Source organism: Tachysurus fulvidraco, chromosome 10, assembly GCF_022655615.1.
Source record: "Tachysurus fulvidraco isolate hzauxx_2018 chromosome 10, HZAU_PFXX_2.0, whole genome shotgun sequence".
In the NCBI taxonomy this organism is placed as follows: domain Eukaryota; kingdom Metazoa; phylum Chordata; class Actinopteri; order Siluriformes; family Bagridae; genus Tachysurus; species Tachysurus fulvidraco.
Window position 1 is genome coordinate 12,447,959 of NC_062527.1, and position 144,179 is coordinate 12,592,137.

General features: G+C 37.5%; 5 protein-coding genes across 17 annotated transcripts in view; 3 read left to right on the top strand and 2 right to left on the bottom strand.

The window, feature by feature from the left end:
• The window catches only part of ush1c (Usher syndrome 1C), a 20,190-nt gene extending 3,936 nt beyond the window's left edge, over nt 1-16,254 (top strand). The window contains exons 4-21 of one of the 3 annotated variants that reach the window (XM_027173521.2): nt 947-1,085; nt 2,274-2,382; nt 2,520-2,544; nt 3,613-3,670; nt 3,777-3,880; nt 4,799-4,883; nt 4,987-5,046; nt 5,146-5,202; nt 5,987-6,129; nt 6,430-6,495; nt 6,573-6,709; nt 6,989-7,035; nt 12,870-12,911; nt 13,244-13,297; nt 13,764-13,863; nt 14,002-14,111; nt 14,622-14,677; nt 15,894-16,254. In XM_027173521.2, coding sequence (XP_027029322.1) covers nt 947-1,085; nt 2,274-2,382; nt 2,520-2,544; nt 3,613-3,670; nt 3,777-3,880; nt 4,799-4,883; nt 4,987-5,046; nt 5,146-5,202; nt 5,987-6,129; nt 6,430-6,495; nt 6,573-6,709; nt 6,989-7,035; nt 12,870-12,911; nt 13,244-13,297; nt 13,764-13,863; nt 14,002-14,111; nt 14,622-14,677; nt 15,894-15,906 — 1,405 coding nt within the window. In that variant the 3' untranslated portion in view covers nt 15,907-16,254. Of the gene's footprint in view, nt 1-946; nt 1,086-2,273; nt 2,383-2,519; nt 2,545-3,612; nt 3,671-3,776; nt 3,881-4,798; nt 4,884-4,986; nt 5,047-5,145; nt 5,203-5,986; nt 6,130-6,429; nt 6,496-6,572; nt 6,710-6,988; nt 7,036-7,068; nt 7,641-7,912; nt 8,030-8,201; nt 8,832-9,752; nt 9,807-9,973; nt 10,091-11,333; nt 11,397-12,869; nt 12,912-13,243; nt 13,298-13,763; nt 13,864-14,001; nt 14,112-14,621; nt 14,678-15,063; nt 15,858-15,893 lie in introns of those variants that run through there. The other 2 variants (XM_047820162.1, XM_047820161.1) reach the window with 2 other exon arrangements.
• A 1,571-nt stretch (nt 16,255-17,825) lies between these two features.
• abcc8 (ATP-binding cassette, sub-family C (CFTR/MRP), member 8) lies at nt 17,826-61,686 on the top strand. 3 transcript variants are annotated; one of them, XM_047819925.1, is made up of 41 exons: nt 17,826-17,944; nt 20,862-21,024; nt 21,949-22,090; nt 22,579-22,700; nt 23,506-23,672; nt 26,186-26,428; nt 27,677-27,865; nt 29,175-29,339; nt 30,580-30,735; nt 34,220-34,354; nt 34,892-35,054; nt 35,139-35,179; nt 35,665-35,810; nt 37,063-37,171; nt 37,284-37,400; nt 38,565-38,637; nt 39,208-39,313; nt 40,120-40,152; nt 41,607-41,636; nt 42,251-42,349; nt 43,246-43,330; nt 44,765-44,845; nt 45,367-45,504; nt 45,889-46,014; nt 47,123-47,219; nt 48,896-48,937; nt 50,254-50,501; nt 53,054-53,220; nt 54,009-54,078; nt 56,280-56,437; nt 56,842-56,934; nt 57,080-57,182; nt 57,562-57,675; nt 58,304-58,424; nt 58,616-58,746; nt 58,929-59,007; nt 59,106-59,214; nt 59,701-59,804; nt 60,357-60,490; nt 60,917-60,979; nt 61,431-61,686. In XM_047819925.1, exons 1-41 carry the CDS (start codon nt 17,924-17,926, stop codon nt 61,566-61,568), a joined length of 4,821 nt encoding a protein of 1,606 aa, XP_047675881.1. In that variant the 5' UTR covers nt 17,826-17,923; the 3' UTR covers nt 61,569-61,686. The 3 variants fall into 3 exon arrangements, with proteins under 3 accessions (XP_047675881.1, XP_047675882.1, XP_027029305.2); XM_047819926.1 differs by having other exon boundaries at nt 48,896-48,916; XM_027173504.2 differs by lacking the exon at nt 48,896-48,937.
• An 894-nt stretch (nt 61,687-62,580) lies between these two features.
• kcnj11 (potassium inwardly rectifying channel subfamily J member 11) lies at nt 62,581-64,699 on the top strand. Its single transcript, XM_027173506.2, has one exon. The coding sequence runs from the start codon at nt 63,294-63,296 to the stop codon at nt 64,440-64,442; it is 1,149 nt and encodes a 382-aa protein (XP_027029307.1). The 5' UTR covers nt 62,581-63,293; the 3' UTR covers nt 64,443-64,699.
• Nucleotides 64,700-65,622: 923 nt separating this feature from the next.
• mob2a (MOB kinase activator 2a) lies at nt 65,623-106,912 on the bottom strand. Of its 4 annotated transcripts, none has more exons than XM_027173184.2 (5): nt 106,388-106,912; nt 70,307-70,467; nt 69,042-69,135; nt 67,187-67,311; nt 65,623-66,988 (listed from the first exon to the last, which is right to left on the bottom strand). In XM_027173184.2, exons 1-5 carry the CDS (start codon nt 106,402-106,404, stop codon nt 66,714-66,716), a joined length of 672 nt encoding a protein of 223 aa, XP_027028985.1. In that variant the 5' UTR covers nt 106,405-106,912; the 3' UTR covers nt 65,623-66,713. The 4 variants fall into 4 exon arrangements, with proteins under 4 accessions (XP_027028985.1, XP_027028986.1, XP_027028984.1 ...); XM_027173185.2 differs by lacking the exon at nt 106,388-106,912 and adding an exon at nt 88,590-88,880; XM_027173183.2 differs by lacking the exon at nt 106,388-106,912 and adding an exon at nt 86,039-86,358.
• A 6,057-nt stretch (nt 106,913-112,969) lies between these two features.
• Nucleotides 112,970-144,179, bottom strand: part of dusp8a (dual specificity phosphatase 8a) — a 36,512-nt gene continuing 5,302 nt past the window's right edge. For 5 of the 6 annotated variants that reach the window (XM_027173351.2, XM_027173353.2, XM_027173356.2 and 2 more), the window contains exons 2-7: nt 143,042-143,401; nt 136,342-136,480; nt 117,444-117,610; nt 117,052-117,211; nt 116,655-116,778; nt 112,970-116,464 (exon numbers count right to left, since the gene is read on the bottom strand). In XM_027173351.2, coding sequence (XP_027029152.1) covers nt 115,408-116,464; nt 116,655-116,778; nt 117,052-117,211; nt 117,444-117,610; nt 136,342-136,480; nt 143,042-143,272 — 1,878 coding nt within the window. In that variant the 5' untranslated portion in view covers nt 143,273-143,401 and the 3' untranslated portion in view covers nt 112,970-115,407. Of the gene's footprint in view, nt 116,465-116,654; nt 116,779-117,051; nt 117,212-117,443; nt 117,611-121,640; nt 122,117-136,341; nt 136,481-143,041; nt 143,402-144,179 lie in introns of those variants that run through there. The other variant, XM_027173359.2, reaches the window with a different exon arrangement.

The window sequence follows — 144,179 nt, forward strand, 5'->3', positions numbered from 1 at the left end:
ATATTCATTTATTTTATTTATGTATTTCTGTGTAGTACATATTATATATCTTTTTAAAATTATTATTATTTTTTATAACCTATTACTGATTTCTGGTCCACAGTGGTCAGTTTTGATAAATGAGAGAGTATCATTTCAACATTTGCATCTATTGATGAAGTAGGTTACATTTTTAAAGAATAAACTATATGGCCAAAAGTGTGTGGACCCCTGACCATCACACCCGTATTTGATTGTCAAACATCTTGTACCAGATTTAGCCTTTCTTTGCTGTTATATTGACCTCTATTCTTCTGGGAAGGCTTTTTACAAGATTTCTGGAGCATGACTGTGCGTATTTGTTTCCATTCATCCACATGAGCATTAGTGAGCTCAGGCAGTGATGTCAGGCGAGGAGACCTGGTGTGCAGTCAGCATTCCAGTTCATTCCAAAAGTTATTCAGTGAGACAAAGGCTTTGTGCAGACCACTCAAGATCTTCCACTAAAACCTTGGCAAACAATGTCTTATTGGACATTGCTTTGTGCACAGGGGCATTGTCATGCAGGAACATGTTTGGGCCCCTTAGTTCCAGTCTTAATGCTACAACATATACACATCCTATTCAACTGTTGCTTTGTGGCAAGAGTTTGGCAAATAACTACATATCTGGTCTGGTAGGTCTGGTAGAGTACAAAGTATGTTTGACTACATAGTGTACTTAATATATATAGATACAGGAAAAAACCTTTGTATTGCCCTTCTAATACTGTAGATGCAAATGCTCCAGTGGAAGTGGTCAAATGTGTTAAGTTGATTCCCATTTTACCAAGAAATCCCATTTCAGGCTTAACTGTAGTTGCTACAGTTAAAATCTTATTGAGATGCAGTCCAAATACAAACAGGCTTCTAGTGTGCATACTTAGCATAAATTTGTCTTGTAATTTGAATTCCTTGTGTGTATGCAGGAAGCTGAAGGAAGTGCGTTTGGATCGCAATCACCCTGAAGGCCTGGGCCTAAGTGTACGAGGTGGACTTGAGTTTGGCAGTGGACTCTTTATCTCGCAGATTGTAAAGGATGGACAGGCTGGAAATGTGGGCCTACAGGTGAGTATCTACTTGTTTATTAAGAAAGTATGTCATGTGCAGCCTATAATTCACAATATGAAGTATATCTTTTTGTAGACATTGTATTTGTACAATAATAACTTGATAAGAACCAAGACAATGCACAGCTACGTTGTATTGATGTTATGACACACTTACACCACTAGGTGGAGTAAAAAACCATGAATCAATTTTGCAAACCGTGAATTTCTAGCAGTGTTTTCTTTTCCAATAAATGCAGATCTTAAAAGGATTCATGACTTTCTGAAACAGATTTATTGAAAGTCCGAAATCCTGCATTTTTTCTTTTACTTAACTGTAATTCCTATAGAAAAATACATACATTTGTATGCTGGTAATTAATGTCTGGAAGAATTTACTCTACAATAAAATACATCTTTATTCTCTTAGAAAAGTTGGAAGTAAGATGTTAGAAGTAAGAACCATTTGCAGGCACATTTATTTCTACTGATATATATAAACAATCTTAATTTCAAGAGTTTAAGAATAGTTATCCATCAAACTCCACAAGATCTCAAGAATCTCCTCCATCTCCTGCTCACAACTTCAAGATATATTTACATGTTATTCCTGTGGAATTTTATTGAGATAACACATCAGGGATGAAAAAGTCCCTCTTTGAGTGTTCTAACACAATTGCCTGGTTTATTTTCCAGTTGGCACTAATGAGGGACATACAGTAGTTGTGACAAAGAGAATCATATTAAGAGATTGAAAACCTACTGCTGTTTTCAGAGATGGCTTGATGATATAGTCTCTGTCGAAGCATCTTCAAAAATATGTTTTAATGAAGTGAAGTCCTCCAAAAAAATTGTGGGGTGCTGAAGTTTGTTCCTTCAATACTTACATGGTAGCAGAATTTAAACATTTTATATATTTGTGATAATGTGGTCCTTTTGTTGTGTTCTGTTCACTTATTTCATGATCTTTGTAATTTTAACTGTGATCTGGCTTGTATTGTTTCTTGGAATTTGTAAAAATGAAGACAAAAAATAGCATTGTAGAAGATCACTTAAACGTTAATATCATTGCCAGAATTTATAAAAATCTCATAAAAGAAGTTAATGCAAAATGATAGTGGACAGACTGATCACAAATGTTAAATACTTTATTGACTAAGCAGGAAGGTGAAGCTCCACCATGGTTGTAATCATCCTTTTTTGGCAGGTGGGAGATGAGATTGTGCGCATCAATGGCTATTCAATTTCCTCATGCATCCATGAAGAGATTATCAGCCTTATCAAGACTAAGAAGACTGTTTCGCTTAAAGTCAGACGTGAGTCAGGATTCTGTGCTGTAGTAGTTGAAAGAACAATTATTATTTGCATTTCATTATAGCTTTTAAATTGATTTAGTTTTTAGTTTATAATGTGTTAAGTGGATTGTTTACAAGCTATATGGTTTCATTTACAGATGTGGGAATGATTCCAGTAAAGAGGTAATTTTTAATCAGCATCTGCTTCCATAATCATGTCCTAAAACTTTAAAATCTGTATTCATTTGATAGTTATTGGCCAGGGACATAGCTTATGTTGTTTTGGCTCAGTGCTCCAGTTACTGACGCTATGTATTTATTTATTCTGTGTTATTGAGATATATACTGGGTGAACCGTCTTAGTTTTTAGTGAATCCTTTTTGTATATTCAAGGGCTTTTTTCTGTAGTCATTTTTTTAGGAAGTGAAATGCTAGGTCAGTGGTTTTCACTTTTGATGACTAGTCTAGAATCATATCTATTTACTCCTGTATAACTCTGTAGCTTTCAAAAATAATTTTATCGCTGCTGTCAACAGTCACATACACTAAAGACAACAAATACTGTACTTCATTTCCTTTGGCAGCCATTGAATGCCCATCTGACCTTTTTTTTTATAGATGAAATGGTATGATTTATATGGTTCCATTACTTTTGTCCATACCTTCCTCTTCCTGTCCCTCTGGAAATAATAACAGAACCAAACAAAAACAGACTTTTATTTCTTCCTGATCTGCCCCTAAATGCACCCAGAAGAGGACTATTTCACTTTTAAGTCCCCACCAAGCTTCTTCTTCTTCAGACAGTATCAACTGCTAATGTCTTCTCTGTCTTGATCATTGGGACTCTAAATATACATCTAGATTTCTGTACAGTTGCTTTGTTACAATTACTATTAGGTTAAACTGAGATTTCATCTTATGTCCTAAAGTACTGTATGTGGATACCTGACAGTCACACACAAGTATGTACTCCCCAAACTACTGCCACAAAGCATGCAATTGTATACAATGTCATTATATGCTGTAGCATTAAATGATCAAAACCACTGAACCATTAAAATGGAATTTTAAAGAAACACATTTTGGTGTGATGGTCATGTGTCCACAGATTTTTGGCTATATAGTGTAGTTATTCTGTGCTGCAGTACAGAACTAAAACAAACATTGTGCCACTATTTGATTATGTCGCTCATAAAAATATTAAAATTGTTGTGCGCTGATAAGATTAATAATTCCCAATGTCCCTATCAGGTCCCCTGATGAACCTCTAACGTGGCAGTTTGTGGACCAGTTTGTGTCTGAATCAGGAGTAAGTCTTAATAAACTTCTCTCTCTTAAAAATCTCTCTTAATCCTAAGTATGTAATTATACTGTTTGTATATATTACTATACTAATAGTTATTACTGTTTTTCAGGAAAAGAAGAGCAGTGTTGCTGGCCTGGCCTCCATTGGAGGTAAAGAGATCACGGAGAAAAAAGTGTTCCTTAGCCTGGTTGGCACCAAAGGCATGGGCATCAGGTGAGATTTGTTACTTACATACAGTATGTGTATTGTGTGTGTGTGTGTGTGTGTGTGTGTGTGTGTGTGTGTGTGTGTGTGTGTGTGTGTGTGTGTGTGTGTGTGTGTTTGTGTGTGTGTGTGTGTGTGTGTGTGTGTGTGTGTGTGTGTGTGTGTGTGTGTGTGTGTGTATGTGAATTTATTTGATGAAAAAGCCAGACAAGATGAATCGGTAGCAGTTTACTTTGCTTTTCACCAATGTTATATAAGTGAATACAGTAACTACTTTGTTTAAGAGGGCAGGAGTAGGTGGTATGTGGTCAGCAGAATGTGCTGTTTATAATTGCATGGAGCATAGAGCAGTCTGTGTGATATGTGCTGGAGAGTTATGTTGTAAACCTTTGCTGTCTTTGGCTGCTACAATTTTCTTGTTCACAATGTTGACAACATTAAAAAATATGCTGTACTACAGTGCTATATGCTATACTACCATTTTTTATGGCGACAGTTTTTAATGCAAATGTATTTATTATTCCATAATGCATAATGAATATAGCTATAAAAGCAATAATGTTCAATAACATTAATTCAATAAGTCTCAATAATGTTTTATAAATTCATTTAGCATGATATGAATGTGTTCATAGTTCATTACAAATATGACTGTCATATAATGTATTGCCTATGATACTATATCAGGATAAGTCAGGACCATTAAATTTTACAGATAAATAAGTTTTTTTTCTTTCCTGGAACATAGTGACAGAAGCAATATTACAGAGGCACAGTATAAAAGACTAAATAATGTGTGACATGCTAGTGGGTGTATTGCCAACACTACATTAAGTAAACAGGTTGGATTTTAAGAGCATTTCTACATAAAAAAAAGTCACATAAATCTCAACAGTTGCTAAAAATCATTATTGCTGTTAACTGTAGTATCTCGAGTGGACCAACTCAAAAACCAGGGATCTATATCAGCAATGTAAAGCCTGGCTCTCTGTCTGCAGAAGTGGGCCTGCAGGTATTATAATCTCACTCGTTGCACAGAAACCTCTTTAACAAGTCATTACTGATTTATTATCTAAACAGAGACACTGACATGTTTATTGATTTGGGGGATGTAGATTGGTGACCAGATTGTTGAGGTCAATGGCGTGGAGTTCTCTAATGTGGACCACAAGGAGGTAAGGCTTCTCATCATGTCAGCATATCTATCATACTGAAGTATTCTAAGTATTTCCTGAATTTCCAAACCAACAGGAAATGTTGTGTTGTATTTGTAGGCTGTTCGAGTGTTGAAGAGCAGCAGGAGTCTAACTATTACAGTCCTCACTGGAGCTGTAAGTAATAATAGTGTAATTCTGTCCACCTCAGGCACAATTGGCTCATGCGGTTCTCTGCAGCACTCATTAGTACATAGCAAATCTGTAACTCACAGAGGATTTCATTCTGCACAGTCATTCTGCACACGGCATCACTCGAGGACAGGAAATTGGAGTGTCTGAGAAGGTCTTTTCTTACTTGTAGGCTTCAGGATTTGTCGAGCATTCCTGAAGACAATGTGATAAAATCTAATGGGTCTTTTTCTTCATTCCTTCAGTTGAGAACAATGAATTGAGAAGTGTTACAAGGTTATAAGGCCAGTTAGACACCAAGGTGATTCTATTGGCTGATTAGATAGCTGATTTTTGGATTTTTGTGTGTGTGTGTGATATAGTTTCCAAATGTATTTTATAAAGTCTAATTATTGTTTACAGAACTTGCAAGTGTGCTAGCACTGGGGCCCCTGTGATGTCAGCTTGGTACACATCTAACTTAAATAAAGCACCATCCAACAAATTAAGCTAATAAATTGGCACCAGAATCACTTCACAAATATTTTAATATAGACATATTATTCATATTTAATGAGTTTCGGGTGGACTTTTTTCTTTTCTTTCACTTTATTGATTTATGTTAATGAAATAAATCAAACGCTAATGTCAGTTAATTTAAGTTTAGTTCCGATTTACAGTGAAAATATTTACAGTTATTTTAGATTTAAAGGTTTATAGTCAGTGTCTTTGAATACATGTACATGTTTGTGCTATCCCTGATTCGTTTCTTTATATGGATTTATTTCAGGGTAAAGAGTTGTTCATGACAGATGAGGAGAAACTGGCAGTAGAAGCTCGGCGAGAGATTGATCGGCAGGAGCTCATGCAACAGAAGAGAGTGGCAATGGAGACCAACAAAATTGTTAAAGAGCAACAGGAAAAAGAGCGAATGTCAGTCTGATGCCAGAACTTTTCCTTATATGACAAAAAAAGATTTGTCTAATTTGTGATTTGTGTATATAGTTTTTATAATAGACTATAAGATTGTAGTATATATAGACAAGGGTATTTACATTCTTCAGAATAATCACAGGATTTCATGTTTAATAGATAATAAATGCAGGTATAAATAATTCAGCACCCATCTGTGGCTTTAGAACATTGACATGTGCATTTCATTTGCACATGTTTCATCTTTGACAGACAGTTGGTTGGTGATCATTTCTGTTGTTGTTTTTTTTTCAATTGCAGGAGAAAGATGGAGATTTCACAGAAGGCTGCAGAGGAAGAGGAAAGATACAGAAAGGAGATGGAAAAGTAAATCAGCTAAGCATTAGCTGCAGACAGAGTGACTGATTCTAGCCCTTGTTTCATGTGTACTGTATGTGTTTCAGAATAGAGGCTGAAGAGAGAAAGCAGAACAGGCAATGGGAGGAAGACTGGGGTTCCAGAGAGAGGTCTAAAAGTCCATCTCCTGTCCCTCCTTCACCTCCATCGCGTTCTCCAACTCCATCGAAACCTAGGAGCTCAGGTACTACAACAGAACTGATACGCTGCAGCATGCTTATACTGTACCTGTGTTACCATGCATGAATGTGGAGAGTGAAATCTTGCTAAAACCTTCCTGTTCTTCATTGATGATAATATGCTTACAGCACAAGTCATCTAGACATCTACTTACTTAATACCTTACCTTTTTTACTTACAAGAATGAATGTGCATTCAGTTTTCAGGAATGCAATTTCTTTCTCTTTTCTTCTTTTGACTCTTTCTGTCTGTGTCTGCTGTTACTTGTACTTGACCTGTACAGTTGCAGAAGCTGACACCGATGAAGAAGAAGAAAAAGAGGACAGAGAAGTGAGTGTAGCTGAACTGTTCTCGAAGGGAAATGTGTCGTATCAATGTCTGCATGTAAAGGTTTTCCTTTGACAACTCCTTCCTACTTTCTTTTCCAATTCTGCATCACGGCACATAAGAGGATGCAAGCCCTTACACTTTATTTTGGTTGGTTGGGTCATTTTGGAAGCTGGTGAATTGAAACATGTCACTTCCTGTTTAATCCTTTTTAATCTTGATCCCATAGCTCGCAACTGGTTTTACCGCTATGAAGGAAAGTTACCTACACTCAGAAAGGTACTTTGTGCGTTTGAATTAAGAGCAGTGTTTGTGGTACAGTCCCTGAAATTTCAGAAATGTGTCATTTTGTTTGAATGACAGCATATGGGTGGTTTTTTGTGTGGTGTGCATAAAAACTTCCACGTAATACAGAAAAAACAATTGTTATAAATATTCAGAAAGGAAAAGAGACCAAGAAGAAGAAAAAGAAGATTTCCAAGACAGACACACTTACGACAGAGAAAAAGAGCAAGAAAGAGATGGAGTTTGAGCTGAAATTGGCCAAGGAAAAAGAAGAAATACTTGAACGAGAGAAACAGATGAAAATTAATCGACTCTTGCAAGAGGTACAATTTTCATTCAAGTGCTATTAGAATGTATTTTTAGAGTGGGTTATTTATTTTTTTTTTACAGCTGGAGCCAAATTCCTTTTGTGTGTCAGCTCTTGGCCAATAAACTTGACTCTGATTCTGATTCGGATTATTATCCTTGATACTGTATGTCCCTGGGGCTTGTGGAAACTGTAATAGTTATTTGTCACACAAAGGGAAGCCAGTAGAATTATCTGCTTAAGGTCTTTAAGGTGTTTCTGTGGATCAGCATGTGCTGGTGTGGGCAGGTAACAGAGACCGAGCGGGAGGATCTGGAGGAATCAGAGAAAGTGCAGTACTGGGTGGAAAGGCTCTGCCAGACTAGATTGGAGCAGATTTCCTCGGTGGAGAATGACTCTCCTGAGGTAAAAGTGCAGACTGGGTGAAGATTTGCAGAGCATGTGTTGAGCTGTGTGTTTATTTTGTGTGATTTTTTTGCAGTTATTGTGAATTTAGCAGTAGCTTGTTTTGGGTTTGAGGTGCTTGTTGTGAGGTGGAGAAGTTATGATTTTTAACCAGATGAGTTGTTTTGTACAGCTGAGTCCATCTCGATCTCCAATGTCTACGGTGAAAAGATTTCCAGGAGGTTTTCAGCTTGCCACTACTGACCTCGATGACATCAACCTAGACGAGGTGGACCAGAGTCTAAGACAGCCTCTGAAAAAACTGGCCCCTACTCCACCCACAGCCAATCATCCCCCACCACCTTTACCTCTTCCTCCACCTTCACCCCACTTCTATCAGAAATCTGTCCACCCTTCTCCATCCCCTAGGCCATCACTTGCTCCCTCTTATCCTCCCCCACCTTCACATCCAGCTCCACAGCGGCCACCTTCTCCTCATGCTCCCAGAGTGCCTCCTGCTTCCATCAGTCGTGGACGGCCACCCCCTTCAACCACCAGACCTCAGGCTCAGGCCTCCTGGTCCACATCTTTCTCTCACCCTCCTCCTCCACCACCACCACCACCTCCTCCACCTCCACCACCACCTCCTCCACCACCTCCCCCACCTCAACAATTAGAATACCAAACCTTCCCCAACAGCTACCACCAACCCCACAGCCTCTCAGAACATAGGAACGAATGGGAGGACAATGGCTACAGGCAGCGAGGTGGTGGCTACCATAGAAATGGCTCAAATGAACCCTCCTTCCTTGGCAATGCACAGGTAGCAATCATTGCAATCAAAACAAAGTGTTAGCTCGAGTTGAGCACTCTTTGTTTGATTGACTGGATTTTAATCTTGGTTAAGATTCTGTGTTAAATTTGCAGGATAAAATGGCATGAGTTAAGTTAGAAAATTATGTCATGTTGAGTTCAGGTGGCATAACAGAGATGTTGATTTTTTTTATATTGCTTTTTGTGTAGTTTGTGCAAAAAAGATTGATTTGTTTAGAGGTGGACAAATCAGTGGACCTGGTGCCCAGGACAAGCAGAGATTAAATCTGAGTAGGAGGCACATCTAGCATTCCAAATAAGTTTTCTTGCTATTAAAATAAAAAAACTGGATGGAGAGCATTTGTATATGAAAGTGATTATATGCATCATATAATATTTGAGATGAAAGAGAAGCGGTGTGTGCTCTTTGTCATGGATCATGTATTCTCTACTGTCTTCACTCTTGTTGGTAGTCACTACACAATGTTCCTTAATATTTGCATAAAGCACATTACATGCCCATATCTAGTTGTCAATGATTGCTGTTGCTCATAATGCAGGAAGTCACCAGCTCCCACTTAAAATAAATGGTCTCTTGTCAGTTTGTCACTTCAAGTTGCTGTATGTCTAAACATAGCATAAATCTCCTTCTAGCACAGCAAGCTGTAAACCCATACTTTGCAAAAACCATAAGCACATATTTTCTTGAGACATATGTTTATGAAACATATCAACATATATTAACTCAAATAATACATTTTTTCGAGGTCCCATGATGCACTGAATTAAATCAGATTTATCTCATCACATTTATCCTAAGTGGGTTAATGAATTTGTGATTTGTCCACCCCTATGATATACGTGAAGGATGGTACCATGTGTTTAGTTAATTGCTAAAATTTAGATTTGTCATTTTGTTAATATGGTCTAGGTTATGAGAAACACTTCTAATGTTAGCAGGATATCAACCTCAAGCAGTCCACTGGTGAGCTTGATCTATTCTTTTTTTAAAATATATTTTTAAGGACTGCTCCATGTTTGCTTTGTTTTCTCCATAACATGGAGAACATTTTGTGTTAATAGTGTGAATAGCATACGTCAAAGTTTATTTTGAATTTCACACAATCCTTCTGCACTATGGTCATTCTGTAGCAAATAGCACCCAGTCCTCCTAATCAGAGGAGACAAGTGAACCCAGTCATGTCAAAACCAGTCATGTTGCCCCAATCCAAGACCTCATACAGACATGTAATACGGCCCGAACCCACGGTAAGTCTACGTATGTGTGTGCATGCTGATGGAAAAGCATAGTGTTATCTAATGTCTTTTTGGTTAACTGAATATTATTGTGGACATTGCTTTTCTATTCATGAGTGATGTCCTCAGGTGGTGCATCTTAATGACTGCATTGATTTATGAGGCAAGAATCTCAAAATTAGCATTTCTACCTTTAGGGAAGTCGAGAGAGTAGAAGGAAGAGGGAGGGAGGTCAAAGCCTGTTGTGCACATAATGAGTCTTTGCCTAGAATCTAAAGGCTGTGATTGATAGACTTTCTAGTTTCCACATCTACATATCTTCATGGCTTTCAGCTTTGTCTTATTAAATCACAGAAAAACACAACTTGATTTGGCCTCCCTCTATTCTACTTTGATCATTAGAGCTGTCACAATGATAAGCCATAATATGAAAACCTCTGAAACGTCATGTGAATTACATTGATTTTCTCACAACAGTGCACATGTCAAGGGGTATAGGATATATTAGGCAGTAAGCGAACAGTCAGTTCTCAAAATTTATATACTGGAAGCAGGAGATACCCAGGAAATGGGCAAGCGTCAGGATCTGATTGACTTTGACAAGGGACAATTTATGAAACTGTAGACAGCTGGGTCAGAGCTGCTCCAAAACAGCAGGTCTTTGTGAGGCGTTTCCAGTATGTGGTGATCAGTACCTCACAAATGTGGTCCAAGGAAGAATGACCAGTGGACCTGAAACAGGGTCATTGCATCCAAGGCTAACTGATGCATGTGGGGAGTGAAGATTAGCCTGTTTAGTCAGATCTTACAGAAGAGCTACTGTAGTTCTAATTGCTGTAAAAGTTACTGCTGGCGATGGTAAAATTTTGTCAGATAACTCTGTGAATTAAAGCTTGCTTTGTATGGGGCCATGTAGCTGTAGACCAGTCAGACTACCCATGCAAACCTGACCTAGTGGCATATAAAATATATGAAATAGTTTTGCAGTCATGGTGGTGAGCAGCCACTGCCCTGCGTGGTTTGATGTATTCACAGCTGCCAAAATATCTCATATATATGTTTGAGAGTTAATGGGTCAGGCGTTGAAATTTAAAAATTAGGATTTTATTGGATTTTCCCCAAACATTGACAGTGGATTATTTTGTCTCTTTATGGTTATAGCTCTGAGGTCAATTCCTTGTGTACATGTAAATGTTTGTGTGAGAGAAACTGATTTGTTTTGTAATACTGTTCTACATCTGATTCTACATTGTAGTCACCACAGATGCTTAAGAGGATGGTGGTGTACAACACATCATTTAAGTCCAAGAAGAAACAAGTAATCAAAGACCAGTAACTGGTGCTTTTTCCATCTGAGTGTTTTCTGTGTGCTGCTCTTTGGTGTCTGGGTGATGTGTTCATAATAAGTTATTATCTTACGTATTATCTTAGGAATAAAACAAGCTTCCTTTATACTAGCTTTTGATTCTGGTTCCCCTTAAGCTTTTGTTTCTCAGGACATTTCATCTTGCCCATGTTAGCTCAAGATTGTTCACTAGCTATGCAGACCTGATTTGCACTATTGACCATCTGATATATTACAGCACTTGGACTGTGTCTTAGATCAAGCTCTTAAAAAACTATTATGTTGTTAAGCATTATCTCTTTAAACCCTGTAAAGACATACTAATTGTAAAGCCGTGTCTTTCTATCTAAAGTATGGTCACAGGGAATTCCATTTAGCCTATTTTATGTTTATATTTAAGAAATATTGAGTAAAGCTGAATCTAAAGAGCATCACTACTGCAAAAGGATTTACTAAAGATTTATCAATTATTATATATTGTGTGGATTTTAATATTATAATAATGCCGATGGCTTAAAGGATGAAAATGCAGCAGATGATTGTAGGCTGCATTTTTATATTAACCTATACATATTTTATGCATGTAATTCAGACCACTCAGGAACTCCTCAGACACCCAACCTTACCTTTGCTGTTGTTTTAAAACTCCTGTCACCTTATTTTACCTTTTAACCATCAGCTAGAGCTTCTATGCGGAATGTACCATCAACTGCAAAAGAAAGACTGTTCTTTTTCAGTTATGGTATTTCTGAATTTGCTATTTTCTTTATTTTCTTTTTGAAGCTCTGTGCGAGTGTGTGGGTGTAACAAAACCGTTATAATCCTTCACTGTGACCACATGTAAATGTTACAGATTGCAGTATTCACTCTTTATTCAAAGAACATTTGTCACTGCCTTGTTTCCATTTGGGTTCCGTATACCAGCACAAAGCTTCCAGTGATCCAACCAAACAATTTCCTTTAGTCTTGCTTTCCATTTTTGTCATATACATAAACTATGGGAACATTAATCATCTGTAAGTGCTACATTTACTTGTTAATTATAAATTGGATTCTGTGTATGATTAGTTTTATTTTAGAATAATAATCACATTTTCGCATATTTATCTAAAAAAATGTTTAAATAAAAAAAGGGCTTTCACTGGTGTTTCTTATTTATACTAGCTATAACTAATGTATATAACTAATGCTAATGTCATGCACAAACTAGGAAATTGATTAAGGAGTGTAAAATGTGTTCACTAGCTTGACAATTTGCGCAGTTAAAGCAGGTGAGAAATAGTAATTAAGCAGAAGACAGACATGTAATGTTCATGACATGTGAACTCACAGAAATCAATACCCACTAGATTGTGTGCTGCCTACTGAGATTTTTCCTGAATTATCCTTATGACATTTGACAGTCACAGAGACTTAAACTGTTTCTTCTCTTATTTATTTAAACAGGGCTTCCAGAAATATGTGGATGACTTCGATCCCTATTCAATGGTACTGTATAGCTTCAGTGTTCTGTATAGTAAAAATAATACTTAGCTGTTATGTTTATTCTCAAGACTACAGTATCACTCAACCTGCAATCCTCACTTCTGTGTTTGTTTCGAAAATATCGTCCAGCAAAAGAACGATAGAATATTTGCTACTCTATTTGATTTTTCTAAGCAGCATAATGAAAGACACGTCAGATTATGTTAAAAAAACATCAACTGTGGCATCGGTTTGACATCAACTTCATTACATGCCATTTTTGTGCCACGTAGCTAATATCCCATTGTTCTTTTGGTGCATGCTCTGTCAACACCATTTGTGTACACACATTACAGTTCACCCCCGAGCAGATAGAAGGAAAAGATGTGCGGCTGCTGAGAATTAAGAAGGTAACATTATATACTTATTAGCTTGATGCTTAACATTGCAGTTGTTCATATAAACAAGCTTCAGGGATGTGTAGAGTGTAAACTGTAACAGTTATCAGTAGAGAGGAAGTGGAACACGTCTTGGTGCTATTTACACACTGTTTTTGATGTATATAACAGTACCTGGTGATCTCTGATTTATGTTTTAATAGATTAGTAGATTATAGGTTTGAATGTGAAATGCAGAGAGTGATATGTTTAACCAGGGTGTTTTAGAATTCCCAGTAAGGAGAGACTTTGTGTGCTTTGGCTCCAATTCTCCATGTTTTAATCAATAAAAGTCAAGGAAATATTAAGACTTTGGACTTGATATTAATAGTTAGGTTATTCATCTTAATAATTGATGAAGCAGAAGTATGTTAGTAAACTATACAGGGACAAATCCTTCTGAGATTGAGGCTTTATATGTTGTGTGCATGTTGTGCAGGAGGGCCCACTGGACCTTGGTGTGGAAGGGGGGATAGACTCTCCCCTGGGAAAACTTGTGGTTTCAACCATTTATGAAGGTGGCTCAGCTGATAAGCATGGTGAGATGACTTAAATATCATTACTGCAGCAATCTGATCAGCTTCAGGTCTGTGTGCTGGTCATCAGAACTTTGTTAATCATGTGTACTCTATTCATTGCTGTCACTAATTGCTAATTTATATGCATGGAACTCTCAGGTGGCGTGGTGGCCGGTGATGAAATCATGGCAGTAAATGGAAAAATCCTGACAGATGTCACGCTGACTGAAGGGCAGAACTCTCTGGCTCGGGCCTGGAACAGTGGAGGGGTGAGATCTTTAAAACGTGCTGCTATAAATACTGACAACAAGGATATTTTACTTACCTGTCTGGACACAACATCTGTGTGTTTGTGGAGAAACTTGATTTAAAGGCTCTCCTCTGGTTATAAACATATTAGTCTAGGAATGAGTCAAATTGATCTTTTTGTTTGAATATTTAAAAATGTCCTAAAAATGAAATCATATAGACATTAAAGCTCTCTCTCTCACACACACACACACACACACACACACACACACACACACACACACACACACACACACACACACACACACACACACACACACATATTACTTTTATTTTCAATCTAATAAGATAATAAGATCAAATTATTTTTTATTTAGATATAATTATTATAATTATCATTTTAGTTATATTGATGTGACACTAAGAAGTATGTGTTTTTTATACATGTTTATTGTGTGTGTGTGTGTGTGTGTGTGTGTGTGTGTGTGTGTGTGTGTGTGTGTGTGTGTGTGTGTGTGTGTGTGTGTTAGGACTGGATTGACCTTGTGATAGCAGTTTCTCCACCAAAGGAATATGAAGATGAAGTGTATGTACACTGTCTTTGTTATTTATTTTTTCTCATGTGCCTATGGATGATTCCTCAATGAAATACATTTTTTAATACATTTTAATAAGTGAATAAATTAATGTTATCATTTAAAAATTCTAATAAGTTAATGTTATACATTTGCTTAATAAAGATCGATGAAAACATCATTTTACTTTTTTAGTCTTTACATTCTATTAGGTGATCTAATTTTCCCTTTTTTGCAGCATCTTCCATGTTGCAATCCAAAACTTTTCAGTCATACTCATGTCTAAAGTCATACTTAAATGTTCACGGCTTTGTTTATTGTGTGATGTAAAGCAAGCTGCCTATAGTGTTGATGTGTCTGTGCTGAATGTCTGCCTATCCCTGTGCAACATGTCCAGCCCTAAAGCAGCATCAGTCAGTACTACTGCAAACAGAAAGGTTTTCCAGGGCAGTGCCTCTGTGTACAGGCAGGGCTATGTGCTACAGATGAAAACACCTCACACCACACCCTGATCACCTACACAATCCTGGGTAACCCCTTTAACCCAGTTTCACAGTGAGCGTATGCATCATGTACATGTGACGGTCTCTCAGACAGTCAAGAACACGTCCATGTAATTTTTTAGCTCTGTACCGTCCATGTAATTTTTTAGCTCTCTATTTCATGATCTGTTAATAAAGCACAAATGGTTAATGAGGCATTCGGACAGTGGTGTGCATCATAAGATGTGTACGCACACCTAAAAGATCTGCTCACATTTATTCTACAGAATAAACGATGAACCTGAATGGTTCTGTGTCCCAACCAGAACCTTTGGCAGTGTTTCTGAATGATGTTGTTCAAAGGGACTGTTACATGTCATGACTCATACAGAAACTTCGGTGTTGGTTTGATCTCAACCCTCAATGCAGCATGTTGCTTTTTATTACTTTCAAAACTAGAAAACACAAGAATTTCAAAAGAATTTAGAGTTTACATCTGAAAATGTACTTTAGAATGAATAGCTACTGGAATTTAAGAATATCAGCTGGAATGTAATGTATGAAGATTCATTTCATTTAGCAACATGTTTCGCTGCTGAAGTGTTTCTATCCCTGAATCCTCTTTGATGCCTGTGTTTTCAGAAGTCTATATTTTCTTCACTGTTCTCTAAACATATGTGACAGAGTGAAAATATCCTCCTTGTTTATAACACATTTTAACTGTAATCTAACCTCTATTTTACAGGACTTTCTTCTAAGATCGAGCCTCAAGGAAATTCTTTGAAAATCCGTCCTCCTTTACATTTTGTAAAACTTAATGTGTCTTAATAATGTAAAACCATGATTAATGCAAAAATGCTAAAATATACTGTATACCAGTTACGAAATATTGGCATATTTTGTTCTACATAAAGTCATCAATTCACAAGTTACAGAAACATGTCAAGAGAATTTTTAAGAACAATAAATGATGTAATTCTTGTGATTATGGTTTATCTGTCTGTTGTGCTGAAACACCTGGAAAAAGAATGAGATCTGGAAGATGCTGTCTATGGTGTGAGCTGTTTGTATGTCCTTTATCAGTAAATCACTCCTGCAATGCTGGCTTTTTGTCTTAATTATGATGGATCTTTAATTTATATAGATTTTTCTTAGACACTTTCTGCAGTACATTTTGGGGTGTTGAGATAAATAGTAGAACAGCTAAACCATGCATAAATATAGAATGTTGTTTTCCAGTGCACCTTAGCTGAGATAAATCATACCGCAATAATTAACTTGAAAATAACTTATCAACTCCAATCCAGAGGGAGAACAGGAAGGAGGGGTTGTGGGAGGTATTAAAACTTTTTTGACTATATTTAAATGGGACTAACTTTTAACTATGCATATGTGACTAAGTAATTGTCAGTTAAACAAAAAACATATGATTTATACATCACAAATCGGAGTAATTGTAAGTATACTGTACCAACACTGCTTTTATTTGTAAATCTTAAGCTAAAAGATTAGCTATTTTGATTGTCTGAAAAGGAAAAGCAACCAACTTTTCTCATTTTTGACTTATTGATAGTCTAAAATTCATTCTTACTGTACTAAGTATGTTTTTCATACAGTATATTTCCTAAAGTCACAGTTAACTTTAATGCAATAAGAACTCAAATTAAGCATATATATTAAGTCTTCTTCCTCTCACTCTGCTGTTTACGCTGCCTATTGTGGTCCAGGGGAATCACTGGAGCTCTGCTAACTACACAAGAGACCTCTTAATGGTAATTGCCACACAACTTGAGAAAGGCTATTGAGCGCTCAATATTTATTTATTTTTTGTTTTCATTTGTTTACAAAAGAAGTTTATAAATGACTCAAATTGTTTCTTTTTAACTGACTGTTACTTAGACATACATGAATAGTCAAATGTTAGTCCCACAATGAAATATCAACCTTTCCTCCCTCGATCTCCCTGTAATGGTTTATCTGTCAATCAAGTCAACACTTACCTTTTTTAGTAATTTAGTTTTTAGTTCAGCCTGTTTATGTTTCTTAGTTAATTGTTTTTCAAATATTGATAGTTCAAATTTGTATGAAAACCTATAGGGTCAGAGATATTGCTAAGGAATCTGTTAAGAATATTAGGACTATTAAAAAATAATAATTTTGAACAAGAAGGTGGATATTTTGACGCTGGGTCACAATACAAACTGAACTACACTCTGCCACTAGAGGGCATCAGAGGTATTAATGGATGCAATGCAGAGATATTAATAAACAGATAATAATGGTGCAGTATATCAGAAGATATTTCGTTTGGTAAAAGATTAATAAAGTATAACAATAATATCAGCAAGAGTACACATGCAAACCAGGTTATTGACCAGAAGTACAAAGCTAAAATTGTAATGCTATGTGTGCTTTTCCATGCATAATTCATTCACAGGTACAGCTTTGAGATACAGACAGAATAGGCACAATAGACAAGGTTTAGTGTCTTGTCTTTCCACCCGGTGGGAAGGTTAGTGCAAAGAAACCTGTAACATTTTGCCTCATAGGTTTATTCATCGCCTGTTTTCAGCACCATGGTCAGATCCAGCATGAACAAACATTGACCATATGCCACAGTAAATCTGTAACTCATCCATCATTTCAGCGCTGCTCACCTTTTCCGGTGGACGAGGGAGTGTTTATAGCAACAGACATAATGTAGTTAAGCTTTTGAGCTTTTACGCGCACGTTACAAGTTTGTTTTTGGTATAAACGTGGAGTTTCTCTATTAGGATGATTTCCCGCTACAGACCGGTATGTATGCTGTTACTGTTAGATTTTAATAGAGTTTAAATGTGAGTAAGGAAAAGCTAAACATTGTGTTTGAGATCAATCCAAAGTTTTAAGTGTCAGTAACCGAGTGTAAATGTCACAAGCTGCTCTGAGTACATTTGCGTCATTTGGCTGGCTTATAATTGAGAAAGAAAAAAAAAACACTGAAGAGACAAAGGTCTCTATACTGGCTTAAGTGTAGAACAGTGGCATGACCATGCTGATATTTGAAGTCACAACCTTATAGTCTGTAGCTCAGTGCCTTAAGCACTGGGCCACAACCTTTGCATTAAATTGTGTGTATTTAGTGTATTTAATTGTTTTAACTGGACGATCATCTGTGCTGGAGATAGAAGTTAGCTGAATTCATTTGTAAAGTTATAGTTATATGGATGAGTGCTTATGGGAAGAGAATTGGGCTTCAGTGATGCACTGCCAACAGATCAGATAATCAATTTTGCACACCAGGGCAGGATTGCTTTCCTCACCATGCTTCATTAAAGACTAGTGTATGTGTGTCTGTGTGAAACAATGACACAGAGAGAAACCCTGAGTGAGGTTCACAACCAACAAAAGAAAGTAGTTACAGATAGCATTCCAGATATTCAGGATGCTTCAGCTGCTCACAGAGTTTATAAATGACTCACAGTCAATCCTTCACCTTTGAACTTTAATTCCCTCTGCAGCCTAATAAAGTTACTGCCAGAATGACATAGAGGTCATCAGCCACCTCACTCTGACACACAGGGTCGTCAGAGATAATGGGTAATGCGTAAAAGAAATCAAAGGGTATCCTTCTGGGATTTCTATTGTTGCACCGTTAATTTACCCATAAGGAGTTATAAGGAAGAGTATAGTTTAATTATAAAAGTAGCAGTTGCCTAAGGTCTTAATCTGATGACCAAGAAACATTAACAGCCTACTGTACTACATAAAATGTGGCAGAGGATTGAAACTGGGAAGATTAGCCTATGAAAATGTAAACTCTGGAAGTTCTTTACTACAATGTGAGAAGAACTTCACTGGACACTGAAAAAAAACTGTTCTGTCTTAAAAATCACTGATGCTATTGATTGATATTATGTGATGATTATGTGCTGCAGGTATGTGTAGTCTAAAGTTATCGCTCATATGCTCCAACTGACTTAAAGCCTCATGCCGTTTGTAAATATGCTAACCATGACAAGACGCAGGAGACTATCATTATACAGACCATGTCTTCGCTCTGACATTCCTTTTCATTCATTTCATTTTCTTAATTTCGTTATAAATAACCTTGAAGCTGCATTCTGAATATGAATATTTATTCAATGTCAAATCCATGCCTGTTTTGCAGAAATGACTGCTCCAAGCATAAAATAGACCTAACATTGCAAAACAAGGTCAGTCTCTTAAAAATGTAGGTTACAGGGAGAGATTACTGGACTATATCACTCAATCCTACTAAAAAAATATTGAGCTAGGGATCAAAGCTGTGTTGCTGTTGCCAAACGAATAAAGCAGCATTAGCAGCAAATGCCATTCATTCACTGAATGAGTCATCCCTAACACAGTACATTGTGTGTATGTGCCTGTACCATGTGTGTGTGTCTGTGTGTGTGTGTTTGTGTGTGTGCGTGTGTGTGTGTGTATGTGTGTGTGTGTGTGTGTGTGTACATATGTGTATTTATATGTTACCAGGCACCTCCTTCCTGCTATCCTGCTATTTATACAGCTGCCTGATAGTCATGCCACTTTGTGTTAGTGTGTATCTGTAGGAATAGTGGTTCCCATGCATATTTTTTAGGTGCAGGACAGGAATTGACATGAAAGACACAAGGAATGTGTGTGCCCATGCACTGATTTCTGCATGGATCAGGTTAGATATACACAGACTGTAGAAATGTACTATTAATTGGAATGAACTGTATAAACTGTTTATGGTTTAACATATTTGGTAAATCTATTTCATCTTACAAAAACATTTGAGAACATACAATTTGCTATATATCAACATAGCCTCAATAAAACCCATTGTTTTTAATTATGCTTTATGGAATTACACATAATCCATGCATTTTTGGAGTTAAATGGAATTATGCATTATGAAATTATGTGGACCAGTCATATAAGGATTGCCAGTGTGGCGCTTTTTAGGTTGCATTCTGTGTGTCCTACTTACCCAGCTCAGGAAGGGTCCATAGAGATTTGTGTAATACTTGTTTAATTTGCAGATACGATTTTTTTTTTTTGTATGGCTTTCTTTTAAAACTGACAATCTTGGTTGATTTGTCATGCCTGACACGTAGCGCATGATGTGTGAACTGTTTTATGATGCTGGTGCTATGTGCTCTCCCTCCCCCTCTCCTTTAGCACATGCTCTCTCTCTCTCTCTCTCTCTCTCTCTCTCTCTCTCTCTCTCTCTCTCTCTCTCTCTCTCTCTCTCTCTCTCTCTCAGTCTCCCTCTCCCTCTCTGTCTTTCTCTCTCCCTCACACTCTCTCACTGCCTCCTTCTAACCAGCCCTCCTTGTCATGTGAGCACAGACAGATGCACACGCTCGAAGAGCACAGCACAGATATCCTCACAAGGTCAGCTTTGAGCTCTAATTGAAAGGAGCTGAGACCTGAGACATTTCTTTGTCCTTCTCAACAAATGTGCATGTGCATCCATTTTTTTTTGCACTGGGCTTGAGCAGTTATTAAAGGGATGTATTTGAGCTGTTCAGATGCCTGGGAATCCGATGCAGGAATGCCTCAGTGTGTATGCAGACCGTGAACTTACCTGCTCTCTGCTCTCCACCTGCAACAAGGATGTAACAGCCTACAGATAAGATACGACACCTCCTGAGCATTTCTCCTTTTGTCCTCCCCCTCTCCCTCTGGTTCTCTTTTCCCTCTCTTTCCTCTGCTACTTCTGCAGAGCCCAGGCTCCACCATGTCCTTGTCTTTCTGTGGCAACGAGAACAACTCTGTCGCCTACAATGTGGACCATGGCGTGCTCAATAATGGATGCTTTCTCGATGCCCTTTCTGTGGTGCCCCATGTCTTCCTGCTCTTCATCACATTCCCTATCCTCTTCATTGGTAAGTATCTCAGAAGAATGTGTAACAACCTTCAGGCAACCTTCTGGTATAAATCTATTTTAGTAATGCAGAATATTTGTGCTGTATTTCCAAAGGCATGCTTCAAATGTTGTCTCTAGAATTAAAACACTTAGACCCCTATGTGGGCCAAAGGTAATAAGAAGTGTGAAAGTATTTTTGTAGAAATGTAAACATGTAGACAAGGCATGAATGGTCTTTAACTGTGGGTTTTGAGGTACTTAATGTGAATGCATCAATGTGTGGGGCTTAGTTACAGTCTTGCTTTTAACTATAGCATGCATGGCATAGCATTATAGCTTCATACTGATCCATTGTCTTAGTCTTAAGATCAGAAATAATCAGTATAGCTCTCAGATTTTCAGAAATCAGTGCCACAACCCAGCCAGACTAGGTTTTCTGTATCAATGTATTATAAGCTAACTATAATTATTAACAAATAATTCATATAAAGTAATTCAGATGAGGTGGAATTGTGATTAGATGAAATGAGATGACAAAGGAAACTCTTAGAGCCTGGTAAGGCATGAGACAGAGAAGTTTGAGTTACACACATGGTCAAAGTGAAGCTGTAGGCCATGAATTACTCTCTCTAGAATTAAACTCATCTCTTCACTTGGGAATGAAATAGACTTCCAATTACCATAATGTTATTGGCAGGTAAGTGGCCTTGGCAATAGAGTAAAGCATTGGCGCTCTATTCAAACATTACCAATCTAGTCAGCAGCCAAAACAAAGTGAGCAATGAAGCTTTGTTCTTCAGAGGAGTATCTGGCTGTGATAAAGCAAAGTGACAGATGTTGTGCCCCAGTGTCTGCGTAATCCTAGCGTTAATATGCTAGAAAGTCTGCAAATTGCAAAATGCTATACCAGTAGGGAATCAATGCCCTGTGTATATATTTGTAGGTTGGGGCAGCCAGAGCTCGAAGGTTCACATCCATCACAGTACATGGCTTCATTTCCCTGGACACAACCTGCGCTGGATCCTCACCTTCATCCTTCTGTTTGTGCTGGTGTGTCAGATTGCAGAGGGCATTGTTTCTGATGGGTGGGTTTTAACTCCTGACCTCCTGATTACAGTAAAAGAAATTTAGCATAAATCTGTAAGGATATGTTTGGAAAAAATCTATTGAGACCAATAAACAACAATATTGACTACTCTGTCCCTTAAAGGTAATCCCCATGCACCCACTTTAAATTAATTCCACTAAAGCTCTTCAGCATCAATCAGTGTTTTCTTTCAAATGTAGGAGATCATATTGAGAAACACCAGTTTGTGAGGTTAAGCACATGCTAGACTTAAAATCTACATTCATTTTAAAATTTTTATTTTAAAGGTTTATGTGGATGTGGAATTAGCTGTTACTATAGAAACTGTGTTAAAATAAATCTGTGATTTGGCTTGCAGTCAGAACTACCGTCAGAATTAATTGGCACCTTCTGAACAATCATAGTCAAGAATTGAACAGTGGTCTGGTGTGAACTCTTTTAACCCCTGTATATCTCTTTAAATCTTTTTTTCTGTCTTTACCACAGGTTTACACAATCTCTTCATCTACATCTCTATATGCCTGCATGCCTGGCTTTCATGGCTGCAATCACTTCAATAATCTACTACCACAACATAGAGACCTCCAATTTTCCCAAGTTGTTGCTAGGTACATACTTTGTTGACACTACAATCATACACTCGTTGAAGCAAAAGAAAAAAAAACTCTTTATTGACTATTCTCATTTGGTGCATGGTCAGTTTCATAGGCTGTTGGTTTGAACTTATTGGACATGAGTAATGAGCACCTAATTATTAACCCTTTTGGCCAGGGTTCAGCAACAGAGTAAGAAATGCCATCAATTTCTGTAAATTGTAAGAGATGATATGGTTAGAGTTATTAATCGCAGTAAAACAATACAATCATTTTCCTGTGAATAGGTGCTGTGGTGAGGATAACAGATTTGAGCAAATTCACAGTGCGGCTTCTCCAGTAACCATGAACACACTGGATATTTAAAATTATTAGATAAACTTTACAATAAATGGTTTTCCATTCTGAGATATCCTTTTAACTGTATGCACATGAGCAAGCCCTGGACTATCTGGATAATATTTGGACCAGATGTGCAATTTGCTACCTGTGAAAATCCCCTATCATACATTTAAGTCAGTATATGTAGAACATTTATCAGTACATTATCATATCTGCACAATGTGTGGATAGTGCATGTCTTTCATATCATGCATATAACGCCACAAAATGTGTGAGATATGGCCCTAATCCAACAGACCAAAGAGCATCTGGAGAGCTCTCATGCTGTATGCACCAAGTGGGAGGTATTAAATGGGTTTAAATATTATGCTTGGTTATCATCCACTCATCATATTCAATTGTTTGAAGAGTTATTTTCATAGCTAAAATTGATTAGAAAAAAGCAGTAATTAATATTTATGCTATAATCTGTTCACAGCATTACTTATTTATTGGATTTTGGCATTTATCACTAAGACCATCAAGTTTGCCAAGTACACCGAGCATGGAATTGGTATGAGACAGTTGCGCTATTGCTTGACCGGCCTCCTTGTCATACTCTATGGCCTGCTACTGACTGTAGAGATCAACGTCATACTGGGGCGGGTAAGTACTTTGCCATATTGTGTGGTGTTGTAAAGAAGTTGTTTTGAGGCATAATGGCTTGACATTGAATGAATGCTTATTAGAAAGTCTTAATGCACTAGGTCTCTTTTTATGTTAAACTATTATGCATGTACACATGAAAATTCTGATTAGAAACAAAAAAAATAATTCTTCTTCAAAGGCATCTTAATTTTATTTCACAAGAGCCTTCTCAAGCTCTGCTAATATCGTGTTACAGATTTGTTATAAAAGCATGTTTATATCAGTTTATAACAGTTTGGTCTACAAAGAAATCAGCCTGTGTATGCGAAATGTGTGTGTTTTTTGGCTGATATAGCTTTTATTGGTTTTAAAAAAAAAAAAAAAAAAAAAAAAAAAAAACCCTAAGGATAGATAGATAGATAAGGACTGAGTTTATTTGAGAAGCAATTTTTTGTTTATTTTATATATAATATTTGCCTATTCTCACATTCCGACATTCAGAGGAAAAATTCTAGTCTTAGATTCTCTAAAATAAGGGAAAATATAAATTATATGGGCCAGTAAGCACAAGAATAGTCCTCTGTTTACCTGTCAGTCCTGTTTTTCACACTAGAATTCAGGGGTGTCTTTCTTAGACAGCACACCAGTCTTTTGAGGATACAGATTTAGAGGGGCCACTTAAGGCAAGGGCTGGATTTGTGGTCTGAATATGAAAACAACTAGCTCTATAGTGCCCATGATTGTTGCCTCTCTCTCTCTCTCTCTCTCTCTCTCTCTCTCTCTCTCTCTCTCTCTCTCTCTCTCTCTCTCTCTCTCTCTCTCTCTCTCTCTCTCTTTCTCAGCCTCCCACTCCCTCTCTCTTGTTCTAATATACTGTCTAATATACTTTATACTTTAATAATTAAAATATATTATTAAATAATTTAAATTATATAATATTATTAAATAATTTATATACTTATACACTGGTGGGAAAAAGTGTTTGCCCCCTTCCTGATTTTTTAAATTTTTTTGCACGTTTGTCACACTGTAATGTTTCAGATGAAACAAATTTAATACAGTGCGGTAGAGGAATTTTGGTCAACTCATCTTTGCAGAATTGTTGTAATTCAGCCACATTGGAGGGTTTTCGGGCATGAACCACCTTTTAAATGTCAGGAAGGAGACCAACATTTTTTTCATATCACTGTATATATATATGTGTGTGTGTGTGTGTGTGTGTGTGTGTGTGTGTGTGTGTGTGTGTGTGTGTGTGTGTGTGTGTGTGTGTGTGTGTGTGTGTGTGTGCGTGTGTGCATGTGTGTGTGTTTATATGAATTTCTTTTATCTCTCCCCAGTGTATATTTCAAAGCGTAAGTTTATTCCAGTCAGCTAGACATTGTCTGTGTTTACACAGAAATTGTAGTCCTTGTGCATCTGTGTCCTCTGAGCTCAATCTAACCTTTTGGCTTTTATCAACATCCCATTTTTCCACATCGGCTCCCGGGACTCTCTCAGATTTCCCCCCATGATTGCACATTGCACTGTTAAGTAAAGGCTTCTCCTTAAGTCTTTTCTCAAGTAAACCTCCTAATAACATCATCTGTCATTGATGATGCACTGAAAGCTCCTTCCTGAATCTCAGTATTGCAGATGTAATCACAGGATTTGTTGTAAGTTATTACAGCGTTTGTGCTGAAGAATAGAGATGTAGGAAAAAATGTATATACATACTGTATATGCCACTTCAGCAATACATACTTCCTCTGACTAAAATAAATAATGCTTATGCCAGTTAGAGTAGTTTTTTTACAGGGGTGTTACTGGTATTACATTTAAAGATAGATATGTGGACATAGCTGCATCACAGAAATAATTGACAGTGGAAGGTCCTCATAAAGAATCTGTGTTTAATGGGTCATATCATAGCCAACCAGCCTAAACATAATCTACTGGCACAGTCCAAGCAAGAGTAGGTCAATTACAGAAATGACATCTGCTTAAAAATTGTATGATCCTCTGCCAGTGTATAACCTTTTAACTTCTGAATGCTGCTAGCTAAAATCAGTGATGCACACCAGAAAAGCAGACAATGGAGTCGTTTGATGATAGAGGGCTTCTATCTAATGGTATCATCTTTTTCCTCTTTCGGCTCCTTTTATTTCTTGGTGTCTTTCATATCAACAGTATCACAGGTTTGTCTAGTAACAGCACAGGGAAAATAAACCTGCTGATGTCATAGGAACATCTGTGCTTTGTTTTATTATCACTGATGGTTTGGTTTGCTGGTGGTATGCATAGTTTAATAGACATTGTTTATGCTGCCTTTAGACACTCTCGGAAGCTGTTTGCTCTTCTGTCAAACACTTATATTTTAAAGAAGATTTGTGTAATGTTGCATAATTTGAATATACACACAACTGCAATTCTGGTGGCTGATTAGATATTTAATCACTTCAGACTTTTGTGTTTGTGTTTGTTCCAGCATGTTTTTTCTTATTTGTCTTGTGCTACATACTGATGCTCTTTTTTTTTTGGCTTTGTGTATACAGCGATATATGTGCTTTGCCAATCCCACTGAGGTAAAGCCTCCTGAAGACCTGCAGGACCTGGGTGTGCGCTTTCTGCAGCCATTCGTCAATCTACTGTCTAAGGGTACTTACTGGTGGATGAATACTTTTATCACCTCCGCTCACAGGCGCCCCATTGACCTGAAGGTCATCGGCAAACTGCCCATTGCCATGAGGGCACTCACTAATTATCTGAAACTGCGCAGAGCCTTTGAAGCTCAGAAGGTACCACAGCTGCTGCATGTACTGTATGTCTGTCATCAATATTGAGGTTTATTAGGAGGATTGAAATTGAAAGGGCCAGTTGCTTACGTATGTCTTTGATATTGGTAATATATCTTTGATATCAGATGGTTCTGAGAGTTCACACTATAAGCTACAAGCTGCGTGTATGAGTCATGATTGGAGGTTTTTATTTTCCACTTGCACTTTCTTCCGGTGGCTGGGAGAAACAAGGATGTTCCACTGTGAATGCCTTGACATTTTGACCCTCTATGGGGTGAAAGCACTCTATCACTGTCTTTTCATGGGAATGAGGAAGGCTGTGTGTGTATGTTTGTGTTAGTTTCTATGTGAGGGAACTGCAGGTAAATAAATGTGGCTGTGGTAATGCGTCACTGCTCACATGCTTTAGGAGTAACGTGATACGAGTCACGTTCCCGACACTCCCCTCCCATTTTATTTATTTATTTGCTTTTATAAATAAGTAAAATATTTGCATAAATTCATTTAAATTAATATTATAGAGTATTGGCAATAAATTATTCAGTAACAACAATGAAATAAATGGTATTGTTCATACATATATGTTTGAATATTTGTATAAAAAGAATATACAAAAACCTAGGGAAGAAAACATATTTTGAGAGCATTTATAAATTATGATAAAGAATGTATAAAATGGCAGTAACTAATTTTATTACTATGTAAAAAATTTGTGGAACAATATGTTTGTAGAAGCAGTTTGCTTATTTGTATGGTGGTACAACAGCACCACAATTTTTTATAGAATAATATATTGATAAAAAATATTAGAATAGATTTTGACTGACTTATTAATTAATTTGTATTTTTATGTGACTTTAATAATGATGACATCTAGAATAATGAGACTATTATTCTGCATTACAATACTGCACTGTAATATTTTTTTGAGACAGCAGAGAAGTAAGGGTTGAATTATATAATTTATTATTAATGCATAGTAATACTTTCTTATCCTTATCTTTTATCCATGCTGCAGTGGTATATATGGATAAACTTATAAATATATATATACATGTACTGCATTACTTCAAAATAATAAATTATGCTTTACTCATAAAACACCTTTACACTGTAGAAGCATTTTGCACTTGTCAGAGCTCATCTAGACTTTGTGTTTCGGTACAGCTCAGTGTGAAGGTCTTCTGGGATTGCATTTTGGTTGTTTCATTTTCTTTGTCCTCTTGTTCTGGTCATTCTCTGTTAAAGAGGCCCGATGGCTTCCAGCCGCAGGGACCTCAGTGGATATGGAGGGCACTACGAGAGGCCTTTGGAAAGCCCTTGATTCTGAGCATTACCTTCCGTTTCCTGGCTGACCTGCTGGGTTTTGCTGGACCATTGTGCATTTCGGGTATTGTGCACCACATCAGCAAGAAGAACCACACCATCCAGGCACCGGTAAGAGCTTCTGAACTGTATGTTCTTCAGATTGGCACACAATAGCCTTACTTACACATACTTATTTACTTACACATACATTATTAATCAGTGTATTTCAGTGCTGCTAATTGGCCCTTTTCTTACTGAATAACCATTTCATATTTCCTTTGCTGATTGCCCTGGTGCTGACTTCAGGGTCAAGCAACCCCCATCTTTGAGAGGGTCTTTGTAAGGTTGATTAGATTGCTGTGCCTGCTCTCTTCTGCATTTCACTGCCAGGACATTCTTATCCATCTTCATCAAATATTTACTGGATGAATCGAATGGTGGCAGGCTCTCAGATTTCCACCTGTTCATGCATCCAATATAATATCATGATTTATCTAACACATTAATAATCACTTTCAATGTCTTCACAAAGGTTATGGCTCCTGGAACTGTGATGTTCTGGGATTTTGCACAGTATACATCGTTATCTCCCACTGCTCACCCATACAATTGCTGTAACAGACAAAAATAATTAGGTACATTACAATAATGTTTAGCACTAGAACTACCTTGAACAATTAGAAAAATGACTCCGGCAGAGATACACCAAATGTGATTACTGCATTTTGTGAAGAACACAGGTAAGGGTTTGTAAGGGTTTTATGCTCATATGCTTTTGTCTGGTGAGACATTGCAAAACAACACAGATCTGAATTATTAACAGCGCTATTTCATAATTCACATGTGGTTACTACTGGTGTCCCCTCTGCAATTGACCTCAACTTCCTTTGATTGTTTGATTATGTCTAGAGGTGGCATTTTTTTTACATGGAACCTTTGTTAAAGATCATATTTTGCATTTGAACTAAACTGAAGTTAAATCAATTTGCAGACAAAGGCATTGGCTAATTCTCTGGAAATCCCCATTTTCTCATATTAAGTACATCCTGCTATTTGAAGGGAATAACTAAGGGATAAATATTTTGTTTATGAAAAGTGTGTTTACATTTATTAACGTGACTAGATCTGCTTACGAAAAAGTCTGACTAGTGCATTGTACATGTGTAGATTACTTTGTGGGAAATAGTCCTTTGTGCTGTATCTCCTGCAGACTTTCTTTTCTTAGCTGTACTGCAGAATAAATATAGAGTGCATTAATTTATTTTAATTGAAGATTACTTGTAATGATCACTTTTCATTAATTACATTAATAGTTATTTTGCTGAATCTGTGTTTGAGTAGAAAGGCTATCAACAGGATGCTTTCGTAAAGCGTTAGTGGAACCAGTTCTCTGATGTTGCATTCAACCCGAGATGTTTTTTTTTATCTTTTGTTTCAGGCACAATTATTGGGGGTCTATTTCATCTCCTCACAGGAGTTTCTCGCTAATGCCTACGTACTGGCTGTGTTGCTGTTCTTTGCTCTGCTTCTGCAGAGGACGTTTCTACAAGCCTCTTATTACTCAGCCATACAAACTGGCATCAACCTTAGGGGAGCCATCCAGGTATATACAGTTGTGTGTACATGCAATACATCCACTAGATGAAATAATATATATGGTAATATTTCATACACTATATGCTTTGATGCACTTTTCTAGTAATGCTAGCAGTGTAATGGCCTACATGTTTATGCAAAGGTTTGGGCACCCTTGGGCAAATCCCTGGGCAAGACTTTTATTGATTTTTGAGGTGGAAAAAGTAAACACCTTGGCAGCACGTTATTTTTGACAATTTTCTGCAAATGTTAATCCATGCTTATATTATACAGTATGTGATAAATGTTAACAATGAAAACGAAAAATAAATAAATAAATAAATAAATATTTGTAATATTTTGCGAAATATTCTACTGACATCTTTTATGCACTGCATGATCTACAAACAGATTTTCGATGCTATTTAAGTCCAGACTCTCCAAATTCCAAAAGCTCCAGCTTGACTGGCTGTATTACATTTGCTTCTAGAATTTGTTGATTTTAACTGAAATTCATTCTTCCATCTGTCTGTGCAATGTTTCCTGTCCCACTGGTTGGTACAAAACCCCAAAGCATTATACATCCACCCACATGTGTAACAGTTCACAAGATGCTCTTTTCATGAAATATTGCTTCTTTTGTAATACCATTGGTAACCATGGTCAAAGTTTCATTGCTTTTATTAGTCCACTGCAACTGTTTCCAAAATATAACTCACTTATCTTGATGCTGTTTTGAAGCGTCAGATGTTGCCTTTTGTGATTAATTTGGCAGTAAGTCATTCTTCTGATGGCTCTTTCTTGTACGTCATGTTTGTGCACTCATTGCTGAATTGTAACTTTAATGTCAGCTAAATCCTTCCAATCTACCTTTGCTGTCATATGGTGGTTTTGCTTTGTGTTTCTGGCCAAATATATAAGCTCTTCTACCTGGAGGTTTTCTTACATCTTGCTTGGATTTGACTGCCATACAGTGGAAATTGTCTTTATGAAGCACTTTACTATCTTTAAAAAACTTGCTCTTCTTTGTAGACATAAATTAGCTTAATTTTTATCATCGTCATTCAACTTCTTAGAGGAGCTTATGGTTGTTGAGTTTTAGAAGAATAGGTAATTGTTGCACCCTGGAACTGTCATCAGCTAATAATTTCTAATTGCAAATCTTGACCTTTTAATTACATTCAGAGACTATATATATATATACTTAGTGGATGGAATAGTTCAAAACTTATTTGACTTTCCTGCCTTTTTGGTCTTGTCCTTGGCAGACTAAGATTTATAACAAGATCATGCGCCTGTGCACCTCAAACATGTCTATGGGAGAGATGACTGTGGGCCAGATCTGCAATCTGGTAGCCATAGACACCAACCAGCTGATGTGGTTCTTCTTCCTGTGTCCCAACCTGTGGGCCATGCCTGTACAGGTATGTATGTAACAGTATAGCAAAAGAATTGCTTAAATGAAACATTTCTTGCTTTTCATTGAGTGATTATTATTATTGTGTCATATCATGCACTGCAGAATCTTAATATACCCTGTCAGGAGCACTGAATGTACTTTTCTTTGCCATTTTTCTACAGTGTTTTTTCATTATACATTACATTTTGATTTTGTTTGCTTCAAAGTTGGCACATAAAACTTTCACAGAGGTTAAGGCATTACCCTCACTAATAAATCACTGCTCTGTAGTAGACACTGGGCTCTTACTCATTTTCTGCACACAGTTGAAACAAGCCTGCAGTTATATATTTAAATATATTATAGTTAAATATTAATGTGTCCCAAGTGTTGCCTTTGTTTCTGTCAATAAACATATTTTAGAACTGTTTTTTTTTTATTTATGTTGCCAGTGAAAGATGTTTGAACAGCATATACTGTATTTTATCAAACTTTAAAATTTGTAAATCTAGCCAAGGAATAGATAAATTGATAAATATTGACTCTTGTTTTTACATGATTAGTTAACTGTAAGATTTTAGAATATAACTAGTTATTTTATAAATTTGATACTATTTTGACAATAAAACATATTTTTTTATTAATTTTTATATTATATCTATCTAGCCCTGTCTGTGAATCTATTGTTTATAGGCTTAAGATGTTTGCCTCCAAATGCACTTGTTTAGTCCCATTAGGATCTGAAAGTAATAAATTCCAGTAATAAATTACACAAATATTTAGCTTTCCTTATTTAAATGCTATTCTGAATCATTTGTTTTTTTTTTCTGTGGTTTTCCTGTATTTGATGTCTAACACACTTACAAACATAGATGTTAGTCAAAAGGTTTATATGTGTTCATTTTTATTCATCCTTATGATGCATATTTGTAAGCAGTTTAGTCTATTTTCTAGGCAGTGTTGAGCATTATCTTTGTTCTCCAGTCTACTGGACTGCTTTTAAGACAACACACTTATCAGAGAGCTCCTGCTGACTCATTCCTCTCTTACAGCATTGGACTGATACTCTTATCGCTTCTATACTAAGTGCCTCAGTCAGATAGTTGACTTGGAGCCTTTCATAAATGTTATTACCTTTATCAATTTAAAATAGTAACATCACATCAATAATGACGAATTCATCCCAATAGTTTAATGAAATATCATTCAGAACCTTCCTTAACATTTCTTGAATGTTGCTCACAGCTACTTCCCTTGAGGTTAAATAGAGTTGAATTGCCAAATACAACAGCAACACATTTTGGTTTATAGTCGTGCCCTCAAAGGCCCTTTAACCATCAAATGCAATTTCTTCTAATCTGGTTTCTGCTTCTCCTCCACTGAGGTCTGGCAATGAAGAGTCACTGTATGCTCTTTATAATTTGAGTATAATTGTGTAAATGTCTTACAATTTCCTCTGATTAAGCAATTACATTAAAATTGATGTAGTATATAGTTAGGTCTTACCTCCTACTTTTACAACAAGTGACTGCTGATTTGTTCTGGAAAACAAAGTTGATTTTTAAATATACATTCCAGACACAGTCATTGTTTACAAATGAAATGTTCTATCTTGTGCATTTAGAGATTTGTCAGTGTTTAAGGCGTTGGGCTATTTATTGGAAGGGTGTGCTTTTAAATCCTTGCATTGTCTGTCTGCTGAAATGAGGTCTCTCAGCAAGCAAGGTTCTTAATTCCTTTATAAGCCAAGTGAATAAATGTAAAAGTGATGAATTCTTATTTTGAATCTTTATCTAATATGGTTGTATATTTAAGTTGTAGAAGTTACAGCAAAGTTTGAGTAGGTACAGTACCAATGATGTCAGGCAGAGGGGTACAGTGGCTTGGTAGTTAGCACCTCCAGGGTTGTGCATGTTCTCCCCATACATGTTTGCATGTTCTGGGGTTTCATCTGGGTGGTTTCCACTGCCAAGACATGTACTGTAGACTGATCTCCATCTCTGTCCATAGTCTGTGCCCTGTGATGGGTTGGCACCTCAGCTTGTGCCCTGAGTCCCTTGTGATAGGCTCCAGGTTGACACTGTGTACATGGTACATAAAATGGATGGATGGATGGATGGATGACATGGACCAAAATGTTCAGAATCCAGAAACATACAGTAAATGCATGTATTGATATTTATAATGTATTTATAAAGTACATTCAAATACCTTCTTGGTGTATACCCATGTCCCCATACCACTTCTTTGGAAAGCCCTTGATTCTGAGCATTACCTTCCGTTATTACCTACAGGTCCATGCCTGGATCTGTAATGGAAAACCTGTAGCTGCTGGTGTAAGGACAATCTGGCATTTTATAAAGAGAGATTTGAGTTCTACAGTCATTTTGGCTGAGCTTTTTCTGGGCCCATGAGTGCCATACCACCTGCTGCAACATAATAGCCTTTTCTAACTAGCTGTCATTTATTCATTTATTAGTGCGGCATTGCAAAAAATACTCCAGGGACTTGTGGGCTGGTGATAATGAAAGGAGTGGGTTGTGTTCTACAATTCATCCTAGTCATTAAGTCTTTTACTGTGCTTTCTAGATAAAGAATGCATGGAAGTGAATTTTTAAAGCTGAATGAAAAAAGAATTTGTAACACTTTTAAGGTTGTATTTTAAGATTCAGTAATAAATTATTCATAATTACGAACATGCAGCTCTCTCCAGTCTTTGTATTAAGTATTAGTAATACCATTGATTAATGCTATCAACTCCAGTCCTAAGTAAAAACTGATTTTGAGAAGCAGGAAATCGTGTTTTCTTGTTTAATTAGTTATATTTTTAAATATTTATCTAATCAAACTAGGGAACCATTGGAAAATCTATACAATTATAGAAATTCATTATATATAAACATTATACAATAATTATTACTTACTTGTAAAAGTGTGTCAGAGTCAGTGGTGGATTCTGGGAGGTGTAGTCCAGGAGAGCTAGTATTCAGGAGACGCTTCTCGGTGTTGGTGTTCGGTGGGCGTGGGAGGTGCGCTGACCGCGACAAAGTGATAGGTACACAACACTGTTTTAAGTAGTTATCATTACTTGCTTGTAATTTATTTATTACTAAACCTTAAGGTACTTGTAATGTATTTCCTCACTGGTGTCCTCTGCCAGCCATTATCTCAAATAAAATAATATGCACAAGAACAATATGTATGTATGGTCTAATACTGTGCTTTCTTCCATTGTACAGCAGTTTTCTGGGGGGGAACAATTAGATCAGTCTCTGGGGTATCATTTGAAAGCAATGAAAAACTGCATCACGTTTTACTTTTACTTTATTTTAGAAATGCTACAAATACAGTATCTGTTCAATTCGAGTAGTAATCTCACTAATTATCCTTTTTTCATAATCAAATATATCAGAAATATTGTGTATTGTCTTGAAATGATTGAATATTTTCCAAATAAAGACTGAAAAGAAAACAAAATTGCTGAATTAGATTCTTCTACTCTGTTTTAGATTATAGTGGGGGTGATTCTGCTCTACTACCTTCTGGGAATAAGTGCCTTGATTGGGGCAACAATTATTGCCCTACTCGCCCCTGTGCAGTACTTTGTGGCTACTAAATTGTCCCAAACACAAAAAAACACCTTGGTGAGTTATCCCTACTAAGCTGTCCAATTGCTGTCCTGTAAATAGAAGAAATAATGAAGAAATAATGAATAAATTCAAATATATATATATATATATATATATATATATATATATATATATATATATATATATATATATATATTATAGTGTTAGATTTTGTTTTTATTTTTAACTTGTTATTTGTACAGAATTAGTTGTCATGTTACAGTATGATATTTATAATGATTATGACAGATAAGCAGTATACATAATGCACACACTTCTGGGAAGTTTTACTCCCACGCCACATTTCCAGACTGCGTTGGTGTTTATTTGTCCTGTACAAGCTGCTTGTAGATAATAAGTATGCTGTGTGCTTAAAAAATGTATGGAACATGTGCATAAGACATTTCTACATGCTGTATTATAGAGATGTAAAAGGTCAAATATTTAAATCTGGCCAGCTCAAATCTTTTATCAGGTTTTAGCTTATGTTACATGCACATAAAGACAACAACATTTACAAGTATGAGCCCAGCTTCAATGCTGTCCCTGTAGGAGTATTCCAGTGAGCGGCTGAAGAAAACCAACGAGCTTTTGCGTGGTATCAAGCTGCTGAAGCTCTACTCGTGGGAGCACATCTTCTGTTCCAGTGTGGAGGAGACCAGGGGAAAAGAGCTGACCAGCCTGCAGGCCTTTGCTCTCTACACCTCCATATCTAGTGAGAAGTTTTCTACTGCAAATCCTACACATATGCAGGCAAAATTGAAAACACAACCTCACTGATATTTGTATTATTTTTCAGTATTTATGAATGCCGCTATACCAATTGCAGCAGTTCTTACTGTAAGTATGACTCTCCAGAAAGTGCTGAACACTGCTGAACACTTTAATGTTTCAAATTGGTTAATTACTGAACTTTGTAACACATGCAAAAATAAACAAGTGAGAAAACATTGCTGTGCTATAAGAGGAATAAAACAGTCAATGACTGTTGACTGTAAAGAGTCATTGAATCTTTAAAGTACTGTATTGTGCTACAATACACTACATTTATAATGCATTGTGAAACAGCCTCTGGCGTATCATCTGATAGTAGTGAAAAAACATTTTTGTTTTATGTTATTTACAAATTATAAAATACATTTTAGTTGCAGGCATACAAACAGACTTTTAAAATGAAAACTGCAGTCATTGTAGTTGCAATATGTGTGTGTGTGTGCGTGTGTGTGCGTGTGTGTGCGTGTGTGTGTGTGTGTGTGTGTGTGTGTGTGTGTGTGTGTGTGTGTGTGTGTGTGTGTGTGTGTGTGTGTGTGTGTGTGTGTTTACAGACATTTGTGGTGCACGTTCACCTGTCTGATGATGCAGATCTCTCCCCAGCAGTAGCGTTTGCGTCACTTTCCCTTTTCCACATCTTGGTCACACCTCTCTTCCTCCTGTCCAGTGTGGTTCGTTCCACAGTCAAAGCCCTTGTCAGGTTAGTCACTGACTGAAAAGATCATATTTTGCTTCTATAGCTGTCCATGATGAATCTTTTTTCTGTGTTCCAAGTGCAAGCTATAAACATGTAGCAACATGATTCCAGAGGAATCTGTTTGGTTCTACATCTGTCTGTGAGGAAAATGGATGTGCTTTTAAAATATCAGGTTGTAATAGAAGTGTCTATTCATCCAAGAAATGTCTATCCGAAACATTTACCTCTGCACATGTATTGTACCGAAAAAAGTAATTTTGTTCTTATTCTACCAATAATAAGAAGCAATTTGTAGAAATTCTACCATAATAGAAGCTCTGAGGCAGTATACAGGGAGCTAGTGTAGTGTAAAAGGAAATGGTCTTCCAATAAATTCTTTTTTGCACTGCTGAACATGCTTTGCTGAGTGCTAAACATGCATTGCTTTGAGGCCACCGGCTTGCTCTAAAGAAAGAAATAGAAACTTAAAGCGACACCTCATAAAATCAGAACATGGTTAGATCATAAGTGCTATATTAGTAGCACACGGTTGCTGTTTTGAGGAAAGAAATCACCCAGTTTGTGCGTCAGTGAGTGCATTTTATATATTTCATTTGAAAAGGACTTAAACTGAATCATTTAATGATCAAAAGTTTCTGCTGCACACTGTGAAGACCGTTTTTCCTTTAGGGGTGCAGGAAAGCCAAAAAAATATTTTTTAGATGTTTGGTATATTTGATACCTCTGGAAAGTTCATTAAAGACTACATCTGTAAAGCTGACAACTGAATTGAACTGAATCATTGAAACTAAACAAAGAAGTAAAAACATGTAAGAACATCTTCTTAGACTATGGATTCATGGGGATTTACTTTGTTTCTCTTAATGTAGGTTTACTTGAGAGAAATGTTCATGATGCCCCATTAAGAGCTTTGAATCCAAATGCTTTTGAAATATCTCCTAAATCAATTGTCCTTCTTTTACTCATCAGCCGAATAAAATAATGATAGTATTAATTTTTTTTTTTTTTGCCTTATTCTCTGCTTAACATGTCGGTTGTGCTATGAAATATGTTATTAATTATAATAAAATTTGCTGACAGTAAGAGGTAATTGTACTGTTGAACTGTAGTTCCTACATGGGCAAGATATTTCACACTGTGATAAATACCTAAGACAGGACATGTGATGTACTGCTGAGTAACTAGACATGTTCTATATGACTGGCTTGTATAGGATAGCAACACATTAATTCTCCTAAATATTTTTTTTTATTAGTGTGCAGAAGCTAAGTGAGTTCTTCTCCAGTGATGAGATCGGAGAAGAGCAAGAGCCTAAGGCCACCATTCCAACCATCTCCACCAACCACAGCAATTATCAAGCACTTGTGAGGAGACACTCTGATTCTTTGCTTGTCCTTCATTCTTAAATGATACGTAACAGTTTAAAAGACTCAGAGTAGTCCTTGGTGTGTCTAAATGCCTTATTTGTGTTCGTAGCCACTGAAAGTTGTGAATCGTAAGCATCCAGTGAGAGAGGAGTGGAACAGCTTTGGGCTACAGAATGAGCAGTGTATCGAAACAGCTGCAGTGGAGGATGAAGATATCTGCATCAAAGTAAGATACAATGAGCCAGAGGGTGTTGAGTCAATATTCATGAAACATTTCTTTTCAGTGATATAAACGTCCACATAAATGCCTTCATGTAGAACTATATTTGATTAGCCAATAAATTACCTGATTTATGTCAACAGTTTATGTGGTGAAATCTGACTTACAGTATATACATAATCAATAGTTTTATTTGATAGTAAATTGACAGTAAACCACCCATAAATATACTATGGACAATCATACAGTATGGATTTAATGAAAACTCAAGTTCACAATTTGTCATAACACAGTCATTACTTTTGCATTGCATGTCACTTTACTGTTCTGGACTACTTATGAATTATACATGTTTGGTGACAGCTCAGTCTTGTCCATTCTTTGAATAAAATTATATTGCTTTTGCATTTTGATTTAACATATTATTAAATATATGAAATATTTTATATTGCAAATGCATCACTTCTCATGATGTAGTTTGGGGTGTGTTTCCATGACAACACTGTATAATAACACAAACTTTCACATTTGGCGCATTAGATTTTTGCAACCAGCATTTTTCAGCTTTGAATTTGGGTTAGGATTACGTTTTGCAAAAGCAATCCTTCTAATTGAAAAATTAAATAGCGGTATTTTAGTTGGAGTTGGGAATTTCCACATTATGTGAATATAATGAATTTTGACCTTTGCTTGTGCATCTGCTAAAATTCATCCTCCCTATTATCTATAGGAATAAGAATGGCTATATAGCATGTATGTACCTGGTATCTGAAAAATGTTTTTAAAAAAATACATGTACACCTTTAAATAAAGTAGTAATATCCCCTCTAGTGCAAATCAAATGAAGATTCTTTTTTGTTGTTGTTGAATTTACTTGCCAATTTGTCTAATGTGGATCATTTATTGCTCAATACTGTGTGAAAGCGGCAGACTGTTGAAAATTTCTTTAAAAGCTCAAAATTGATGCTACTAAATATGGTGTGTTACCACATTGATGTATGGTTGAAGTTAAAAACTGGTAGCATTATAAAATTAAACGTTCATCAGTTGCAAAATAGAATGAATAACCCACTAAAATTAATGTATTACATCCTTTGTATAACTGTATAATATTACAGATGTATTTTGGAATTGAGAGCAATTTTTAATTGTTCTACAATTGTTTGACAGATAAGCAATGGCTATTTCAGCTGGACTGAGGGAGCACCCACACTTTTCAACGTGAACATAAAGATTCCATTCGGTGAGTCTCCAAAAATGTCTGTAAAATTGCAGTACAGCAGGATATTGGGTGAAATGTATGTTCTCCTTCCTTATTTATGTGTGTGTATGTGTATGTGTGTGTGTGTGTGTGTGTGTGTGTGTGTGTGTGTGTGTGTGTGTGTGTGTGTGTGTGTGTGTGTGTGTGTGTGCTTGTGTGCGTGCGTGTGTGTGTGTGTGTGGGCACACGCATGGGTGTGTGTGTTTGTGTGTGTGCATGTGGATGTGTGCATGTGGGGAGGGGTGGGTGGATGTGTGTGTGCGTACGCTTTTGTGCATTTGGATGTGTGTGTGTGTGTGTGTGTGTGTGTGTGTGTGTGTGTGTGTGTGTGTGTGTGTGTGTGTGTGTGTGTGTGTGTGTGTGTGTGTGTGTGTGTGTGTGTGTGTGTGTGTGTGTGTGTGTGTGTGCATGTGTGTGTGTGCGTGTGTGGATATGTGTGTGCATGTGTGGATATGTGTGTGCGTGTGTGTGCGTGTGTGCGTGTGTGCGTTCGTGTGTGTGCGTGTGTGTGCGTGTGTGTACGTGTGCGTGTGTGTTTGTGTTTCTCCCCAGGTCAGCTGACTATGATAGTGGGTCAGGTGGGTTGTGGAAAATCTTCTCTGCTACTAGCTGCACTGGGAGAGATGCAGAAGATCTCTGGCACTGTGACATGGAACAGGTACATGAGCAGCGCATAACGCCTATCAAGCACAACTTGCATTTGTAATCAACATTTATTTCATCCTTTTGCCATTTTGCCTATTTTTGTTACTGTCCTTCTCAAACATGGTGAACAGGGCTGCTTTTTGTCTTTACTGTAGAATACACTGAGAATAGAAAGGTAGGTTTTATATCATCAAAATCCACAGAGCTAGGATAATTGAAAAGCTGGAATCGATGGATCTGTGTCCCAGACGGAGTCTGATTCATTCAGTTGATTTGTTTACACAGTAAATGGAAATGAGAAATTGTGTATGCAATCCTGTTTGCAATATTGTATTATTTCCAGTACAGCTACCTAATCCTGACATTTTAGGTGATAAATTTGCTGATATTTTATTTTGCAGATGTCTGCAAAACACCAGCTACTGTAAATATGATTAGACTGCAAAAAAGTATCTAGTGAAAATGTATAGCTTATAATGTAATATGAACCCCATCTACTATACCGCATTATGATATGATTTTGCAGGCAGTAGAAACATTTCACCTCTGAACTGCTCTTCCTCTTGAACTGACTGAATTCAGCTAATGGCCTAAAAATATACAAAAGCTTTTTATTTATAGAAGAGCTCATAGCTTTATTATTTAATTGGCCATTATATATATAATATAATAACTACTCACATGGTGAAAGCTAAAATTTACAGTATTTACAGTTTGGAGCCATCTTCAGAAAAATAGAACTATTCAGATGCTGTTAATAGATCTATTTACTGATGCAATAATTTGTATTTGTAAAAATTTTCTTTCCTCTCATTACAGTATTCCGAAGCTGGATTCAGAGGGAGATGAAAGGTACACATCTTGCATGAAATGAATTAATAAATGTTTTTGTTTGTTTTATTGGCATGGGGTTTAATTCCTGTGAACATTATAGTATGAAATTGCTGCACCCTGATAGAAAACCTCCCGTGTGTTTAAATGCATATGTATTTGAGCATTATGCTCTACAGTACGTTTCTCTCTGGAGGTTTCTGGAGGGTTGTAATCTTCTCTCTGTGATTGCATCTGCTGGTCTATGTACTGTAATATCCTGACTAAGTCCCAGTTCTAGTCCCACTCAAGCAGTGTGTGCTCAGCTGTAGTCTTTCTCCCTCCTCCTCCTCTCCTGTCTCTTCAGCAATACAATATGAGCTCTTAGAAAAGCTGGACTGGTAATGCACCTAAGACTTTAGAAAATTATTTTCTAAGCAATTTTGCCCTCTATAGATGTATTTGTGGGAGCCTTGGAATGTCCTTTAAATTGTGAAATTGGAGATTTAATGTACTGAAAGCTGATAGCTTTTTCTGAACTGATTTCTTTCATGGATCTCAAGTAGAAGTACAGTTGTAGCATTTTAAAACATTAGTATTTTTTATTTAAAGATTCTATTTGACCAGCATCTGATGGGTTCATTCATTTGTGGTTCATTCATTAAGATGCATTAATTAGTTCTTTTATAAACTCATGAAACTTTTATTACTACTAACATGACCTTGCTCAAAGATTTTATATAGTATTTATGTAGTATTGATATAAAGTGTTCCAGATGGCATAAGCACTGGCAAAGAGCTTTGAAAATACAATGCTAGGTTCTTTATTCATGATGTCTTCTGTGACCCTAACCTGAGACTGCACTCATCCTCTTTCAGAAAGTAGTGTGTGTGTGTGTGTGTGTGTGTGTGTGTGTGTGTGTGTGTGTGTGTGTGTGTGTGTGTGTGTGTGCGTGCGTGCGTGCGTGCGTGCGTGCGTGCGTGCGTGCGTTCGTGTGTGTGTGTGTGTGTGTGTGTGTGTGTGTGTGTGCTTTTCACAAGCAAGTGTTTTGCCTTTATAAACTAAGCTGGGACAAAAGCCAAGGGCATACAGATTGTGTTACTATTGGCTGCTTTCTGGCTGTATGTCATTTTAAGGCTCCAGAGCTTCCAAACAAGGACACAAGGAGCTAACCTTACCTGATCTCAGATTTTAGCTCATCAAGCACCTACATTTTCTAGATTTTGCTTTAGAATAAATTAATATGAACAATATACAGTACACGTCTTTCTGAAAAGGAAAGTAATTTTCACATTATTAATTTTACATTAATCACATTACTCGCCTTATTAATGATTCACTTAATGAAATTGTGGCATAATGATTGTGTGTGTGTGTGTGTGTGTGTGTGTGTGTGTGTGTGTGTGTGTGTGTGTGTGTGTGTGTGTGTGTGTGTGTGTGTGTGTGTGTGTGTGTGTGTGTGTGTGTGTGTGTGCGTGCGTGCTTATGTTTACAGTCCAGATGCATCTGGTGATGAAGATTTCCGGTATGTATACATACACTCTCACAGATAAACATCGGGAAAAAAATGTATAAATAATATGTGATTTTATTTATAGTGAAGAGTATCAGCTAAAGATGTAGATTCGAAAGGGAGTTCTTCCATTGTAATTTGATGTATTGACTGACAAAAACTTGGTATTTGTTTTTGGCTGTAATTTATTAAAAAAAATAAATAAATTTAAAAAAAAACTAAAAAAAAAAAAAACTACTGCCATCCCATCCAATGTGTGTCGTCATGCTCAGTATTCCAAGGATCTATCACAAGGACATGAACAGGACAAAGCTATTACTGAAGATGAATCAGTCAATCAATTAATCAAATAATCGATCAGTCACTCAATCACATAATTTGTGAAAAATATCCTAAATTTAAAAAATAAAAATAAAATAAAAATCTTTAGTGCTCACATTTGGCATTAAGAAGTTTGCCCCTCGTCCTGAATTGAAAACCTACACCACTGGCATCAGTAAAATGAAAATATGACAAGTATTCATAAAGCATCACCACTAAGTCTAATCTGCATTAAGGTATGGTAAACAGTATTGAATGATAGTCCCATTGCAGCAGATCTCTATCGCTCTCTCTGTCTCTAACAGAAAAAGAGGTGCTGTTGCATATGCTTCCCAGAAGCCCTGGCTTCTAAATGCTTCTGTGGTTGAGAACATCACATTTGAGATGCCTCTGATCAAACAAAGGTAAAAATTAATCTCTTGTGTCAGTCAGTTCTTTTATATGTTCCAATGTTGCCGGTGCAATCTATCATTTACCCTCCTGAGATTTTATAGCTCACAAAGTCACGTTAACATTTCTAGTATGTTGGTATTTGAATGCTATTAGTGATGCCTGTGTATTTTGTCCTGTAGATCTGAGACCGGACTCAGTATCACGCATATTAAAGTGACAACCATATGTTGCTGTTTATCCCTGTTAGCAGGTTTTGCTCTTATCAGTCCTCCAAATGGCATTTTTAAAAGACTCGTTCAGGTTTATTATGGTGCTGTCCCTAGCCTGCGTTTTTAATGGTCTGTCAATCAAAATACATTAAGCATCTTCCGGCCTTCTGTTACTGTGGTGAAATTAAGCTAAAAGGACCAGTGTTTATCATCTCTTTCCTTCTGTCTCTTTTCCTCTTTCTCTGTCAGTCTGTCTCTCTTTATTATTCAGTATACTGTAGGTGACTCATTTCCTGTTCATTTGTAAAGTGCTTTAACAATCATGCAATCATGGTTCAGAATTGCACCTGCCCCCTTCCCTCTCTCTTGCTCTTTTGTTAAATATGCTGCCTGGGTGCACTTAAAAGATGTGAAAAATCTATCACCCAAAGTAAAAAAAAAAAAAAAAGTAAACGAACATTCAACCAGACTAAAGAAACAGGAGTCATTTAAATAATTTTCATGTTATTTTCACCAGTCTAGTGCTAGTGAATTTTCATGTGTTTTTATCATTATTATATCTCATTTTATTATATTTTAATAATAAGATGGAACATTTCATGTAACTCATCAGTCAACTAAATGTTGAAGAAAATAAAAATGAATTTCTTTGAATCGATGTTGAGTATAAAGCAGTACTGAGTGTGTTGTCTGTACAGGTATAAGACAGTGACTGAGGCATGCTCCCTGCAGCCTGATATTGACATCCTACCACAGGGGGACCAGACGGAAATTGGTGAAAGGGTGAGTGTGATATTTATCACAACACTCTCTTACACTATCATAGTAGACCATGAAACTTTAGACCTAATACAAACATTTATTTTCAAACACAAAATGCAATGTACAAATACAATATTGTTGCATGTTGCCTCATGTTGTGTGAAAGCTTTATACATGGTACTGTATACATGGTACTGTATATATTGTGTGGTAACATAAAATTTACAGGGGGCCATGTGTGGATTCTCACTCACTCAATCTTTTGCTCTCCCTTTTCCTCTATTTATCTCTGCTGTATGAGTACAAAAGTGGCTCACAAATATCTGAGTTAACTGCCACTGGCCCACTCACAGAGCACTAAAGTAATCATGAAAAGAAGCCTTTGCCCTCATGAGCCTCCTTGGACAATACTTGACAGAAAAACTGCAATTACAGCTGTAAATCTTCTTGTATTTGTCTGTATCAGCAATGTACATCTGGATCCTGATAGTTTTTTCCGTATTTTATTTTTTTGCGAAATTGTTCAAATACTGCCATATTTGGAAAAGGCTATTGGTCAGCAGCAATTTTTATGCCTTGCCACAGAAATAGGTTTATTCAATATTGACTTTCTTCTTTGGACTCTTTTACAAAGGTCAGCTTTGTGTAGCAGTCAGACAATTGTTATCATTTGAACAGTTTCTCGTATCTGAACCACGAAGCTCTCCATCACATTTGAAAAATGCAGTTATAAAATGTCAGTAAATGCTCGACTTTTATGTTATGTGTTATACTGGAATGGACAAAGACTTATTCAGTTCAGTTTGTAAACACATACTACTGTAGCAGCCACATTTGTCTTTGATGCTCCTGCAATCAGTGCAATGTTTAACTTTTCATTTTGGTGTAACTAAACTTTAAATTATAAAGAGAATCTATAATAGAAAATATGAATTTATTATGATTCCGAAAGTACACTATATGACTAATGTTTCTGGAGACCTGTCCATCATAAACCATATGAACCTTTCCCAAACTGAACAAAAATGGAAGAACACACGTGTATACAGTAGGTGTCTGTGATATCTGTAGGATTACAATTTCCTTTTACTGAAACTAACTGTTCAAGCAAGACATTGCGCCTGTGCACATAGCAAGATCCACCAAGCCAAAGGCTTGGTGTGCAAAAGCATGAGTGGTCTGCACAGAGCCTACAGAAAAACTTTGGGATGAACTGAAACACAGACTGCACCCCAGGTCTCCTCACGCACAACCAGTGTCTGATCTCATTAATTCCAAAATCTAGTGGAAAGCCTCCCTAGAGTAGAGCTTATTGAGGCAAATCTGGATTAAATCTGGAATGAGATGTTCAACAAGCAGATATAGGTGTTCAGGTGTCCTTATACTTTTGGCCATATAGTGTACATTAAACCATGTCATAAAAAATTTTTATGAACCCCTTTTCTCTCTTGTCAGGGAATCATCCTCTCAGGAGGCCAGAGGCAGCGTATCAGTGTCGCCCGTGCCCTCTATCAAACCACCAATGTAGTCTTCCTGGTGAGTACAAACACCTTCCTATATTCCCCAGCATTAGTACAGACAGCTGCATACACTTGAGGTTGGGTGAATCAATTCTAAGATAGTTTCCTCCTAAATAAATGATACTTTCCCCCATAAAATAATTCTACTTAGAAATCTCTTTGAAAAAAGGGAATGTGGATAACTTTGTTTTCAAGCTGTCACACTTTTTCACACTGCCTTTCAAATCTTTGGATATAGTACTGTCCTCTATATTACAGGCTGTACTATATCCAATAATTAAAAAAATACATTCAATTGAAAATCACTAAGACACTCTTGGGAATAAGAGAGGTTCTTAAGGGTTTAAGTGTTTTTAGCTCTGTAAAATGTTTTTATTCACTGATGAAGAGCCTACTGCCTTTAAGGTTTCCCAAGAGGGACAATAAAACAACGCCATTGGGTACTGGTTTAAAGACAGTATGCCGATCTGCTTTTAATCATATAGATTGAACCGTTTTTAGTGCATAGATTTCAGTGCATTCTCATATCTTTTGCAGGACAACCCTTTCTCAGCGCTGGACATCCATCTGAGTGATCATCTGATGCAAGAGGGTATTCTGAAACTGCTCCTGGAGGAGAAGAGGACTGTGGTGCTGGTCACACACAAACTGCAGTATCTTCCTCACGCAGACTGGGTATTGATGTATCTTTGATTATGTATGAAATTGTCTTGTTTTTATTTAGTGTTTTCTCAGTTTGGCTTTTCCAGACTCTGATTGCCAATTCCAGCCTGATAAATTAGAGGCAACACACTCTTGTTCATTGAGTCGCATAATGAAAGGCTTGCTCCTACATTTATCTCCCTTCTTCTGTGCCAGTGATGGATGACACTATGACTGTTTACTCTTCTAAGAATCCCTATTACTAGGCTCTTAATTTGACACAGCAGACAGCCTTCTTATTTAGATAGATTTACATCTATCACATCATTGTCTCTCTCCTATACACACTGAAGAGTAAGACTGTCTGATTGGAAACAATGTGCTAACATTTTGGAAATCTTCTTGTACTGTCTACAGATTATTGCAATGAAAGATGGTACGATCCAGGCAGAGGGCACCCTGAAAGACATTCAGAAATCTGAACCTGAACTGTTTGAGCAGTGGAAAAGCCTCATGCATCGCCAGGATCGTAAATTTGAGAAGGTACAACCCGCAGATGGAGCAACTGCACCATCTTAGATGAGAAAAACATGATGATATGACTGGACTGGACAGTCATTTTCAGTCCTAATTCACAAGTCTCTTCTGTTTAGCCAGCACAGTTTTCCCATAGTCTCTGTGTAATGATATCTTCTGTTATGATAGTAAAAACTAAGAGGCACTAGGAGAGTAGTGAGCTCCATGCTACTTATTGTGGCATCTCAAATCCCAAGATAATGAAAAACATTATAATTGAATAATTTCAGAAAGCTAGTTTTCTGACAGAATGGTATCATTAAAGATCCAAGGCTTTAATTCACGCAGTTACCTTGCTTGTAATATTGGGTATTCTCTAATATTAAATTTGGAGATTTAGTTTAGTTTATTAGTTCAGGTTATTAATACCAGAGGAGTGGGGTTAAATACAAAAATGACTTGGTTATTAACCAAGGTATTCAGGAGCATCGTTATTACTGACTGTTGCTTATTTTACTACTGCAATCATAAATTTAAAATAGTTTAGACGATACTCATTATAGCCAATGTGTGCCAAAGCTACTTCTCTTCTATGATTTGTCAGATACTAATTTGTATTTGTTTTGAAGCTTTTCCACAACTTAATAACAAAAAATGTGTAAGTCCTTATATAGTGATATTTTGTGTAGAGATATTTATTTAGCAGTTTTAGAAGGAGTCTTCAGTTTCAACACTTTGCTACAGTGAGAGGTTAAAGTTTTATAACATTAGTCATTTTATGATACTGCAAAGTATTAAGTACATAGGACCATGTTTCTCAGTAACATTTTTCAAGAGAAAGAAAAAAAGAAAGTTGGTGATGGAACAATTATTTCTGCTATAACATAAGTGAGAACCAGAACTAACCAGAACTAGCCGGTGTGTTTCTAATCGTATCTAGCCTCCCATGAAGCCCATATATCTACCCAATTATATATATATATATATATATATATATATATATATATATATATATATATATATATATATATATATATATATATATATATTTATATATATATATTTATGATGGTGTCTCTGCACTGTTCAAAATGTGTATTTCTTTAGTGAATAAGCAAATCTGGCTGTATTATAGGAGACTGTAGAAGAAAATATGACAGTATTGGAAAGGAAGAACCTGAGAAGGGCCATGTACTCCAGAGAGGCAGTGAAGACAGAGGAAGAAGAGGAAGGTAGGAGGAAACACACTATAAAGTCTTTACTTGCATTTTTCTGTTGATCATTTCTCCATCCCTCAGCTGTCAGCATTTGTAATATTCATGTTTATGGCCTGCTTAAACTGGCTTTGTGGTAAGACTCCATAATATTCAGAGAGCATTGATTTAAAATAATTTGAGATGACAGTTTGCTTTCATGTTGTCACATCTTTATTTAAATCTTCATCTCTAACAGTCTATTTAAGATTAGCTAACCTTTACACGCCCTTCTGAACTGGCATCTGCCATTACTGTTGTTACTCAATGTTGTGTTTTTGTCCTCGATGAGGATAATGATCTGTGTGACACATCTTTAGATCAAGGACGGACGTCGCTGGGTGACTGCTGGATGCCTGGCTTTCAGCCCAGACATAGTAATCACTGATGTGGAGTGTGAAACGTGAAAAAAATAAATAAATAAATACCAGGGCAAACTTTCACGGCATTGCTGCTTTTTGAATCTTTTTCCTGAACAATCTTTCCTGAAAATCTTATAAATAAGATATTTTATTCAAATAGTAAAAGCTGGCAGTGATTTGTCACATTCTGCCCAGGCATTTATTTCTTTGCTACAGTGCAAAAATTATATCTTAAATGTGAAAATACATTTTTAAAGGAACAAGAATCTAGTATTTCTCATGACAAATATATTCTCATTATGACAAAGATATTCAACAAATGTAAGGTAAAAGAAATGTGTACAATAACCTTATATTTATTATAGAATAATCTCATAGAGAGGAATATTAGCTATATCTGGGTTTACTTAGATTATTTCAACTTGCTAAGATATGTTTTGCATCATTGAATAATATGACACAGTAACAGAGCTGTGTTTGATCACAAACACATTATTTGTTAAAAGGAGCTTGTGGTACATTGGGGTAAATAAACTCCTGACATGCATTACATTTTGGACATTACTTATTTCTATCACTGTGTGATACAAATAGTGGAACAAATTTGACTGATTTACTGAGTCAGAGCACAGAACTTCCACGTTTATGACCATGGCACATCATGCTATGCTAGAACATTGTCTGTCATATCATTTAAAATGTTGTCTAGTCTGTGGTATAAGAACTATTTTTATGCTGTTGAATGCTGTTTACAGAATCATATAGTCCCTCTAGCCAGCTAATGAGGGATACAAACCAAAATAAATTTAATAAAATAGGTAGTTACTGTTTTGGTGACAACAATTAGTGAAAACCACAAATATGACTGGAGTATACACACCAATATGACTACTGAATGCTCAGAATAATACATTGCTCTGACAAGTTTGTCAGAACTGAACTATGGATCAGAGAATAGACCTGTGAGGTGGTAAAAGATCAAATTTCCAGGAAAGCTGCACACTGTGCTGCTGTCAAATTAAGCCAAAATAAGGAACGATAGAGGTCAGCTGTCCTCTGAATGGGACAGCAACAGCTTTTATCTCAAGAGTGTGTGAATGCGGCCCCAAAGGGCTGCTTTCCCAGAATTAGGCACAAGAGTGATGCCCCCACATTATTTATTCTGGGACGAGATAAAGAAAGTGGCCCCTTCACTACATGGCAGTCTGCATTAAAATGATGTTGCTCATGTGGAGTGTTCTCTGTCTTTATCTGATGATTGTTGCTGGTTCTCTGGTCTGTGTGTCCCTGCAGCACTGGGGACTGCACTCACAGGTGTGGGTGGACAATGGTTTGGTAACTGTGAATTATGTAAAGCTTATGTAAAGTGGTGCTGTGTGTTCCATCAGTGGTCTTGGCTGCATGTCCCCATTGGCTGCATGCCTTCATTAAGTTTGATTATCTTTGTTTCTTATTAGTTTACGCTCATTCATATCTACCCCCATGTATTCTTTTACTCTGTCTTCTCTCCCTCCCACTCCTCTTCCAGCACTCTCTCCTATGCACTTAAAATTATAGCATAAGGGTTGCATCTAAATTTAGAATTTAGAGTGGATGGAAGACCTTAATATGAGCATTTTGATGATCTGTGCAGTTGCTCCGCACAGAGAGCAATACATCATCATTATATACCAGTCATAGAGGGAATACGTCCTGTCCCACACTGGCCCTCATTTTTAACCTCAATTTACACACTGTTTATAATTTTCCTCTGTTATTTGTTGCCAGATTCTGAGCCTGCATCCTGCTTTCCTTTGTTGTATAGGTGATGTAGTGAGTACTAATGTAAAGAATGCTGTGTATTTACAGCTTTGGAGTAGTGTGGGTGATGATATTTATGTAGTAAAGATTATGCCTTCTTACTGCATAATATAAGCAACTGTCTACAGAAAAATGCTTCTGCTGAGAAGTGACAGAATCTTCATACCACTGGCAAAGGTAATAATAATAATAATAATAATAATAATAATAATAATAATAATAATAATAATAATAATAATAATAATTAGCATTATTACTATAATAATAATAATAATAATAATAATAATAATAATAATAATAATAATAATAATAATAATAATACATTTATTTATCACCCAAAAGTTCTTTAAAACCAAAATATTATTTATAATACTATGACATTTACAACTAATCACAAAATATACATATATAATAAAAGATACCCAAAAACTGTACCAATGGCAAGTTTATCAATTATGTTTTTAACCTGGATTTACAAAAAACACAAATAAAGCTTATGCTTCTACACTGTTATGTAAAATATTTTAAAGTTTTGGCACATTTGTGTATCATGTATCATCTGGTCAAGATGATTTGTTTGAATGTCAGTGGAGGGTGTGTGAATGCTGAATGATAGCAGGTCAAGAACAAAACCATAGTGCACTTTTTGTTTCTGTAAAAATGCTTAGAATGTCAGTAGGTTTCATCACCAAATTAATAATTGCTTGTAGAGATTCCTTCTAACAAAGCTTGCTCACCCCTGCTGTATTTGCTTAATGTCATCAAATGGCAGCCTACAGTATGCTATTCATTTTCATTAATCAACATTCAACTGCGTTTGTCCCTCACCTCATGTTTTTGTGTAACTTCAGAGGAGTCACTGGAGAGTGATGATGAGGAGAACATGTCACAGGCAATGAGGCACAGAGCTACCATCCCTTGGCGTTCGTGTGGGAAGTACCTGAGCTCAGCTGGACTGATGCTGCTGCCCCTACTGCTACTCTCTCAGCTGCTCAAACACTCATTCATGGTGGCCATCGACGTCTGGCTGGCTCACTGGACCTCCGATGTCATTCATGCCAAAATCAATGCTGTTCGACACAACTGCACACTAGTGCAGGTACAAAATAATCTCTCACTATTATAATATTTATATATATATATATATATATATATATATATATATATATATATATATATATATATATATATATATATATATATCCATATGTTCAAATTTTCAATAGAGTTTCCATACTCCTGAGTACCCTTGCACTAACTATTATAAATATTTTACACCCTTTGCTTGGTTGATTTTATTATACAGATTGATGCTTGCCGCACTTTTTTTTTTACATGGCTTTGAAATTGACATTTATAAAAAAAAATTTCACATTTTTTTTTTATTATTTAGGAACAATCAGAGAGTGGTTCACAGAATGTGCTGACTCATTTTAGTTCAAAACCAACTTCATCAAATAGGTTATGTTTCTTTGCTGGCTAGCTACAAAAACTGAATATGTTTGGCTATCACTATATATATATATATATATATATATATATATATATATATATATATATATATATATATATATATATATATATATACACGTATATATATATATATACGTGTATATATATATATATATATATATATATATATATATATATATATATATATATATATATATATATATATAAGAACTTGACAGTGCAGTTATTAACTAACTTACTAAGCTGTAGTTTCAGCTAGTTACTAGGCTCTTAAGCTTGGTTAAACTTGGCTTTGAAAAATAAATCGATGCATAAAATAGAAGTCACATATGCAAACTGTTGGTCTCGAGCATTGTGTTATTTCATCATTTCTAAATGTCACTGCAGAGTGAAAAATATTTAGACAAAATCTTCTGAAGCTGTATCAGTGTACATGAGTGTTACTGTGTCATTATCACATTAGAGACACAGCAGGTGGACGGTGTTATCTGAGAGTGAGTGAGGTATTCATGTATATCAGCTATACTAAGACATGACGGATACTGATCGCATATCATGTGCTGTAGCAGGATACTTAATACAGCAAGTAGTGTGTCCTGTCTGACCTATTCTAAGTGTGTGTGTGTGTGTGTGTGTGTGTGTGTGTGTGTGTGTGTGTGTGTGTGTGTGTGTGTGTGTGTGTGTGTGTGTGTGTGTGTGTGTGTGTGTGTGTGTGTGTGTAATTCCATCTCAAACTTGCTTCATCCACTGAAATCTGGTGGATTTTTAATATTTAAACATAAACAAATAAATAAAGTGTGTACTGTAAGTCCACCAGTGCTGTGTTCTCTGATCCGTCAGGCTTTTCACCTGACATGTTCACAACTAATCATTTTGATTTGTGCTCTGTAGAGCATGTGTGGTAAGAGAAAACCAGGCAGGCAATAAACTAACAGATAAAAACATGCCTCAATTAGACATCAAGAGGTTTGTTAATTAAGCCACGTAGTAATCCAAATATACAAGAAATTTGAAAATTGTGTTTTATTTGTATGCTAATTATTCGGTAATGCAAAAAAATACATCTGAATGTCTTTTGATACATTGTTGAACGTTCTCAGTAAAGCAATTAAACACATTTTTTAAAATGTTAATGATATGGATCTGTATATTCTTAAGATTTATTCAATTCATGACTAAAGATTGATCCAGCTATATTAACAAAAAATTAAATGATCACTTTTTCATGTTGACACCTTATTGAACTCTGGGCTCTAAAAAGGTGTCGATTCATGTTTGATAACTGCTGACTTCATTTTATTCGTTGGTGATATAAACATTGGTTAATGCAGCTATACATTTTTTTATGTAATATGAGTTAGTTACTCTGGTAACATTGTTTTGTATTAATGATATTAATGATATTAATGAAGTTAAGTAAGGACTAGCACGTAACAGACTCTGCTGTTACACCAAATTAAACCATGTCAGGGTGGTACAAGAGCACGGTACAAAGTGTGTCTAAGATTACAATTTTTAATTTATTAATGAATGACACATCACACTTTCTAACAGTTTGTAGTTACATTTATTGTTATGGAAAGTCTATATTATTTTTATTGAACTTACTGTAATAATGAAAAACATTACAAATGAAAACTCCTGTGTTGGGAAACGTATTGATTGTTATAGTTCAGACATCTGAGACTCCTTAGAAAGGAGACGTTAGACATTTAACAGAAAATTTGATTTTTTTTTTTTTATTTGTCAATCAATACATTAAAAAGAATATCAGTTTCTTAATAAAGGGCAATCAGAATTAAATAAATTTGCAGATTTAAGGATGAGAATATTATTTATTTATTTTTCATATTTTATTTGTTATTTTAATTAGTTTCCATCATAAGGCCTAAGTAAATACATGCATTGATTGTTTCTGGGCTTTGGCTTGATCAATAATGTTTTGAGTCTTAGGCTTATTAGACTAATCCTCTATACAGAGTCAGTATCGCTTTGCTTTTATTAAAATTACATAGCTTTCTCTACTGTCACTGCTTGTCACTACTGATGTTTTTATGTTTAAACCATTATCACAAAGTAACACTAAATCACTCTCATTTTCTCTTCATACATTCTCAACATACTTATTAATACTCAGCCTTATCACATTTACACACATTAGTAATCTGTTGATTGCAGGACTGTGGTTTCAGTCACTCATCATATCTGCTGGTGTTCAGTATGCTGTGCTGCCTGGGCATTGTCCTCTGTTTGGTCACATCTGTGGCTGTGGAGTGGACAGGGCTGAGTGTGGCCAAAAAGCTGCACCATAACCTGCTTAATAACATCATACTCGCCCCCATGAGGTATGAAACTATTCTGTTATTACTTCTCTGTTTAGGCTCTTTGAGTGTTTTTGGGTTGTGTCTGTGTTTGTATGTGTGTGTGCGTGTGTGTGTGTGTGCGTGCGTGCGTGCGTGCATGCGTGCGTGAGAGAGAGAGAGAGAGAGAGAGAGAGAGAGAGAGAGAGAGAGAGAGAGAGAGAGAGAGAGAGAGAGACTTAGATACTTAGAGATTTTCCCTGGGAAGATGACAATAAAACCATTACCTTGTTGCATAGTCAGGCTCCACTGAGCTTTGTGCTGATGACTGATGCATCCCATCTGTTTGAGCTCTGGACAGCAAACAGTGCTTTTGCTTTTAGTTCCATGGCAACAGCACAGGGCTGGTGGATAATGAGGGAGGTAATTACACACTGTGTGTGGTCAGGTGGCAGATGATCTCTGACCCACTCACCCCTCATCTGGTTCAGAGCCATTAGAGGTTAACACAAGGCATTATTGTAGTGCAGATAAAGAACATGGATGTCATTACTCAAACATGGGCCCAGAATGTAGAAAAACATTTGACGATGAAACGCACTCACTCTTTGTTGAGTGGCTAAATTCACCTGGACAACTGCTGCTATAATCATGGACTGTCTGGTGCTCATTCCATTACTCCTATCACAATAACCTTTTCATTACATTATGTACAGATTACCTTCACTCTTTATAATCCAACTAACAAAGAAGAAATAAAGAACTTGCAATTGGCCATTGCATTGAAAAAAATATTTGCAAAATATATTTACCGAATTTTTTTTTTTTACCAGGCTCTTTGAAACAACTCCGTTGGGATGCCTTTTAAACCGATTCTCGGCAGATACAAACACAATAGACCAGGTAAGTTACTGGGTCACTGTTCCTGAGAGACCTTTCCTCATCAAATATCATGTTGACCTTTTCAAACCAAAGCCCTTTGCCTTTATAGAACATTCAGTACTACACAGTCAGCTAAAAAATATTCTAGATTTTAAGGTCAGTTTTGGCTGTTTTTCTGACATGCATTTTTACATAATTCCCACTGTTTATAATTTTCTGTAAATTAGTTTTCTCTGTTTTGACAGAGAATACTATTGGTGAATTGAAATATGTGTTTTGATTATTAATGGCTATTTACTGAATTTATCAAATAAAAAGACAATTCAGAAACAGTGGGCATAAGATGCCAAAAGGTCACACATCCTTCACATGATGGAATATTCTCAGTACAGCACTGACACTGGTGCTGGTACTCTTCTCAGGCTTAGTAATGATATTGGTATTACCAAGCACTGTGTATTATTACTGTACATTTTAGTAGTTAATTCATTTTTCATGTACAGTTAGTGTTCATTTTCCAATAGCATTATCCATTAATCAACACAGGACTGTTGTTTGTTGATATTTTTAGAGACTATATTCAACCCCCAGCAGTAACATAAAAATTTTTGCAATGCTTTTGCATAAAAAAAGCAATGCTTTTCTGTAACACATGCACACACACACGCACACACACACACACACACACACACACACACACACACACACACACACACACACACACACACACACACACATCCATGCTAATAACACACACACACACACATCCATGCTAATAACACACGCACACACACACACGCACACACACACACGCACACACACACACACACACACACACACACACACACACACACACGCACACACACACACACGCACACACACGCACACACACATACACACACACACACACACACACACACACACGCACACACACACGCACACACACGCACACACACATACACACACACACACACACACACACACACGCACACACACGCACACACACAAACACACGCACACACACATACACACACACACACACACACACACACGCACACACACATACACACACACACACACACACACACACACACACATCCATGCTAATAACACACACACACATCCATGCTAATAACACACGCACACACACATGCACACACATGCACACACACACGCACACACACACGCACACACACGCACACACACATACACACACACACACGCGCGCACACACACGCACACACATACACACACACACACACACACACGCACACACACATACACACACACACACACACACACACACACACACACACACACACACACACACACACACACACACACATCCATGCTAATAACACACACACACAACCATGACAATAAAACAGTCTTCTCTGAAAGTATTGAAACATCAAGATTAATTCTTTTGTTTTTTGTGTAGTGAGGACGTTTGTGAGCTCAAAAGACAAAGAGAAGACAATAGATAAAAATTTCAGCTTTCATTTCCTGATTTACATCTATATGTGTTTAATGACTTGTATATAGTATAATATAAATATGGCACCTTCAAGTTTTAGGCAACCAAATGTTTTGGAAGACAAAACCTATCACTTAATATTTGACTGCAACCCAGTGACTTGAGCAAATATTCTATTTTTGTGATGCTTTTCTTCAGCATCTTTCAGTTGTTGTTTGGTTTGGTGGTTTCTACCTTCAGTCTCCTCTTCAGGAGTTGAAATGCCAACACTATCTATCTCTTTGACGGATTAGCTTGTATGTTTTGGATCAAAAAGGGAAACATGCTTCTATTTTAGTGTCATTAACAATGAAACATAAGTTCTTTAAAAATACATTTTATCATAAACACAATCCAGACGATGGTAGTCGATCCAGTAGATGGAAATGCAATACCATTTTCTGTTACATGCAAAAATACTCATTTTAATATAATCTGTAATGTCTTTTAACAAATTTACACTGACAAAAGCTGATTCTATATCCAGCTGGAACTCAGTCACACCTAAAATGACAGGCTATGATTCCCCTTGGGTTTGAGCTATTTAGTGTGCTTCAGCTATTAGATAAATGGGTTTCAGTGACCTTGTGGCATCCAGACATTTTGACTAAACAAGAAAATGATACTATTATTAATGTGTATAATGTTAATGTGCACTTTTTGTGTTTTGTTTTTCTCCACTTGCCCTCCCTATCCAACTCTCCAGCATATTCCTACTACTTTGGAGAGTTTGATTCGCTCGACATTGCTGTGTGTGTCTGCACTGGGTGTTATCTCATATGTCACACCTGTTTTCCTCATCGCTCTCACTCCTCTCGCCATTGCCTGCTACTTCATCCAGAAATACTTCAGAGTGGCGTTCAAGTATGAGCAGCACTGCCTTTCCCATGAGATAGTCAGTATATTTATAGAAATAGAAAGAAATAAAATATCAAGCTATTTAATGTTGTCATCTACTCTTAATACAACTGATATCCAGTTACTTGCTAAACAGATAACTTAAATATATGAACTTGGTGATTTTCAGCAATGTAGAATGTTTTTAATCACAAAATGGCATATGTCAATTAAACTAATGACTTTTAAAAAATCTATGAAATGATCATGTTGGATGAGAGACTAAGTAAAAGTAATGAGAGGCCTAAAGAGAGAAAGTTGTTTAAAGATGAACTGTATGTGTGTGTGTGTGTGTGTGTGTGTGTGTGTGTGTGTGTGTGTGTGTGTGTGTGTGTGTGTGTGTGTGTGTGTGTGTGTGTGTTTTCATCCAGAGATCTGCATCAGCTTGAGGACAGTACACAACTCCCCTTACTCTCTCACTTCTCTGAGACAGTAGAGGGTCTCACCATCATCCGGGCCTTCAGGTGAGGGTCCATTCTGGTGAGCTTACTACAAAAGAACAGAACTGTTCATTTCAACTAACTCACATTATCATTGATGATGAAGTAGTATCCATGTAAATGATAAATCCTTAAACTACAATGAGTTTTTGTAAATGATGTACTCTAGGTATGAGGCCAGATTCCGGCAGAGACTTCTGGAGCTTACGGATGCTAATAATGTCGCATCTCTCTTCCTCACTGCTGCCAACCGTTGGTTAGAAGTTCGCATGGTGAGTTTCTCTACAGCCGACTATAGCTTCAGCAAACACATTATCTGTTAGTAATATTTTCCAAAGCAAAACACTGTTCATCGAACTTAATTTCCTACTGATAGTCCGTATATAATATACTGTAGTGTTTATGAGAACATACAGTAAATATCATTTGTTTATGAGAACATAGAGTAAATACCAGTACAGCTCAATCATGCTGTTGTTTAGTATTTTCATTGCTAATATGTTTTTAACTGATCATTTTTGTAAATCATTTGGGTCCAGCTTTAGGAAGAGATTGCTCCTTCTGTACGATTTCAGAGAAAACTATGTTCAGGATTGTATATATTTTTGATTATCACTGAAGCTGTTATTGCTTCTTTTATCTCTCGATCAGGAGTATATTGGAGCCTGTATTGTCCTCATAGCTGCTGTGGCTTCCATCACCAACAATCTTTACAACCATCTGTCTACTGGCCTTGTAGGGCTGGGGCTTACCTACGCTCTGATGGTATACACACACACACACACACACACACACACACACACACACACACACACACACACACACACACACACACACACACACACACAGAGGACCTTCCTCTGATATAATTATTAAAGCAACAAAATTTACATTTTAAACAAACATTAATTCAATTAATTACTGCAGTTTTGTTTAAGGTACCAGCCAAAACTTCTTACAAGGTCATAATGTTCAGATATTCCTACTCCAATGGAAAATAGTGAAACTCGGGTGAAGTATTTCTGCCTTACCCAATAAAAGTGCCTTGTTATAAACCATGGCTTTCTAATAATAACCTACTGCTGCAGTGAGAAAATCAATAGGGAAAAATCCTATCAAGTTGAATGTCAAGTTGAAACCAGAAACCAGAGGCTAATGAAGAAAACTAAAACCACTAAAGTTATGAAAGCCTATGCTAAAACTCATAATAACGAAACACCTCATAGCAATTAACAAAATAAAATAAATAAATGAAATAAAAACTGAAAATATTATTTAAAAAAATAAAACTGAAAAAAGCTACACTATAATGACCTTCAGCATTGCAGTGAAGATTTTTTTTGTGTGCTTGGATTTGAGTAGCCCAAACAACCATTATCTATATATGTGTTAGGTATCAAATTACCTTAACTGGATGGTGCGTAACCTGGCTGATATGGAGGTTCAGTTAGGAGCAGTGAAAAGGATAAACAACCTGCTGAAGACTGAACCAGAGAACTATGAGGGGCTGCTCTGTAAGTACAATACAAGCATTAGCTGTCATTCACTACATCTCACTACAAGAATGCTATTATTGGCCTTATTTACACCGTATACTTACTCTCTCGTGAGAAATAATGCACTTTCTGTCTCGGACCCACTATTTTTCCTTCCACTTTCATCTTGCTATATTTCTCTGCCTTCTCCGTCTCTTTCTCTCTCTCAGCTTTGTCTCAGGTCTCTGAGGGCTGGCCACAGCAGGGTGAGATTCATATCCAGAACCTGAGTGTGAGGTATGACAGCACACTGAAGCCAGTCCTAAAGCATGCCAATGCCCACATCAGACCAGGGCAAAAGGTACGAGCATTTCTTTCTGGAATAGGATCAGATCTAGCTGCAAACACAAGACTCAAAGTTAATCCTTGTTCAAATTTAGCCTAGGCACTGCTGTATTAGAAATAAAGTTGTTGTAGACTACACAGTGTGTGTGTATACATAAATGTGATACGAGTTCATCTTCCTGTGGCTCTCTACTGCAGGTTGGCATCTGTGGCAGGACAGGAAGTGGCAAGTCGTCCTTCTCCTTAGCTTTCTTCCGCATGGTGGATGCTTTTGAGGGTACAATTTTAAAACCAATGTTGACCACAGAATCACTTCTTTTTTTAGATAAATATAAGTGTCCACTAATGCAATCTCTCTATGCTTTGGTTTAAAAGGACGGATAATCATAGATGATATTGACATAGCAAAGTTGCCTCTTCAGACACTGCGGAGCCGTTTATCTATCATCCTTCAAGATCCCATTCTCTTCAGTGGAACAATACGGTTAGAACCCATTTTTCATGGAACAAGACTAAATGATTAACTTTATACAAGGATTAATTCAGTTGAATTTCTAATTTTGGTCACAGTGAATGCAAACTGAGAGCCTTTAATCATTCTCATATACATCATGAACACATTTAATGTCTCTGTCCTTCAAATGACTTGGTTTATTTTATTACTCTACTTCTTTAAAGCCAAGTTTCTAGATAAGCCATATGCTATAGAAGGTTAGAGCTCTGTGATGATCTAACAGTGCATTAACAGTGAACAGGAAAGACAGCAGGTGTACTTCAATAACCGTGTGGCAATCTGCTACAAATGGCTCTTTCACCTTCAAGTACTTACTCCTCCAACTGCTTTATTATGCGGCTCTTTTTTTTTTAGTAGTGTTGTTAGGAAGCTTCTCATAAGAGGCTTTAAATATTCTTCTCTAAACATTTCTCTAAACTCTTAATAAAATGCTCTAAACATCATTATTGTGTTCAGTTTTAATCTAGACCCAGAGATGAAGGCTACAGACAGCATGCTTTGGGAAGCTCTGGAAATTGCGCAACTCAAACCAGTAGTGCAAACCCTGTATGGGGGACTTGGTAAGTGAGATGGAAATGAATGGAAAAGACAGACTTGTGTATGACTTTACTCTATAATTTGTAAACTTATAAACAGTTAAGTTCTATTTGAGCTTCTCCATATTTATAACATTAAAGTAAGGAATCAGATTATCTGGCCCAGGTCTTTCATCTATAGGCTTAAATGGTTTACTATCCAAGTATACCTGCTTTAATAAAGCACTCATTTAAAGTCTACTGAAAATGTAAGAGCATGCTGTTGATTTTAGATAACATTAAAACATGTTAAAAGTTATTTAGCATTTTCCTTATTTTATTGCCATCATCTATCATTCAAATTTTTAAATGGGGATATCATCTGATGATTTGAGATCATCCTCCAAATATACTGAGTATAATATTAGGATAGCCATCAGGATTTTTATTTTTTTTTAAATCATATCCTGTCTGAATATAAGTTAAATTTTTTTAAAAAGATTCTCAGAGATATGGCCCTACAACCTGTCATCACTACACAGAGCAGTCATAAGGGCAGATATAAAACCTAAACCTGTATTTTTTGCTCCATTGTAGATGCCATGGTGACAGAAGGTGGGGAAAATTTCAGTCAGGGACAACGTCAGCTGTTCTGCCTGGCACGAGCATTTGTGCGCAAAAGCAGCATTCTGATCATGGATGAGGCCACTGCCTCCATAGACATGGCCACAGTAAGAGACAATAGAAAAGATTGCATTTAGGCAGTTTTTCCACAGCATTTCGCTATGTTCATGTGGAACAAGGTTTCTTTAAATACACTAAAGAAACGGGCAAAACTGAGAGTCACTATGCAAAGTGTCAAGTGTAACATTATGAATCATCTCTATTCTTATATTCCTTTGTCCACAATGGTTTATTCAATTGATTTCTATGTCACTTATTTTAATATACAATGTTTGCCATGAGTTAAGTATTTTAATGGAAATTAAAGAATTTAAAACAGGGCCTTAATATATTAATTTGTGGCCACACTTTATTAAAAAATAGTTATCACTTTGTCAACCTAAAATCAATATGATCCATTCATGTGTGTATACACAAAACAAGAAATAGGCATGATTAGTCTCTCATTTAACACATTTGACCCTGTTTTGCAGGAGAGTATTCTACAGAAAGTTGTAATGACGGCCTTCGCTGACAGGACAGTTGTTATTATAGCGGTGAGTGAGTAGCACTAAAGTCCTATATAACTTCCACTGTATTTCTAATAAGTTAGAATGAAAGTACTACTCACTACCTATTACCAACATACTACCAACTTATTACCAACATTAAAAAATTTTCTGACCATAGACCACAGTTCTACCTTTTTGGTTTCTATTGGCTCATAAGACTGAGGTTTACAAATTTGTGTGTCATATTTTCCCCAGACTAATTTGTCATAAAAAGAAATTAACCACCTAATAAAAGCATACAAGCAAAGCATAATTTTATGTCATTTCCCATTCAGTGAATGAGCTTCATTTAGGATATTTTGTGGATGATGTCTTTTTATTAGAGAAAGCAGAAATGCAGAGTTTTTACTATATCATTATAGCAACTCTATATACACATATAATTACTGGATTAATCCATTTTTAGCTGACTTGTGCATGCTTTTAAACTCTGCAGCATCGAGTGCACACCATCCTGAATGCAGATCTGGTGATGGTGATGAAGAGGGGAGAGATTCTGGAGTTTGATAAACCTGAGGTCCTTCTCAGGACAGAGGGAAGCGCTTTTGCCTCTTTTGTTCGGGCAGACAAATGACCACAGATGACCTTCCATTTAAAGTGCAATTGTACTATGTATTATTGTTTTATTTTTTACCATGTAACATATTTGTAAATATATAATACAATAAAATATGACTACTTATATATACAGATTACACATACACACACTTATTCTGAATTCTATTTATATTTCTTCATATCAAAGTAACTATTTAATAAGTTTGTGCATTATAATTGCATCAACATTTTATACAGTTTTTAAGTTGTTTATATCAAAAGCATAGTTAAACCACATTGCATTGGCATAGAAAAAATGAAAAAAATATTTTTTTCAAAAATGAGACATTGATTGTCAGAGAACTGCAACTGAATCATCTGCAAATAAGACATTTGCAAATAAACTGGGTTAAAGGCACAATAAAGAATGATCAAGATACAAAAATATACCCGATATAGCACAAGTTGATGAAATATGCATTACTGAAAGTTCAATCTAAAGAAAATAATAAAGAGCTTTGACAGATTTGACAGAAGATGTGAAGGGAAGTCATTCCCTATTTAAACAAGCAAATAAATAAATAAATAAATAAATAACCGTTAATAAATCCATATTGTAAATTTCTCTTTCCATCCTGTTTGGAAAAATTATGTAATATCACTGTAATTAATAGTTTACTTTTTATCGTTATTTAAGATTTACACATCAGGGTTTTTTTTCCATGTCAAACCAGATTAATAATAAGAAAAATCATAGTTTAGTAAAATGGGATGTGTGTAATATATTTAGAATAAGCACCATAGTGTTAAACTATAAAGAAATGCCTGCAATTTATCTGCAGTTTTGTGGGATTAGTAGTTAAGAAGGGTGCCATAAAACTGGAAGAAGGGGATGAGCCCAAGGGCGCTGACTAAATGTTAGACAAAATGAGGGGAAAAAATCATAGAGACGAATGAAAATAATCTGACACATGAGAACTTTACCTGGTCCTTTAAATGACGGGGGACCCACAATTCTTAGCTGAATCCCTGGTAGTATGTCACATTTCGATACTGTCTAGCTTACTAACTTGTTCATGTGGGATTTTCCTGGACAGCTGGGTTTGAGTTCCTTGGTGTGTTTTTTTGTCCAGTTCCTGTTTCAGCAGAAAGCTCACGGATCTACTAGCTGCGTCTTCGACAACATTCAAGACAACCATCTTGTTTCTCTTCAGGAGATTAGTGATGAGCTCAGCGAAATACCCCAGTTGAGTGTAGGAGTTTGACTCTCCATTGTGTGAGGGTCAATGAAAGCAGGTGCTGAAAATTAGTTCTAATCCCGGACTTAAAGGAGACATGAGCACACGAGTCGCGCGGTTAGTCCCCGAGCTCTCACACGCACATATCACAGAGCACTGACAAATGGAAGCTGAAGGATGCTGGACAGAAATATCTTGTTTGGAGTGATAGGCAGCAGCAGCTGAGATGTTGAAGGTCTGCGTTGAAACGACGCCTGACTGGTTAACGAGCCCGGTGTGCGCTCCTAATTTCGCTGAGCAGAAAGAAGCTCGAGTGTATGGACAAGTGTGTTATCGGATCCGCTTTAAGTTGGTTGGATAGGACAAAAATATCAGTGTTTCTAAAAGACAACTTTTGAACAGGGACTGGACTGTAAACACTGATTCCAAACTGGCAACCCAATCTCCTGGTGCCCAGTGAACGCTGCGCCGTGTGCACTTGGCAATCAACGAGAGAAGTGTGGAGGCAGTAGTATGGGATAGCAATGTTGTCCAGGGAAGGTATAATTCCTGACGACTATGTCCTGACCCGGTTGGCGGAGGACGTGCTACAACCCCGATTCAAGTCGAAACAAAGGAAGTCGCGCTTTGTTTCCAAGAACGGCGCGTGTAACGTTGCGCACACGAACATCCGTGAACAGGGGCGCTTTCTGCAGGACGTGTTCACCACCCTGGTAGACCTAAAATGGCTTTATACGCTGATTATCTTTACCATGTCTTTTCTGTGCAGTTGGTTCCTGTTTGGCATGATCTGGTGGCTCATTGCTTTCGCGCACGGCGACCTGGACACGAACGCGGACGGATTTGTGCCATGCGTCACCGACATACACTCGTTTTCCTCAGCCTTTTTGTTCTCCATCGAAGTACAGGTGACAATAGGTTTCGGAGGGCGCATGATTACGGAGGAGTGCGTGTCCGCTGTTATAATTCTGATCATACAGAACATTGTGGGTCTGTTGATTAACGCGATCATGCTGGGTTGCATCTTTATGAAAACAGCGCAAGCGCGCCGCCGCGCTGAGACTCTGATCTTCAGCAAACATGCGGTGATCTCACTGAGGAACGGCAAGATGTGCTTCATGGTGCGCATCGGCGACCTGCGCAAAAGCATGATCATCAGTGCCACAGTACGCATGCAGTTGGTGCGTCGTAGCAACACGGAAGAGGGTGAAGTGATTCCCTTGGAGCAGATTGACATCCAGACAGACAACCCGGTGGGCGGCAGCAGCATCTTCCTCGTGTCACCGCTCATCATCAGCCACGTGATTGACAAGAGCAGCCCTATGTATGAGCTGTCAGCTGACGCCTTGCAGCGCGAAAACATTGAGGTTGTGGTGGTGTTGGAGGGCGTGGTGGAGACCACCGGCATCACCACACAGGCGCGCACATCCTACGTGTCAGAGGAGATCCTGTGGGGTCAGCGATTCGTGCCCACCGTGTCCGAGGACGACGGCATATACGCCGTGGATTACTCCAAGTTCGGCAACACGGTGAGGGTTCCCACGCCGACCTGCAGTGCCCGGAAGCTGGACGAAGATGAGGGCGTGGTTTGGTTTAAATCACGAGACCTCACTTCCGCCAGAGCTTCCATGCGTAGGCGAGTAAAGCGTCAAGCGACCCATCACGATGAGTGAACCGCATTCTCAATGGGAAAAAATCATATCTAGATATAGATATACGTGCAGTTCGTTTTTTATTCTATACAAATGGAGTTATGCAATAACTTAGCCTGTGCAAAAGCATCAATAAATTATGTGAAGATTAATTATCATATGCATGCACGTTTGCACGGTATTTTTACTCAGGGGATTTAATGTTCACATACTAGTTTGCTACAGATAAATGCATCCCACACTGGCCTTGACATGCAAATAAACGACTGTTTTCATGACCTCTAGTGCTTCTAATCTATATAATATATATTCTGATTAATATCTATTTTAATATAAATTGTAAGCATCTGGAGCAGGTAAAAAACAAACATGTCTGTATGCGTACAGATTTTGTAAGGTAAATTAATTTTTAAAACTGCAAACCAAATCTTTTTATTAAACCTGCACCAACATCAGATTAAAGAATTATACATTTCATACTAGCTTAATGTTCTTTTACGGTCTATTTTAAAAAGCCTTCGTTTAATTATTTTGTTTTTGTAATTGAATATTTATGTACGCGTTTTGCTCAGAAACACATTTATACATCATACTCAATTCCTGATTTTCACATGAGATTATTTTTTAAATTACTGCAGCGGTACAATACATATGATTTAAAATCAACAAAACAAACTTAAGCTGTATTGTATATAAAAATATACAATTATTTTGTATAACTGAATATTTGTGCTTTATAGTCTTTTGCTCAGTAACACATTTATACATTATACTCAATTCTTGATTTTCGCATGAGATTATTTTTTAAATTGCTGCAGTGGCACGATATGAAGTGAAGTGAAAGTGACATACGGCTAAGTACAGTGACCCATACTCAGAATTCGTTCTCTGCATTTGACCCATCCAAAGTGCACACACACACAGCAGTGAACACACACACACACTCCGTGAACACACACCCGGAGCAGTTGGGGGGTTCGGTGCCTTGCTCAAGGGCACCTCAGTCGTGGCCAGCCCGAGACTCGAACCCACAACCTTAGGATTACGAGTCAGACTCTCTAACCATTAGGCCACGACTTGCCACATATGATTAAAAATAAATAAATTCAGCTGCTAATCACGACCATATGATAAAAGACTAACACACTTGTTTGTTTCTACAGGATCAGTGAAATGTTAAGACAGACCCACTGGAATCAGGTTGGCATTTTCATGTTTTATTAGATTATAATTTGCAGAGCTTAAAATAATAAATTGTTTTAACTTAGATCATTAAAATACATAAAAGGAAAGCCAGAACTTATGAACCCTGCAAATAAACAGTCAAAATAAATAAAATGAAGGGAATCAAATCCCCCTCCCTGGAGGCGCTATTTTGACATAACCCACCTGTGATTTCTTTATATAGTTAGAATCTATTTTAATAAAAATGCAAGCAGAATGTGCATGTGCTACACACGTGTAGGCTGATATAATTTTAATGACCTCTGATAACATAAAAAAAGATTTAAAAAAACCCTGGAGGATGCATCCTCGGTATGATACAGCATAGTGATTGCTTCCATAATGGTGAACACTGTTGAGATTTTCTGTGCAAGCCTGTACGATCTACATGCACATCAACAGTCTCACCAATAGCAACATTCTACAGCATCAAGCTGGACATTCATTTCTGCTGTTTAATTATTGCATGACCTCTCAAAAAGGAACCAAGAACAAGAGGAACTAAGAGTAAGAGCACAGAAGAGAAGAAGGATTCAGGGAGGTGCACATGAATAGAAAACTGTTCACAACAGAGCCAGGTCCCGGTCACAAAGCACTAGAAGTCCATAGAAGACAGCTGGCACCTTTTTAGAAATTCTCTCTCCACATGGGGGCACTAAAGGTACAAGACATTTCGTTACAACAGTCCAATATCAGGTGACTACGCTTTAGTCTCATGTATTAGACAGTAAGGGCCAAAATGAAACACCCTGTAAAACACCACATCCTCCAAGAATGTGAGCAGAAATAAATACAAATAAAGATAAAACCATAAAAGCAAAAAAAATTAAAAAAATAAAAAATAATTTGTTTTTAGACTGCAAAGAAGGTAGGTGGGGCTATTTTCCCCCACTAGTGCGTGCTGAACAGAGGCACCGCCATCTCTTTCCCCCTTTGACCAGATCTTATGGTGGTTAAATAGTCACACATCAAAGGGTGCGTGAGTCCTGTGAGCAGCCCGGCCCTCCTGAGGACCTTCGTTCTCAATTCATCCTCCTCTTCCACACTCTTGGGCTCAGTGACTGTGGCTCATCTCTCGGTCACATGGTTCTGTTGGGGGGAGGAGGGCAGGGGAGTGCACAGCACCTCAGACAGGTCGTCCATGATGCACATCTCCTTGGGGTCGACCAGATTGAATTCCCTCACAAAGACGATGAAATGTGCATACAACGTGTTTAAGTGTCCGTGTAGATCTAAGGCTACCGTCTCCTTAAAGTGCGCCCAGTAGATGTGTGCCAGCACATGGAACAGGTACCGGCAGATTTTCTTAACCAGAGACTCAAACGAGTTGGGGAACTCTTTACCTGCAGAAAAAGTATAGGAGGAATTCATATTGTATTTTGACAATATATCATGTATAAATAATTATTAGAGAAAATATTTTTTCAATGCAGAAACTTAAATAAAATAGAGAACACTAGCAGGACCTACTGTCCCCATGATTGGTCTGAGGTTGGCCAGTTTCTAGTCACGACCACAAGATGGCACTGAGGTTCACTCACCATATTTTGTTGGGAAGATTTCTTCATCTGTGACAAGTTTCTGTGCTAGACTCATGACGAAGTCGACATACTGAGGTGCTGTACACTTGCTCTTCTTCCCCTTCTCGTCGTACCAGTAGTATATTCTGTATGGGAAAAGAGTAAAGACAAGGAATTTTTACATGACATCAAAGCACCAGAAGCTTTTCCCTTTCTGTCAAACCTTAGATTTAAAGTAACAGCCTGAAATTCTCTTCATGATCGTGTGTGAAAATGAGGCACGAACCAGGAAAATGTGGTCTGAAAATCACCTAGAGCAACCACTGATTACTATCAATCACGAACATCTTCCCATTAACACGCAGTCGGGGCGTTAAAAAAATCTAGTCTTCTAAGGCAAAGGAAAGTTCAGCAGCAATAATTATCTACATTGAAGGGAAGCTGGTAGTGCAAAAACAATGCCCTCAGACTGAGACCTGCTGAACAGGATGAACAGCTGGCTTAATGCCTGAAAATTCTTTTCAACTGTCATCTTCACACCTACATACAATCCTGAGAGCGTCATCAACAGTGTAACAGGCACCAATCTTAAGTGCTGCTGAAAATAGATATTGACAGTAAATGATGTATTTCATAAGAACACAATCATACACTGTTTTAGAGAATGTCAAGTTATTGAGAAACCCTGAAGGTGAGAGATGTGATCACATGATTGGCTTTTATTATTTTCCTCACAAAATTCAGGGATGGAAAACTGGACATTTTCTAGTAATAATAAAATAAAGATTTTGGACAAAATGAGGAAAAAGATTTTGGATGGGTCTCCTTTTGTTTACTTTAATCAATATGATGTGTTTATTCGATTTATTTTTTACAGCAGCACCTTTATAAGTTCAGCAAAAACTGCTAGCATGAATTAAATCATACAAAAAAATTCCCCTTGTTCCTCATTATTACATGTAAATATGAAGCACTTGTTTAACATCTAACATTTTTGAAATATTTTGTGTGTCACTGTATTACAAATCACAGACGGTATACGTGGCTGATCCATAGATTAGGTTGTTTTGATGAGTAAATGAGTCTTTGCTAGTTAGAAGTGGAGTTTTCTGATGAGCTGAATGTGAGGCAGGGGTTTCAGAGGGAGATCCGGTTCTACAGGGACAAGGTGTGGTGATGAATCACCTTTACCTGCCATACAGGTATACACTCAATACACAAAGCCTCAAACACTCACACACAACATGCAAAGCCTTTAACCCCAACAGCCCTGTTCTACCCAGACAGGGCCAACAAGTTAAGTGATGAATTTGAAAGTGGAAATTCCAGCATCCATCAAGCTTTGCAGTTTACTGACATTTTTAGTGTAGAACATCCCAACAAAATGCCACATGCCAAAAAATTATAAATTATAAGCGATGTTTCAGTATAAAGCATAGACCAGTGATCAGGATTATATAAGCTACAGAATTTTTTTGGCAATAACAATGTTGACAAAGGCTGCAATCATTGCAATCCGTCTCTCCACCCATTCAACCATGAAAACATGTGACTTCAACCTGACATTTCTAGTTTTGCTGAAGGTGTATTTTTAGCAAATGTTCCGTTACAAGAATTTCCACAAAAAGGTCTACAGAAAATGGTGATGAGAACTTATTTAACCAGACCTCATAATTCCTCCTATCCTAATATCTTGTTTTTCTCACTTTCCAGAAAAACAGTGAACATTACGGAAGCAGGTCAGATATCAACACTGGGCGTTTGTGTACAAACGGCAGAATAGGACTCATTTACATACATGTGAAGTTTAATAAATAATAAAAGTATTTAGTCATGAATCACACTAGTGACCAAAGTAAAGGTTTCAGGTACTCACGTGTTACATGCCGTCATGGCTTGACATGTGTCACCAGTGCAAAACTCAGAGATTGTGCTATACTGCAGGTTTATGAGATTGAAGAATGTTGTTGCTGTGGAAGACAAAATTGAGTTTACGTTAAACAAACAAGGGAGACCATGAAACCACAAACATTCTCAGGCAGTTTTTTTTTTTAAAAGTCATTCTAGACAAGACCAGGCTCCTATCTACTTGAAAAACAGAGACCCTCAACAATTTTTTTGTTAACCAGTGAAGAAATACATTTTGTAAATCATTTGTAGTCTTGAGCTGCAATGACACCAAAAACATTTTACAGGATGCTCCAGTTACTACACATACACCCTGCTCCACAAAATGCATTATGTGTGGACCTTAAAGTTTGTTACAGTTCACGAAATACGTAATAACTAAAGTGCCGCTGTTATATACATGTTATAGACTCGGCAGTTTATATTAACAGATAGCTCATTCCCAACAAACTATATGCCTTTATATAGACTAACATATCGGCTGAGGGGTATTTGTGAAGTTTAACTTCTCCTTTGGGCATGAAAAGAAAATTATTGAAAAACGTGTCAATTATGAAAAGTTTCAAAATATTAGTCAAAACCAAGTCTGGACCATCGTAGAGACAGGCATCAGTGTGGGAATTTAACAAACCTGCCATTTTCCTTGTCGCACCATTTCCAATAAGGCAACTGGTTCATAAATACAGCCACCTTGCTGAGTTACACGCTGGCTAATTCATATTTCAAGCCTGAAATATTGGCCTGTTTGTATGCCATAAATGATCTGTATGGACATAATACATTATAAAAACTTTGAAGCTTCATGGCTGTAACATTCCTCGAGTCTAGAAACGCGTTTGTTTACTCTTTTCTTTAATGCCATGCTAGAATCAAAGGCGATTTTCATGGATCGAGGTAGGTAAAGCAAGATATTTTAGTAGTTCTTATAGTATTAATACAGGAGAATCTTACAGTATCTCCCACTAAAGCACATAAAAGCATGAGGAAGCTGGGTTTATCGGAAAGGCACCGACGCCAACATTTTAAACTATTTCCTCATCATCAAGGAAGCAACAATTATGTAAAAAATACCTAAGAAATACAACCGCAGCAATTAGAGCATCCAAAAACTCCCTTCTCAGAAAGCTGTTCGTTTATTAACTCAGCCAAATAAAGACTTAACAAGACAAAAATACATTTCTGAAGATCTGGGATCTGCTTATATGGTAGATCATATTTGTAAGATTGACTCACCGTTGCTGGCCAGCCATTCGTTAAGGTCTATCTCTCTGGGCAGAACAACCAGGTCTTTGAGATCAAATTCCACCACCCGGGCTTTAGTGTACTCTGGATCCAGATAGTGCTTCTTCTCTTCGGCAGGAGGTTTCTTTCCATTAGGCTTCGTTTTAGACTTCCTGGAAAACACACAAAAGATGATTGTTTTTTAAATGTTTTTTTTTTTTAAATGTCTCTACATATTGCACCCTCAACAACATCCAGATGCATGGTCAAGAGAACGCATTTCATGCCATTTAAACCTCAAGTGTGAAAACAGCTTTATGCTTCCAGTGCTAGTTTTAAGGTGTGATGTTAAAACCACACAGTCATGGCAGTTCCCAGCCATAAACCCCAATGTTCTGGAAGGAACCAAAGGTCATACAGAACGGTGTTAACAGGCTAATAAAGCAAAAGCAGATGTACAGTACTATAGAGAAACATGTAAGGAACCTGGGAAATGGATGATCACTTTATATTGCTTAAATAGTACAATATGTTGAGGCAAAAATGCTTTTGAATACTACTTATTACCAAAGCTCTTCACTCTTTAACCTTGTGTGTAAACGCTTATTTACCAACTTCCTCCCATTCTAAGAAGAACAGTCTGGCTCAGAAATTACACTTATCTTATAATTAAAAGTCCACAAATGGCTTATTGAAGTGGTGGCCAACACAAAGAAACTCTGAAGTGACTAACTGACTTTGGATATTATAAGTCTGCAGTAAACTGGTCAGGCTTTTAATTGTGTAGAAGGAGCTTTTGGCTGTGCTCTGATAAAAAGGAGATGGACTGAGAGAATCCATAATCTATAGCCTGTTAACTCTCCTAAAACAAGGTGACATCACCTTCTATGATGCTGAATCAGCCTGAGAGTTCTGGCTGAGAAAGTGGAGCATCCTGCCTACAGCCACTGAAACACAAGTCGTCTCTTCCTCTCTCCTCACCAGCTCAGCATTCAGAAATCCTACCCTTGACCATTAATATGTCTGATCTCACATCAGTCAGATATGTCCAGGGAAAGGCAGGAAGTCAACTGTCGCATGCAGCTGGTCCCTGTGCCCGCTGAAGCTGAATGAGTCTCTGATTGATCAGCACAGCTGAGAGCACAGCACAGATAACCTAGCAGACACCACAATTTTTTTTTTTATAACAATAGCTAATGTCCACACATGGTGCAATCACCACCTCAGCTAGCAGTCTGAAAAATGTACCATATTTTGCAATGATTTGAAAATAAAAATAAATAAAAATAATTCTAATGATATAAAAATTAATAAACTAATTAAATTCCATAAAGAGTCTTTCAGAGATCTTATGAAAATACTTATTTACGTATCAGCAACAAGAACAAAAGAATATTAATCTTGACTTTTTTTCCTGTCCTGACATCAAGCCATAGCTATGTGGCTACTGTTCACTGGTCAAAACCCACTGGTCTAGACAGGAAGCAATGGTACAATACCTTTTATGGCAAAGAAATGTAACAAGCACATGGACATTTGAGAGTTCATTTAAGTAAGAAACATTTCAGCAAGCAAGCAAGGACAATAACAGCTGGCAGTTAGACGTTTTCATTCTCCTACAATAACTAGCTAACGGCTTAAGAATTTGCCTTGCTCAATGTAATTGACAAACAGAACTGCTTCCCAGAAATGTACAAAAAAAGGAAACAGCTAAATGAAAAAACCTGTGTTACAAAAACCAGTCATGGCGCCTTTTGGATGTCCAAATGGTTCTTTGCGAAAACATGAAGGTAGTGAATGGTCATGTATACAAACCACATTTTCCAGCCATGCGTACATTGTGTATGCTTGCATGATTTGGCTTCATTTAGGCAGCTTTTTCTAAAAATTAGATCTGCATACCGAGTATGCGGAAGTGTTCAGGAGTGTCAAAGAAACAAAACTAGAAAACAGGGGCGGATGTCATTCATCTATACAATCAGGTTATTAAAGACAATTAAGTTTCTAAATCTGAAAATGTTTTTTTGCATCCACAAAGCAAAATCTCTCAGAACGTGAAGCTGAACAATACTTTTTCCAGTCTCAAAGATAAATGAAGGGAGATGAGGAGTAACTTCTTTGGCACCATATGGTTGGCATTAAATTAAGCAACTAAACAGGCACAGACATCCAACCAGAACAGCAAACAAGCTGTCTTTTATATCCACTCAGGACATCTGCTGCATTTATCACAATATGATGGATAAAGTACTTTTTTCTTATACAAAATTGGCATGTTCTTCATTCTGAGGTCAAATTACTTAAATCAAACTAGGCAAAGTCTTAAGCATTCAAAGCTCTATTCAAAACTATTTGCACATACCTTAGTGCTCCATTTACATAATAACGAGTCTTTCTGTGATTAGTACACTTCAGGTGTGATCAGCAGTGAAAATGTCAAAGCCTCTTCTAGTAAAATAAGGCATTAAAACTATAGTACATTGCTATTGGCTTCTGGGTTATTGCTACAGATATACAGATGAGATATACAGACAACCCGACTTTGAGTTCAAAGGATGAGCTCAATGAATGATCGTTGTGACAAAAAAATAAGCTGCAATTCCATCTGCTCTTCCCTTTAGACGAACACTGTGGGTCTTACACCTTATGGAGTTAGTTATCATAGCTTTTAACTCATTAAACAAATGTGTAAATAATTGTAACTTTAACCGCAATCAAATATACACCTCGAGGTACTGTAGAAGTAGGTGTAATCTTCAGAAGGGGTTTCTGGAAGCAAAATGCTTTTGCCTGAGACAAGCTATATGAAGTTAATTGGAAAATTTAGGGAAACAAATTGGATCTGGTCCATTCTACAGTAAAGAAAACTGCAGATGCGTAAAGAGGAAACTGCATTCAGCAAAACAATTTTATGTTAAGCGCCTATCAGCATCACAACAGTACTGACAGACAGCTGGAACCAAATTCATTTTGTCTCAACACACTTGGCCAATAAACCTGATTCTGATTCTAATTCTGACAGCCTTTTCAGGGTATTAACAACCCCCAAAACACACACATTCCCCCCAACCCCCATGACTTTTACGAGCTGTCCTCCAGCTCAGCAAATTTAAGGAACACGCACCTGTGTGTGAGCGCAATAAACACAGGACATAGTGAGCATAGTGAAAGTGATCGCTCTGAAGATGATACATAATAATGAAGATCTCATGCATAAATAAAAAAAAAAAAAATTGACCCCCCCCCCCAAAAAAAGATACATAAAATAATTTTAAAAAATTGAGATAGGTTTATTTCTTCTGACCTTCTTGTTCTGCATTTGCAGGCAATGCTATACGACACTATTTCACTATTACACCCACCCCCCATGAACAGTGTGTGTGTGCGTGCGCGCGCGAGTGAGAGCGCATTTGCATCTGAGTGGCAATGCGAGTGCACACGCAATCTTGTGTGTGGTGTGTGTGAGTGTGAGAGAGACAGAAAGAGAGAGAGGGAGACAGAGAGCGAGAAAGAGAGAGGAGAGAGCCAGAATGAGAGAGGCTTCTTATTATTATTCATTCTTCCCCATATTAAATCAGTGCATTTGCCTAAGAATAAACTTTACTCTGCACTGTGTCATTAACACTGAGCCACAGCACACTTCATGCAGTAACTATTGTGTCCAAAGGGTTTTAGTACAACAGTGTTAGTAGAAGAGAGATGATACTGTACCTAAGGACCTTGCCTACAGCCCGAAGGACCATTTTACACTTCAATCCGCTTTTTGAGCTTTTCTGAGGGTGCATATCCAATATGCCACGATCACAGACCAAATCTGACAAAGCTGGTAAAGTCGCTCTCGCGCAGCAGCAGAGTCTCGCGCGTCCTCTCTCTCTCTCTCTCTCTCTCCGCCGCTATTACACGAGGACAAAATTGTGGAGTCAGTCAACGCACCGCCCAGGTAAAGGACCAATCAGAAGGCCGGGGGCGGGGTTTAGTTAGTGACCACGCGGTTTGCAATCCAAAGGATTCTTACACGTGCTGTAATCCAGTCTCAGTACAGATTTAGTTTTTTTAATACTAGGGGTATTAGACAAATCGTATTTCCTTGTTAGAAGCCACAAAAACCAACCCGTTTATTCTATATTAAAGGATTTGAACAATTTTTCATATAAATAAATCCTTGTGAGGCCATCCATAAAAATATTTGTTAGCAGTAAGAGTGAGTAAAAAATAAAAAAAAAGGTCGGTAGGTAGGTCTATAGGCCCATTTTTTTTTCGTTTCAGTGTAGAAAAAAAAAGTACAATTTTGGTGATGGTGATTACGTAGGTATGACTAAACAAGTTAGCATATCGTGACGTCACTGACTGGGTCTTCAAACCCGTGCCTTCGGGCGCATCATCGCAAACCTTATTTTGACGCTGGACACAATTTTTCCAGAACTTCGTGCCAAGTTAAAGCGGTGTCGAGCTGTTTTAATGAATTTTCTTTAGATGTATTATGGCGCCCGAACCCGTTAATATTATTTTATTGCTTTTGTATTGGTTGTTTGAAGAGTAAAACTGACTGGTTATTTATATGAATAATTCTAAATAAATAACACTATGCTTAGTAGTGAATATTGATGTAGCCCCCCCCCCCACACACACACACACACACCAGAACCAGCACCAGCTTGTAAAGCCAGCTTTACAATTTTATTGTAGATATTTACTTTATTGTCTTGTGTGTATTGTCTTGTAATTTTTTTGTCCTGCACTGTCTTGTTTGTCTTGTCCTGCACTGTTTGCACCAGGTTACACAGCTACACCTTTATGTATCTACGACTTACTTACTAAGTCCTTATAGCTCGGTCTTTGTTTTATGTCACCATGGTCCTGGAGAAACGTTGTCTCATTTCACTGTGTACTGCAACAGCTATATATGGTTGAAATGACAATAAAAGCTTCTTGACCTGACTTGTTATTTGATAAAGCAGAAGCCATGCAAATACAATGCATACATTTTTTCCCTGCATCTATACACTGATTAAAACGCATACCCCAATTCATAACTTAAAAAGCTCACTAAGAAATCCTCACAGTTCATCGATACACAGTCAAACACAGCTTTACAATTAATAGACAGTTACTTAATGCTTATCCATACTGCCTTTATTCACCATGTTATTAATAAAGTAATAAGAGCATTAAAACGTTGCTGCAGGGAAAGCATGGGGTTGCTCTAAAAACATCAAATAGCAGTGGAGGATCAAGCTGATAAAGGCTTTAAACATAGCAGGTATTTGCTAAAACCATGGATTAAAAGCATGTTCAGACAACTGAAACACCACTCATGACAGTGAACCTTGCCTGAAGCCTAACTCCACAGATGCCTGTCCAAGGCAAAAGGAGGAAGCATGTCTTTACTCAACTCTGATGGGGAACTTCAAAGTAAAAAAGAAAGACGTTGATGGCAACACCTGAACAAAGTAAATGACATGAATGGTGTTCAAATGGAAATAGACTTTCAGAGTGAAAAGAATTTAAATTTAAACAGATTAATTACAGACCACAACCGCTGCACAATACGCATTTAAGAAAAAATGAAAAATGAGTCACAATGCCACTATACACACAGTGTTGAATACTCAGATCAGATTGGAACAAAAGCATGGATAATGGCACCATATTGGCAACAGTCATCTATCCAACACGCACAAAAAAAAATTCACAGAACCTTTCCTTGCCACGTATCTTTTTCAAAGTGTAAAGTGAACAGAACAGCTTTAGAAATGATTAGAATTAGAATTTAATAAAACAAAATAAAAAAAACCTGGCCTTAAGGTCAACTTCAGCACTATTAATTAGCATATAAATTAAGAGGTATTATAGATACACAGTACAAGGTACAGAAAATGAACCATTAAGGGTAGCATAGGTACAGTTTAGTACTTTATTAAGTGGGTGTAAATGGATATAAAAACATGCATACTAGTATGATAAATAGCTAGAAACAGATAGACCATTCTACAGTTCAGTCACATATCTGAATAATTCGTTCACTGGATTGTTTTACGGTGTGAAACCATGTTCTACAGAGCTCTAGTTCTAGTAGATAAACTTTCTGTTGAAATGAACATCCCACTAATGATTTGAAATGATAAACATTACCTCTAATGATTGCAGATCGAGGATTTATCTTTATGGTTGTTATTGTCATTTCTAATCATTTACTTATTTTCTAATATCTTTCTACATTATGCAGTGATCTTGAACATCTAACAATTTAACATCAAGACACAAATTCCAAATATGCCAAAGCAATATCCTAATAATTCATTTTTTAAACATTTGTTTAATAATATTGATTATATTGGCAGGGCCAGAAAGTTATATATATAAAAGTTTCTTATAACATTTGAAAATAGCTCTAATATGCTGTATACTGTTGGCATGCTTGACTTTATAATCCTATCTGTCTATATATATATATATATGTGTGTGTGTGTGTAAACAGCTTGTTTGAGCTAAATTCTCATGCCTTATCAATGTACAAAATCTTTGTTCTAAAAAGTGATGCATGAATATGTGACAAGATTTGGAAAATAACGTCACTGTTGGGTAAAAATAGAAAACACCTACAGACAATGTCAACAAAAAGACTGAATTTTTGCTTGCCTGACATCAGTGGAATCTCACACAATTGCTGCTGAATACACACGCTAGAAATCTAGAAATGTCATTTACTCACTCACCATTTATTTATTCTGGTTTACTGACACGAACACACACTCGTTGCATTCCTCATGCCAAAAATTGGTTCAGGGAAGTTTCAAAATTAATTAATCTGATTAACTAGAGCAAAAAAAAAAAAATTACTGAAAAACTCATCACAATTACAGTGGTTGTGTGGCGGCCTGAGAAAACCATTCACATGGTGAAGCTGACAAATTCTATTATCTATATTTAGGAACGTTACAAGTTCATTGACCACAAATGTGTCATGAAGTACATGAAGTTCTAACAAATCTGGGTAACATTATATATGAAAAGGGTTTATTTAAAGATTTTAATCTGACTGCTTTGTGAGTGTGTGGGAGTTTTAGTAATACACAACTGATAAAAACTACTGATCTTTAAAGCTGCCTTTATTTCTTAGCTTACTGACAGATGTAAGTATAATGACTATGCAGAATTCCCACACATTCCGTATTAGAGTACCTTTATAATCACCAAATTGAGAAGGTCACTCTTTTTAAAATTGTTACAGTTATAGATTATTAGAAATCATTACATTAAAATCATGAAACATTTAAAGAGTTTTAAGTAACCATTATCATCACTCATTGCAGTCACCTACCTCTATAGGAAAAATGTGTGTGTACATGTACATATATACAAACACACGCTAAAATACATATATGTATGTATTTTAGCGTGTGTGTTTGTATATATGTACACACACACACACACACACACACACACACACACACACACTAAAATACATATATGTATGTATTTGAGTGTGTGTGTATATATATATATATATATATATATATATATATATATATATATATATAGAGAGAGAGAGAGAGAGAGAGAGAGAGAGAGAGAGACAGAGAGGCACATTTTCAGATTTTTACAGGCTAATCATTTTAAAAGTTTGTACGTCATCATCTGCACAGTGTATGTTTTGATGACGCAATTTTGACAGTAGTTATATAATTGCTACGTTTACTTCCCTATGACGGTCATCTTGACAAAAGATGCTAAACTATTGCAGAAAGAAACCCTAGGAAAAGATTAATGAAAATAAAATGAAAGTACAAATAAGAAATAAATGAAATATTTATGGTTTCTGTAAGCTGAACTGATGATATAGCCAGGTGTGGCTGTTATAGCCAGAATTTTGGCCAGACTGTGACATTAGATGGATTTCCCCACCTGACGGTCACATATTTTTAACCTACATGTGATAACATCAGCTCTGTTTACGCAACCTTATGCATTTGTGAGGAGTAACTTCAGCATTTGAGATGTACGCACATGAATTATGCTCAACAGCCTGACCTTTAAAAAACTAAACAAAAAAAACCAAAACATTTTAACTCATTAGTCATTGTACAATCTAATATTGATTAAATGAGGCGTTTGGCATCATCAAAATTTAAAATCTTTCCAAGAAGTACTCTCCAAATAATGGTGCTCATTGCTAATTTGATGAACTGCAACAAATGTGTTATCTATTCACTTAATATCTCAAATAAACATGGGCCTATGATTGAGCAGTTAATTGGTCTCTTTCACTTAACAGCAAATTTTAGAAGCAAAAATCCCAACAGAAATTTACCTTAGATGTACCTTAGAATTTAAAACTCAATCCATGTTTGTGTGTAGAAAATGGTTTTTAAACTAATATAAAGCAACAAGACATACATCTAAACTACTCTCTTTCTCTGTCTTTGTTTGAGTATTATCAGTCTTTCTCTCTCCCTTTCTGCCCTGGAGCTTTGCTGGAAGGCAGCCATGGTTAAACCAGTCCTGTATCTGTCTGCATTCCAGGAGGGGGTTAGGGCCTGCAGGCACCAGCACGCTCTGTTGCCTGCTAACAAAATACACATACACACAAACCGAAAGTCAGACAGACAGCTGGACAGAAATGCTTCAATTTCAAGTGCTGGCATCAGTATCTTGTTATGGGTCTAATCTTGCAAGTTAGCAGAGTTTTCAGAACAAGTCTGATCAAGCTGCATCTAGATGTTTTTCCCCACTCTGGGGTTTCGTAAACACAATGGATTCATCTTTTCAGTTCATGGTACTATTCAAATTAGGTCGGAAAAAGATCAGGAGATGCAGACATGGATAGTGCAAAAGCTAACATGTAAGAAGAGGCCTGTTGTGGCATGTTCGCGGGACTGTGCCAAACTTCCGGCATTCCTATGGTTGGAAACTATCTGCATGGCACTGGGCTGCACCTGGTAAAACAACTGACTGTTTTGAGCCAAACATCTCTACCATGCTTTATTCACAGCTCATGTGACCTTGAGTTGTTGGTGTAACATGATATGAGACGAGATTTGTTGTGAGAATAAGGATTTGGGAAGGAAACAGTGCTCCAAATTTCATCCACAGTTATTTTAAAAATGAACACAATCTCAGTTTACTCATCTCACTGCAAACAAACACCTAATGTACTTCCATCTAATATTTACTGACTGCACCTGTAGAAACACCTGTATCCCATGGAGTTAACTAATTCATTGACGTGGCAGCAGCACAAGGCATAAAACCATGCAGATACAGGCCAAGTTCACATCAGGAATCACAATTGAAGGAAAAGTGTGATCTCTATGATTTTGACCATAGCATGTTTGTTAGTACCAAAGGGGCTTGTTGAGAATTTAAGAAACTGATAATACATACAACAGTCAAAAAAAAAAAAGCGTCATGTGAGCAACAGTTCTGAGGGTGGAAATGCCTTGCTGATGAGAGAGATCAGAGGGAAATAGCAAGATTTATTTGAGCTTCCAGTAATCCAGGATAGAATAACTCAGTACCCACAAAACATCATACCTAAAACAGCAGAAGGTTCCACATCTATCAGCCAAGAACAATAAACTGAAACTACAACAGGCACAGACCCACCAAATACAGACAGACACATATGATTACACACCCCTAACAAAATATGTATCCCACAGAAACTTCAGAATAATGAAATGTATTTGAATGCATACTAACAAAAAAAGGTGTCTCATCCTAAGATTTATTATGCATCCTCTTAGTTTTTGTCTCAGTAAATATTTAGCTGTGATAAATAAGCCTACTGAGGATAAAAAGGCTGGGAGTACTCCTCTAACACAAAACAGCTAGTCTAAACACTATGAGCTTTATCATACTGATTCAGACTAGTTGTAGAAATTGTACAACTACATCTCTACTGTACACTTTACTTATGACAAAGATCAACATAACTGGAGGGATCCAGGATTGTTAGGTGAGTGCAATAAAAGGCTCACCAGCACCCCAGTGTGGATGACAAACTACGTTGCTGACTGATTGAGGCTCAAGCATGAAGCAATGTTACACTCCAAGCCTGCACACAGATTTCCATGTTATGGCTCATCTTATACATTTACAGCATTGGGCAGATGCTCTTTTCCAGAGCATCTTACATTATCTAATTTTTGTACAACTGAGCAATCGAGGGTTAAGGGCCTTGCTCAGGGGACGAACTGTAGCAGCTTGGTGGACCTGGGATCAAACTCACAACCTTCTGATTGGTAGCCCAACACCTTAACCACTAGGCCACCACATGACACACATTTGTTATGGCTACAGCAAAAGGCGGGCGCACACACACACAACGTTATTTCTCCAGAGTGACTCCGGCCCAGTTCTGATCTATATCTAGGAGACAAAAGTAAGGTCCGAAATTAAAAAACCTAACAAACACCATGTTGCCTCCTAGTGGCTGCTCACTGAAATAGGAACAGGACACACTTTTCAAAAACACTGAAACCGAACAATCTGCCACGAAATTTTTTTTTTTGCATAAAGTTAGCCTTAAAGCTCATAACACATCACATGGTATATATTTAAAAATGCCTATTCTAAAGTCAGGCTAGTATTTATTCCAGGCTTATAGCAAACAGAGGCCCTGCCTAAACAAAGAGAAACGTTCCTCGTCGTCAGGTGAAAGGGTACGCGATAAGCGCTGTGTGTTGTAAACACAAGTGTTCATAACATGAGGGCCAAAAGGAGTTGAACCCAGGCCATGTGCAAGTGTGTGTGTATAAGGGGACAGAGCTCTACCACAGTTGGCCGTGTCTTTATAAGACTGAGCGAGAGAAGGGAGAGAGACCAAGAAATCAGAGCCAAGTGTAGTGCACACAAAGAAAGTACAAGAGATTTATGACTATGGTCAGTTTTGTTGTCTACAATAAACTTCATCAAACCTTAGAGACCTTGGATAGCTTTGTGTAAGCTAAAGATATGTTGTTCTTGACTATAGTAACTATGCAAATAAAAGGGTGTGCAAAATAAGCATGCGATTTAGGACGAATTTTTTCTCTCTCTCTCTCTCTCACTCACACACAGACACACACACTTACATTAACTACTATAGCACACTGTGGTATATTTTTCTAGCCAAAATATTTAAAAACTGTTTGTAACAGGATGCTTAATATTGACAATGTTTCTGTTCAGCCGAGAGCTACTAATTTCCCTGGTAAGTTTTTAGCCAAGGTTCATACTCCCCATTCACCAATTTCATATACAGTATCTAGTCAACTGTTTGCATTTTATTTTTATATCTATATATTATAGAGGTGTTCACAATTTTGGGAAATTTGGGTCATTTGAAGAATTACTCAACTTTCAGATGATGTTGTTTCTCCACTTTTTGTTCTGTACTTCAGGTGGTGCGTCATGTGGTACAACCAAAATAAGGGCGAGTAGTGGCATTGCATGCAAGGGTGCATCGCAACTGATACTGGTCTTTAATAGAATTGCACCAAGAATCATGTCAAAATGTATTTAGTTTTACTTTTTGTCTGTGTTGTTTAAAAATACATGATTTTGCTGAACATGATTCAGCAAAACAAAGCTGATAAGAAAATCTGAACCAAAGAAATGTTAACAATTTTTCAAAACTTAAAATTCCTCTAGAACTGTAACTTAACGCAGGTCAAAAAATATTTCCGCTCATGAAAATGTTTTCCCACCCAAATTCCACCACTGCAGAGAAGAAAAAGAAGGCAGGATGCACATTAATAATTTCAATAATCCCATTAAAAACATGCAACTCGTCATCATCATCATCTAAAAAAAAACCCCACAGAAGTGTGGTCACCCAAATTCAGTGGTAAAGTCTGGTGCCCAGGTTTTCACACATCCCCTTGGCACACTGCAGGGTTGATAATTACATGTTGCTCATCAGGAACAAGATCAGTAGGAGAGAAGGGAAGGAAACCAAGGGATATACACACACAACCATTTACAACAAACACAGCTAAATAACTGGGAACATTAATGACATCTCAGCCCGGGCCAAACGCTAGCAAAGTGCAGGAAAACAACTGATTCTCAGCTTATTGCTGCTGAGACACTGTACAACAAAAACAAGTACACCCTGATTGGTGAGTGGGGCTTGCGACATGCACTTGGATTGGCCGAGCGGCCGGGTTCAGGTGAGGCTCATGGAAAGTGTTGTGTTTGTAAGCAGCTTACAGAGCCGCTAGGAGACAAGACACCAGAGAATAAGTCATGCTGACTCTCTGCAGAATTGCGAGTCCACAACAACAGCATGTCACGCTAAATGCCCCAATCCCAGAGAGGCAAAGCCAAGATCAACAAGCAACTAACCGCTACAAGAGGCTTAAGAGAGAAAATATCATGGAATGTTTCATTTAAACAAGAGGAAAGTTCTGGCTGTGTTCAATGTTTAACAAACTTAGAGTTGTTCGTTTTTATGACAATTAATCATCAAGTCAACTAGATTAAAAAAAAAAAAAAAAAAAAGTAACAATGTCCGGGCCTCTAGTAAGATCATTTAAATTTATAATTTAAGGAAGGAGGATGATGTGAGACTTAAAGTAGGTGAAAGAGTCCTGTGTGGCAACGTTTTACATAGAAAGATGATGGCATCCATTTCCAGTACTGTGATGTTGAGCTGAAATGTAAAAAAATAAATAAAATAAAATAGATAAGCATATACATGTATTTGGGGGTAAAAGGAACCTCGGCAACGCACTTAACATGCCAGTGGGTGGACCACTATTAGGTGCTTGCATGGTGCGCTATGATGAATTCCCAACCCATCAGTGGTGTATTCCCACCTCATCCTTTTTCTGGTACAGACACTGGGTCCACCTTTACATTGACCAAGATAAAAGTTTACAATAAAGGAATACATGAAGGACAAATATTCTATATTCTCTTAATAGACCTTACTTGCTATTTTGTATTCGTCAATGACTAGATGTAATTTTCTAATTGTGTGTTTATTTGTTTGATGAGGTCTACACAAGTCAATCATTCTGCAAAGAACTGCTGCTGTGCTGTTTTGCTGCTCTAACACACCTGGGTAAATTCAACAGTAAATCAGCAAGCTCATCATGAACAAGGACTGAGCAGGACATGGAAAATAGGCAACGGTGCACTACAAAGTCCTGCCTTTGTACGTTCAATAAGCTGTGCACATCCTGTCCTGTACTTTACTTCATTTAGTGTGTCTCAGAGATTTGGTGTCCTGTGACGTGTAAGCAGAAACATGCTTCAGTGAGCAATACCTTGTCCTTCATTGTGCTTCTCCTCTGACAAGTAGCTTTGTGATTTTATAGAATAGATTTTAAAATACAGCACAACAAAAAGGCACAAAAAAGATTTTCTACTTTTCTACTTTGAAGGTCACTTAAAAAGACAAGATGGCATGTTTAGGATTCTAGCACAAATTTTGCAATATGCCTAATTGCCCAAAAACAAATTGAAGTATGAACATCTGCCAAGCTCTGAGTAATCAGGCAGCTACGTGCTGGCAGGGTCGGAGTGGGAGAGCTCTTTTCTATGCTGCCAGGCACCGACTGAATGGACTGACCTTGGGAGCTGATGCGGAGTGATTGTGCAGTATTCTTGTTTGAGTTACATCGTGTGCTTACTGCAGCTTTAAATGCAGAGAGAGAGAGAGAAACAAATAAAACACATGATAAACTGCACAGCAAACACAGCGGGTCTACAACTCCCCTGACTGGGAGATAAACTGAGGAAAAAAGTTCTAGGGAATAGGAGACCAAACACCTAGTGACGCAATTTAAATTTAATTAAAAAAAATAAATTTAAGCTACAGTCCAGCTTACATAACAAAGATATATATGATTAAGTAACAATATACAGTAATATAACTGAGGTGTAGGCATAGTATAAAGCATAATCAAACCCACATACAGAAGTCCTTCTACATTACAGAATAACAGACTGTCAACAGAGATGTTTTCCTACTCCACAGCTCCCCCTAACGGCTCAAACCTTTCCACCTACGACCATAGACACATTAAATGTACATTTTGTAATTAAAAATAATCTAAAAAAAGTTAATATTCTTTTTTATTTGGTACAAGTACTGTACATGTACTGGCTTTGGTATCTCAAATATATTAGACTTATTGGATGTATTTTCAACAGTCATTAAGTGCAAAAGTGTACAAGTTTTCAATGACGGTCTCTGTGAATCACAGCAAATTACTCAGTTATTCAACATAATCAGAGACTCAATATGATTTTACTTTTAAAAAGGTCTATTAGATTATTAGATAATTGCATTAAAATATGTTCAATCTGAAATGTGAAATCAACCTGCTATAATAAAGGAGCAGAAAATGCTAAGATAAATTGTTGAACAGACAAGAATAAACGTATAAAAACCCTGCATGGGTTAATTCACCAAATAGGTCTCATCATGTAAATGTTAATGCAAAGCACAAAAGTCTAACAAAGCGGGTTTAGTATTCCAACTTGGGACATAACCCTTTGCCACAAAATCTCTGAAGCTATGCTGAATTCAGCCAGTCATGAACTGATGCACGTCAGACAAAATTGAGGCTCGCTCAGACCACAAAGCAGATAATACTTCTCGTCATTCCAAAAATAGGTTAAAGACCTTATGTTTAATGTAATGTACCATTACATCCTACTGTGAAGGCTTTGAGTCGTATGTAATTAAGTCTTTGCTTATTTCAGACAGTAGTGATTGCAGCAAAATGTAATCAGAAGCTCGTAAACTCAGCCAATACTTTGTTTACATTATTCCAAACAGGAAATGGTTTTGGGATGGTGCAAGTTGTTGCAGCGTACCACCCTTCGTTTATACTAGAAGCGGTTAGTATGAGCGGCTCATTTCAGCCTGCTCTGAGTTTTTCCATTCATCGAGTTCTTTATTGACTTGTGTGCCATCTTGCACCGACCTACTGAAATAGAAAGCCAGGGATTATTAAATAAACTAGCACACTGAAAGGACTAACAAGATCCTTATATATTCAAAGCCAAAGTTTGATTGACAGTGGTGATAAGGAAGTGCTCATTGTATCACCTGGGGTAAACTAGGGTCCCAAAGCAAGGGAATTCTGCTAATGAGGGCAGAAAACAACCCAATGCAAGCACACAAAGGCCAGGCTGTTCCTCCAAGTGCGTCTATTAGAATGGAAAGATGAGGAAAGAGGCATGAATCACTATAGTCTGATGCTTTTAACCAGACACAGATGTAACGTTTTACTCTTGGCGAGCATCAGCAAGAACCCTGGAGCTGCAGCAAACAGTTATATATAGAACCTTTCTGCAGTGGGTATAAAACCTCAACCACAAGGGAAAGGAAAAAATCTGTTTTATCCACACTCCACATATGAGCACATGCTTGCATTGACCTGATTAGACTCAGAAAACTTTTTATTATAACAAACCAATCAGAAGCATAGAGTTGCCACTATCCTTCAACAGAGAGAAGTGTGTTCTTGGTACTAGGGGGTGGAGAAGCTAAATGACAACAATCCAAACAGGCAGTGCCCTCAACTTTACAAAAAAATAAAAGCCATCATGACAACACAAAACTCAAGCCAAGGTCCCTGAATGCCCTTAAATGCATCTTACTACACAGCACCAATCACCAGCAGCACCGGAGGAGAGGAGAGCAGCAGAGCAGAATTATAACTACTACTATGAGAAAGGAAACTTAACATTCCTGCAGGCTCAAAGTAAACAGCAAGACAAAAAGGTGGAAAAATCTGGTACCTATAAAAGAAGCAGTCGCAACACACTAGAACCCCCATGCAGCTGGTGTTGCGTTCGGTCTCGGACAAGGTCCAAAAAGTCCTCCCCTTATTCCCTTGCAGTAGACCTCCAGATGTGAGAGACTACAGGTGAGGGACAGGGCTGTTACAGCTTTGGCATGGCTGCCTGCAAAGTTCTGCTGCGGCAATCTGGCCACGTCACTCCCTCTCTCTTGATCCCAGCACAGAGTGAGACAGCGTTAGCTTCTGACTGTTTCCCCTTGGCACAACTCAGTCAGCAAACAAACAGCAGTGTCCGCAGTAGGCGAGCACTGCCGGTCTCGCACGATCACTCAGCAATTATGTGTTCCGCGCTGCTGCTATTGCCATCCTCTCACTCCCTCCCTTCCTCCCACCCTTTTTTCCCCTCCCCTCTCGCTCTTCCACCCCTTTCTAGACACTGCTTCAGTCTCTAATCATAAATCTCTCTCTTAAAATGTGCGAGTCCCACCCGTCTTCATTTCAGTTCCTCTTTCCACATCTTTCTCTCTCGCTGACTCGGACACTTGAGATGGGTCCATTACGTTAGCAAATAACATTTGCAACAAATTGCTGGTTGGTGACCAGAGAAAAAGCTAAAGTCAGATGTTACCAGATTTTACTGCCTTTTTTTTTTGGTGCTTCTTGCTAAATTTTTCTCCCCACTCTCCCCTGCTGTGCTTGCCCATTAGATTTGGATGGGAAAAACACTAGCACAATTATTAAATCCAACACACCACACAAATATTAAATCCAAAAAACAAACATTAAAAGCAAGAATTTAACATACACAATGGATTAGTATGAGATATCATGCATCTGTGCTAAACTAAAAACATTACTAGACAGAACAGAAGCTCTAATCATTGGCACATCTGTTAAAACATGCAGTATTCAGCTGTGATGCAGTACAAAAAACAGGATGTATTTTGAAGGTGCAAATCATTTAATAGGACATCTACAGTCAGATACAACCCCTTACAGAAATATAACAAATGCATATCATGCAGTTTGTAGCACTATGATCTATAATGAGACACTGAACACACAAATTCTGAGGATTTGTATCCTAATAAACAAATCTACACAGAACCAAGCCATTATTAAATTTAAATCTAAATGAAAAACACTAAAGGGAGCATTAACTGCAGAATCTCACTTCCTAATAGATGAACACGTTAATATTGTTTACATTTCTAAAGTAGAAGACAGTGCTGTCGGTCATTTGCTCAAATCAGCAACAAGCTAAAGTGGTGTCACTCTGCACAAAGTATGTACATTCTGATTGTGTGTGTTATGCATCACACTGTGCTAAACATTCATGTGCTCACTTAAGAATATTTTTAACAAAGAAAGCTTCATCTGGTGCAAATAGTGAATAACTGCATAGGATTTTATTATAATACAATAATTAACAGTGTTCATGCTCTCAGGTGTTATAACCAACCCCTTCCATCATGTGTTAAAAACTTCAGGAAATGTCAAATTTACATTTCTCTCATTTTGCAGATGCTCTTATCCAGATCCACTTACATTTGTATAAGTTATGAGCAATTTCTTGCTCAGGGGCCCAGGAGTGTTAGCTTGGTGACCCTGGGATTTGAACTCCCAACTTTTTTTTTTAGCAGTCCAACACCTTAAACACTGAGCTACCATGTCCCCTGTTCTCCATCTCAGTAAGTGTTCTTATTCAAGGCAACAAAATATTCCCAGACCTTTAAAAAATATCCAAATCCCATGCATTTGAAAGATGCTCCACCTTCATTGCAGAGCCAGAATGATTACAGCTTTGTCCTGCTGCTGCTGCTAGAGCATGGAGATTAGGGCTGAGGATAACATCATAGTCTGAACAGCAGCGTTTTATCTCAACTGATAAACCACTTTCCAGATATAGTAAGATTTGTGAGCTAATAATAAACGAAGACATCTTTGAGCCCGATACACTGATGATTTTTTTCTGAACTGAAACCAGGCAGCTTAGAAAGAGGAACACTACTAGGGTATAGTCTCATCTGATAGCCGGGCTACGTGAAAAAAGCTTCAAGACATGGTGGTGTTAAATAAGGAGGGAAAATAAGTGGAGAGAATAAAGAAAGCAAGTGAATGAATGGTTTACAATCGGTTTGAGGTCTGGGCAAGAAAACATGAGAGAGACCTCATGAATGGATGAAACCCTTTTTGGTTCACTTTCATTTAATTTCAAGGGTAAAACACAAGTAAGACTTACACAGTGTATTATATATGCAACAATTCACCCCAAATAAAAACTAGCAGATGAATAAAAATGGGCACAAGTGGAAAAAGGTTCTTGTCTCCCTGTGTGTGTGTGTGTGTGTGTGTGTGTGTGTGTGTGTGTGTGTGTGTGTGTGTGTGTGTGTGTGTGTCAGTCACTTGTGTACAAATGTAACACACACCGCTGTGTGAAGGCGCCACGATCGCGTACAGACAAAATGATTATATCGAATGATACAAAGTTCCCAGATGTGAAAACAACGTGGCCTTGTGCTCCGGGGTGAATAATTAACATCTCTTACCTGTTCAGAGTGTACGAGCCGTTTCGTTTAAACCTCATGATGAAGCACGGCGGCAGGACGCGGATCTTCACGCGGATCTTCACCAACCTCGGCGTCTCGCTTTGTTTCTTCGCGCAGCCGAGCAGCGTTTTCGTTGTGAGCGGATAAAACAAAGAGCAAGCAGGCTTTTGTGCAGCCTCTTTTTCCATGTGTGTGTCCGACACCGCCTCCCCTGATAGCCCTGCTTCCGCAGGGAAGATTACACAGAGTCTGGGGGACAACGTGCTCACACAAGGGCGGAAAACACCCAAGGGCTTCGTCCCAAACCTCAATAAGTAGTAGCCAAAATAGTGCACTACTCTCACAGGTGCTCATAGTAACACACCAAATCAAACATGGGATGCTGATTCGAAACATACTTCAATTCATTGTATGATGATACTTAAACCTTTATCTTCTGAGATCTGATGGAGGGGACAACTGTTGAGCTATTAGAAGTGCTAGTCAATGTAGAACCAGAGCTGTGGTCATGTGGTCCACAGAACCATGTGGTCAGTAACTCATATTGAGTTTTCAGTAGTCAAGTCTAGAAGATTTATTATTATCATTTCTCCAGGATCATGGTGGTTACATAGACAGAGCTATAAGGACTTAGTAAGTTAGTCCTAGATACATAAAGTGCATCTGTGCAAACATGCAGGACAAAAGACAACAAGACAGAACGACAGTGCAGGACAAAAGACAAGACAACAGAAATACAGTTCAGGACAAAAGACAGAAATACAGTGCAGGACAAAAGACAAGATGACAAAGACAGTGCAGGGCAAAAGACAGAAAGACAGCACAGAACAAAGGACAGTGCAAACAATAAATACAAGACATTACACTAAAGACAAAAAACAAAGCACAGACCAGAGTAAATACTGTATGTTCATATTCATGTTATTATTAAGGTTTATGATCTAAGTCATGGTGGAGGTGGACCCAAGCCCCCTACCCCAAAGGTGCGAGCAAACGTGCGAAGCACTAAGCCACCATGCCCTACCTAACTAAAAAGCTAAATCAACAATTTGAATAAGAAAACAAAATAAATATTTGTTTCTGGAATGTGATGTAAGAAAATACATTCGATATAATACAGTTTTAAACTTACGGAACCATAAAATATTTTTTATAAGAGAAGGGAAACCAAAACAAACAAAACAAGCATAAGACACTGTCCAGAGGGCACACATCCAGAGTAGTTTAGTTTTAATCTTCTTATTGTTTTCCTTCTGCTGCTCCCTGTTCTGGGTCACCACAGCGGATCACCTGAACTGCATATGTGATTTTGCTGCAGGTTTTATGCCGGACACCACGCATGACACAACACACATATATCTGTATCAAAATGGCCAAACAGATTCATAGTCATGTGAAACTTGTATCTATGGCAATTTGTTTGGATACATTCAAAATCCTTAATACAAAAACTCCTGGTATGAAATCTTTTAGGTTATCTATCACTTTCTACAGGGTGGGTTTTGATTTTCTCAGAAACCAAAACTGAAACTCTAAATAAACAAACAAACAAATAAATAAACAAATAAATAAATAAATAAAATAAAATCTATCCATCTATGTACCTATCAGCCCTGCATTAAGATTCTGGTGAAAACAAATATGAGCCCCAGGATGAACAGGAGCCAAGATCTACTGTTGTACATCAAGATACAGTGAATATGAACTCTATAAAGGCAAGTAAACAAAATCCAAATTAAATATATTTGATAAAATATATCAAAGAAAATTGTAAAATATTGTAAAATGTCTGTATTTCATTCAGCCTTTCCTGACCCTCAAATTCCTACTTTTATTCTATTATACTATGATTGGATGATAAATCAGATAAATTAGATAAACTAACCAGCATGTATATAGCAATATTTTGCCATTGGTGCAATCCAGAGCTTTTATTCTGTTCTTTAAAGCTGTTCTTTAACAGTAATCATCAAGACTAATATTATTTTGTGTTTCTTTCCCATGTTATATAAACTGGAACAAGACCAGAAGGTTTTTCATAACTTACATAGGAAGTCAGGAATATTTTTTTGTTCATTCATGTGGAGACTGACTGCAGATGATAAATGACTCTCTCTGTCTCTCTGTCTCTCTGTCTCTCTCTCTCTCTCTCTCTCTCTCTCTCTCTCTCTCTCTTTCTCTCTCTCTTTCTCTCTGTCTGTCTCTCTGTCTGTCTCTCTCTGTCTTTCTCCATCAGTCTGTCTCCCTCAGTCGGTCTGTCTGTCTCTCTCTGTCTCTCTCTGTCTGTCTGTCTGTCTGTCTCTCTCCCCCTCCCTCTCCCCATCTCCCCATCTCCCGGGCCATTCATTAGAACATCAGTTTGCTGGCTGGCCTTTTGGATTGATCTGCTACTGCAGAATGGAAGGTTATGCAATCCACTCTGAGGCCCAGCAGTTATACCAGGTCCTTGGCTGCTGCAGGAACACACTGTGCTAGGACACAATAGTTGAACAGAAAACAGCATGAACTGTGTTCACAATACAGTTTTTGCTCCTCCTTTTTCATCTTATCTTTTCATCTAGCAATCTAAATGAGGATGGATGCTTGCATTTTTGTGGCAATTATGTTTCTGCATATTGATTTTTTAAACTCAAATTTACAGTTTACAACAGTTTATGAGCTTATTGGAGCATTTGCAGTGGCATAATTTCCAGAATTTTCATTAAGGAATTATCTGTTTTGCACAGAAGTTGCTGTGTCTTTGACAAGGCATAAGGTGTTGATAAGGCAACAAATGCAATGTCTTCACAGAATAACACTAATCTTTGTGCATATATGCCGTGACCAAGTCTTCAGTTCCAAAGGAACATAACCTGCATCTCTGAGCATATTTCAACTTTTTTTTCCAGAGCTTAAGGCTTTGACTCTATCGAGACAGCCTTTAAGTGAGATGCTTGCCAAAAAATTACAACACAGGGACGTGTCTCTGACAAGAACCATCCATCAAAAGGTTAGACAGTAAGAGCTGGGTACTGGAACATGATGCAGAGCCAAGTTTGGAATGCAGTAGAGATGAAAGTCTAAAGTCAAAAAGTCAAATGTTCCAACATACATACATACACACTTACTCATATATACATACATACACACTTACTCATATATAATATATACTATATATATATATATATATATATATATATATATATATATATATATATATATATATATATACACACACACACACACACACACACACACACACACACACACACACACACACACATATTCATTCAAGTCTACAACTCTCCAAAACACAAAATAAATTCTCTCAAAAATAAACAAGCTCTCACAAAACCAATATATAAAAAATGTTGACTGTATTAATATAGTCTTTTTTAAGTCCAACAAAACATTGCCTACAGCTTGCATCGTGGAGAAACACAAAGCAGGGTTAACAAAGACCATGTGGTACAAGTGACGCGAGTGGAGAATGAAACATGACAGACCCCCTGATGCACATTCTACATATATAATCAAATCAATCAGTAGCAGTGAGACCAGACAACGGAGAGAGCTACCACATCTACATCGCCACCTCTATTTAAATACAGTTTTACTGTTTTCTTTATCTGTTCCAGACTGTGAAGATGCTGGAGTTTGCTGCTCGGGATATTAGTATAATACGATATCCAGGATACAGATAAAAGTGGAATGCAGAAGAGGCCAGAGAAGAAATCATGAAATGACCAGCTAGTCGTAACCTGAGCCAAGATTTGATCAGACTTGTGCATATATGCCGTGACCAGGAGAAGCCCAAACATCACAAACTACATGGCTCTGACTAACATAACTTAAATTCTTATGGAACTTATTACTAAATAAGGCTGTGTGTGATGGTATTCAGTACAGAGGGTTGAGGTCTTTGAGCTGTGAAGTTGCCCCTGTGGGAGAGTGCACAGCGTCACTGTACTAGGTTGTATCCTCTGTCCTCTTCTAACTCCATGTCTCTATTAATCTTCAAAATATATACATTTAATAGTTGAAAAAGTTCATAAACATGAAGTTTGTATTTAATCATTTACCAAAACTACAAGTAGACACATTTTATTTAAGGCTACTGAAAAACTAAGACAAATGCTGTTTGAGAATACCTCAAATTAATCTGAAATATATCTGAATATTATGTTTAAACATGAATCCAGTTCACATCATTCCTCCATTCCCACATGTCCATTATACTTCCTTGTTTACACCTTAGTTATCACAATGCAGTAGTTTGGCTTGTTTACACTACTCAGCTTGTTTTTTCAGTCATTAGTATTATTTTGTGGCTTATAATGTTACAAGAAAATTACCGATATCCCAATGTCTTAACATACTGTGCAAATGATATATAAACTTACCTTGATGTCATGTATTTTATTAAGACAGCAACACATGTATATACTAATACTAACAACAACAACATCATTATTATTATTATTATTATTATTACCAACTAATTATACACTCAATTAATATGGGCCTTTATCGGAAAAAAAAAACGTTTATATTTATGTTGAGATTCTATTGTTATACTCATATTTGAGCAAATATCTGGAAAATAAATAGTGCTATTATAACTGCAGTACAAACGGTCATTGGAACTTAGTATATGGTTTATGAGGGGAAAAGATATGCAAGGAAAGCGCATGACTGTAACACTACTGCCCTCTAATGAATATCTGAAAATATACATTCTCACCTGACATTGGGATGGGACAATATTGTATACAACCCTTACATTTAAGGAATACAATTTCTTTGAGCTGGGTGCATCTGCATCATAATGTTTTCCATTATGGATATATTTATAAATAATTCTAAAGCCAATTAAGAAACAAAATATTTTTCTTGCATTATTTCTGTATTATTTGATCTCAATAAAATAATAGATTTTTTTCTTAATAGGTTTGATCTCATGATTCAGCTAGTTCAGACCATAAGACACACATTCAGTCATGAGACACACATTCAGTCAGACACATATTCAGAGAAAATATCAATTATGTGCATCTATATTTCCAAACACCTATTCTGAAAAGTCATCAGCAAATCATGTGCTACTGAAAAATCTCTTCTGCTTTAAATGGAACCCTCTCTATGAGCATCTCTACATGTTTTCCTGCTTCCTTTTTGTTCTGCACCCTTGGGAGAACAATCTGTATTTGGTCCCATGAGATCTGGAAGGCCACATCTGTAGATGTTGAACATATAACAGTGCCGAGTATGAATCCCAATGCAGGCAGCTGCTTCCCATTGTACACAACACTGAGATGGGGGTGTTCTGTACACAATTCTCATTGGCTTGACTCACATCACCCTCACTGGAACAAACAGATCCCTAAAGAAACCACACAATCTTTCAAAAGTGCTGAATTTCTCAGGTCTGAATTTTTTGCTATTTGTTAGCTTTGGACATGTGCTGATAATCAGTAAAATTATACAGACTCTCAAATTACTTGGATAGAAACACCTGTAATTATCGTAATCATACAGCAGCAGTGTAATAAATAGATAGATGGACGGACGGATGGACGGACGGATAGCCGGACGGACAGAGTACTTTATTGAGCCCTGAGGGAAATGGTTTTGTTGCAGCAGTACAAAGAAAACCCCAGCTTATTCTACAGAAACACACACAATGCACAGAGAACATTGGTGAGCCCAGTTCCAGTTCCACATATAAGGCTTAACAAAGAGACATGTCCTGTAGATGCCTTACCAAGTACCAACCCTATCTGTGATAAACTACATTGAGTATATGAAACGGGAACTTAGCAATTCATGGCTTTATCTTTACATTAAATATCATGAAATATTTTTTTTAATATATATTTTTTTATTTAATATCAGAATTATTTTAGGCTGGTTTTCCACAATTGTACCTTTTTTAACTTTCAAAAGACTTAAGAACAGCCCATTACAAAACATTACAGTACTTTGACTACAATATCATACATAATGATAAATTCTGAAATGTCTGTTATATTATATCAGCACATATCTGGTTGAGTTTTGGGTTTGATTTCAAGGAATATAATATGGACAGACCTATGTTTAATTAACTGTAAATCCATACAGTAATCAACCCACATAAATAACAAGCAATTAATGCCAGCACTACCTGCAGTGACTTAAAAAAAACTGCTCTAGAGCTTTAAATTGCTAATTAGTAGTAATACTGTCTGCAAGCTGATATACAGGACAGCTATACGGCTAGTCGATTTCCCTTTCTGTGGATATGTATAAGACTTCCTGTTTTTCTATTCTAGTTGCTTTTCCTTGCTCTCTTTCAAGGCCTGAACATTCATTATCAACATCCAAGCAACCAACCCTTACTTCAATTCAGTGGCCTACTGTACAGCATTTTATTGTATTGGTTAGTCCTTGTTGCAAAGATAATGATACTTGATGGAATAAGGCCAAAAGGATTCCTCATAATACAGTGAGGGACTGTTTAGACTGCACATATAAAAGCTATGTAGACAAAGGTAGCACAGTCCTGCCCCTATTACACCCATTTCATCAGCTTTAAAGAGTTAAGGTTATCCATCGATGTGTAAAAACACTATAAAAAAGAAATAAACATTTAAATAATAGCACTGCTTAATATGTTCCTAAGAAACTAAAAATGCGGTTCCGGAACATAACATTATAAATAATGCAAGGATCTTTGAATAGGATGCATGTTGTCCTGCAAACACCTTACCTAATGACTACAGTGAGGCCAAGATTATCAGAGTTTGACCGATCTCTGTATAGTTTTCTGTCTGATTCCTATACAATCTTGGACTAGGTATTTGAGGTATTCAAGCATTTTTCTTTTTGAATACACCCATCCTCACTGGCTTTGTGGGAGCAGGGAAACACAAAGACGTGCAGTACAGTTAGATTCCTTTTCATTTTCATATTTATTCACTTGGAGGACCTTTATGAAAAGCAATTCAGCCCTTTAAGCAAAGCAGTCCAAGGATACAGCTGAGCAGGTGCTCAAAGTCCCAGCAGTGACTCTATGCCAGATATTGGATCTCATTCACAGCATTTCAGTCAATAGTGCAGAAACACAACTGCTGAGATGACATTGCCCTCACTGCCCTTGTTTTAAGGGATTTTTTTTGCTGTTTTCGGCTTAAGAATTCACCAGTCCCAACACTATATGTGACTTAATCTTGTTTCATACTAGATTCTAGTAATGCAAAACCATGACTTTAGGTGTACATCTAATTCTATACACAGGACATCAATGTCTTTGCAATCTGCATCTTTAAACCAAATGTACATACAGTATTCAACAGAGCACTAAGATCAAAGACAGTTATAAAAAAATTATGGCCATTATTGAAAAAAAAAAAATATATATATATATAGCCATTATTGCAATACTAAACATTGGAGCTGCCTGCAATATATTAAAAACACATTTATTGTGTGTTTTGTCAGCATCCTGCAAATGTCCGTGGCAGTTTGTGAAACAATTGCATTGTCACGGTTACATTTTTTTTAAATTAATACCAATCATCTGTGTCACACTACATATTTCCCAGGTTTAGAGGCAGCGGTGGCTCAAATGGATAAGTCTCTGGGTCATTGATCCAAAGGTCAGGTTTCAGGCCTCAACTCCTTCAATCTGCTGCTGTTGGGCCTTGAACCCTTGAGCTGGGCTACACGAAGAAAATAATTCCACTGGGCTGTAATGTACAGTGTGTGTGGTGAAAATATAGTTTTATTCAGTTTAATATAAATCATATCACTACGGTCAAACATAATGTGGCCACAAAAGAAATTGCTGGTGATAAAACTGTGATAAATATTTGCTCTTCTTAATTAAAGGGAACAAAAAGGCTGTAGAAGTTATAGAAGCTCTCTTTCGGTTATTAAACAACAATCAATACTCCAGTCTGGTGACTGAAAGGTCTGTAGATCAGAGCAGCTAATCACAATGAGAATATGAAGCTGCAAATTGCAGAACAGCAAAAAAACACTTTCACTTTCTCAAGCGATTAAAATAAATATTCTTTCAACTCATAAAAGAGCAGAATAAACACAGAGCATATTTGTCTTTTGCAATAGCAGGCCTATACAATAGCGAGTCTTCTCATATCAGGGAACTTGTTTCAAAGCTACATTTGTTGTTAAAATGAAATTGAAATCTGACTTCTCTGTATTCTACTGCTTTGCTTTCAGTTCTGGAAATCAGCAGCTCTGAAAAATCTCTGTGTTGGCTAAATGCAGTTCGGATCACATGCCATCTGTGCAGTAAAGCAAGCTGGACTTTCGCTCCACAAACAGGTGTTAAAGAAACGGGAATTTATGAAGATAATGCTGTTATATCTTGTCTTACCAGAGGATCTTCAAACAGCCTGTATTTCCTATCTCCATGATCAGTCTAATGACAATGTTGAGAGAAGTTCATGAGTTGCACTTCTCCATTTCTAATTAGATTTTGAGTGAAATATTTTGTATTATATTAGTCAGTATTCCAAAATCAGTCAATATATTAATCAATATTCAAAAGTCAATGTTTAATATGTATAATAAGCAAATTCTCCATAAATCAGTCTGATCTATTCCTACAATTCAACACAATGCTCAAGTTGCCAGACGTCCTTGTTATGATTCAGGTCTTGACCTATGAGACCCCTATACCAAGCTATTACAACTTTTCACACCATCAAATCCATTCAACAGTTGCTGCTGGCCAGCGATTAAACAGACTCATTCAAACACAATGTTCTAAATGCCATTACTCCATTGAGGAGGCAATAACTCCTCAGTGTTTGGACACCCTCTTCCTTAATAGGTTTCTGAGCATGACTTAAACTCAATCTAGAAGAAGAGAGAGGAAATCTCTGAGTTTCATGGTTCTCTCTGCCAAAGCAGAACCAGAAATCTGTCAACCCCTTTATAAATATATCTCGCTCACATGAACACTTCCAGTATAGTCACTGGAAAACTTGGACTCTAAATCCATTTATTTTTGTCAAACATTAATCTAAACCTAACCTTAAACTTAACATCTGAAAAATAGAGCAGAACCGTCGGCCTCAAATGTCGGCAGAGAGCCTCCCGGGATTCACTGACAGCAGGAAATCCAGCAGATTTACTGAGGGATGATTAATTATCCACTCTATAAACTCTTTAGTCTAAACATGTGCTCTCACATATCCCACAGATCAGGTTCAAATATGGACTGGGATGTGTACAGGCTTTATATCATTGCTGCAAACAGTGTAAGTGGGGATGGCTGCCAGTGCCGCTACTGTATATCTAGCCTGAGTAAACATGGAGGAAATGGGATACACAATATATTCCTAGATTAAGTAGCAGAACATAACAGCAGAGCATCCAATGCTAAATTTAGTTTGTCAGTGTACTCTGTCAGTGATGATACACTTAGTCTATCTGAATCGAACCCTAGTGCATTTTCCTTTTAGTACAGTTTGTGTGAGTAACTGAGAATATGTGACACAAAAAACTGTATCAATCTGACAAACAAAAAAGAGAAAATTTAATTTCAGTGCACACCGGACAAAGGTTTGCCGGTGACTTATATCGTCTCTATATTTCTGACCAGTGAATGAAGAAGCACATTTTCAGCCCAACAGGCCTCAGTCAATGTTTTCTGCTTTTTTCTTTTATTTAATTGTGTGCAATGTGATAGCAAACCAAATCAAATAGAACATGAACTATAATTATCAATTAAGCTCTGAGTCAGACAAAAAAAACAACAGACATAAGGGTATAAAAGTGCTCTAAAACTTTGAGCTAGCAATCAGACAGCCGGAAAGCCGCAGTTAGGCTCTTAGCCCTCGTATACTCAAGTCAAATGAATGTCACTTCATGTGAAAGGAAAACAGTTCTCAACCCCAGTGATGGAGCTCATTTACACACAGCTCATTTGTTCCCCTGAATCAGCTCTCAATGGACTTGATAATCAGCTAATAAGCTGAGCATGGCAAGTTTCAGGCAACAGCAGTGAAAATGAAATTCATCACAGGGCTGGACCTGACAGCCACAGTTCTATTCTGGTGAGGTGGATGTGCCTCAGGTTTAGAGCTTTAAAGAGCTTGAGGTTCTGTCTGTGCAGAGTGTAACATGTTCTTTCCATTAGTCGTGGCCTAATGGTTAGAGTCCGACTCTCAACCCTAAGGTTGTGGGTTAGAGTCTCGGGCCGGCCACGACTGAGGTGCCCTTGAGCAAGGCACCGAACTCCCCCAACTGCTCCCCAGGCGCCACAGCATAAATGGCTGTCACTGCTACGGGTGTGTGTTCACGGTGTGTGTGTGTTTTCACTGCTGTGTGTGTGTGCACTTTGGATGGGTCTAATTCAGCGAACGAATTCTGAGTATGGGTCACCGTACTTAGCCGTATGTCATGGTCACTTTCTTTTCTTTTCCTCACTTATGTACCGTGTTTTTTTCCCACTTCAAGAAACAAGCTGTCTAAGGACTTGATACTGTAAAATGCATGCTAGATGTCACCGATTGTGTGTGTGTGTGTGTGTCCCAATGATGTATCCAGTCCAGGGTGTGTTTTCACCTTGTGCACAGTTAAGATCCACAGACTCTAACCAAGATACAACAGTTAATCGAGATGTATACATGGATTCAACAGCCTGTGCAAATGTAACAGTCACATTTGTTAGAGAGCTGATTTTTTCTAGGTTCTGAAAGCATTATAATGCATCTGTTTAAAGCCAACAAGTTCTTACTTAAACAAATGTTTATCAAGTTCTAATGATGTGCTTTCTTGCTTTTATACTTGCTTAAGTCTGATCAAGTGGACCGTGTGCTACCTTTAGAGACAAGCAGAGCATGTAAACATTATAATGTGAGATTTCCATTCTGAGAGCATTGACGCATTTAGAAAAGCTGAATCATGCTATAAATACTAAAGGCAGAAGACGTACAGTACTGTACACAAGAACCTCATCAAGTCAGATGAAACACAGGACAGTCATAAGCCTAAAAGCTGCTTATTGACCAGAAATTACACATTCCACTCAATCACATGCCAAATACACAGAAAATATGACACTCAGTTAAGTTAATTTATTGCATGGGCTACATTTATACTTATCTATTGTTTTGGCCAGCTTATTTTACCAGAAGCAACTTGTACAGCAGTATTAGGAGTCTTGCACAAATGGTCCAACAGTAGATTTGCAACAGTCCTGAGGTTGCATAGATGATGGAAACACTTATAAACTTATCACTTATAAACTCAATTTGGCCTTATTGAGTGAACAGTAAATAAGAGAAATCTTGCAATAAAAAATAATTAAATAATTCTGGCAGACATTTTCTGATGTACTGTTTCTATAACAAACCAAAAGCAGTTAGATAGATGCTGAAAGTCCATAGATTGTAGAAACAAGAAATTTTATAGCTCATAATAGAAAATAATCAGATGTTCACCAATCAGTCATAACAATAAAATCATGTCAAGCATGAAATTAGTCTAAAAATAGGCTTAGTAAAAATGTCTAGAAAAAATCTTAGTAAGGCCATCCTTAAAAATATTCTTGTTTCCCGTAACCCGACCGACCCTGTCAATTTATTTTTTGTTTTGCTTTAAGTCCGACCGACTTGCTGGTTGTAAATTTGAGTTAAGACCAACCTTTTTTTTTTTACTCTTCAAACAACTAATACAAAAGCAATAAAATAATATTAACGGGTTCGGGCACCATAATACATCTAAAAAATTTGGCACGAAGTTCTGGAAAAATTGTGTCCAGCATCAATATAAGGTTTGCGATGATGTGCCCGAAGGCACGGGTTGAAGACCCAGGCAGTGATGTCACGATATGCTAATTTGTTTAAAGTCATACCTACGTAATCACCATCACCAAAATTGTACTTTTATTTTACATTGAAACTTGAAAAAAATATATAGACCTACCTACCGACCCTTTTTTTTTAATGTTACTGCAAACCAAAATATTTTTAAGGATGGCCTAATTGTATTTTTATAATAATCCAATAGTAAGAAAGAGATAATTTTTATTATAATCAAAATAAACTGACATGGTAGTTAAAATGTTAATGGTCTCATTTCAGGCATAACATTGGCGTGTCATCTTCGGTAGCTGATCTGATTCTTGTATCCACACTGGGTGTAGCTCTCAGAGTTCATTCAGAAGGTTCATACTATACATAGTAGATATCAGAAGCTTTCCCCATTATCAAGCTGAGTCATGTCAGACAATACAAGCCTTATATCATTCATTTCTCCATCTTTTGTTACTGCTTAATCCCCATCATGGTTGAGGTGGAAGCAGCTCACAGACACTGTGTGAGAGGTTCTGTCCAGCACAGGGCAACATGCATGTACACGTTTATTCAGGGGCATTTTACCATACCAGCATATATTTAGGAAGTGGAAGGAAACCAGAGTGCAACAGAAGAAGCCCACATTAACATAGAGAACACTGGAAACTCTATATAAACAGTTACAAGGACTTAGGATCAAACCAGAGACCTTGTGGCTGCGAAGAAGAAATGCTTCCTGCCACACAGTTGACCAGTATTGTATTACATACATCTTCTGTACGTAATAAAATACTGCTCAAAAATAATAGAGGACGTTGTAACACCCTGTAACATGTAACACTCTAGGCAGACTCTTTGCCCAGACCATCTTTCCCTAAACTACATTTAACCATCTACCTTAACAGCAAAAGCAACATAAACACTGACTTCAAGCTGCAGTGTCTGAATGGAGGCCTGTTGAAAATCATTGCTTCATAACTTATACGCTCAAGAACAATAAGACTACAGGGGCGGATGCGGCAATAAAACAGTCTTTTAGAACCTAATTTATCCATTTGCTAGTGACAGTTATACTGCTGCTCTTACACTCAAGCAGCTCTTAGTTTAAAGAGGCCGTTGTGGTTAAGCAGTCAAGCTACAGCACAAACTGAACTCTGATCTCTGCAGATTAAACAGCTGTTATGTTCAGCAGCAATGACAGGTTCTATTTATTAGGACTAGACAGTAGTAGATGGCTGGGATTTATTTATTTAGATATTTATCAGTCAGGGCATCAGATATAGTCACATTGAACAAACAACATATTGAAAATTTAAGTCACTTGAGATGATGGAGAAAAAAATATAGGCTTCTTGTGAGAACATGGAGCGCAGTCTTTTCAAGTCACGCTCATTTTTTAATCTGCTGGCATTGCAAGTTCCCTACAGAGCAGTTTTGTATGAAATAGCAAACTCTGGATGAGCAATGCCAAGGAAAACATGTACAGAGTGCAAGGACAGGACGACACCTCTGCTGCAGTAGAACGTTAAACACTGCAGTCCATCCAAAGTATTCCCTCCACCCACTACAGGCCAGAAACAACATATCAAACAAACCCAAAGAGTTTTTTCTGAAGTGATAAAACTCTCTTATTTATGCTAACTATCCAGAAAGAATCTCAGTCTGTCCCTAACATAATAATTGTACATAAGAGCAATAAGTAAATTATAAGGCGTAAGAATAAACGCTTCAGATTTTTAAGCTTGCTTTGACTTGACAGAGTAAAACTGAACTATATTTCACACCCTCGCACTGACGCAGTGCCCTGACGTAATTCTAGACCATCAAAACCGATGAGTCAGATTAGCTTTTAGACCTTCAGGTAATAAAGCACAGCACTGCTACATTAATAATCAACTGTACATTCTATTCATACAAGACATAAGTAAATGTTAGGCTGAAATAAAAGGGCATCTTGATTCATTTGAAAGAAGACGCTATTTGTTTAACAAATGCCATGGCCATTGAAGGAGTTGACATGGTGCCTTTAAGATACAGGTTTGAGAACAATAGCATTCCTCCACCCAGTCAAGAGTGTTTCCTTCCCCTGGCCTCGATGTCATCTCTTTATTTTTGTCTGCGTGTGAAATGCTGTGCTCTGTTAAACAAATTTTACAGCATTCTCGCTCCTAATTTTCACAAACTGATTCTCATACATAAATGAGGTGTAGGACTCGTTTATCAAGAGCAAAACCACTAGGTTGTGCTTCAGTTGATGAAAAACTGCAAGGGATATGAGCCGAAATTTACCTGGCATTTCTACCACAAAATGCACCCCAGGCTGCAGCACACAGGAGATGCTGTGTGTATAATAGGATAAGAATGTGGATGTGTCATGATGAAATAAACCCATAGGAATCCTTAACAATACCTGACCTTGTCATTATCACCAGAAGTTAAAGGCACATGCAGCTTTTTCCATGAAAGACCTGCACAGAAGTCTGGACAGATTTTTTTTTTTAATGAATTTCTTATAAGCATCACAGTACATGTCAAATTACACAGTGCTACAAATATGCAGTGGTGTAAATTACATAATTAAGCCCTGCAGCATAATTCAACCCTTTTCTGTCTGGCTGTTGTGGCATAACATTCTCCTACAAGCAAATGTCCAAGAACATTATTGTCCTGCAGCTTTATAATGTGCTCTCTGGAAGACAAACAAATGATTAGAAGGCACAGCTGATGCTAAAAAATACTGCTAATGCCGAATAATAATAACATGTCTTAATAATATGGTCTACATTTTACTTGCAGGATGAGCTCACCAGGATTTCATTGGTGCTTCTTAACTAGCATAAAGTGAGCAACCAAGCGGAATAGCTGTGATTTCCTTGTATTTGTCTGACACAAAGAAAAGACGGTTGGAGAAGGAGGCGTAACACATATATCTGTATGTGCTCTGATGTGTTTGCACTTATGTGTGTAGATCAGGTTATTAGGTTGCACAATTTCTGCTCATTAAGAAACAGCAATGGAATCCTGGTGAAAAGTTTACACCACAGGACTACACTTTGGTAATGAAGTGTAAAATGACTGTATTTAGTACAAGGTTGCTGACACTTAAAGCACTCTCACACATCAAGTCTTTTATAGTTTAGCTGAGTTTGCAGCAGCCTCTAAGACAAATATCCTCATGAATTACAGTGACATAGAACACATTTGTAATAGCCTCTAGCCTACCCTGATGTGAACGTTTTAAAGCAGGGGATTAAACATCTGTCCTCTGGGTAGAAACAGTTGAGCTGAAAAAAGATATTTTTCATCCGTGTATCCACCTGGTGATGTAACGCCTTGTGTGAATGCGGATCATAAAGCTAGCGTGACATGTTTGTGAAACTCACTGTGTGTGAGACATGAAAAACAGCCACTGTGGCCACATCCTGCCAGAGACGTTACATGTAAATGCAATTATAGGAAAAAGAAAAACGTGAGATATGTGTATTGACATCAAGTAAAGGCTGAGAGAATCCTCGATTTTTTCACTTGTTTGTAATTACGCACTTGGTGAACTTATTTGTGTACTTCAACCTTCTTGTGATTAGGATTATATGGGCTACTAAGGTCACATACAAACAGCCCATTGACAACCCTATAAACTATGTAAACAGCTGAATATTTCTTTTCCTACATTAAACAGACTGGATGGAATATTATCATGCACTTTTTTTTAAAGAAGGTCAGACAACTTTTCTCTAACATGCCTCTGCATTCTCAAAAGCACCAGTAATAGCTAGGCTTTTACACAATGATCAAGAGATCTGACATTCTATACCTCTATAGTGGTGCTGTGAGGTGATACAATCACCTCAGGAGTGAGACTAATTTCATCATAACATTGGAATGAAGGCTGAGAGACACAGAACATAGCACATTATAGCAAAAATGTCTTGGTAGCTTTGAACCTCTGCTCTTTCAAAATATGAAGCAACACACACACACACACACACACACACACACACACACACACACACACACACTCTTACACTGATACACAGTTAATCAATTTTACATTCCATTATATCAACTGTACCATCATGTCATTATAATATTAAACATTTCTCTTAAAGAGCTTTTAAAGATCTCAATGAAAAACCTGTGCCAAAATCAAATATGTGGATCAGATGATCCAATGTCATGACCCTGAATAGGGAGAAGCTGAAGGACGATGACAACAACAACAACTAAAGACAGCAAAAGGGGGATTGGGGGAATCTGTTAGAATTCAAAGAAATGCACTGCAAATTTTCAATAATTAACAAAGGAAATAGTTTTCAAGATTCTCCTAAAGATTAAAGATTTGTATTTTAAAAATGAGAATAAAGACAGTTTCCTATTCCAGAAACACTGGGTATGAGTCTAACACAAAACACCATGCACACACACTCACAGCCAGGGGCAATTTACCAAAGCCAATCCACCTAGATGGGGATATGAAGAACCCAGAAGAAAACCACAAGGACAACAAGAAGACTATACACAGAAACTCTGGACAAACCAGAACCAGAACTCTGGATCAAACCAGTGACACTGGAGCTACATGGTGCTCTCTGCCACCATGCAGTGCCACTCAGACACAAGCTGCATTTAAACATAGTTCCACTTCAATTTGAAAATCTAAGCTAGCTAGCTAATAAACAAAAGCAAGAGCTTTTAAAAGCAAAGGCTTATGTAATACAGGGGGTCAGCACAAAGAAGTCGATACTTAAGAAACGTTTACCTCTCGACAAAGAAGTCGATACTTAAGAAACGTAGACAGTTGTGGCATCTGAAACAGAACTGTATGTGTCTTCAGCAGGAATGTCAAAGAATTAATCACTTTGTATTTCACACCTTGACTAATATATATATTCTTTGTGTGACCTCAGCAAAACGATACGCTGTTACACATATCATTTACTATAATACACTTAAATATCATAACATGATATTTTTGACATTGTCTGAAATCAGTTTAGTGTTTCTCTGCTCGATATCACCACTCAAACTTGAAATTACAGCGTTAGTTTGGCTTAGCGCTAAACTGTGTTGCTCAAGAGTGGAAAACCTTTTCAGACCACAACGTGGCAAAAAATGTAGAACGTGATGTGAATCGAGCACAATAAATATGTAATACAACATTTAGTATTACCATCCTGAGGAGCACGGTTTAGTATTCCGAGCTCAAACACACCAATCAAATCACTCGGTGAGGTTTAAATTATAGTTTTTACTACATAAAATATGACACACACTGTCATGAAACAAATTCCATTACCTATGAAAGATCCTAATGTCAACAGTCAGAAAGTGTAGCATCAAAATGATCATCTGACACGTTTAGAAATGTCGCCTGGTGTTATTGAATGAACAACAAAATTCAATCCATGAACGTCGAGCAATATTATGTAGTGTAATATTTAGCTGTAAACAAAAGTAAAAGTTTTGTGTTTCTTTGCGCATTATATTCAGCCATCTTTACCTGCACTGTATAATGAATTATTGTTTTTCATAACCGGATGTCCTGCAGATTAAACTGATGGGGATGTGGTTGCCTAGTGGTTAAGGTGCTGGGCTACTAATCAGAAGGTTGTGAGTTTGATTCCCACATCCCACAATGCTGGGCCCCTATGCAAGGCCCTTAACACACTCAATTGTATAAAATGAGATAAAAAGGTCAGTCAATCTGGATAAAGGTGTCTGCTGAATGCTGTAAATGTAATGCACTAATAGCAGACCAACAGTGCGCGTTCACGAGACGTAGCCCCAGGTTGTTCACGACTTCTTGGTAAACAAATACAACTCCAACAGACAGAGTTTGTTGTGTGCTTTTTAACCTAGTCTGTCACCAGGAAAGGTGAAGAACTTATACGGTTTAAAAATACAGCTTACTCGATTCTGTTTGACTTGTATCACTGCCAACAGCGTGTTATCTCCAGGCGTTCGAAAACACAACGAGACGTGATGAACAGTGGATCTTGAACTCACCCCATTAGCCAGTCCATGTTGCTGCTGATGCCACAGATGGAGATGTTTCTTTAAGCCTCGCTTTATCTTTCAGGATAACTCAGCTCACCCGGGTGAGTGTGCGCTCGTCTTGACTGCCTCCAACACTTGTAAAATGTCACTGTGTCAATTCAGAGCACGATCACACGAACCCGAGGGAGAGATGTGAAGGCGGAGGAGATGAGAATCAGGCTGCATGGACTTATCGCCCCTGTTAGAACATAACAAACCGGATTAGCGATAAGTGACAAAACTACTGTGAAGTGTTTGCTCAGGTGCCGGTGTGTGTGTGTGTGTATGTGCTGCTGTCCCGTATGCTATCGTCAGCTCCCGACCCCGTGCCGCTGCAGTAACATTTTCAGCCCCTCTGCTTCACAGGGAATCCGGAAGTAACCAAGGCACCGACCCTGTCACTAGCCGATTCACGTCCCCTGCCCGATATGCAATGCGCATGCGCACTATTTTCACACATGCGCACATAGGTCAAGTAGTGACAGCTCTTGGCTTGTGTGCTTTCAAGTCTGAAATTAGCAAGGAAGTCGTCTTTCATACTGTATAGATCAAACAAGTTCGTGTAAGACTAACATTATTAGATCAGCACTAAACGAAATTTTCTCAGGGTTGTCAAGGATACGATAATCTGAATCTGAATCAGAATCAGGTTTATTGGCCAAGTGTGTTTACACTCATAAGGAATTTGGTTCCAGCTGTTTGTGACTCTAGGAGTACATACATAAATAAGACTATACTATACAAAACAAGACAAAACAGACATAAATAACAGTATACTATACAAGACAAGACAATACAGACATAAATAACTATACTTTACAAGACAAGACAAAACAGACATAAATAACACTATACTATACAAGACAAGACAATGCAGACATAAATAACACTATATTATACAAAACAAGACAAAACAGACATAAATAACAGTATGCTATACAGGACAAGACAAAACAGACATAAATAACACTATACTATACAAAACAAGACAAAACAGACATAAATAACAGTATACTTTACAGGACAAGACAAAACAGACATAAATAACACTATACTATACAAAACAAAACAATGCAGACATAAATAACACTATACTATACAAGACAAGACAATACAGACATAAATAACACTATACTATACAAGACAAGACAATACAGACATAAATAACACTATACTATACAAAACAAGACAAAACAGTCATAACTAACAGTATACTTTACAAGACAAGACAAAACAGACATAAATAACACTATACTATACAAGACAAGACAATACAGACATAAATAACACTATACTATACAAGACAAGACAATACAGACATAAATAACACTATACTATACAAGACAAGACAATGCAGACATAAATAACACTATACTATACAAGACAAGACAATGCAGACATAAATAACACTATATTATACAAAACAAGACAAAACAGACATAAATAACAGTATGCTATACAGGACAAGACAAAACAGACATAAATAACCACTGTACTATACAAGACAAGACAATGCAGACATAAATAACACTATATTATACAAAACAGACATAAATAACAGTATGCTATACAGGACAAGACAAAACAGACATAAATAACCACTGTACTATACAAGACAAGACAATACAGACATAAATAACACTATACTATACAAAACAAGACAAAACAGACATAAATAACACTATACTATACAAGACAAGACAATACAGACATAAATAACACTATACTATACAAGACAAGACAATGCAGACATAAATAACACTATATTATACAAAACAAGACAAAACAGACATAAATAACAGTATGCTATACAGGACAAGACAAAACTGACATAAATAACCACTGTACTATACAAGACAAGACAATGCAGACATAAATAACACTATATTATACAAAACAGACATAAATAACAGTATGCTATACAGGACAAGACAAAACAGACATAAATAACCACTGTACTATACAAGACAATACAGACATAAATAACACTATACTATACAAGACAAGACAATACAGACATAAATAACTATACTTTACAAGACAAGACAAAACAGACATAAATAACACTATACTATACAAGACAAGACAAGACAAAACAGTGTGTAACATATATGGATGATGTGGACTGACAGTTCTGATAATGCAGTACTTATAGATATGAAGCAGGGAATTATAGTGAGTTGTTAAGGGTGATAAGGGGCCTGGGTAAAGAAACTGTTCCTGTGTCTGATAGTTTTTATAAACAAATCTCTGTAGCACCATGTCAAAAGGGAGGAGCTGAAAGAGGTTGTGTCCAGGGTGTGAAGGGTCAGTAGTGATTTTTCTGGTTCTTGTATGGTACAAGTCCTGAGGACTCTGCAATTATTTTTCTGCTGTTTTTACTGTGTGCTGCAGTCTGTTCCTGTCCTGTTTTGTTGCTGCTCCAAATCAGATGGTGATGGATGTGCACAGGACCTGTGCAAGCTCTAAAAAAAATGGACCTTCAATGGATAAAATTTGCCTATGATACCTTGTAAAACTAATAATGTCCTTAATGGGGGTTTAAAACAACTTATTAAAATGGGCATCGACTGTGGCTAAATAAATGCGTGCTCAGATGCAGATGATCAGAAAGTTCAGCAAGTCATGTTCAAGTGATTTGGTAAAATCACCACAAGATGGTGGTGTAGCTGAACACAAATGGCTTCATGATGAACTGAACTGCATACTGTAATTGAGAAAAATATATCACTGTTCATTGTCTCACTGAATTGAGCAGAAAGTAAAATATAGAAACAATAGATATATTTGGGATTAGTCTTTTCAGTAATAGTTGTTCTTTTTTCTTTTTTGAAAGAATCAGGTAAATGCAGATTGATGAGATGATTTTGGGGCACTTTGCCAGTCTTCCTCAGAAATGGTTGCTGCAATATACAGTGTGTGGAATTAGCTTTTCCTCCACAGCTTTTCTTGTTGATACATCAATATTTATATATTTATATAATTTATATATTTATCATTGATTTTTATATATATATATAAAATCAATCTGTTTGATTTTAAAATATGTCTTGTTACCACACATGACATTTCTTAATACTATAATAATATAATAATATTACTTAATAATACTTAATAGTAAGTATTATATTTTAATATAATAATTATGCTTAATATTGTGTATTAATGCTTAATCTAGGCTTAAAGATGTTTGGCCTTCACCTATGAGGTTTCTTCCCCATATAAATAAAACGTAATTTGTAGCATATATGTTAACGCAACTCCACAATGCTCTGTAGAGAGAGTTGAAATAATGGTCACTCCACTCAATTTTTTATCTTATTTCTATAATCAACACAGAGAGAGGATGTTATATGGGGAGCTATTCACACTTTGGCTGAGACCCCTTCACATTACTGCCAAATGATACCAGAGCATGAGTCTAATAACCCAAGCCCTAATTCTTTCTTCTGATTTCATCACATTACTTTGTCAATTATAAACATTTTAAGAATACATACTAAGTTTAGAATACATAATAAATTGAATAAGGAAAATTTTATGACTGTACTGAGGTAGGGAGCCATTGCTGTTACTGTAATTCAGCCTGAAAAGTTATTTATAATATGAATAGAATACACAAAAAATGTTTATTGATAGAACTGCAAATTAAATTGTATATATAAAACACCATCACAGAGCTCTTCCATGGGATTTTGGCAAAGTAGTGCCTACAAGAAGTCCTCCTGTTTTTATCTTCGAATAATAAATTGTTTATGGCGCTCACCATTTACGGAGAGAGTTAATTTGAGGAGAGAGTCAACAAGAAAAAGAGCAGATGTAGCGCTGATGTAACTCAGAAAGTTTCCATTTATAAACTATGGGAATCAAGATGAGCCTGGAACACAACATATCTACGGCTGGGAACACTCACGTCCTCTGGAACACACACACACATAAAACACACACAGAGAGAAATGAATAGTGTGCCATTATTATTTCAATGTCTTATCAGGTGACAAGCATTAATGATCTTAAAGTCAATAATGCAAACAAACAGTGTGAGAACACATCAGAGATGATCTCAGAGTTTCAGTGTCAGTGGGGTTTTTGTTGATAAAATAGCTAAGAAACAGAGGAATCTGTTGTGTTTCAGTGGCACCATGTCATCATGCAGTCATAGTCAGCTGCCCTTCAGTTATCATAGACTTACACAAGCACTAGTCATAATTCTCTCTGCATAAAAACATCTATACAGAGGCAAACAGAAAGTATAAATTTTTTTTATATAGAGGTTAGACAATGCATTATATGGTTCATATAAAGGTTAGACAAGAGGATAGACAGTGGTGGAAAAATGATACTTAAGTGAATGGGCTGAGCTGTTGTGTCAAAATCTTATTCAGACAGCAAGTCAGGAGTAAGTCAAAAATCTGGCAATAAAGTAAAAGGTAAATAATTAACACTGCTCAGATTCAGACTATTAATGGATGCATGAATGTTAATGTTTGGATTGCGTCCTCTTATTATTTCTTATCCAACAGAAGCCAACAAATATAGTTAATATACTGTAGTTAAAATATAGTTAATAAATAAAATGATCAAATATTAAAAACTGAGGTTTGTGTTTGTTTGTACTTCTTTTTTATTATTCAGTTAATACAAATCCCTTCAAATGATACTTAGGTATAGTAGAGAGATGATTTATTATGGTATATTCTAGCTCTAAGGCCAGATGAATAAGACAGTGGTTTGTTTAGATAAATAAACAAGGTGAGAAGTAAGAAAAAGATCTCTAGCACTGAGGGAGAACAAAAAGATTCCACAGTCGAAGAGGGGAATTTCTCTATTCAATTTCCCACCAGACTGAGAGTGCCCCTGGGCATACAGCAGGCTTTCTCACTGCTGGGTATCACCTTGACCTCCAGCTCTCACCGTACTATGTATTTTTGTGACGACGTATGACCTCAGGCCTGGCATTGTGTAGCATTCACCAGTGTAATACTGTCCTTTGCCACAAATTTACTTTATCGACCCTTTCAGTAAAGGTTCTTGACATAGAAGACCCATATAAAGTAGAACCAAAATGCAGAAGTGAGAAGTAAAACAGTACTATGTTACTATACTTAAGTCTGTCTCTAAATTGTCTGTAGTGTATGAGAGGGCATGTGATTGTGCCATGCAAGTTGGCTCCTTGTCCCAGGTCTTGTGTCCCCAGGCTCCTCTTGACCCTGTGTTGGATAAGCAGTACAGGGTTGGATGGATGGGTGGATTGATGTATTTACTGACTCGTATCTGTACTTACGGCTCTGGACCGGCACTGAGAGTGCAGAATCCAGTTTCTGGACCACCTGGGGGCTTACTAAAGTCTTGCATCTGTATATGTATCTATATTCATATATTTGTAATATTATGCATTGGCTAGCATCATATAGATTCAAAGAGGGGATTTAGCACATTAAAAATTAATATATGTAGCAAGAATGAGAGCAAATACTCATAAATGTAATCACGCTATTGCTATATATGATTTTATATATCTAAGCAGTTAATATTGTGATAGTTATAAGCAGTCAGCTAGTTTCTGTAATAATTTGTTTATGTTTTTCTACATTCCTTGTTGAAAAGGCAGTAATTTACTATCAGTAACTAAAAATCATCGTTTGACTAGATAAAATTAAGGAATTTACATCTTTCTACTTTAACTTGATTAAAGACTTTGTAGCTTCAATTTTGACCTGTAATATTTTTTATATGAAGGTAGAAAAAGTGATTGCGCTTTACATGAATAAGGTATGTATACAATTGCTTCAAAGACTTACAGAGCATATAACACATTCAATTATTTTCAAACTCAGTACAATTCCCTTCCCTCTGCAGAAATAACAATTTTAATTTTTTTAAATCATATTTACATAATTATAATTCAAATTAAAAAGTTAGATATGAATAAAATGATGATTCAATGTTATATATACTGTACAGCATGTTTGTAAAAGTACAGTTAATATTTGACACTTAAAACATATCCTATCAGTGGAATACTAACCCAATCATGTATAAACTTTGGTAGTATATTATTTTAAGAATAATCTGATGGCAATGCCCAAGCTCCAGTGCCCTTAGCTCAAATAAGTTGAAGATTAGCCAGTTAAGCCTCAGCCAGCTGATTTACCCAGTCACACACTTGATCCTGTTCTTCTCCAGGTAACTAAAACCAATGACATGCCGCATTATCCCTTCACAACTATGAAAATAATTGGAAATTTTATCAAATCATATTACAAAATGTTTGAGCACCTGAATCAGGAATTTCTGAATTTGAATTTTAATGTATAATTTATTTGTATTGCTGCAGTGCTCCTTCTAAAAGACCTGCACAGCAAACGATGTTTAAAAATGTCATAGTATTTTGCATTTAAACAAATTTGATTCATATTCCTTATTAGTAAATTATAATAAACATAGAATTTGTATTCAATCTTGACATGGTATAAAGGCAGGTGATGCTGTTTATTTATAAGAATTTATTTTGAGATGTTTAGTATGGATAAAGGAAGACCTCACACCAGCTCAAATTTTATGATGTTTGTATTTTTGTTTCATCTTCACAAAACAGGTACAGGGGAGGAAAAAGCCATTGAATAGAACCTGAGGTATTTTGCGTCAAGCAGCCTAAGGTATTAGGATTTTCTCTGAAAAAGTTCCCTATTTGAATTATTCTTCTAGATACGTTGCTATTTACACAACATAATAATAATAATAATAATAATAATAATAATAATAATAATAATAATAATAATAATAATAATGAAACAGTTTCAGCAAAAAGGACAGCCTGCATCTTTTCATTACATGTCTTAAATAATGATAACAGTATGTTTAAAAATATAAAGGTGATGAAATAAAAGGAAATACAGGTAATGCTTCACACAAGGAAAGAAAAAAGAACAAACATCAGCACAAATACAAGGACAAGGGTTTGCCATACAGAGTAGCTTAACTGAGAATACATCCATAAATAAATAGCCAATCAACCCACGGCCAAGGGGCAACACCATGCACAGGTACAAACATAAGAGGCCCTTTTAGTGGGGTTTCCTTAAACCTTTGGAACATATAAGAAATAAGAGAGAAAGAGTTAATTACATAGTAAATTTGCATGTAGTTGAGAAAGAGAGTGAGAGAGAAAATCAAAGAGCAAATAAGAAAAAGAGAGAGAGGATGAGAGTTGTGCAGGTACCCAGAGCTCAGAGATGGGACTTGTGTGCACTTCCCCTGAGCTGAACTGGAGCGTCATGTGCCATCATTCTACCACACCACATCAGAGTTGCCTCCATTTAACTCAACACAAACCTTTCTAAAAGTAGAGATAACCAAGACTATATGACTGGTAGGCACAGCTACTAAATTGAACTAATACCATAATTTTCTAACAACAAATCTTCTACGTTAATTTTAATATCAACTGCAGGTAAAAAGAGTGAAAGAAAGCAAGATCGACCTCATTCAAAAATACTCATCTGTTTGATGGTTTGGGTTCAAAAACGTCCTCTGTCATTAGTCATTCACACTTCATCCATGAACAGGCCCAAGCTCACAATAAATAATATAAATATTAATAGAAAAAGGGGGACAAACATAAGTCCTTTCGAGTCTCTCAACATTTTCACACATGTGCTTATAGATAAAAAGCTCAGTTACTTAAAACCATTTCGGGAGGTCAGGATAACATATGGATCAATTCTTAGTATTTTAGATTATACATGCTTACAGGCTTATTTTATTTCAGAGCTAAAATTTTGGACAGACTCTAAACTGAAACAGTCCCAGCATGTGAAAGTTCAGGACAGGTGTAGTGTAATGCATCAGGGTTTGTAAAAGATTTGTGGTACCCTTATGATGAGAGGTTTTATGATCTCCTTCTTAAAGCAACAGAAAGTGCATTACAATTTACCATGTAAACTCATTTTAATAATTGCGCTCCCTTACATTTGAAAATAAAGACAAAAGATTAAGAAAAGATGATATATTGCTTGTAGTTATGTATCAGTTTTGTGAATGAATTCATAAATACCTTGTAGTCAAACATTGAGGTCAACACCAAAAAAAGAAGAATCCACAATCATTATATTATTTCTCATTACCAGAATGAACAGATATAATAAATTAAAACTATAAGAAACAAAAGATTGAATGTTCATTAAGAGAGCTATGCATGGTTGGATAATATTCATCTGTAGGGAAACCAGCAGCCTCATATACGGCAACATGCTCAGTGTGAGAAAGGTGGGCGGTTCCTTTCGTGCCCACCCGTTGTACAGTGTGTGGGGGCTGAAATCAGGGAAAAGTTAAAGAACAAACACAGAGAAGAAAAAACAGTAGGCACTGCAGGAAAACTTCCACAATGCATTTTTTTCCATAACATTCCTGCATCCTCCTCCAGGATTATTTACTGGCATACAGGAGCAGGGGGGAACAAAAGCAGTGCACAAAGAAGCCTTCATCTGTTCTGCACAAGTCTATACCAGGCCTTCAAGTGTGTCGGTAGAGGCCCCTTGAACTGTAGATGTGCAAGTCCACCGAGTCTGTGTGAGAGTAATACCAGATGCAAGTGTGACCAGAGGACATTGAGCCATGCTCTAATCTCAATACACTGTGAGGCTGGTAAAGCTTTTTGTTGGAGACGGAAATGTCATGTACACTGTACAATTGGATTCGGCAATCAAATACAACAGTTCTGTCCTTATTCCTCCCAAATAGTTCTGGGATAATGATGGCTTATAAACTGCAGAGACAGCGTAAAGTCTGTCTGCATCCAGCTCAACTGACTCTGAATCTCAGAGACAACCACAAAAATCCATAATTAATTGCTCACAGTCCTACACACTAAAACAGTTTCTCCTAAAGTCAAAAATCAACCGTTGATGTTCTGTCCCTCAGTCCTTCCTCACCTGTATGTGGCACCTGCCCACCTTTGTGCCAGTCAGTCCCATGGTGCAGTGCATCTGTCAGGACACCTCAATGATCTCCATACTGCCTGAGAAGCTGGACTGCTTACCAATCTTGCCTAGCTCCTCTCTCGAACGTGTGTCTGAGATTCCATCTTCAAACTCCATCTGACAACTGCGTCTCTTGAACTGTTTGTCAGTACCAACAGCAGAACCAGGTGCATCCTCATGCCAGCTCGCTCGGGTCTCCCGTACATCTCCTGCCTTCTGACGTAACCGCACAGCCTCACACGGCCCAGGGAGTGGGCTACAGCCCAGTGAAGCAAAATGTACTGAAGATGAACCACCCCCTGTACTAGTCAGTGACTCATAGAACCAGGGGGCATCACCTGTTGGTGTGACTGGTGTGGTAGCCTGTGAAGTGTCCCGGTGTTTGGTCCACATGGGCCCAGTGCCAGCTACAGGCAGGCCAAGCAGCATTGCGGACTTCAGGTTCTCGTCTAGGCTTGGGCTCTTGTGCCCGGCCAATGTACGCCCAAAGCTCAGGCTTAGAGACTGCACAGGTGAGCCGGCTCCATTGTGCTTGTTTTTCCTGCGCAAGCGAACCTTCGCACTGCTCTCAGCCACCGGGCTTGGTGAATCTACTGAGCTGGGGCTGTCTGAACATGGAGACAACTGGCACACACCATTTGATGACCCTGGACTAGGGCTGTCCAATTTGCAGAGCTTGGGAACATCCTCAACATGAATAGGCGCGAGGTGGGGACATTGGTTGGGTGTATAGACAGACTTTATGTCCAAGGAGAAGGAGCGCTTGAGACGGTTGGTATCCAGGATGCGCTCAGCTGACAGATTAAGACCATTAAAGCCCTGCTGGAGAGACGTGGGAGATGGCAGCTTGATGTCTGCCTCTGAGATCTCTGACTCGCCATCTAGTCGAGCTTTCTCTGGTTTGGAGGTGGGTTCTCTCTTTGGTTCCTCTGCCTTGCTGGGCTGCTCATTCTTTTCCTGACCCGAAGACAGTGCTTTCAGCATTCGGAGACCTTTCTCAAACTCAAGCAGCTGGCCCAGGAAGTTAAAGTTTGGTGATATTGAAGGTCTGCGATCTTTTACAAACCTGGTATAAGAGAAAGAAGAACTTTTTCAATCCAATCTTTTCTCCAGATAAAAGCGCAATCATTTAGTCAAATGTGTCTAGGCATTACTCTTTACATATATTTATGTGACTCATTCCTCTGACTAAGGAAACATCTAATATTACACTATCTTTTAAATAACATGCAATTTAAGTGGCAGAGGTAGTTTACCTGTATGCCTCATCCGATGACAAGCCCATTGTCTTCATGATATAAGCAATGGCAATAGTGGCAGACCTGGAGATGCCAGCTAAACAATGGACAATGACTCTGCAGTTGGAAACCTTGGCTTTGTCTAAAAAGGTGGAGGAAAACAGAATGTGAGTGACAAATACAAAAGACAACCAAACACCATACTGACAGGCCAAAAGAAAAGTACATCTAATCTGCAGCAAATCCTCTGCAAAACAATCATTTTCTTCCGGGTACATCCTCAGGGCAAGCTGCTCATTTTTCTTGTCAGTTCCCCACATTCTAGAGAACATGAGTTTTTTAAGCTCTGATCCAAGATCAGTTTTTACTTACATTGCTAAATAAATCCTAAGCAAAGATATATGAGAATCCTTACCAATGAACTCATTAGTTTTGTCCAGCCAGGGTAAGAGTTTCTCACAATAGTTGTCATTGACAGGAATGCGCATGAAGTGACTCTCAGAGATGAACTCTGGTTTTGGACATGTGTTGCTGGCATTAAGCACATATGTGATGCCATTCTGGGCCATCAGATCCTAGAACAATGGAACATATGTCAGCATTGCCAAATATATAATTTTAAAATCCAAATAAAACAAAACCTTGATGTTGAGATGAAACACCATACAACTTGTAGTTTTAAGTTGAAGTTAATGAAGCCTTTTAAATCAGTGGCATATATTAAAAAAAGGTTTCAAGATATAAGTATAGGTTTAGGATCTGTATAAGTGAAATCTTTTCTAACACAACAGTAATGCTCAGGCTCACCTTGTTAAGCACATCTTTTTGGGAGCCTAGATAGAGATGAGGCAAGATGCGCGTGGGGCCCACATTGGCCACCGGCAGGCAGGGTTGAGACAGGCTCATGGGTAGCGTGGCCACTGGCTTTCCTTCACAGAGACCTGGGAAACAAGAGGAAAATGCTGCAAAGCCACCTGCCAAGAAACAGAGGGAACACAAAAAAAAACAACATTTCAGAAACAGCGTAATCTGACAAAAAAAAAAATGATGATTGATGTATAACTTTTAGAACGAGCTGAGATGGAAGGAACATTATCAGCAATGCCACTGACAGTTTCTAGAGCAACAGTTAAACCAAACAACAATTAATTAAGTTTTATAGTGCTGAAGAAGAGTTTTAGAAGTTAAAAGTTGAAAAGGCTTTTTTGATCAACACCAACGGCTTTATGACAAACACCAAACTAGAACATTGTTATCAAAGTCAGGCAATTCTCATGAAAGGGCTATCCTCATGTGAAGTGGAATATAAAAGCGTGCTGTCTCTTTAAGCACCAGGCAGTCCCAGTGTGTCTCTCACAGCTCTGTTTCCTGAATGACATAATATCCTCTACTGAACAATCACGTCAGGACTGGAAAATGAGGGAAGCTACAGGTGTAGGCTATGCACTGAAACCCCTGAATCAGAAGTGGCTGCTGCTAGAGTGCCTCTGACAGCCACACTCACACTTACAGCATATGCAGAGACACTGTAGACACATGCAAATGTTTTATAAAAGCTTGTGTAATGCATTCTGGCTCTGAAGGGATAAAAGGAAAGCATTTGTGTGATAAAAGAAAAGCATGAGCCTAACCTCAGAGGCGGTACATGAGAATCTGGGACATGTTATCCCTGGGAGTGTAAGCACACACACACACACACTCCGAGCACAGCAGTCAGCCAGAGAACCATGACATCACTGTGTCTGCACTGACCAGGAAACAGAGCAAAGTGCAAAAGCCATAGTATAGAGAAGAAGGGAGGAGGGAGAGAGGGGGGAGGGAGAGAAATACAGAGAAGTAAATTGAGTCAAGGCAAATAAAGCCAAAGCTGATAAGCAGGTTTTTAACAAAGAGTCAGCATGGAGTGGGAGAGTATGACATCATCCAGCCTGCACATTTGACTGACTAACCACAGTTCAACAAACAGCAGCCAACAGCCACGGGCATTTCCCAGTAACGGCCATGCCGAGCACCTGTCTCCTCCACTCTGTATCCAGATATTGTTTTTGCCTGGCCCTTTAAGATGTTGAGTGGCAGCCTGTCTGTTTCCAGCTATTAATGGCAACTGCTGGGTCGATGACATCAGCACAGCATAAGGGGGTTTCGCATGTCAGGCAGAACGAGGCGGGCCTTGTCGGCTTGATTTGCTCTCGAAAACCCCGCTGAGGGCTTGAATGACTGCTGCCCAAATTTTCCACAGCCCCCACCCTGTGTTGAACCTCCTGTCCACTTCTGCTCCCCAGTCTGGTCCCTCCCCCATCATTCGCTCCTGTTCATAACCTCACTTGCCAGGAGGGTGAAATGACATCATTGCCTGCATGGGTTGGTCGCTATGTCAACAATTGTCAGTAATACCCATGAGCATAAACTTTAGGCCTTTCATCCCTCCCCATATGCCAAATATTCCCGTGAGCTAACAACAGTTTCAATCATCTTGCAATCCGCCACAGCAAGGCAAGGATGTAGGATGTTCCTCCAGAGCAGGAACGTAACATTCCTCATCCTCCCACACACAGAGAAACAGCCTTTAGTCTGAAAGCAGGATGTCTAAGTCCATAACGCAGATCAGGAACATAGAGCACAGAATGAGGAAACAGCAGGAAACAGGAAGGATCTCTTCGACAGAGAGTTCCAATGGCCTCCTTGCTCACTTTTATAGCTCATGTCTGATCTACTGCTTTGAGTCATTCCTTGATAAGCTTTATATAGCAACCCAAAGAGAAACATGTTCCTGGACAAAGAAAAAGCAACTCAGAAAAACATTCAGCTCCAAAGACACTTGAACTATACGAAATGCCAAAGAGGAAAATGTGTAATGTGGTCCATGCATGATGAAGGCAGCGGTGTTTGAGATCATGGGGTCCCAAATGTGAAATGGTACACGCTCAACCTACATTTAGCAATGTCAACAAAGGGCTTCAGAGTGGGCTCAACATGCACCTAATCACTGGGCCATTAAAAACATCTTACTGTGCATATTAGCCTTCACCACATTAGTTTTCTAGTGTGTGGGAGTGCTCTTATCATAATGTCCTGGATGCGGGATTGAGATGATGATCCTAACTTGTTTGTCCACATCACCTCTAGTCATCATGGAAAAACCCAAGAAGTCCACAGTGGCATTATCCACAAATCAGCCATCAAACACATATTACACAAAACACGTGGGAAAACACATTACACATACACAGCAAAAAATAAAACATTCAGTATCCTAAATCCACCCATACACTCAACCTTCCGCAGGTGACATCATTTATGTCATGTGTATGCACTATTTAATTGTGTGCAAAGCATGGGTGGGGGCTGCCGAGTGATATACGCCAGCACCGGGCCTGAACTGGTCCAGCTGAGCTGTGAGCCATTCACACACACTTCCTCTCCACCCTCTGTCTCTGCCAACTTCTCTCTCTCTCTCTCAAGTGCCCATCAGTGCTTGGCATTTTAGGCTGCACTGTGTTGATTACAGGCAGGTGCAGGGCTTTATATAACACTGTAGTAGTACAGTAGCAAATCTATATCTCGATTTATAATTTTTTTACTTTTTCCTACATTTATTATTTTCTGAACATTAAGTACAAAACCTTAAATGTTTCAAATACATTAAGTGCATTTAAAATCAACAGCAAATATGAATATGAGTAAATTTCTGTTCTATAATCAATATGTATAGTATAAATGGATGTTATCCTTTGTTAACATAACATACAGAGTGTAAAGTAAGCATTTACACACAGAATGCATTAACCTCGGTGGCTGACATCAGACTACTCACCCCACGGCACAAGACCTCCAACACTAGAAGCCTTTCAGTGTGTATCTTTTCAGGCAAACTCTAAAGGCCTTTCCTCACACACACATACACACACACACACACACACACTCTCCCATTCACCAGCCCCAATCCAAAAGCATTGATGGAGCTGAATGGAGCTCACAGACACACACACGCACACACACTCACCCCCACCCCCGGCTCTTCAGCCTCCAGATGCAGAAGACATGACGCCATTGAGAAGCAGCCTCCATCTGTCCCTCTCCATCTTCATGCGCTTGTACACACACACACACACACTCTTAATTTCCATCTCAATGAGGCCTGTATGACATCATAGCACACATGCATGCCACACAATGAGGAACATTAAGAGTAGCAGGGCTCGCCTCTGGTGTTCTGTCACAGATTAGGAGAGTATAAAGCCCCAAGGCTCCAAATAACCAAACCATTAACTGTTCTAATACTGTTATGGCCTATATATCCTTCCTTAATGCAATTCTGCCACCTTACGTGTAACAAACCTTTAAAAAAATTAACGACTTGATAACAGCAACTGTTTAACCGTCGCTCCGTGACAAAGCACAATGCAAATACAGTGAGTCATATAGGCACACATGCTGCTGTTTGCACAAAGACACACACATGCGGACTCACTTACACTTAAACCATGTCGTCATACAAGACACATTGCATTAGGTTTCCTTATCTGTTTTGTGATAGTTTATCAGCATACGTAATTTCTCCACTGTGGCTGTTTGGTTAAAGGCCAACTGCACACTGTTTACAACTTTATCTGTGTAATGTTCAATCTTGCAGAACAGTCATTTCAATAAAGCATTAAAAGCCTTTAAGAACTTTCATGATTCGTAGTTAAAAAAAAAAGAAAGAATTAAAAAAGTAAAAATATCAGATTTAAAAATGTTAAAAGAAATAACTATAAAGCTCATATAAATGTAAGAATAATAAAGAATGAAAAAGCAAATAAACAAACAAACAAACAAACAAACAAACAAATACATAAATAAAGTTAAAAGAAAGAAAAAAACAAGCAAAAAAATAAAAATATATAATAAATATATAAGTAAATATCAGGAAATAATGAATTAAATAAGCAATGACAACAAGAGTAGAAGGAGATCAGACAAGAGGGCTCAAAGGCAGTCGGCTCCAGTGTGCCAAATACACACCTCGCAACTCCCGAGCCTCCTTCATCCTGCGCACTCTGATCTTCAACCTCATGCCGGTGTGAGGAGTGGGGGTGCAGAAACACTCCTCTGGCGAGGATATGACCACTTCCAGAGACATGCACACCTCCAAACGCCGAGCTCGCCAATGTCCCGAAGCTCACCGCATACAAGGCATGAGAGGGAAAAACGGGAGACTCCTCACAAATCCGTGCAAAAAAAGGGAAAGCAGCTGTGGGTGCTGACTTAGCAGGGAGATGGTGGAGAATCAGACTTCTGGTGGCAGGTCCTCACTGCTCACTGTCGACACATACAGCGGATCCTTCAGCAATCGTCCTCTGTGTGGCAACTGAAAGTGGAGCTCCCTATTGTTGTACAGCCTGCGCTCGCTCACTCTCTCTCATCAACTGACTTTCCCCTCCCTCTCTCTCTCTCTCTCTCTCTCTCTCTCTGTCTCTCCTCCCTGTGACCTAAGAGTAAATGAGCTCATGTGCTCTGAGCACAGGCTTGCTTCTCTTTCTCTCTTTCTCTCTCTTAGCAGAATCCTGGCTCATGTGTGAGGCATGCAAACCACATTCCTTACTCACCCAGCAAATATGCAGCTACCTTAGAGGCCCCCTTTCAGAAAAGCTCGCTTCTCATCGTAGACCACCAGGCTGTGTTAGTCATGTTCACAATTTTTGATCACAAGTAGAGTCCAGATTTTTAATGACACCAGATTCGCAAGAGTTAAGGCTGTAGTGATTTGAGGGACGTAATCCCCAGCTGCAGCCTGCTCTCATCCATTTCATCCATGCCAGAAAAATGACACTTCTTTACTTCCTTTGGCTAGAATGAGTGTTGTTTCCGTTGCCCTTGATCATTTCCAAGAAACTATTACAACATATTAGCTAGTTCCTGCTATCCCACCAGTTAAATTTGCATCATGGGAGCTTTAGTTTATATGCTAATTAAGGTTGATCTTCAATGTCTTAGCCTGCTTGGACTAAGTTATAAAGGCCTATTTGCAACTGGAATAGATTACAAGCCACTAAAATCTGCCCAGAGAGATGCTATCATTTGTATTTGGCAAACGCTTTAAATAGGGAGGCTATTCATTCTTTCCATGTGGCCAATTTGCACAAACGGCCGCAATCCATGCAACACACTTTCAAGAACGGCAGTCATGTGTCAGCACACTTTTGCAAGAAACACCAAGAAACCTCCCTTTTAATATGAGCACTTAAGGGAGCGAAGGAGGCAACACCATTTACAACACGCAGCTAATCTGTGTGTTGTCTGACATCAGCCCTGCATGTCGGCCTAGTAAAAGTATGATGGAAGCATATGGCAGTGTGCTGAGGCAGACACAATGCCGCAAGCTTCCTTGGCTCATATCCGGCCCCCCACACGCTGCTCAATTATCCACAGACGCAGAACTGACTCTCATCGCTTTGGAATGTGAGGTACTAAATGAACTCGCATAATATATGCATTTTCTGATTATTCCCATGGAACACTTTAATTTCATGCTTGATGCCCATCCTCCTGGATAGTCATCAGCTGCACATCATGCACTCTGATGCTTTTTCCTTTAGTGTGTGCATAGTACCTGCATTCACAATACAGGAAGCAAAGTTGATGTTTGGGAGCCAAACTAAACCACAGCAGCATTTGAAGAGCATTAAATGATTGTTGGCTGCAAACATGGACCTCCTGCTGCCATGTGTGTGGCTCATGGACTGTAAATGCAATAGGATGTTATGGTGCATTATAATGCATTGTGATAGCCTGCTCTAAAGAGATGTGAGCGTGTGTGTGGATGGGGGTGTTCAGCATTGATATTGCCAGTTGTGAGCAAATCCCATGTGTGACAGTGGCTGGATTGGAGGATGACGTTATGGCAGTGGAGGCCCCAGCTGTCATGCCGGAGGTGTGAGGTAGTCTCCAGCGGGGGAGCAAAATCTCATGCCGGCCTTGCAGATCCCATCAATCAATATGAGCCTCAGGGGGTGTGTACAGGGCGTGTGCACCTGTTCTTGTGTGTGTCTGTGCTTATATGTGAATATGATTCCAATCACAAGAAATAAGAACCAGCAGTTATTTGCACCAGATGAAATATTTCTCTACCATTGTCTTGAAATTTAAAGTCAATGACCATTAAGTTTAAGCTTACAAAATACTAAAAATAAACATTTGCACCAGGTGACATTGTATTAACATAGTTATAATAGAAAAATGTACATACATTTCCTAGTGGAAGGAAAGTTTACTATAAAAAACCTCAGTGATTCGGTTCAGAGTGAACGATGCGGTCATTTGCAGAGTAATTTATACTTACAAATCCATTTTCTTTCCTTCGTAAGAGGATTTCACAATGGGAATATAGTTTATGATCACTGTACTCGGAAGCATCACAGGAAAATGGTGTCTGGTAGGGTAAATATAACTGGTAGGGTTTTTAAGAGTAAAAAAAATCATCCTCCATAGCAGGGCCTTTCCTTGAGTGATGCAAAATGTAATCAAAATGAGTATACTTCCCTCAATGTATGGTTTAGGACAGACTTTTCAACCTGACTTACACAGCTTTCTGCAGGCTACTGGGCATATCCAAAAACATTTTTACTGGGGTATCAGCAGTGCAAATAATCATCATAAATTTGAAGCATCACTTATATAACCTCGAGCACAGAGGCGTAAGAGTATTCTCATTTTCAGAGGGCTGTAGGATTTACCACTCAGGATCACAACTCAAACCAATAATACACCGTGGAACTACACTTCAATGTCTGGCTGCCTTATGTACACAAAGATGTGAGCAGGCTGCCAGATGAAGTCATGGAAAGAGAGAAACAGGAGCTTTGTGTGTGTGTAGTAGACAGAGGGGCTATCATTTTTCTTCCTCCAAACTGACGTAGAGATTCAACACATGACAGAGCTATTAGATTTTTTTTTTTTAAAAAGGGCTTTGGTACACAGTTCCTCTTTAAACAAAAATGGCAGTTTAAAGTCAACATCCTGAAGCTGTACAGACGACCACCTGCTAACAGCATTCAATCTAGGACATCTGCCTGCACAAATGCACTAGTTTGATCTGCCAATACTTTCATCTTACTCATCTTCCACATGATAATCTGCAACATTAAAAATGCCAGTCAGACCCTCTCAGTACATATGACACTAATAACATGCATATTAGCAGCAGCATGAGGTCATCCTGCTTACGTCTGACAATAGGATTGCATTTTCAAAACCTTCTGCACATGCTTCTAATTGATTAAGTACTAAACAAAGGCCAAAATCACGACAACAAAAAACAACTGCTGAAATGAAACCGATGCCAAGATGCTCCATTTCAGTGCACTTAAACCTATATATCAAATTTTAACCATATTTTCTTCAGACTGTGAAAGGGATGCTGCAATTTCTCTGACAGATGGCCTGTCTGTCACGTTACATTCTAATGACCCAAAGAACACTGCTCATGCAAACCAGAACTGACAGCAGAATTACTCCCTGCTTCCTTGTCTGCTATCAGCTCCTCGTTAATTAGCCACCCGTCACTCTGTTCTCGTCTAGATGCCAACCCACCGCTAAGACCAGTGATGTGGTCTCAAATCAGATTTATTTATTTATTTACTTAGTTTTCTACCCGTTTTCTCCCCAATTCTCCCCTTCCAAGTCAGACCACCTAACTAGCTCCAACTAACACAATGCCCTATCACAGAAGCTTCTAGTCTCCAGGGAAAGGCTAACACATGCTTCCTCAAAGAGTTGTGAAGACAAGCATTCCGATTGTTTTTTTTTTTTTTTTTGCTGCACCACAGGACTGCATTACACACAGAATATTTAGCTCTATGCGTTCTGTCCACGTGCATGAAGTCACAAAAGCACATGACTGGGTAATGTTGATCTCCCTTATTTTTCCAGAGTTGCAGGGATTCAAACGAGTGACCCCTTTGCCACTCTGCCTACTTAAATATTTCCAGATTTCATAGTTTTCCTGTTAGAACTAACAATTTAACTAATTTCCTCATACATTTGTCATTTAATTAATTATGCAGTTATTCTTGTCTTTCTCAATTTGTGGACAACATGAATTTTCCAGCCCTCCAAGCCTTGACCGCCCAATTTTCTTCAATTCCAGATTTATAATACAGCACGAATTTTAACATTTATACATTACATTATGTCAGTAAATGTAATGAAAGTGATTAAAATTCCTTGCACTGACTTATCAGTCCAGTGTTAAGTGATGTGTTGTTATAGGAAAATGACCATTGCTGGGGTGGTGTGATATGTCCCAGCATGTAGCGGAGGCTAGTTTACAATTGCTGCATGACTATCAAGCTGTATTGTTCACACACAGTCACTACATATATTATGTATATCCGGAATATATAAAAGCAATATTAAATACGTAACATCATTACAACCCATTCGGTCAGGTTTCTCAGTTGAACTGTAAAATGTTTAGTGATTTCATGCACTGCGATGTTAAGTACAGCGAAAAGCTCAGCTTCACCAAGATTTTCTTCTGCTGTCATTATTTGCTTGTCTTAAATAAAAATATTCTTTCTCTGTCTTTAAATCTATTTACTAATTTAGAAAATCCAGAAGACTGGAACACAATCAGTGCTTTTATTAGGTTCGAAGGCATTGAGATTTCACTAAATGCAACAGGAAAAGCAGTTAGTGTTAGTACTCAATTACAATCTAGAACAGTACACACACGTGTCATTTCAGATACGATGCTAGTTTGTTTAGTGAAGGTAGCGTTGACAGGCTTGACAGATATCTTTGTTCGGCACACAAAATTCTACTTCCTGGTTTGAAACGATCACGAAAGTAGATTATATGTTGAAATCAAGAACTGAAATGCTTTACAAAACATAATAAAAAGAACCGACACAGCACTGCTAATAAACTGCCCATAAATCTGTCAGACTTTCTACAAATAGAATATTAACAAAATAAAAAAGAAAAGAAATACGAGTTGGTTAGTTTTTTTTTTAATCTGGATTCAGACAGAACGTCTTATGTTTATCAAAAACATAATCAGTGTTATGATTAGTGTATGAGAAGTCCTGTTTACTCAAAACATGACCCATTAGTCAGAAGCTTGCACATATAGAGCTTCATGTACAGTTCTTATCTCCCTATCTCCAGAGCCTTGAAAACACAGAGTGACTATTTGTGGCAGCTGATGTTTTAACCGAATTACTAACCCTTCTGTATATTTTTAGTTACTTCCCAAAAAAGGTCGGGTGAACGAAAATTACAGTTCCCAGTTCAGCTCAGACTGCTTTAAGCTATCTCTCTAAATAAAGAATATTTGCGCTCACAGCACAAGCTGTCATACAGTTCCCAGGCTGGTACAGTCTCAGACAAGCTGTACCTGTGACTAATAGTCACTGATACACATCATCACTCCTATGTGTCATAACGTAACTTTTGATGTGTGAGTCAGAAACAAGTTCCTAATTTTCATTTAGAAACACCCGAAACAGTTGCAAATTTATAGTATAAAGACTTTGTCATGTGAATGTCAAATTAAAGGTTCAATATGTATCATCAATCTATCCCATGTTATTAATAACAGCTTCATTTGATATATTTAGTGCTTTCCAAATTAAGAAGTGCTTTCCAAATGAAAACATAAAAATAAGCTTAGAAAATATAACATGACATAAATAACATGAATTATAAAATCAAAAATAAAAACAATAGAAATGCTAGATTTTAAGACTAAAAATTACTAATGGATGTGTATATTGATGAGTAGTTTTCATGTACTGTACATTCCCACTTTTCAGGCCTTTTTATATGTATAAAGTTGTACTATTGTGCTGCAGTGAGAACTTATTTTATACTGGATGTAACTTGTCTGTGCTATTTTTGGGTAAGACAGTGAACAGTGAACATTACAAAAACCCAGATGGAAGAAAATAAATCAACTTCTTGGCATTGTGCAGCATGAGGTAAGGTCTGTAGCTCACAATGTGTCTAAGAAAAAAAAAATGCTGTTTTGTTAACACTGTCAATAGAAGAATTAAAACTGAGGTCAGATTCAGGCTTTGCAATTCAGATTGAAGAAATATTTCCAGGGTTCCATTTGATGTTGTTGTACTTTAGAACTTTATTTTTTATGAAATCTTTGCTCTCCAATTGCCCTCTATTTCTAGGAAGTAACAAATGTAAAGCTGTGTCCTGTCTGGAGAGACACGAAAGCTGACCCCATGTTCATTAAGCAGCAAATATAAGGGAAATAAGAGTGGCCTAACCACAAACCCTTTAGGTACTCCAAATTAAAGTTCATGTTTTACATTTACATGTAAAGGGGAGAAAAATACTGTTTATTGGTTAAGTATATGTAAAAATGACCAGAAATTTTCCTGGAATTTCCCGGGCATTCTAAACAAACAGCATAACTGACCAACTGAAAACATTTAAATGTGGGACAAAGACATTGACGTAAAACCAAGAATTTAATCTTATTAATATTTGAGAGATTCTTGAAGATAAAATCTTGACTCTACTTTTATGAGTTTGACCAAATAGGGTTTAAGCTGTTAGAATAAAACTTGGAAGCTAAACGAACCTTGTCACTGCTTGTGACATGTGAGCTTTGGTGATTAATAATTAATATTGGTATTGATAGCTGACTCTACACTAGGAGTGCTAGTGTAACAATAATCAAATAATTAATTAATACTCCTTTTTTTATTACATAATTCCATTAGCATAGACAGGAATTAATTTCCGAGGGAAGATGGGAAATATACAAAATAAAATCTCAGTTTGGTATGATCTGTGTTATTAAACTGAAACTACCATGGTCTAGCTTTTTGGGGATTACCAGACAGAAGATGTAGTGAGGTCATAGTCTTATCATATTAATACATTTGTTGTAAAATACATTTATTTGAATTCCAATGAAATTGATTCAAATAACACCTTATAAACCAGATCAACATTTCTTCGAATTTTTCTTCAGTAATACTCAGAACAATCAGTTTAAAACAGAAATGGGAAAATGCATTATCCCCACTGGTTAATCCTGTTTCTCCCCATAGTACATGGAGGAATTGTAATAATGATGTAGTTGACTTTGAACTGTTTTATTATTGCGTAATCACTGCACAAAAATACACCACTGTAGATATACTGTACATAATCAGCAACATTGTAATCAGCCACATAAAATATTTAAAGGAGGTTCAGTCATAATGCTCAAACACCTGCACTTCTGATACAGTCCTAGTTTTTTTTCCAGTTCAGAAAAACAGAACACAAGTTCTCAGTGAACCAAATATTTAGTTTTAATTCAGTGCTTACATCAGAGCTGTTGAAATTTAAATGTATTCCTAAGACTTCACTGAGCAAATGACTAAAAAAAAGCAAAGTGGTCTCAACTGGTGCATAAAGGTGATGATGACATCATTGAGAGGTCACATGTGTTATCCAGAATACAGGCTATTGACTCTCAGTTAAGATTGCAACACACAAGCTGTTAAAGTTCTTTTTTAAAATAATTGTTTCAAAAATAATATAATATCCTTTGTCTTAAAATTTTTGCGGAAACACCAAGGGACATATTTTCTGTATTTTGTTCACTTGTACACGCTGTGACTTCACTGCAGAATGTATTTGCACTTGTTCAGCTGAGCAGCTGGGATTATTTGTTGGTTTTATGTTGAAGAGTCAAGCAGATAGGAGAGCGAAATATTCCACCCCCCCACTAGAGAGCCATGATGTCATGTGGCGCAGAAGACAAGTCTCTAGAGCATTATACAACTGGGAGGATGTGTGAGCTTAGGGGAGGAGAAATACTATCGGGAAGACTCTAAATGATGACAAAGTCTGCATTCTTCACACAAGGGCCTTGGGCCAGAGTGGAAAGTCCAAATTTAGCTGAGGATGGAATGGAAAGATCTCTTATCAGGAAATGAGTGTGGGGTTACATCAACAGTGCAGTGTGTTTCAGTGGCAGCGAATACATGTATGTATGCACAAGTGTGTATTCCTGTGTTTTGCTGTACATTTCCTGGAATTCCCTGATTGTTTGAAGATTTGTTTGACTTCCAAACAATGTTGCTGTGATACAACTGCAGCTTTAGGAGACAAAGATAAAACAAGGAGTTGCAAAACAAGGTACAATCTTATCTTAATTAAAACAATATTCCCATTCTAGTGCTCGCATCACATTTCTCAAGCATGTGAATATTTCCTTAATCGTCTACACTTTTAAATTGACCAAAGACATAAACACAACCTAAACATGACCAATGCAATGGCTTCCAAATATACAAGAACCTTTATGCAAAAAGCATTTTAAAGACATGAAGGAATTTGGGAATTTTCAGGGGAAGCCAGAAAAGCTTGCTGCTATTCTGAAAAGAAGCCAAGTTTCCTTTTGCAAAAGAAAAGTATGAGGTCGGTGAACACCCTAGAAAGTGTAAAAAGGGCCAGTGTGTGCTCACCCAGCTCTGTACCTGCTGGATTCTTATGAAAGGCAGTTGCACAGGAAAAGAAGAGCCTAATTTGGCTTGATGAGATGAATTTGAGTTTTGAATGTAAGAGAAGAAAGAAGTGGAAAAGAAAGGAGTGCGGTGGGTTCACGTCATGCTCAAAGAATTTGGCAGCACCAGCTGCTCTGACATTTATTTAGTTCTTTATTTAGTTTCTGGGAATTGACATAAGACATATAATTTGAGGCCAATGAGCATGCAGAGAAAAAATGAAAAACCCAAGAAAACACGAGGGCAAATGTAGGGCGAGGACTGGGCATTTCTTTAGACCATTAACTGTGTTAATCTGCAATGTGTTTTAGTGTGCATGTTAAAATGTGTGCATGAAGCTTGAAAGGTTCAGTGTAGGGACCAGACTGAAAGGTCATATACCCTTTGACCTTTGCAGAAATTTAGGCAGTCTGAGGGAAAGCAAGTAAGGAAAACCAGTTGAGAAATCTAGTGCACAAACTGTCCTTCAGGCGCCAGATGTGATGACCACAGAGGCCTGGACTAAAAATAGAGCAGTGTTTTCAGCACAGAAAGAGAGAGTAAGTGTGTGTGTGTTCACAATAACACAGCATGAGCTCCTCTTGGGAGCTTACCTCACCACCCTAATGGCACCAGTGGCTCCTTCTCAATGAAATCATTGAACGGACCACACAGCACTGGGGCAGTAATGGATAGTAGCTTACGTAGACACAGGAAGTCAGAGAGAAAGAAAGAGGACTAGTAGCTTCCCTTTCTTGGCTTGAGCAAAGATCACGGTTCAGGGATCCATATAGTGTGATAATGAATTAAAATCACTTTTTATTATGGTTAAAATAATGCCTGATTCAGTCATAACCATCTAAGGACTATCCCATTGTTATAAGAGAAGAAGATTCAGAAGTCAGGAATCAAACCCTCTAAACCACCATGACAACATGACAACCATGCTACACCTAAACCATACAGAATTTTAGAAAACAGAGAAAAAAACAACCTGTCTTCTGGTTCATTGGTGCTGTTCATACCATCAAAATTATTTCTGAGTGTTTCCTTCTCAAGCTCAATAAATGATTCTGTCTTTAAAAGACTACTATTTCATCTTATTGTTATAAATGTGTTGGATAGCTAATGGTGGACTAGTGGCTAAACAGACCTAGGGACAAAAGCTGTGAGTTTCTGATGATTTAAAAAAAAAAACACACAAAAAAACAACACACACACACACACACACACACACACACACACATCTCTAAATTCAATTCACCTGGATTTGCAGCTTTTCAATGTCATACCTAATTTTTATAGAATTGAGAAGTCTCTATCTGAATGTCCCGTTTGTCTCCTTGTTACTTTGTCTCTGGGTCATGCATTTAGAAGTCATCGCTTGTTGCTTTGTTGCTTGCTAGTGTGAACAAACACTAGTGCTGTTGCTGTTGTCAGCGATCTAGTTGTTTCTCATGTTGGTGGAAAATAAACAGCCCCAGGATCTGCTGGTTCCTGTTTGGGCCTGTTCTTGTTTAAGAATGTGCTACAGTGCAACACAGTAGAGTCCACTTATCATGCACTGACCAGGATTCTGTGGCAAAATACACACACTATGAACTAGAAACAGCCTATCAAAGGTTTAGAGAAATTACACAAAATTGCATTGAAACCTACAAAAGAACAATGAAAAATAGTGAGAAAGGAGGAAAAACAGTCTAGATTTAACACCCGGCTTCATCAAAGGGAAATTCCACTTTCAACTTGAATCATATATAATCTTCAGTCTTCTCTCCGCCTCTTCTTTCTTCTGTTAATCATTAAATTGGGTGACAACAGGAGGATCTGCTGTAGTGAAGAAATGCCTGAAACCCTGTGCAGAGTGAACACGATCACGATACAGCATATGAGTCAAAAACTGTAGCTATACAACTCAATGTATAACAATACAGCCAAGCTCTAGTTAAAGTGACACACAAACTGTACACACTCAGATGAGGACAGGTTCCTTCTGAGTTTTAGGGGCTCTTAAGGCTTTTTTCTATCCTGAAAATGTATATATATTTGTATAAAGCTGCTTTGTGATAATCTCCATTGTTAAAAGTGCTACAAAAATACAGTTTAATTGAATTGAATTTACACACATTAAGGCACTCCAGCAGAATCCAGGTACAAAAACATAAGCAGATGGTAAGAGAGTGATGGAGATTAAAAACAGTCAGTGCACATCTGTAGGATATGGACACCTACACTTTCCCCACACACAGACACACACAGACACACTTGAAGACCTCTATGGAAGGTCACACAGATTTAATTAAATTCCTTCCAAGCGAGGTGTGAAATGCAGGACTGTGATTTCCAGTGTGCACAGCGTGTGTATGGACATGCACATGTTCTCATGTTTGTGTGTGTCCATTAATATTATACTGTATAAAGAATTAATAAAAGAAAAACATAGGAGATACACTGGAAGAGCACCACAAATTGAAAAATCTGCAGTTTTATCAGTTATTTTAAGCAAAAAATAACATATCAATTCCATCGAGGGCAAAAAGAACAAGTTCACATGCAGTTTTATTACAGCTAATTACCAGCCTGAGAGGAGCGCTCAGCTACTCGGGCTTCGTAAGGCCTCAACTGTAGCCAAAGTGCACAACTGGAAAATGTCAGTTCTGTCAAAAATATTATACCAGTGTTTATTCTGCAATTTATCACCTTCAAGTCGAAACTAAAATGTATACTGGGTTAAATTAGATTAAACTGATATGCAACATTTATGACTTGTGTGTAGCAATTCTATAGTAATCTATAACAAAATGATTTTTAATTAATATTTTTTTAATGAAACAATTTCCCCAAATGAGTAGATTTCATTTATAACCTACGAGAACCAGCAAGGAGTTCTGCGTATTGGGGAACTTATTTGAGAAAGAAATCTTTCCTGTGTATAGATCCTATTATGGTGAGACAATCCTTGTCTCATCTCACTTTGACATAGGGTTTGACATGACTGACAGTATACTGGAAGAGGATGCACCCTTGGTGTATAAATGGCCTCCGATTTTATCTAAATAAGCACTTGTGGAATAAAAGCAAGCCAGGAGCTCCCTGATATGTTAATGTTTAGTAGCTTGCAGCTTCTGATGATGAGTCTTTATGTTTATTAGGACTCATCATGCCTTCTCTGGTCATTATAACCTTATTACACCTACATGTGTTCAGTGTGTGTCCAACACAGATGCATAAGAAGGTTTATGTTTTAATCCTATTTCATGCATATTTATATACACTAGGAAAATAAATCTAAATCCTGTTATACATAAATGCAATTTGATGTAATGATGTAATGTTCTTCAAATCCCTTTTTAACAACTCACAAGAGCAAAACAGATTCAACACTTTTTCTCAATGTCTTAATGTACTAATGAAGCTGATGACCAGTCCAGCAGAAGGTAGCTTCTCCACAGACTCAGCTCCACTCAGGATAATTCATCAGCTAACAGGCTTGCATGAACTATGTGTTGGCAACAGAAGAAGGCAGTGAGACTATGCTGTCTTTGCACACTTGTGTGTGTTCTATGACGTGAGTTCATTCCAGCAGGTGTGTGTCTGGAGCCGTGGTGCAGACACAGACCACAGTACTGGCCAATCTAATTACGGTAGGCAGACATGGTGAGAACCATGGCTAAATATTAACAAAGCATTAATATGTTTGAGCAATTAAATCAAGAAATGTGTGGCCTTTTGGTCCATATCAGCAATAATCACAACAGTCATGACCTATTACACGAGTGTTGATGAAGAGCCCAGTCTGGAGGATGAGACAGTGGCTAAAAACATCATGGCTGCCAGAAGGAGTTCTATGAGAACCAGGCGCGTTGTTTCCACATAATATTAATACAGAGCATACACAAACCCACAAACAGTGGACTGAACCAATTCCCTGGGATTACATCATCTTTCCTTTCAAGCTCACATCAAAGACACTCAAGAGGTGTTCATAGATGCGAGCGGCTTTAACATAGCCCTAATGAAATCAACATGCTCCTGCGGAGTCTAGCTTTTAAAAAGGGTTTGGAGGGTCGGGGGGTTTGGGATTAGATAAACGGCCAGAATCCAGGGTACATCGTGTTCATTCCAGGCTAGGGGCTTCCCTACTCATGAGCAAACTATCATACAAAACCAAGCCTCCATACTCCTTCAAAAATGCCCACAGCTGTAAGCCAACTCAGTCTGCCATTAACTTCCATTGACCTCATTTTTTCCGGAGGCTTCCGTGGCGCCCCGTCCTGCTGGCTCTCAATTTTAGAGATTATCGTTCTCTGTTGGCATGGAAACAGCAGCCATTGGAATGGAATAAGTGCAATTCCACTCTGTACTGTGTCTTACAGTAGACCGGAGACCCACAGCATGGGAATAAAACAGGATAGAGAGTGAGAAAGAGCAGGCTTAGGGTACTAAGCATGGCGAATTAAGAATCAGTGAGTTTCAAGGGAGCTTTGTGAAAAGAAATGCATGTGCATCATTGTGGATGACTGACTTCTGAGACTTAATCCCTGAAGTGAGAATGACAGGGCAGAGGGTCAGCACAGAGGGTAATGCAGGAACAGCTTTGCAATTTACAAAATTTCTTCAAATTCTGACTGAAACATCTTTGGGTTACTATTCAGTTTTGACATATTTGGAGCAGAGTTTGGAGAAGGCAAACAGCATTATGTTTTAAAAAGGAAATTGCTGGTTTGAGTGGATAGGTTCTACACAGTTCAGTACAGACGAAAATTCACAGCTGTAACACAATACATTACCTAATCACCCTTAGCAGGCAAAATTATAGTCTGAAATAATTATATAGCTTTTTCAGTTCTAGATAGTTTAATGATGTGTTGATACTAAACAGGGAAATTAATTGGTAAGATGAATCAATTGCCTCTGAGAGGAAAACTGCCAAACTGGAACAGACATTCCCCATTTAACAGTGCCCATTTTTGGACACCACTGCCTGGAGGAAATATTCTGTGCAGCAGTCAATCTTGACTATCAAAAATGTTCATGCTTATTCTCAAGTTGAGTATGTGTCTGTTCTTATTTCCATGTTAGAAACTTGGCCATCAGCTCTAGCCAATAGACACTGAATAAACACAGACACTGCAGCAGACAGTTAGCATAAAGTGGCCAAATTTCTCATATGATAAACAATAAACTCACTGTAATAAACAAAGCACTGTTATTAATCGGTGAATAAGCTACCTATGAGCATGATTTCACTATTGTTGTTAAATTAAGCAAATGTATGATTTTTATTAGAAGACTATGCTGTTATGTAATATGGTTGCACAAATATACAACCAAAAGGGTGCTAATAATTGTGCCATATATTGTTTTGGTTTCACTGAGATTAAGTTAATTACTCACAAATTAATATACATTTTGGAACATTTTTAATTCTAATAGTTGTATGTAGTTGTTATAATAATAAATTCACAGACTATAAGTACTCATTAATAGATAAATTAATGCTGTTGTTATGGTGCTGTATTTTGTCTAAACTGATACCAGTTTAGATATATATACACACACACACCAATAATGCTATTAGGAATGTTCAATAGATTACACAATAGATTTGCAGTTTTAGATTCTGTATGAGGAAATATGTGTGAGGAAATTTTGGTCAAATTCCAGTAAAATTCTACACACAAACCTTTATTAGCTGCACTATTATGAAGTCACTTGCTTTTTACAGTGACTCCATTTGACACATTGAGGTACCAGGAGCAGGCCTCTGGGTCAGTGTGTATTCTTAGATAGTGCTGACATCAGAAGTGTCATGTCATACTAGTGTTACTAGATGAACCACAGAAAGTTCAAAGGGTGAAAGCAAGGGCACTTCTTTCTATCAAATACATGTTAGGAATAATTACCAAGGCCTCAAATCAGTCACCAATGTGTGAAGGCTGTGTGCACAAGAACGGTGAAGGGAGGGTAGAGATGGACAGCCAAAGTGCAGAGAGCTACGGGAAGTGATAAAATGAGAAAACTGAGTGAGAGCACTCGAGGACTTCATGTACAAAAAAAAAAGTGAGAGGATGAGAAATATCAGATTGTACAAGTCTATAGAAGACGATGCAAGTAGCACCCTCTGTTGGTAAAGTGTCTCCATACTGTTGTGATATTTAGCAGGTAAATATGCCCATGTCTGGAACGGTTGAATTAAAAAAAATGCAATGCTGCATCATTACCTGTAAGCAGCGACACTTTGTGGAATGTCCCATCCAGCTTGCTTAGGAGAATGTGGACAAAGCCATCTTTAGAAAGTTGACCAGCATCCTTAGTGCTCTGGTCATACACCACCACCTCATGCCTCCTGCTCAGATCAACCTGCACACACGTACAATCACATAGGATATTAAAGATGTGTCAAAAATAAAAAAGGAACAATAAAAAAAGAGATGCAAGGGCTGGAAAAAGAAAAAGCAACCTACATCTGTGCTACTATAACGATTTCTTTAATTATTTGCTAACACAAAAGAGCTGCAAATGCTCAAACAATCCACAGTTTTGCATTCTGGAAGCAGGCTGAGGTTTTAAATAAGATTCAGTGAGATGATAAAATAATGAAAATATTAATAATTTTGGTCTAATTAATGCAAGTCAATATTTATTGAAAAATCACAGGTTCCTCATTTGGTTCTAATATCTTGCAAGGTACGCTGTTTAAATCTGAATTTATGTTCAGATCAAGCAGCTATAAATGCAATATAATTATAGTTTTTATTGCTAATATTAAACACAATGCTATAATAGGGGAGTAGCAAATAACAGTATAGTATATGTGCATGTGCCTGTGTGTGTGTCTGTGTGTGTGTGTGTGTGTGTGTGTGTGTGTGTGCGCAGTGCTAGCACTGCACACTAGCCCAGCTGCTTCGATGTTGTCAGGCAGTTTTTAACCACGTGACCATCAAGCCATGCTGCTGTAGAGTGACTCAGTATTATACAGGCAGATTAGTGGAAAAGAAGAAATGAGGAAAGAAACGAAGGAGGGAATAATAATAATAATAATAATAATAATAATAATAATAATAATAATAATAATAATAATAATAATAATAAAACAAACCCAAGGGCACATTACAATTTTGGAAATGAAACACAAAATGTAATGAGTGAATAATGACTGATGATAAAATAAACAGAATGATGATGAAGAAGCAAGGCAGGAGGAAAGAAAGGGAACGGACAATGACTGTACTGAAGTGTCTTCTATGTCCATATTCTGTAATAATCAACTGACACCCAGTCATGCTCACTAACAGATCACTGTGAGGGTGTGTGTGACTAGTAAATAAGAACCAAGTGTGCTTATGCTTACACAGCAGCCTTACTAGCTGCAGACTGGCAGAACGCCCCAGCTGACATCAGCCCAAGGTCAGGCACAGGTGCCAGATTTCCAAGCTGCCACTGTTTACATTGAATATTTCTAATCACTGTGATCTATGAAAGGGAGTAAAAATCAACTCTGTGGATTAAAATGGAATATTATTAATTCCAACTTGAATTAATAATGGAGGGATATTAGAGGAGGCAGTGTGCTACACATATTTGTCATCTCTTCACACTTCTACTCTCCACCCACCTCCCCACTGGCTGAACAAGGTGTTCCACCTTAATTGGATGAGAGCTAAATCGGCTGAGTGACATCATCATCACCTGGGGATTACTGTCTTTCTGTGTGGCTTGGCCTCCTGCCTGATCCTGGTTTACATAAGCAAAAAAGTTTGAAGCAATTCCTTATAGATATTATCTAAAAATGAACAACTCCAGTGTTTCACAAAATGAGAATTATTGCATTGCACGTAATGACGTCTCTTTATTTAATTTGGCACTCACAGTCATTAATTAGCTCACTCCTTCCTTATGACACACCCTGTAATGCTGCTTTCTCACACAGAGCAGCTTATTGACATCAGCACAATTTGTTCATTATAAAGCTGACAAATTTACCAAACGCTAACATAATCCCTAAATTTACGATAGCTTACTTACAACTACTGTCAAAAGGAAATGATGTGAGGAGGCATTAGCACACAGGTCCAAAAAATGGCCTCACTCTGCAGGAGAGTGATGTGCATTATTCAGTGAGCCCCCCTGAAAACAAGCTCACATCACACAGGCCATGGCTTTTGGCTCTTCACTACTATCAGCTCTGACCATCAGCTGTGCAGCAAGATGCAGGACTACAACACACACTGCTCACAGGTACCCTCAATACCATAGAGAAGCACACAAACCTTGAATGTACAACAATAATATATAAAAAAAAAATCATGCAAAATGATCAGCCTCATCAGTAAATTGTAAAATGTTACACACTGGAGATAAATGAACAAACCACGAACAGATAGCTTCTGTCCATTTTTAAGACTTATTTGTCTGAAATATGCTAACCCTACCTCAAATTACATTTCAGTGTCCTGTCCTTTATAGCTGCAAGAAAACCATGGCTGTAAGACCAGTAAATCAAGTAGTATTCAGTTGTGTGTTCATCACAAATTCCAAAACAATACCTATGCATCAATACAGGCTTCACAGATCAAGTAGGAGACCATGACCATAACGTAAGTTAATAAGTAGTGAACACATCAATGAACATACATTCTAGAAATATGATTCAAGTACAGATCAGTCAGGTTCCGTGTTCCTGTTAATGATAATGATTTTATAACAGCAAACATCACTGAGAGGTTAGGCAGCATGCTACTGAGAAGCTTTAGTAAGCAAGAATTCAATTGGCTGTTTGTCTTTCCATGTAAAAGCCAAAAACCACAAGGTCACCAATGTGAGCCATTTTATATTAAGCGTACACTTTTGCAGTGACAGTACTAATAAAAGACCTGCTAGTGTTAGGATAATGACAGCATGAAGACATACTGTCAAGCAGGCAGCACACACAATCTGTGAGAAGCAAATTGCAGTTTATGTTGGTTATATTTTAACTTGTTGACAGCCTCCGTCTCCTCTACGGTGTGTTCTGAGGACAGGTCAGCAAATCCTAACCAGCAAAACAGCTGCCAAACTCAGAGGCTGGAAAAATTGGTGAGTTTGTCCCTGAGAGTTTACTTAAATCTCTGGATTCATTTGAAACTAAATGCTTGTATTTATTCATGGCAAGGGGGAATTTATCTACTTTATTTTCTGCAATATAGTGTATAAAGTGATTGCAAATCAGTGATTAAGGTCATGAAGTGATATTTAGACAATATTATTTTTGCATATTTTAAATGATAGGAATTTAATGTGGTTTTAATTTTGAAGCCAGCATCAATGGCATGGCACCAACTTCATTTAAAATGGATACCTTCAGGTCATTTATTATTTTTATTTGTTTATTTGTTCACACTGCAATAAATTAAATAAACCATAAAACAAAAGAAATGGACACGCAGTGCTAAAAATATAATCATAAAACTCAGAAAACATTTGCCAGTTCTAGGCACACCAACAAGTCCTTTCAAAATTCACAGAGGTGACAACAAACACAAAATTGGTCCTAAATAAATGTTTAAAAAAAGTTTTTTTTAAATAACTATCTTAAAATAATTTGTGTATCCATTTTGCCATTCCAAATATTTCTTACACTTGGCATTTCACTACATTTCTGTCCCATGGCTCAGTTTAGCAGATTTGTGACACAGTCGATGAAGAACCAAGCCAGGACCACCTTGCTAAGGATTAGTTGTTATGGTCTGCACTCAAGAGTGACAGCCATGTCCTCAACTGGCTCCATCAGAAACATGGGTCTCCAATTCTAATATAATTCAAATACAATGAAGCCTATATATGTGAATCTCTGTATTTGTGATGAATGTCATTGCTGAAACTAGTTCTCTATATTCTAGAAGGGCATTTGCATTTAGGCATATGGAGGAGGAAATGGTCATATTGACACCCTGATATCAAACAGACTAGAGTAGGGTAGTGACGGTCTCTGAAAAAGAAAAAAAAAAACAGTACAAGCTTATTTGCTCCAGATATATTAATCTGCAGGCAATAATGAGGAACATTCCTACTCATTAGGCTCTTGTATCCATTGCTCAGCCAAAAGCTTTTTCCTCATATGCTATAGTCACTATATCCTCCAGGCCATCCTCTCAGTCTGTCCTCACCATGGGCAACCACAGAACCATCTGTCAGTAGAAACTCAATGGAACATTTGGCAGCAGGGATTAGCATAAGCCTAGAAATGCCCTTGTTTGTCACCGCATATAAAGTCCTATTATTGCCCTTTACTACTTGCCTTGTCCAAATACTGTACTCAATGCTGAGGTGGTTCAGAAGCAGAACCTCTATATTTGCTTAAATGTATAGACAATTCAACATGCAAAATCAGCATAAGAATATTTATCAATGTCATCAGTATGCAACCCACATGTTTATTGTAGCTATAAGTAGATGAAACAAATAGAGGTAAGAACAAGTGCAATGTAAGACTATTAAACACTGTAATCTATTAAATTACAAGTCCTGTGGGTAATTCTTACTCATAAATTTTATTGCAAGTTGTTCAGTGTTGTTTTTAGTAAGTCTTGCTTTTAACTTCATGACATGTAGTGGGAAATCTTCTGAAGAGTTTTCTTAAACTGGTGATTTCCTGGCTGTGTTGGACCAATGATGATCTTCTCATGTCTCTTCCTAGCCCCAGTGTTATGCAGCTTCCTGAACGGGGCCAACCAGACGTAAGAAAAACAGAGGTTCAATTAAAACACTTGGTAGTTTTAAAAGTGGACTGACTGAGATAAACAATTTTATGGTGACTTAGCAGAAATTACATATGACTGGTATGACTATTTGGCAACCATTCTTCATTGCCAATGAGGTCTAAAAGTGTTGGATCATCTACAAGACTGATCAATTTAAAAGAGGGATCACCGAGATAAATTCACTGGAGGACAGTTTGCATAGAATAAGCAAGAGAGGACAGATAGAGAGTTCAGAATAGTCAGATGCCCTAGCATATCACTAATTCACTCATAGCAGTTCACAATATGCATGCTACACTCTATAAAATGCTTCTATCTAGCATTCTTAGCCTTCTTCATTTACTGTAGGTTATTTTAGGTTATTTACTGTAGGTGGGGTGTAAACCCACTCACTCTGAAACCCTTTTTGAAAGTGCAGCATAAGTGAATGAAAAACCCAGATTTTTTAAAAAACAAATTAGTGACTAAAGTTTTTGCAATCTCTAGTTATAATGACAATTTGCCCATAGGCATGTTGTAGCAGATCACTAAAAGGGCCAGTAATTAACTAATAATGAAGTAATAGTAGCAAAGCAAATTGAGAAATAGATGAAAACAAAATGGACCAAGCCTTGGTCTACAAGAGACTTTACCAAGGGACGTCTGTGGAGATGATTTCAGTTTATCCGTTAATGCCCCTTTCACTTCCTTCCTTTATGCACTTACAATGAACTACAGTGGTCTTTGCTTGCTTTGCTTTCACATTAAGGCCAATGCCCCAGGCCCTGCCAGAAGTCTTGAGCGTGTTTGCATGTAGGGAAGCTTAATCCGGAGCCTGAGCTGACTGTACAGACATACGGCACATGCCTAGCCTGCACTTTGTCAGTGGCTACACAAAAGAGGATGATGTCATGCTTAGCCAATAACAAAGAGTCTCTAGTGTCCACCCGGTCCTGCCTCTCCCGCTATGCCCGGTTTCCAACTTTATCCAGACTATGAATTAATCACAAGCATGATACAGCTCCAGTGCAGGGTTACATTTACCTGTTATAATAATGGAAGTTCTATGGAAGCTCTGGTCCAAAGACATAGTTTTCTCATCTTTGGGAACCGAATGACAAAAAAAGTCCCAGTGGAAACACACTACATTCATGCAACAAACAGGACCACTCACAATCTGAAGAGCTCTAAGTGATATTAAAATGTTTACTGTTTAACAATGAATAAGGAATACAATTGGCTCAGTCTACACAACATGCTAAAGTCCAACTATTCTATAGTTCATTGACTTCTTTTTAGTCTCTGAAATCTCAGGTAAGGTATTTGTCTGCGTCACCACAAAAATAATATAATACCAGAGATGCATGAGGTAGACTGCACGCATGACAGGTCAGGCATTCATCCCGGAAATTCAATATGAGGAACTAGAAAAATTAGTTGTTTGAACTGCCAATCAAATAGACAAGTCACACCTGCATCATCCTAAGGTCTGGGTCATACAGGGTCACATAGCACAAACATATTTCTGGATGATAAAACTAGTAGATAATACTATGGATATTAATCATACTATTAATTGCATAATGAATCCATATATGAATATATATTTATGACAGAGAGAACTTATTACACCATATATACAATTATTGTTTTGGCACCCTGTTTGAGGTATTTCACTTGGGTTTCCCCATCTACTTCTTTTAGTTTTAATGTGTGCCTAAAAATAAGTCATAGAAGTTGTGCTAGTTTGCTGAGATGGAATTATGATTCCTGTTCAATGCAGATGTTATGGAAAGTGCAATTATCCAATTCCTGCATCAGTAATAAGCAATAAACTTGGTCAGTGGTCATCCAAATAATGTGAGCTTAAAAGATCAAGTACAGCTTCTATATGGATAATCAATCCTCACGTCACCTCTTTTCATCTCAAAATGCTTGTTGAGAATTATGCTTAATTAAACAAACTTCTAACAAGAAGCTGTGTCAAATACCATACGTGCATAAGAACTTGGCCATGTCCTATTGCAAGTGGGTGCCACAGTGTTGGCCCTTTAATGGCTGTTCGAAAGCAAATATTATCTCAGTGTAATACTGTAAAGTGAAAAAGTGAATTAGCAGATAAAATGAAACAGTAATGACATCGAATGAATGTTTTGTAATAAAACTCTGAGCACTTCTCAAATTTAATGGCATTGCATTGTACCTTGACCTTGCCGTTGGGCTGTAGGAGCTCCGTTATTGAAACCTTGTCCTGCTGCAGTCTCCTCTTGACAAGTTTAGAGCAGCAGACGTTGACAGCTCCGTGCACGTGTGAAGCATTGTACTCGGAGAAGGTGCGGCTGTCGATGACAAGAAGGCGGCCAGCCCCACGCTGCAGAAGCCCTGCTAGGCGCTTAATGTCCATGGCACTGCGACGACCCTTCTCCCCAGCCATGAAGGAGCCACTCTAGATAGGGCTCACTTGCCCAGAGAAGGACCACAGCACAGGTGCACACTGGGTAGGGGCTGAAAGGGTCAAATCAGCCAAGTAGCTTCAAGACAGACCTCACGACTGCCATGTTTCCTGAGGAGAAAACGAGGACATTTTATTGAATAAATCTAAACAAGACTTACAAAACCAGTCTACTGATTATTGGATCCATGAGTGGAACACTTTTGGTTGTCATCAAACCACACTGACAACATTGTCATTATCAGGAATGCACTGGAATGAGTACTCATCATGTGAGAGATTTTACTCTATAACGCTGTCAGTGTGATGGCGACTGTCAGATTTAGAATAGCTTTTGTTCACTCGTGAAACAGGAACCAGGCCGAGCCGGCCTAAATTAAGCTCAGAGAACTTTGAAGCTGGCACACTCTATGATGAGCATGCTACGCTCTTACATTAACAGGTTCACTTCACTCATTTCATCTAACCCTATAATAATGCTAATCTTTAATAATGCAGCAGTCCTTGCATAGAAACTAGACAGAGTAACTACAAATAATGCAGACAGACATACACAGTACTGAGGGGTGTTTAAAATGTTACAGATTCAATTCAATTCAAGTACAAATGACTGAAGTAATCACAGTCTTTTATTAGTATGTAACATAACATCGCATTGTTTAGTTGCCAGTGGACATCTGACATCACTTACACTGGGGAGCCACACATTTTTATATTTGGGTTATGTCTGGGTTACATGAATAAAATATCAATAGTGAAATATATTACAATCAGGATACTCACAACACACTCAAAAACATACTCCTACTCAATTGCTATCATAAGATGTCAGGGCCATTTAAACCTTATTGTTAGACACTGTATGCTTTTTATGGGTACTAGTATAAAG

What these genes read in the sequence shown, in the direction of transcription:
- abcc8 (XM_047819925.1), top strand. Translation starts at nt 17,924, where the DNA reads ATGATTTCCCGCTACAGACCG. An exon ending in CAATTGCAGCAGTTCTTACT is followed by an intron (nt 35,180 to 35,664) that starts GTAAGTATGACT and finishes GTGTGTTTACAG; the next exon opens with ACATTTGTGGTGCACGTTCA. An exon ending in ATCTTCCTCACGCAGACTGG is followed by an intron (nt 45,505 to 45,888) that starts GTATTGATGTAT and finishes TACTGTCTACAG; the next exon opens with ATTATTGCAATGAAAGATGG.
- kcnj11 (XM_027173506.2), top strand. Translation starts at nt 63,294, where the DNA reads ATGTTGTCCAGGGAAGGTATAATTCCTGACGACTATGTCCTGACCCGG.
- mob2a (XM_027173185.2), bottom strand. Translation starts at nt 88,777, where the DNA reads ATGGAAAAAGAGGCTGCACAAAAGCCTGCTTGCTCTTTGTTTTATCCG. An exon ending in GGCTCGTACACTCTGAACAG is followed by an intron (nt 70,468 to 88,589) that starts GTAAGAGATGTT and finishes TGTGTTTTCCAG; the next exon opens with GAAGTCTAAAACGAAGCCTA. An exon ending in AATCTTCCCAACAAAATATG is followed by an intron (nt 66,989 to 67,186) that starts GTGAGTGAACCT and finishes CTTTTTCTGCAG; the next exon opens with GTAAAGAGTTCCCCAACTCG.